The sequence below is a fragment of the Centropristis striata genome, chromosome 15 (genome assembly GCF_030273125.1).
Source record: "Centropristis striata isolate RG_2023a ecotype Rhode Island chromosome 15, C.striata_1.0, whole genome shotgun sequence".
NCBI lineage: Eukaryota > Metazoa > Chordata > Actinopteri > Perciformes > Serranidae > Centropristis > Centropristis striata.
Window position 1 is genome coordinate 24,618,322 of NC_081531.1, and position 135,960 is coordinate 24,754,281.

The 135,960-nt window shown below is 46.9% G+C and overlaps 6 protein-coding genes, 2 long non-coding RNA genes, 48 other non-coding genes and 1 pseudogene across 56 annotated transcripts in view; 6 read left to right on the plus strand and 51 right to left on the minus strand.

Moving 5' to 3' along the window:
- ripply1 (ripply transcriptional repressor 1) overlaps window positions 1-3,402 on the minus strand; it is a 9,260-nt gene extending 5,858 nt beyond the window's left edge. Inside the window, exon 1 of the mRNA XM_059352179.1 lies at window positions 2,952-3,402. Coding sequence (XP_059208162.1) covers window positions 2,952-3,025 — 74 coding nt within the window. The 5' untranslated portion in view covers window positions 3,026-3,402. The remainder of the gene's footprint in view (window positions 1-2,951) is intronic.
- Window positions 3,403-13,120: 9,718 nt separating this feature from the next.
- Window positions 13,121-15,179, minus strand: LOC131986225 (uncharacterized). The gene is made up of 4 exons (XM_059351076.1): window positions 15,039-15,179; window positions 13,810-14,422; window positions 13,297-13,694; window positions 13,121-13,201 (listed from the first exon to the last, which is right to left on the minus strand). The coding sequence occupies exons 1-4, from the start codon at window positions 15,177-15,179 to the stop codon at window positions 13,121-13,123; spliced, it is 1,233 nt and encodes a 410-aa protein (XP_059207059.1).
- Window positions 15,180-25,047: 9,868 nt separating this feature from the next.
- Window positions 25,048-27,826, plus strand: LOC131986226 (uncharacterized). The gene is made up of 3 exons (XM_059351078.1): window positions 25,048-25,274; window positions 26,956-27,268; window positions 27,418-27,826. The coding sequence occupies exons 1-3, from the start codon at window positions 25,048-25,050 to the stop codon at window positions 27,652-27,654; spliced, it is 777 nt and encodes a 258-aa protein (XP_059207061.1). The 3' UTR covers window positions 27,655-27,826.
- Window positions 27,827-32,447: 4,621 nt separating this feature from the next.
- On the minus strand, window positions 32,448-32,556 carry LOC131987292 (U6 spliceosomal RNA). The gene has a single exon (XR_009395761.1). It is a non-coding gene; the product is annotated as a U6 spliceosomal RNA (small nuclear RNA).
- A 991-nt stretch (window positions 32,557-33,547) lies between these two features.
- LOC131987308 (U6 spliceosomal RNA) lies at window positions 33,548-33,654 on the minus strand. Its single transcript, XR_009395775.1, has one exon. It is a non-coding gene; the product is annotated as a U6 spliceosomal RNA (small nuclear RNA).
- A 991-nt stretch (window positions 33,655-34,645) lies between these two features.
- LOC131987355 (U6 spliceosomal RNA) lies at window positions 34,646-34,752 on the minus strand. The gene has a single exon (XR_009395817.1). It is a non-coding gene; the product is annotated as a U6 spliceosomal RNA (small nuclear RNA).
- A 991-nt stretch (window positions 34,753-35,743) lies between these two features.
- On the minus strand, window positions 35,744-35,850 carry LOC131987309 (U6 spliceosomal RNA). Its single transcript, XR_009395776.1, has one exon. It is a non-coding gene; the product is annotated as a U6 spliceosomal RNA (small nuclear RNA).
- A 991-nt stretch (window positions 35,851-36,841) lies between these two features.
- On the minus strand, window positions 36,842-36,948 carry LOC131987289 (U6 spliceosomal RNA). Its single transcript, XR_009395758.1, has one exon. It is a non-coding gene; the product is annotated as a U6 spliceosomal RNA (small nuclear RNA).
- A 991-nt stretch (window positions 36,949-37,939) lies between these two features.
- Window positions 37,940-38,046, minus strand: LOC131987310 (U6 spliceosomal RNA). Its single transcript, XR_009395777.1, has one exon. It is a non-coding gene; the product is annotated as a U6 spliceosomal RNA (small nuclear RNA).
- A 991-nt stretch (window positions 38,047-39,037) lies between these two features.
- On the minus strand, window positions 39,038-39,144 carry LOC131987311 (U6 spliceosomal RNA). The gene has a single exon (XR_009395778.1). It is a non-coding gene; the product is annotated as a U6 spliceosomal RNA (small nuclear RNA).
- A 991-nt stretch (window positions 39,145-40,135) lies between these two features.
- On the minus strand, window positions 40,136-40,242 carry LOC131987354 (U6 spliceosomal RNA). Its single transcript, XR_009395816.1, has one exon. It is a non-coding gene; the product is annotated as a U6 spliceosomal RNA (small nuclear RNA).
- Window positions 40,243-41,233: 991 nt separating this feature from the next.
- On the minus strand, window positions 41,234-41,340 carry LOC131987312 (U6 spliceosomal RNA). Its single transcript, XR_009395779.1, has one exon. It is a non-coding gene; the product is annotated as a U6 spliceosomal RNA (small nuclear RNA).
- A 991-nt stretch (window positions 41,341-42,331) lies between these two features.
- On the minus strand, window positions 42,332-42,438 carry LOC131987313 (U6 spliceosomal RNA). Its single transcript, XR_009395780.1, has one exon. It is a non-coding gene; the product is annotated as a U6 spliceosomal RNA (small nuclear RNA).
- Window positions 42,439-43,429: 991 nt separating this feature from the next.
- LOC131987315 (U6 spliceosomal RNA) lies at window positions 43,430-43,536 on the minus strand. Its single transcript, XR_009395781.1, has one exon. It is a non-coding gene; the product is annotated as a U6 spliceosomal RNA (small nuclear RNA).
- Window positions 43,537-44,527: 991 nt separating this feature from the next.
- On the minus strand, window positions 44,528-44,634 carry LOC131987316 (U6 spliceosomal RNA). Its single transcript, XR_009395782.1, has one exon. It is a non-coding gene; the product is annotated as a U6 spliceosomal RNA (small nuclear RNA).
- Window positions 44,635-45,625: 991 nt separating this feature from the next.
- LOC131987290 (U6 spliceosomal RNA) lies at window positions 45,626-45,732 on the minus strand. Its single transcript, XR_009395759.1, has one exon. It is a non-coding gene; the product is annotated as a U6 spliceosomal RNA (small nuclear RNA).
- Window positions 45,733-46,723: 991 nt separating this feature from the next.
- LOC131987318 (U6 spliceosomal RNA) lies at window positions 46,724-46,830 on the minus strand. Its single transcript, XR_009395783.1, has one exon. It is a non-coding gene; the product is annotated as a U6 spliceosomal RNA (small nuclear RNA).
- Window positions 46,831-47,821: 991 nt separating this feature from the next.
- On the minus strand, window positions 47,822-47,928 carry LOC131987319 (U6 spliceosomal RNA). The gene has a single exon (XR_009395784.1). It is a non-coding gene; the product is annotated as a U6 spliceosomal RNA (small nuclear RNA).
- A 991-nt stretch (window positions 47,929-48,919) lies between these two features.
- Window positions 48,920-49,026, minus strand: LOC131987321 (U6 spliceosomal RNA). The gene has a single exon (XR_009395785.1). It is a non-coding gene; the product is annotated as a U6 spliceosomal RNA (small nuclear RNA).
- Window positions 49,027-50,017: 991 nt separating this feature from the next.
- On the minus strand, window positions 50,018-50,124 carry LOC131987356 (U6 spliceosomal RNA). The gene has a single exon (XR_009395818.1). It is a non-coding gene; the product is annotated as a U6 spliceosomal RNA (small nuclear RNA).
- A 991-nt stretch (window positions 50,125-51,115) lies between these two features.
- On the minus strand, window positions 51,116-51,222 carry LOC131987322 (U6 spliceosomal RNA). Its single transcript, XR_009395786.1, has one exon. It is a non-coding gene; the product is annotated as a U6 spliceosomal RNA (small nuclear RNA).
- A 991-nt stretch (window positions 51,223-52,213) lies between these two features.
- Window positions 52,214-52,320, minus strand: LOC131987323 (U6 spliceosomal RNA). The gene has a single exon (XR_009395787.1). It is a non-coding gene; the product is annotated as a U6 spliceosomal RNA (small nuclear RNA).
- Window positions 52,321-53,311: 991 nt separating this feature from the next.
- LOC131987291 (U6 spliceosomal RNA) lies at window positions 53,312-53,418 on the minus strand. The gene has a single exon (XR_009395760.1). It is a non-coding gene; the product is annotated as a U6 spliceosomal RNA (small nuclear RNA).
- Window positions 53,419-54,409: 991 nt separating this feature from the next.
- On the minus strand, window positions 54,410-54,516 carry LOC131987324 (U6 spliceosomal RNA). The gene has a single exon (XR_009395788.1). It is a non-coding gene; the product is annotated as a U6 spliceosomal RNA (small nuclear RNA).
- A 991-nt stretch (window positions 54,517-55,507) lies between these two features.
- Window positions 55,508-55,614, minus strand: LOC131987357 (U6 spliceosomal RNA). The gene has a single exon (XR_009395819.1). It is a non-coding gene; the product is annotated as a U6 spliceosomal RNA (small nuclear RNA).
- Window positions 55,615-56,605: 991 nt separating this feature from the next.
- LOC131987325 (U6 spliceosomal RNA) lies at window positions 56,606-56,712 on the minus strand. The gene has a single exon (XR_009395789.1). It is a non-coding gene; the product is annotated as a U6 spliceosomal RNA (small nuclear RNA).
- Window positions 56,713-57,703: 991 nt separating this feature from the next.
- On the minus strand, window positions 57,704-57,810 carry LOC131987326 (U6 spliceosomal RNA). The gene has a single exon (XR_009395790.1). It is a non-coding gene; the product is annotated as a U6 spliceosomal RNA (small nuclear RNA).
- A 991-nt stretch (window positions 57,811-58,801) lies between these two features.
- On the minus strand, window positions 58,802-58,908 carry LOC131987288 (U6 spliceosomal RNA). Its single transcript, XR_009395757.1, has one exon. It is a non-coding gene; the product is annotated as a U6 spliceosomal RNA (small nuclear RNA).
- Window positions 58,909-59,898: 990 nt separating this feature from the next.
- LOC131987327 (U6 spliceosomal RNA) lies at window positions 59,899-60,005 on the minus strand. The gene has a single exon (XR_009395791.1). It is a non-coding gene; the product is annotated as a U6 spliceosomal RNA (small nuclear RNA).
- A 991-nt stretch (window positions 60,006-60,996) lies between these two features.
- Window positions 60,997-61,103, minus strand: LOC131987328 (U6 spliceosomal RNA). Its single transcript, XR_009395792.1, has one exon. It is a non-coding gene; the product is annotated as a U6 spliceosomal RNA (small nuclear RNA).
- A 990-nt stretch (window positions 61,104-62,093) lies between these two features.
- Window positions 62,094-62,200, minus strand: LOC131987330 (U6 spliceosomal RNA). Its single transcript, XR_009395794.1, has one exon. It is a non-coding gene; the product is annotated as a U6 spliceosomal RNA (small nuclear RNA).
- A 991-nt stretch (window positions 62,201-63,191) lies between these two features.
- Window positions 63,192-63,298, minus strand: LOC131987331 (U6 spliceosomal RNA). The gene has a single exon (XR_009395795.1). It is a non-coding gene; the product is annotated as a U6 spliceosomal RNA (small nuclear RNA).
- A 991-nt stretch (window positions 63,299-64,289) lies between these two features.
- On the minus strand, window positions 64,290-64,396 carry LOC131987332 (U6 spliceosomal RNA). Its single transcript, XR_009395796.1, has one exon. It is a non-coding gene; the product is annotated as a U6 spliceosomal RNA (small nuclear RNA).
- A 991-nt stretch (window positions 64,397-65,387) lies between these two features.
- Window positions 65,388-65,494, minus strand: LOC131987333 (U6 spliceosomal RNA). Its single transcript, XR_009395797.1, has one exon. It is a non-coding gene; the product is annotated as a U6 spliceosomal RNA (small nuclear RNA).
- A 991-nt stretch (window positions 65,495-66,485) lies between these two features.
- LOC131987334 (U6 spliceosomal RNA) lies at window positions 66,486-66,592 on the minus strand. Its single transcript, XR_009395798.1, has one exon. It is a non-coding gene; the product is annotated as a U6 spliceosomal RNA (small nuclear RNA).
- Window positions 66,593-67,583: 991 nt separating this feature from the next.
- LOC131987335 (U6 spliceosomal RNA) lies at window positions 67,584-67,690 on the minus strand. Its single transcript, XR_009395799.1, has one exon. It is a non-coding gene; the product is annotated as a U6 spliceosomal RNA (small nuclear RNA).
- A 990-nt stretch (window positions 67,691-68,680) lies between these two features.
- LOC131987336 (U6 spliceosomal RNA) lies at window positions 68,681-68,787 on the minus strand. Its single transcript, XR_009395800.1, has one exon. It is a non-coding gene; the product is annotated as a U6 spliceosomal RNA (small nuclear RNA).
- A 991-nt stretch (window positions 68,788-69,778) lies between these two features.
- LOC131987337 (U6 spliceosomal RNA) lies at window positions 69,779-69,885 on the minus strand. The gene has a single exon (XR_009395801.1). It is a non-coding gene; the product is annotated as a U6 spliceosomal RNA (small nuclear RNA).
- A 991-nt stretch (window positions 69,886-70,876) lies between these two features.
- On the minus strand, window positions 70,877-70,983 carry LOC131987338 (U6 spliceosomal RNA). The gene has a single exon (XR_009395802.1). It is a non-coding gene; the product is annotated as a U6 spliceosomal RNA (small nuclear RNA).
- A 990-nt stretch (window positions 70,984-71,973) lies between these two features.
- LOC131987339 (U6 spliceosomal RNA) lies at window positions 71,974-72,080 on the minus strand. Its single transcript, XR_009395803.1, has one exon. It is a non-coding gene; the product is annotated as a U6 spliceosomal RNA (small nuclear RNA).
- A 990-nt stretch (window positions 72,081-73,070) lies between these two features.
- On the minus strand, window positions 73,071-73,177 carry LOC131987341 (U6 spliceosomal RNA). The gene has a single exon (XR_009395805.1). It is a non-coding gene; the product is annotated as a U6 spliceosomal RNA (small nuclear RNA).
- Window positions 73,178-74,167: 990 nt separating this feature from the next.
- LOC131987342 (U6 spliceosomal RNA) lies at window positions 74,168-74,274 on the minus strand. Its single transcript, XR_009395806.1, has one exon. It is a non-coding gene; the product is annotated as a U6 spliceosomal RNA (small nuclear RNA).
- A 990-nt stretch (window positions 74,275-75,264) lies between these two features.
- Window positions 75,265-75,371, minus strand: LOC131987343 (U6 spliceosomal RNA). Its single transcript, XR_009395807.1, has one exon. It is a non-coding gene; the product is annotated as a U6 spliceosomal RNA (small nuclear RNA).
- Window positions 75,372-76,362: 991 nt separating this feature from the next.
- On the minus strand, window positions 76,363-76,469 carry LOC131987344 (U6 spliceosomal RNA). Its single transcript, XR_009395808.1, has one exon. It is a non-coding gene; the product is annotated as a U6 spliceosomal RNA (small nuclear RNA).
- A 2,249-nt stretch (window positions 76,470-78,718) lies between these two features.
- On the plus strand, window positions 78,719-82,356 carry LOC131986227 (uncharacterized). Its single transcript, XM_059351079.1, has 9 exons — window positions 78,719-79,066; window positions 79,145-79,335; window positions 79,419-79,613; window positions 79,742-79,851; window positions 79,946-80,044; window positions 80,888-80,979; window positions 81,087-81,535; window positions 81,666-81,990; window positions 82,098-82,356. The coding sequence occupies exons 1-9, from the start codon at window positions 78,719-78,721 to the stop codon at window positions 82,347-82,349; spliced, it is 2,061 nt and encodes a 686-aa protein (XP_059207062.1). The 3' UTR covers window positions 82,350-82,356.
- A 159-nt stretch (window positions 82,357-82,515) lies between these two features.
- On the plus strand, window positions 82,516-83,414 carry LOC131986825 (uncharacterized). The gene is made up of 2 exons (XM_059351953.1): window positions 82,516-83,035; window positions 83,131-83,414. The coding sequence occupies exons 1-2, from the start codon at window positions 82,516-82,518 to the stop codon at window positions 83,412-83,414; spliced, it is 804 nt and encodes a 267-aa protein (XP_059207936.1).
- Window positions 83,415-86,120: 2,706 nt separating this feature from the next.
- Window positions 86,121-86,190, minus strand: LOC131987294 (U6 spliceosomal RNA; annotated as a pseudogene).
- Window positions 86,191-87,181: 991 nt separating this feature from the next.
- LOC131987345 (U6 spliceosomal RNA) lies at window positions 87,182-87,288 on the minus strand. The gene has a single exon (XR_009395809.1). It is a non-coding gene; the product is annotated as a U6 spliceosomal RNA (small nuclear RNA).
- Window positions 87,289-88,278: 990 nt separating this feature from the next.
- LOC131987347 (U6 spliceosomal RNA) lies at window positions 88,279-88,385 on the minus strand. The gene has a single exon (XR_009395810.1). It is a non-coding gene; the product is annotated as a U6 spliceosomal RNA (small nuclear RNA).
- A 991-nt stretch (window positions 88,386-89,376) lies between these two features.
- On the minus strand, window positions 89,377-89,483 carry LOC131987348 (U6 spliceosomal RNA). The gene has a single exon (XR_009395811.1). It is a non-coding gene; the product is annotated as a U6 spliceosomal RNA (small nuclear RNA).
- Window positions 89,484-90,474: 991 nt separating this feature from the next.
- LOC131987349 (U6 spliceosomal RNA) lies at window positions 90,475-90,581 on the minus strand. The gene has a single exon (XR_009395812.1). It is a non-coding gene; the product is annotated as a U6 spliceosomal RNA (small nuclear RNA).
- A 991-nt stretch (window positions 90,582-91,572) lies between these two features.
- On the minus strand, window positions 91,573-91,679 carry LOC131987350 (U6 spliceosomal RNA). The gene has a single exon (XR_009395813.1). It is a non-coding gene; the product is annotated as a U6 spliceosomal RNA (small nuclear RNA).
- A 991-nt stretch (window positions 91,680-92,670) lies between these two features.
- Window positions 92,671-92,777, minus strand: LOC131987351 (U6 spliceosomal RNA). Its single transcript, XR_009395814.1, has one exon. It is a non-coding gene; the product is annotated as a U6 spliceosomal RNA (small nuclear RNA).
- Window positions 92,778-93,768: 991 nt separating this feature from the next.
- Window positions 93,769-93,875, minus strand: LOC131987353 (U6 spliceosomal RNA). Its single transcript, XR_009395815.1, has one exon. It is a non-coding gene; the product is annotated as a U6 spliceosomal RNA (small nuclear RNA).
- Window positions 93,876-110,618: 16,743 nt separating this feature from the next.
- Window positions 110,619-111,711, plus strand: LOC131986327 (uncharacterized). The gene is made up of 3 exons (XR_009395693.1): window positions 110,619-110,734; window positions 110,866-110,943; window positions 111,606-111,711. It is a non-coding gene; the product is annotated as an uncharacterized LOC131986327 (long non-coding RNA).
- A 3,246-nt stretch (window positions 111,712-114,957) lies between these two features.
- Window positions 114,958-117,649, plus strand: LOC131986916 (uncharacterized). The gene is made up of 3 exons (XR_009395720.1): window positions 114,958-115,788; window positions 115,998-116,132; window positions 116,770-117,649. It is a non-coding gene; the product is annotated as an uncharacterized LOC131986916 (long non-coding RNA).
- Window positions 117,650-131,564: 13,915 nt separating this feature from the next.
- Window positions 131,565-135,960, plus strand: part of smfn (small fragment nuclease) — a 7,945-nt gene continuing 3,549 nt past the window's right edge. Inside the window, exons 1-5 of the mRNA XM_059352376.1 lie at window positions 131,565-131,840; window positions 133,614-133,697; window positions 133,776-133,853; window positions 135,551-135,662; window positions 135,756-135,864. Coding sequence (XP_059208359.1) covers window positions 131,580-131,840; window positions 133,614-133,697; window positions 133,776-133,853; window positions 135,551-135,662; window positions 135,756-135,864 — 644 coding nt within the window. The 5' untranslated portion in view covers window positions 131,565-131,579. The remainder of the gene's footprint in view (window positions 131,841-133,613; window positions 133,698-133,775; window positions 133,854-135,550; window positions 135,663-135,755; window positions 135,865-135,960) is intronic.

The window sequence follows — 135,960 nt, forward strand, 5'->3', positions numbered from 1 at the left end:
CGTTATATCACATAATATTAAAAAAGTGCTTATGCAAATTCATTACGAAGGCATCTAATAAATAGCAGCAGTAAAAAATGGCATATAAAAACAGTGCTTATACACTTCCTATAAAAGACACAAATACCAGTGGTTCCACATACAGGACTGGTATCTAACAGAACTACACCTTGGATTGGTCAACTGTATTATAAGATTATTCTGGGACCCCTGTAGTCTACATATAAACTCAAACATCAGTGTTCTCAGGGTGGCCTGGAAGGTGTTTATTCCTAAATCACAAAAAAGCTTGCTGCCACTACTTTTTTACGATTCTGAGACGGTCATTATACGCAACCTGGAGTTTGTGCAAGCTCTCTTTCTTATAGCGCACCCAGAGGGGGGTGCAGAGGGACAGAGGGGTGCAGTAAGCTCTGAACAAGTTCACCACAGCAGTAGTGACATTTTCTCACTAACATATTGGCTTGGACATACAGCATTCTTCTCTGTCTAAGCATGTCAGCATCATCCTCCATCAGACAAACATGAAACTACTATTGATTAAATAGAGGTGTGTCGGACAAGGAGCGTCATAGTGGGAGGAAAAGTGGGAATGACTACCCAGGGGAGCAAGGTAATAACAGTTTTGGATTTTTCGTCAGTTTTAGTTTTAATTTCGTTGTGAATTGTTGTTTTCAAATTCAGTTAGTTTAAATTAGTTTTTAGAGTGAGTTTGCTAGTTTTAGTTTAGTTTCTGCTGCATATCCGGTCATCAAAAACTTTGGACAATTTTAAATCTTCTCTTAAGACAAATTTTTTCTCCCAGGCTTTCGAACCTGTGTGAGAAGAAAGTTGTTTCTGTATGTTGTATTGCACATCTCATGTAAAGCAGCCCATAAAGCAAGAATACACACACTCAGCAGTGGAGAAATAGAAACACTAGATTATGTATGAAAAAAGTTGACAAAGATGAAAACGAAGGACATTTTCACTATAATTTCAGTTAGTTTTGTAACCACACAATACAGTTTCAGTTAGTTATCGTTTTTTTTTTTAAACTTTTGTTTTTATTTCAGTTAATGAAAAAAAAAATTATATTCTAGTTTTCATTATTTCGTTAACTATAATAACCTTGGTGGGGAGGGTGCCTTCATGTGCCTAAATTGAAAATATGATTTTGATTTGCATTTTTTTTTCACTCTTATTAAGAGTGTTAACTAAAATTGACTGAAATAAATAAACAAACATTCAGAATTACTTTCTGAAAAAACGTGGAGTCTCTCAGAAGCCCTTCTTAATATGCAAAATAGTTTAGTCCGCCCTAGTCAGTCAGAGCTGAGTGAGTCCAGAGAGTCTGGCAGAGTCAGGAAAATAGAAGAAAGCAGGCTGAGGGAAAACAGCTTTTAACTAGTAACTTTCCAAAGAAAGGTGAGCACATTTTTTCACAGTTTAAGAATGATTTAGGCTAATAACAGCAATTCAGATTTAAGGCAGTCAGCCAGCAGGAGACTAGCTTAGACTATATTTGCATTTTATTATACTCATACTTTTAAAAATTACTCAGCATCATAGGTACGTTTTTTAAAACTCTTGTTTTTATTTTTATTTCGGGAAACGAAAATGTTTTTTTAATTCTAGTTTTGGATTTTTCATATTTCATTGTCTGATCTATGTCAGCCCCAATAAGTTTATTAAGTCATAAAACCAAACAGATGAAATAGATTTCAAATCAACCAAAAAGGTTTACGTATGAAAAAAGTTGACAAAAACCAAGGACATTTTCACTATAATTTTAGTTAGTTTGAGTTTGTTTTGTAACCACAAAATACAGTTTCAGTTAGTTATTGTTTTAATAACAACTCTCGTTTTCATTTTTATTATTCATTTTTTTTGTAAACGAAAATGTTTTTTCAATTCTAGTTTTGGATTTTTCATTAGTTTTAGTTTTAATTTCGTTGTCAATTTTTGTTTTCAAATTCAGTTAGTTTTAATTAGTTTTTAGAGTGAGTTTGCTAGTTTTAATTAGTTTTTATTTTTGGAAAATGCTTAGTTTTAGTTTAGTTTTTATTAGTTTTAGTGTTGGTTTTAGTTTTTTTGTAATAGGGTATTTGTTGGGTGCCAGATTCAATAAGGTCACATTAAATGTTCCTTTATTTCCTTTGTCTGATCCATCTCAGCCCCAATAAGGTTATTAAGTCATAAAACCAGATGAAAAGGTTTATGTATGAAAAAAGTTGACAAAGACGAAAATGAAGGACATTTTCACTATCATTTTAGTTTTAGTTCGTTTTGTTACCACAAAATACCATTTCAGTTAGTTATCGTTTTTTAAAAACTCAACCAAAATGTTTTTTCAATTCTAGTTTTCGTTATTTTGTTAGTTTTCGTTAACTATAATAACTGGTATGTAGCGTGAAGCTCAAACGTGATGAGTATAGAAATTAGCTAAGAGTTATGTTGTGTTTTATTATTATTATATTTAAAAAATATATAAAAATAAAAAACATCAGTCAAATGGCTCAATTAATTTAGTTAGGCTACTTTTGCTGTTTCATGGCTTTCCACAACCAGAAATGAAATGCTTGTCAAACAAGGTTTATGTATGAAAAAAGTTGACAAAGAAGAAAACGAAGGACATTTTCACTATAATTTTAGTTTTAGTTAGTTTTAGTTATTGTTTTTTTTTTTTTAAATACTCGTTTTTATTTTTATTTCAGTTAACGAAAATGTGTTTTCAATTCTAGTTTCCGTTATTTTGTTAGTTTTCGTTAAGTATAATAACCTTGGTGTGTGGTGGTGATGGGGCCCAATGAGCTGTCTTTTCTTGGGGCCCAGAATTCCTTGCGACGCCCCTGGCGACCAGCGCCATAGTCTAACGTTACCCTGAAGCTACAGCAGCTGAAATGTTTCTCTTTCAGCAGCTCCATGTGGAGCCCAGTGTACCGTGTATGCTGCAGTGAGAGCGGTCCTACCTGCCGTGTGTGTCCGGGCTGCGGCTCACTGTGCGGGGGGACGGCTGCCTGACCACCGAGCAGCCGGAATCCATCTTCCACCTCTTCTCCTGGACAAATCCTTCCGAAATATTCTTTTCTTTTAAAGTAGATCTTGTCCCTTGTGTAAAAACTGCAGGTATAATCCAAAGCAGCCGGAACAAACGCTGTGAGATAGTGGCGGTGGAGTGACAGACGGCCGCAGCGCTGCAGCCTTATAAAGCTGCTGGAGGTGGAGGGAGGGACCGCTGGGACTAGTGATGGACTGATGCTGCACCTCCTCCACTTATCATTCTAATCAGGAGGAAGAAAATTAGTGCGCGATGATCCAATTCAAATAACTTTATTTTTCCGTTAGGAACTTCACATGTGGAGGAGCAGCAACAATACAACAATACATACAATAAACAATAAACAAACACACATACACACGCACGCGCACACACACAGTTTGTGTAGTTTTATTATTTAGTATTTTTTCTGCTTTTTTGTGTGTATAAATGGTAAAAAAATAATAATAATAATAATAATAATAATAATAAAACGGTACATTTCCATAAAAACCTGTGTCTTTTGTTTGTATTTTCAGTTCCTGGCAGCTTTATATGTGATGCATGTGATTTAAGGACAGACTGAAAGATGCTAAACAGAGACAGAAATGAATGCATAGGAAGTTGACAAATTTGAACCAAAATCTCCTGGACTTCAGAGGTTTAAAAGCTGATATCTGGACAGTTTCCAGGGTTTTGTTGATAATGATTTTGGTTATTATCAAGAAAACCCTGGAAACTGTTAGATAGATAGATAGATAGATAGATAGATAGATAGATAGATAGATAGATAGATAGATAGATAGATAGATAGATAGTGTTGTTTCACCAGTCTCATTTTCTTCTTATTTATTTGTGAGGCTCCCTGCTGCTTTTCTCACAAATGGTGTCTAACTTTTCTCCTCGTTGTTTTCTCAGACAACCTGGCGCTTTGACAGTTCTCACCGCCCTCCCGCACACACACACACACACACACACACGGAATTCTCATTGTCACTTTTCTTATCGCAAATGAAGAAAATGGATTTTTGAATGACACGTGCTACTCAACTGCTGTCTTTGCATTATCAGTTCATTATCGTATTGCTAGAGCTAAGTTGACTTACAAGTGACGCACTGATGGCGTGTGCTGCGGGTGTGAGGATCTCCATCAATCTAATGGGCGCTAATGTGCCTTAATGGCCCGTTCAGAGCTGTCAGGGGCCAGCAGGAGCCCCGGGACGCCCCGCCGAGAGCCAGGGAGGAGAGGAGTGGCGCAACTGGCACAAATGGGCCTGGTGATAATGGAGATACCAGTAAGCACAAATGCACGCTCCTCCAGTCAAATCCTCTGTTTATACAAGGGGCTTAACTTGCACAGCTGTGAGGGAACACAAGGATCTGATTTAAAGCAGACACTATTCTGTATTAAATTTAATATTTTAAGATAAAAAGATAATGACATGATATACCTACAGGACAGCACAGAATAGAAGTATGTTGCAAAGTTATAATAGTTTTGGATTTTTCAGTTTTAGTTTTAATTTCGTTGTCATTTTTTCTTTTCAAATTCACTTAGTTTTATTCAGTTTTTAGAGTGAGTTTGCTAGTTTTAATTAGTTTTTATTTTTGGGAAAATGCTTAGTTTTAGTTTAGTTTTTATTAGTTTTAGTGTTAGTGTTAGTTTTTTGTTTGTTTTTGTAATGGGGTAGGCCTATATGTTGGGTGCCAGATTCAATAAGATCACAATAAATGTTTCCTTTATTTTCTTTGTCTAGTTGACAAAGATGAAACAGAAGGACATTTTCACTATAATTTTAGTTTTAGTTAGTTTTGTTACCACAAAATACAGTTTCAGTTAGTTATCATTTTTTAAAAACTTGTTTTTTATTTTCATTTCAGTTAAAGTTTTCATTAACTATAATAACCTTGGTACGTAGAAGCTCAGACGTGATGAGTATAGAAATCTGCTAAGAGTTGCACCAAGCCAATATTTGTGTTTTATTATTATTATTATTATTATATTAAAAAATAAATTAAAAAAACATCAGTCAAATGGCTCAATTAATTTAGTTATGATACTTTTGCTGTTTCATGGCTTTCCACAACCAGAAATGAAATGCTTGTCAAACATGAATTGAACAGAATCTGTAATGAGCAACAACAAAAGAAAGAGCTTCCAAGTAGTTTAAGCTCAATTAGTGTGTAATTTGAACTTTTCAATTCTGTTTTTATGTTATTATGAATAGGCCTACTGATGCACACTGATATCCATACAGATCCAAACTGCTATATAGTATAGTATAGTAAAGTATATCATGGGGCAGAGATGTTTAGGAGTTTAATGGAGGCAAAAGTAAAAAAAAAAAAAAATACCCATCTCTTTCAGGCAGATAAAAATCACCAAAGCTTTGGACTTTGTCAGCAACATCATGAATCCAAAATACCTCAGCTCAGTTGGCCTGTTTAGTCTTGTTCACACATGTGAAACCAGATAATTTACTATTCAGTGTAAAAACAAATAAAATATTAGCCTACATACGATTTGTGTAGTGCAAATGTTGATTTTTGTCCCTTTGATTTATTATCATACCATTTCTTGCATAATTGACTGCAGTTGGATTGATCAAATTAAAGTAAAATATTTGTCTTAATTAATAATAGACGGTATTTAGTGGGACCTCTGTAGGGTCATTAAATTATTAAATTATTATCCTAAGATCCCTAGATTGGAATCACTACAATGTGTCTTGTTTATAGTCCTGTCAGAGGTCCTGACCACTCTTTGACTTTGTACCAAATTGGACACCAACAGCAGCTCTTTGCACAAAGTTTGTTAAATCATCCAAATGCTCTGCCAAGAAAAACAAGGAATAGCTTACCCCTCCTCGTGTGTGTGAGTGTGTTTGTATAACCCCACTGTGTTCACATTTGCTGAAAGCACAGACAGGCCCTCCTCCCCTCCAGGAGCCACGACTGCTGCTAATTACGGACCAACTGCTCTTATCTTGTGTACATACTATCTTTTAGTGAGCCTCTACTGAATAAATCTTAGTTAAATCTTTGAGTGAAAATCATAGAAAAAATTCTCATTACGATATCAAGCCTGTCACATTGGGGAGTGTGTCTGTGTTCCTTCAGATTTCATGTGTCTTTCAAGTATTTTCTAAGAGTTTAGCTTAACCCTTGTCTCCTAAAAAAAACTATAACACCCATGGTCCTCAGGGGTCAAAAAGGACCCCATGACTTAAGACATGTAGAAAAAAATTATTAAAAACTTTTTTTATTCACCTTTTACGGCAACTCATGACCAAAAAATTGATATATATTTTTCATATTTTTTTCATTATTATTGGTCAATTTTAGTCAAATATACAAAATTAGGCCTGCATTCAAGAGAAAAAAGGTAATAAAAATCTGATTTTTTGTCAATAGTAATAGTGGAAAAAAAATTCTTGATGGGAATGCACAGAGTAGGTTATGTCAACTTATAGTGAAACTTATGTTTTAAAGGCATTCTTCATTTTTAGATTACAGCAAAAAAAAAGTAAAAAAAAAAAAAAAAGAAGTCACACCTGGTCAAAAAGGTCCCCATGGCATAGGACTGGTTTTAGGACATGTAGAAAAAAAATATTAACAACTTCTTTTATTCACCTTTTACGGCAACTTGAGACCAACACATTGATTTTTAATTTTTATATTTCTTTCATTACTTTTGGTCAGTTTTAGTCTAATATATACAAAATTAGGGCCTAATTTTCAAGTTTGACTGTGTGTGCATGCATTTGTGCTTTTGTGTGCTTGTCCTTGTGAGAAGATATGTACCTGTGAGTGTGTGTTTATCTGAGTGTGTGTGTGTGTGTGTCTATGACTGTGTGCCTGTGTGTGTGTGTGTGTTTGGGGTTGGGGGGAGGGGGTTCAGAGACATGTTTCGGTGTCTTCCCCAACTGAGGAAGACAGCGAGCAAGAGATTGAGGTCAAAACGTATATTTGCACATATTGTCCACTATGCATATAGAAACGTGCACACACTCACAAACACACACACACACACACACACACACACACACACACACACAGGCACACACAGTCACACACACACACACACACACACACTCACAGGTACACATGCACACAGTCAAACTTGAAAATGAGGCCTTAATTTTGTATATTTGACTACAATTGACCAATAATAATGAAAAAAATATGAAAATTATATATCAATGTGTTGGTCTTGACGTGCCGTAAAAGGTGAAAAAAAAGTTAGTAATAATTTTTTTCTACATGTCCTAAAACCAGTCTAATGTCATGGGGTCCTTTTTGACCATGGCTGTGATTTTTTAAAACTTTTTTTTGCTGTCATCTAAAAATGTATATTATTTTCAAAACATAACTTTCACTAAAAGTTGACATAACCTACTCTGTGCATTTCCATCAAGATATAACTATTGAAAAAAATATCCAGGTTTTATTAATTTTTTCTCTAGAAATGAGGCCTAATTTTGTATAATTTATTAAAATTAACAAATAATAATAGCCTGGGTATACCCAGACTGCCTTGCGCGCTCGAATTTCATTTCGAACTGCGGCGGAGTCTGGAAACCAGGAAGGATTCTTAGCCCTGTTTTAGGGATCCAATCACAGAGCGGGGAGGGACGACAAGACGATGACGCGTACTACTCGACAGCTGGAAGCTTGTAGTCTTGTAGTTTTCTTGCGGATCCAACATGGCTGCAGCAGACGCGAAGCTCTCTTTCGATCTCGCTGTAGACAGTGTTTTAAATAGTTTAGAGCGAAAGTTGACTTTAAAGGATGAACAACGTTTGGCATTACACTCCTTTATCACCAGGAAAGAGGATGTGTTTGCCCTGCTTCCGACAGGATTTGGCAAAAGCCTAATTTACCAAATAGCCCCGATGGTGGCTAAGCTAATGGGGCTTAGCGAGACCCCGGTCGTTGTGGTCGTCTCGCCCTGATGGAGGACCAGGTAAAGGAGGCAGCCCAACTCGGTATCTCCACGGCACAGCTGGGTCCCGAGCAGGCGAATGCTATCAAGAGTTGCCGATACCAGGTTCTGTTCGGCAGTCCCGAGGCCTGGCTGAGCCCCAAGTGGCAAGACATGCTATCCACCGAGTTATACAGGACCAACCTGATAGGCATCGTCGTGGACGAAGTCCACCTAACCTATAAATGGTAAGTGGTATTTATTAATATCATAGTGTCATTATGCCTGTACCTACTGTGTTGGTCCCAGTGTCACTGTGTTACTTTTCAATATCAATCTACAGCTAAAGCTTTGGTGGCATAGTTTTAAGATGTGTGCACACGTAGCCCCCGATAAAAGTTGTTGAAGTTTGAGTCAGTATAGTAACTAAACATGTGAAGTACAAGCGCAAACAATTTCCAATGCAAATGACAAATTGAACATCTCTAAGCTGTACCTGTGTGTTGCTTTTCTCTAACAGGGGGAAGGCTGCGAAAGGACGGAAGGCCTTTAGGGAAAGCTTTGCGAGGTTGGGGGAACTCCGAGCAATCGTAAAATCAGGTAATGCCTCATTCTGCACCGGTTTCAGCAATGTGCTAATTGACTCAGTTGTTGAAAGTCTAGGTGAAATTTTTGACATCACTCATGTCATGCAGAATCTGCCTGTATTTGACATAAAACATGGTCAGGAAATCCTACAAATTGTTCACCAAGTGTTTCAAGACTTTGATTTATGCGAGTTCCCAGACACACCTGGAAATCCATATTTGCCGCCAGATGTTGACTTCACGGGGTACTTTGATGTTGACGATGAGGATGCTGAAAACTCAATAAGCAGCATTGAGTCAGGCTTAACTGTGCTTCAAATCTCAGATTAACTACGGAGCCACTGTAAATGATTGCACAGTTGTAAATATGTTTGATTGTTAATAAAAATGTATTTTTAAACTTCATATATGCAGTAATGTGTCCCTTGTGTCAAAACCCCTGAAAAACCTAAGTCACAACAAGGCTTGAAAAAAAGGATTTTTAATAAGACCAATGATCAAGATAAAACGTAAATGACAATTCAAAAAACAAATTTGTTAAAATAGACAAACAGCACAATTAAACCCTTTGACGCACAACATGGGTCTAAAGTGACCCGTATTCATTTGCAATGTTATTTCATGTATGGCTGTGTGTTTCTTTTATACATCTTTGAAATAAATGTATTTATCATTTATTATTCCAAGTATTCAGTATATATCTTGTTTTTGTTTAGCAAAAATCAACATTGTTACTTTTACCTTTATTACTTTATGGACAAGCACACCTTTTGTATTTCTACATCAAGTTTGCACACATGGAAATTTGTTTGTCTGCAAGTAGGAACATATTTACCTTTGACAACTATTTACCTGCCAGACATTTCACAGCTCAGCACAAATCCCTTTGCACATCTGATACATGAAAGGCTTGTTCTACAATTGTTCTAACGTTTCCCTAAAAAATGTTTTTGATAATTGTGAAAGATAGCTGTACATAATAATTGATATGGTTTAGGGTACGTTGAGTGTGAGTGCATTACTTGACAGAAAAGTACAAGTTATAACTCTTATTACTGCTCACTAGCTTTTGACATTCTATTTTAGTTAGCTTAACTATTATTACTAAATAATTATGTAACTACCTAAATACTATTAGCTTAACTTGTTAGTTAACTATTGTAGTTACAGTCCATCTGGAAAGTATTCACAGTGCTTCACTTTTTCCACATTTTGATTTGTTACCAGCCTTATTCCAAAATGGATTCAATTCATTTTTTTCCTAAAAAATTCTACATTCCCCATACTGTCAATATTTACACTGCAAATGTATTAAAAACTACAAAATCACATGAACATAAGTATTCACAGCCAATGCTGTAAAAAGTGCCCCAGTCAGAGCACAGAATTCAACCCTCTTGAACATTTCTGGAGAGATCTGAAAATGGCTGTGCACCAAGGCTCCCTATCCAACCTGATGGAGCTTGAGAGGTCCTGCAAAGCAGAATGAGAAAACTGGCAAAAAAATAGGTGTGCCAAGCTTGTAGCATCATACTCAAAAAGACTTGAGGCTGTTATTGCTGCCGAAAGGTGAGCAACAAAAGGCTTCAACAAAGTATTAAGGAAAGGCTGCAAATACTTATGTACACATTATATTTTTGTTCCTTATTTTTAATAAATTTCCAAAAAATGTATTATGGGGTATTGTGTGTATATTTTTAAGGAAACATTTATTTAATCAATTTTGGAATAAGGCTGTAACATAACAATGTGGAAAAAGTGAAGCGATGTGAAAACCTTCCAGATATACTGTATGTGTGACAAAATGATACATAAACATGTTAAATATATGAAATATATGTTTTTGGCCCCTGATACTGCTTAAGTAAATATTTTAAAGAAATTACTATTATTGTAATATTAGGCAATTCAATTTTAAATCAAATTTGGATGAATGGGTAATTTTGACATGTGTAAACTTGGAGTAATAATACAAAAACCTATTTTTTCTTTATAAAGTATGAAAGGAAAATTGATAGAATGATCTGTTGTAATTACAAAAAAGATATTCAAAGAATACTTAGACTATTCAATCATAAAATAAATTTATTTAAAAAAGAGCAAAGAAAGACAGAGCCAATAAGACATAACATGCTAAATGAATGGGGGGCATTTTTGACACATGTTGTGCATCAAAGGCTAAACAAAACATTGGCGTTTTGTGAAGGTTTACATAGGGACATTGCGCCATTAATTGAGTTTTTGCCTCATCCAGTTCCACAGTGCCTTATGATATAGCTTTGCCAATAGGTTATTTTGGAAGCCAGGAAAAGCAGCATACTCTCGACCTGGTTTTTGTTTAAAAAGCTCTGCCTCTTGCAGAATGTCCACCAAGGTGAGGATGTCTTTGGTCATGTCCACATGGTGAGCACCAGTTTTCTTCGATATGCCCAGCTCCATATCAGTGCCTGCCATCATTTCTTTCCAGACTCCTATAGAACAGCTTATTCTGGCCGCTGAAGACTCACTCAGGTTAGGCCCTAGACCCTTCAGGAAAGATTTCAGGAACCCATTCAAGTGCTCCAGATGTAAATCAAGTGGGATGTTTCTTCCCTTGCCTCCCCTGGTGCTCCAGAACCTGTTCTACTTGAGACTGTGAGCAACTTGTGGAGACAAAGTGGCATTCATTTGTACAGTTAACAGAAAGGTACTGTATGCGTAACTTGTGTGTCCATAGGCTTTGTAGAACAACAGGGCTACTGTGTAGAGAGGCATCAGCCTTTTACCATCTCCTTCCTTTACTGCATCTAAAAAGTCCAGAAGAGTAAAGCTGAAACCCAGTCTGGCAACGGTGTGCTCATGCTTGTGATCACAGTGTGTGGGGATGATTGGCGTGTCTGTGGGCATAACCAGGTTGTGTGTCTTCAGTTCGTGGGTTAGTCTGCTTTTGAAGTATGTGAAGGTTCTTGAACAACCCTCCATACGACAAGGGTACTTATTCTTTTGAATTGGTATGGCTGATGGTTTACTTGCAACCTCTGCAGCCTCTGTGATGCCAGGAAGAAGAACATATTTGTCCACAATTTCGGCGGTTAATGTGTTGAACCATGTCCTTCTTGCTTCTGGAGAGGCCTCTTTAATGTGGTCTGGTATGAGGGACTCAGGACGATCTGTAACAGGACAAACAAAATAGGGACTAAGTAATAGAAGGAGTATTCCAACCCAACACAAGCAGACATTTATTTGCCAGCTTCAATATTGAGTGATTCAGTGATCAGGATCATACCAACACCAATGTGGGAAATTCTGCATGACATAATAATCGTCTTCATTTCTTGCTAATTAATGGTTTACCTGTGACATGATGAATACCAAGATGCTCAATCGCAGCTGCCAGGAATAGAGCAGTTGTGTCTTTGAAAACGAATTCCCTGTAAGCATTAAACGCAGCACGGGGTCCACTCTTGGCAGTGCTGCACCTGGGGTGAGAAACTATGTCAATGTAGTGCAGGCCACACACACCTTTCTCTTTTGTCTCTGTTACAAAACAGTCATTCTCTCTGTTGCTTCACAACAGTTAGTCACTCTGTAGCCGATTCTCATCACTTCTAAGTGCAGTGACTCATTCACTCACTGAAACAATCAATTAGTAGCGTCTCACACAACAGTAGCCGATTTCCATCCCATTAACAGGTGCACTCATTCACACACTCTATGTATACTCAAACACACACACACACACACACACACACACACACACACACACACACATACAGTTCATAGATGAAATCATACTACCATGCCAATGTCATAAACAATATCCCCAGGAATGGCACAGCTGAGTTCATGATGCCAGCACTGCGTTTCCCATCCCACAACAAAGAACATTATCCAGACATGTTCGCAGTGGATTTATAGTCATCAGAAACTGTGGGAAGCATTTAAGACCATTAACACAAGGAACACAATACACAGTTCAATGGCTTTGCAGTCAAAGTGATTGAGATGCTGAACAGCGTTCACAACCTCTGTCACAAACACAATGTTAATGTATGTGTCAGTGATTACTATAACAAATAAAATGTCTATAGTCCTACCTCAATTTGGTCATGTTCGCTAATAAAGTGCCATGGTCCTTGGCGGACTCCTTGAAGAAAATCTTGTGATGGATCTACAATTTAAACATACAAAACACATCCAAACATATTGCAAATAACCAAATAATGCAATGCAATTTTTGTTGTTTTTCATATGGTCTCTCACTTCAAATAGGACTCGAATGGCATGCCAGTCCTCAAATTTGAAATACATCCCCTCCATTCTTTCCTCCTCTGTGTCTGCGTCTGAAAATCCCCACTGTACATTACGGCAGTTAGCCTCTGTGAGACGGTCCCCTCCAATTAGCAAGTGTTGTACCCCGTCAGCGTCTTTGGGCATATACCTAAGCAATAGATGGATATATATATATATATAGATAGAAAGAGATATACTTTATAAGGGGCACAATAACAAACTTGAATGCAAATAAAAGTGTGACAGATTAACAGATTGGTATATGATTGTCATAGGTTTGTTCACAACAGATTGTTACAGTCATCATGTTCAATTAACTTACTCTTGTTGTATTTGTCTCATTACATCTGCCAAGTCGTTTTTTTGGTTTTCATCTTTGAAGAAGGGGCCTAAGGGGAACTTCAGAGAGAGAAAAAGGTACATTAGAGATGTGTGAAAATGATAAACAAACTTAGAAAATATAGCCACATTAGGATGTCGTGGTTGCATCTTACATCAGTTGATAGTGTTGACATTTGACTGGAGTACAGATGAGGAATGTGATGCACCACTGTCTCTCCAAAGCTTTCAAACACATCCATGTGCTTGGTTAGCATTCTAGTGGCAAGAACAATGAATTCACGGCGCATGGAAGCCTGGGTGTTCCTCCATGGCAGTGATAAGTTCAGATTGTATTGTTGTATGTCCGTTGTGGGTTTGATGTTGGAGATGTGGTGTGTTGGTATGCGATCTCTGACGGCAATATGGTGTATCCAGTGTATGCTTTTGTTGCTCCTACTGGTTGACTGGTTGTGGGTGTGAACAAAGAAATCCAGATTGTCCATGATTATTGAATATGATGGGCAGGCCACACAGCAGTCTTCTTCTCTGGGGGCAGTTGTGCTGTTTTCGTCTGGATAAATGCATAATTTGTATAAAAGAACATTAAATCAATATGTGTACTTAATAATCAAACACACAAACAATAACTGTAACTGTGTTTCACATGAGGTACATTTCTCCCTCACCTGACAGATGAAGGTCCTCCAGGCTTTGGGATGCTTCTAACAATCCTGTGTCTCTGCTGCAACCTCTGAATTGTTGGAACTCAGCCCTACTGTCTAGTGCCAACTCCCTCTGCTTCTTTATGGCTTTGTCATGGGATGTGGTGATTGATAACCGGCTCAGTCTATTGAAAACGGACTTCTTTGCTCCGCCGTACTGAAGAATGGTGTTAATGTAGTATGATAAGGCAGCCAGGCGGGGTTGTCTGCCTCTCACAGCAATGGCTGCAGCAGTACATGCTGCAAAGTGGTTCTCATTGCTGACGCAGGTGAAAATAGCCAGTAAAAAGGGAGCAAGCCGATGGAGGTCATCTCTTAAGCCTTGGAAGGAGAATGACTTAAGGTCTGCTGGTTTTGACCTCCAGAGAATGAAGTCATTCTTTCGTAAGCAGAGTGCCTCACATTCTTCTTGCATAAATTGAATGATTCCAGCTTTGATTTCCTCCTGAAGGAGTTTGTGTTTTAATATATGACTGGCAGCCTCTTTCCATTTCTTCAGGACTATGCATTTTACGACAGGCTCTTCCTCAGACTCGCACACCCTTGCCAGCATTTGTGATGGATATTTGATTGCTACCTGAAAGAAAGTATACACTTAGTTTCAGCAGTTATACACAATAGTTTCAGCATCAGTGCTCTGGTCTTTTTTTAAATGGTTGCCATCGGGCTATGTTTGATTTAACATCTTAGAGAGTTTTTTTTATAGTTTGATAGTCACTGATCAAGTGAATATCTATTAAGAAAGGTATATGCTCAGAGCCAATATAATTTTTAAATGTGCTCTATAAATAAACTTTGACAATATAAGTAACAGCCAGACAGACCGGTTCTAAATAGCTTTCAAAGGAGATTTTGTGATGAACCAGGTCTCATTTGCCCAAATGATGTAAACCAGAGATAGTAGGCCTAGTTTATAGTGGAGTGTTGACATTATGCTCAATTAAGAGAGTGTAGCTCTGGAATCCTTTTCTACGAGTGTTATGACAACTGATGTGAAGGTCAATGCTTTCCCCTCTCTAGATTATCTGGGACAACTAAATAAATAACAAACCGTGAACTTTGTTTACTTTGAGTTCAGTAAGGCAGCCCAAACAAGAGTCGCTAGTTTGCTCATCTGGCTGTTCCATAATTTAGTTAAATGCATGCAACTTAAGAATGTGGAAGGACTTAACAGACAATTAAACTTATGGTACCTGGGTTGTTGTTTTTCTGACGGAGCTGGCACATGGACTCGGTGGGTTTGGGCAGGTCTTTTTCAGAGCCCTCGGGGTCTTCGACGGCGTGGGCTCGCGTTGCCTTTTGGCTGCGTTGCTGCCCCGAACTCCTCTTCCCATCGCCTAAATATAGGCAAGTCTTTTTCAAGCCTGCCGATTGTCGTGGCGCAACGCTGGCAGCATCTATTTGATTGCCCCGACTAATACACCTAATAATGCTAACCTCTCTGATATGCTCGTTGTTTTTTTTGAAAAATATATGTCTGAAGAGTGTGCATATGTGTAGTGTCCTTCTTCCTTCATATATACCTTGCACAAACGGCAATAATCGCTCGGCTCCATCATGTAAACATCTTTCGTCTTCTTCCTCAACGCTTCCTCGTCGAATTTCTGTCGCTCTACATACGTCATCCGGTATAACTGATACGATTGGCTAAGAGCTACCACCAGACGCTTTTGATAGACATTCTAAGCGCCTAATAAACTTCTATAAATAAATAAAATTCTAAGGATCGTAAACCACACCTCCTCTACGGACAAATCCATTGCTCGTTGCCAGACTAGACCTCATTTGAGAATAGTCTGGTGTTAGCCAGGCTAGAATAATAATGAAAAAGATATGAAAATTACATCTAGGTTGTGTTACGGCTCCACCCACACCCTCCTCCTCTGCTCCTTCACACCCCTCTGTTCCGGCCTCAGCCACTCCCAGCACCTCAGCTCGCTCCCAGCGGGCACTCCTCAGACACAGCTGCAACAGGTTAGTTGACGAGGTGAATGAGCCGGATCACTGCACACCTGCTGCCACTCTCCAATCAACCCCTCTGCCTACAAGACTCCAGCTCTCCTGCCAGTCATCGCCAGATCTTCCCTGATTGTTACCTGGCAAGTACCTAGAAGAGGAGAGAAGTGTTTTGTTGCTGTTGCCTTTTTGCCTTTTGGCTTTTTGAACCTTTTTGCCTCCTTGCCTTGCTCCAACTCATATTCAACCTCTCTTCCCACAAATCTCCCCTCTCCAGCAGTGATCCGGCTTGCCTGCCCGTCAACCAGCCCAGTCACCTCACCTGCTCTTCACCTCCAGCTCACCTCCGGTTCCCCTCCAGCTCACCTCCAGCTCACCCAGCCTTTTCCCCCCACATCACCCTACTAATAAAACCCTGAACTCTACTAAATCCTGCCTCCTGTGTTGTGCGCTCGAGCCTCTCCCCGCTACCCCTAACAGAAGATCTGGCCATGGACCCAGGCTCGGCAGACACAGGAGAGCGGACCCAAACCCCGCTTCCTGAACCCGCACAGCAGGCTCTCCAGGCCCAAGGGAGAGTTATTTCGGACCACAGCCGTCTCCTCAGGGAGGCTTCAGTTTCTGTCCAGTCCCTGGGTGACCGGCTCCTGGCCCAGGAGGCTCTACAGCAGGGGCACTCTTCCCAGGTCCAGAACCTCACATTGATGGTCCAGGCCCTGTCGGAGCAGGTGGCTGCACTTATGGCTGCCATCACCCCCCTGGCTGCCCCTGCCGCAGGTCCACCCCCGTTGGCTGCTCCGCCTCCGGCCCTGTCTTCCGTCCAGCCCCGTGAGCCCAACTTGGCCAGTCCCCGCCCTTTCGACGGGACCTTTTCCCAGTTCCGTGGCTTCGTCATGCAGTGTGAGTTGATATTTTCCCATCAACCCAGCCAGTTCCTCACACCAGCAGCCCGTGTGGCCTTCATCACCAACCTCACCACCAGCGAGGCCCTGAATTGGGCCCAGGCCATCCTCAGCTCTCGCCCAGCTTTGTTTGATGACTACACCACCTTCCTCGCTGAGTTCAGGAGGGTCTTCGACCACCCCACTGCCGGGCAGGAGATTGGGGCACGGCTGATGTCCCTTCGCCAGGGGAACCGGACAGCAGCCGCCTTCTCGACGGAGTTTCGCACTCTTGCCGCTGGGAGTGGTTGGAATGACGCTGGGCTAAGGAGCGCTTTTCGTCAGGGGCTGAGTGAGAACATCAAGGACGAACTCATCAGAGACAAGCCCTCCACTCTGGACGAACTGGTGGCCTTGGCTATTGATGTGGACGAGCGCATCAGGGAGCGCCAGCGTGAGAGGCGGTCCCGACCAGCTCATCACGGCCCTGGAACACCATCCTCGGGGCCTCCCCACCAAGGGCCAACCCCCCTGTTCGAGAACCAGCCACCACCTGCCCCTCCCTGTCAAAAGGAGTAGGCTCACCCGAAGGGGGATTGCGGGTGAGCCGAATTACTCACTCCACCACCTATCAGCCCAACCAGGTTCCCTGTCACCCTCTCCTGGCAGGGTCAGACTATTTCAGTCGGGGCCATCATAGACTCAGGGGCAGACGGGAACTTCCTGGACGCCCAGTTTGCCCGCTCGGCTGCCCTCCCCCTCGTCGCCCTGGAGTCCCCACTTGCAGTATCTGCCCTTGATGGACACAGTCTGGGGCCCCTCACCCACCGCACAAGACCCCTCTCCATGACCATCTCCGGGAACCATGTGGAGACGATCGACTTCTATGTCCTCAATTCTCCCCAAGCCCCCCTCATTCTGGGCCGACCATGGCTGGAGCTCCACATTCCCAATGTCAGCTATGGTGAGGGGCGCATCCTCAGCTGGAGTACGGCCTGCTATGCGCGGTGTCTCCGTGCTGCTCATACCCCGTCGTCACCACCACGGCCCCCTCCAGCTCCCCCCGACCTCTCCTCCGTGCCAGAGGTCTACCACGACTTAGGAGAGGCCTTCAGTAAAGAGCGTGCACGCACCCTGCCCCCGCACCGGCCCTATGACTGTGCCATTGAGCTCCGCCCTGGCAGCAAACACCCGGTCAGCCGCCTGTACAACCTTGCCCCTCCAGAGAAGGCCGCCATGGATGAGTACATCTCCGAGAGCCTGGCCGAGGGGCTCATCCGACCTTCTCACTCCCCGGTGGCAGCGGGATTTTTCTTTGTGAAGAAGAAGGATGGGTCCCTCAGGCCGTGCATTGACTACCGTGAGCTCAACGCCATCACCATCCGGAACACCTACCCTCTCCCCCTCATGAGCTCCAACTTCGAGCCCCTCCTCGGGGCCACGGTGTTCACTAAGTTGGACCTACGGAACGCATACCATCTGGTCCGGATCCGTGAGGGGGACGAGTGGAAGACGGCTTTCAAGACCCCCCGTGGCCACCGAGTGATGCCCTTCGGCCTAACCAACGCCCCCTCGGTTTTCCAGGCCCTGATGAACGACGTGCTGATATGTTGGACATCTTTGTGGTCCTGTACCTGGATGACATCCTGGTGTTCTCCAGAGACTCCGAGGAACACGTCCAGCATGTCCGCCTCGTCATCCAGCGTCTCTTGGAGAACCGACTGTTTATTAAGGCTGAGAAATGCATCTTCCACGCTCCCTCCGTGGAATTTCTGGGACTCATTGTGGAGGGGGGACGGACCCGGCCTGACCCTAAGAAGATCCGGGCAGTCGTCGACTGGGAACAGCCTACCTCCCGCAAGCAGCTGCAGTCCTTCCTCGGCTTCGCCAACTTTTATCGCCGGTTCGTTCGGGACTACAGTCGGGTGGCTGCCCCCCTCACTGCCCTCACCTCCTCTCTGCGACCGTTTGCCTGGACACCAGGGGCCAGTACCGCCTTCGCTGACCTGAAGAGGCGCTTCACCTCTGCACCAATCCTGGTCAACCCAGACCCCACGAAGCCCTTCATAGTGGAGGTGGACGCCTCAGACACGGGCGTGGGCAGTGTCCTCTCTCAGCGGGCTGCTGACCAGAAGATGCGCCCCTGTGCCTTCTTTTCCCGTCGCTACTCCCCCGCTGAGACCAACTACGACATCGGTAACCGGGAGCTACTGGCTGTTGTGGAGGCATTCCAGGAGTGGCGGCACTGGCTGGAGGGCGCAGAGCACCCCATCACCGTTCTATCAGACCACAAAAATCTGACATACATCAGGTCGGCCAGGAGGTTGACCTCCCGCCAGGCACGCTGGGCCCTGTTCCTCGGGCGGTTCGACTTCACCATCACGTTCCGCCCGGGGTCCCTGAACAATAAGGCTGACTCTCTGTCTCGGTGTCATGCGGCGGGGGAGGAGCCTACCACTCCAGATACCATCCTTCCTTCCTCCCGGGTCATCGGAGTGGTCAATATGGACATCGAGGCAGCGGTCATAAGGGCTCAGCACACCCAGCCCGACCCTGGCACTGGTCCACCTGGTCGTCTCTTCATTCCGGAGGCCGTCAGAGCCACGGTAATCCAGTGGGGTCATGCCAGCCGCTTTGCCTGCCACCCGGGGGCCCGACGTACCCTGTCCTTCCTGCGCCGGCAGTTCTGGTGGCCTACTATGGCAGAGGATGTCCGGGGGTACGTTTCAGCCTGCCCCACTTGTGCCCGCAGCAAGACATCCCATCAGCCCCCGTCTGGTCTGCTGCGGCCCCTCCCCGTACCCAGTCGTCCATGGTCCCACATCGCGGTAGACTTTGTGACTGGTCTCCCCCTGTCCCAGGGTGACTCAGTCATCCTCACCATTGTGGACCGGTTTTCAAAATCTGTGCGGTTGGTGGCCCTGGCGAAGCTGCCAACCGCAGCGGAGACTGCAGAGCTGCTGACTGCCCATGTCTTCAGGCTGTACGGGCTCCCCCAGGATGTGGTGTCTGACCGTGGTCCCCAGTTCACCTCGAAGGTGTGGCAGGCCTTCTGTGGGGGTATTGGGGCCACGGCAAGCCTCTCATCCGGCTACCACCCCCAGACCAACGGGCAGGCCGAGAGGACAAACCAGAGTCTGGAGTCGGCACTCCGCTGCATGGCTTCCCTCCATCCATCCTCCTGGAGCAGGGACCTGCCCTGGGTTGAGTACTCCCTGAATGCCATGGTCAGCGACTCCACCGGCCGGTCACCTTTTGAGTGCTCCCTGGGGTACCAGCCCCCCCTGCTCCCACTCCAGGAGGCTGATGCTTCGGTCCCGTCTGTCCAGGCTCACATCCGTCGGTGTCGGCGGGTTTGGGCCTCTGTGCGCTCGGCTCTGCTCCGTGCTACGTCGCGGGCCGCTCGGGGTGCCAACCGGCGCCGCTCCCCTGCACCTGAGTACCAGGCCGGCCAGCAGGTTTGGTTGTCCACTGCTGACCTCCCCCTCCACGTCCCCTCCCGGAAGCTGGCGCCCAGGTTCATCGGTCCCTATGTCATCGACCGGGTGATCAACCCTGTGGCTGTCCGGCTGGTCCTCCCCCACTCGGGTCAAGCCCGTCGTCACAAATGCTCTTGTGCCGCCGGCTCCTGCTCCGCCCCCTCCTCAGCTGGTGGATGGTCACCCTCAGTGGGCGGTTCGGCGGCTCCTTCGGGCCCGGCGCCAGGGCAGGGGGTTCCAGTACCTGGTTGACTGGGAGGGGTATGGGCCTGAGGAACGGAGCTGGGTTCCCAGGTCGCAGATCATGTCCCCTGCCCTCCTCCGGGACTTCTACAGGGCCCACCCTGATGCCCCGGGTGGGCCCCGGATGGCCGCACCTGGAGGTGCTCGCTCGGGGGGGGGGTCCTGTTACGGCTCCACCCACACCCTCCTCCTCTGCTCCTTCACACCCCTCTGTTCCGGCCTCAGCCACTCCCAGCACCTCAGCTCGCTCCCAGCGGGCACTCCTCAGACACAGCTGCAACAGGTTAGTTGACGAGGTGAATGAGCCGGATCACTGCACACCTGCTGCCACTCTCCTATCAACCCCTCTGCCTACAAGACTCCAGCTCTCCTGCCAGTCATCGCCAGATCTTCCCTGATTGTTACCTGGCAAGTACCTAGAAGAGGAGAGAAGTGTTTTGTTGCTGTTGCCTTTTTGCCTTTTTGAACCTTTTTGCCTCCTTGCCTTGCTCCAACTCATATTCAACCTCTCTTCCCACAGATCTCCCCTCTCCAGCAGTGATCCGGCTTGCCTGCCCGTCAACCAGCCCAGTCACCTCACCTGCTCTTCACCTCCAGCTCACCTCCGGTTCCCCTCCAGCTCACCTCCAGCTCACCCAGCCTTTTCCCCCCACATCACCCTACTAATAAAACCCTGAACTCTACTAAATCCTGCCTCCTGTGTTGTGCCCTCGAGCCTCTCCCCGCTACCCCTAACAGGTTGGTCATACATTTTGTTCTACATGTCCTGTGGTCCTTTTTTACCCCTGTGGAGGATGGGTGTTATAGTTTATTTTACTTTTGCTGACATCCAAAAATGAACAATGCTTTCAAAACATAAGTTTCACTAAAAGTTGACATAACCTACACTGTTGACATAACCTATTGCAATTACATATCAATTTGTTGGTCATGAGTTGCCTTAAAAGGTGAAAAAAAAAAGTTGGTAATAATTTTTTTCTACATGTCCTAAAACCAGTCAAATGTCATGGGGTCCTTCTTGACCCCTGAGGACTACAGGTGCTATAAAAATGTATAAAACACGTGAAAATGTATGAGGAAAGTTTTAATTTATATTATCTATAAAGGATGCAGAGGGGCACATATGCTGAAAATTCAAGCAATTCTATGAAAGTTAACCTATATTAATCGTATGTTGAAAGTGATTTGGGGTCAAAAAGGACCCTAGGAGTACAGGAGGGTTAAAATAACATTAATATTATTAATTATATTATTAACAGTTTTCCAGTTTTTCAAAATGGCTGCTATTTAAAGAAGCTTGTTACCTGGAAACTGTGAAGGAAAGATTTAAGTTTTTCGGAACATCTGGTCCAACCAGCACCAAACAAGGGCTGACAAAATTTCTCTTTTTCAGATATTCCCAGAATATATGAATGTGTCCTGGGCCCCCAGCAGGAGTGTTGTGTGAATGAAAATGTACTTTTATTGTAGGATAAAAGAAGAATCTGAACATGCATTAACATTCTTTCCATATGCTTGTAGTTGTTTGTTGCAACCTACTTAACATTTGTTGTGTCAGTCATGTTTTGATATTCCTATCTTGAGTTCTGTTCCCTATTTATCACTGATTTACAGTGACAGATATTTCTCTGATCTTAAAAACACTAATCACAGTGTTCTTTTATGCATTATGTGTCACACTATATGGTTCACAAGAGACATATGGAGAAAGACGAGTACAGTTATGAAGACACCACTACACCATCATATAGAAAGACATTGAAGCATCTAGAAAGGATACAAATTCTTCTAAAGCCTTAGGTGTGTTGTACTGCCCAGATGCCCCCCTTTCCATCAATGGAATGCTTTGCTACTTCTTTGCTTGCTCTCCGCCACCGAACTGATTGATGTCAATATCAATAGCTGTGCTATATATTAAGAGTTTAACAAGATATTCCAGGGGGACAAACATTCATTGTAACAAACAATAATACAGCCATGAACAGGCAAAAGTGTCACGGGATCACCTGCTAAGGGACTGTTTTTGAATGTGTTTATCTCCTGTTCATCTGCCTGTCACTAAGGCCGCGTTCAGACTGCCAGCCAAAATCCGATTTTTAGCCCATCATCTATATTAAAACTGGATGGCTCTTTTGAAGTCTGAACAGTCACAAATCACATGAAATCCGATTTTTGCAGACCGGATCGAAACCACCTTTGGGAGGTAGTTTCAGATCGCATTTGGACAGTCTGAACCACTCTAAACACTCAGATTGGTTTTGACTGTCCGTGACGTCACTCTACACGGCACAAATAGACGAGGTGTCCACCGGCAGCCGCGCCCGACTCATGCGGGCCCGACTGGGGCGTCCATCCGCCCGGTTTCTCCCCTGGTGCGTCTGAGATGTTGATGCACCTCTACTGGACAGTGATAAGGTCAATATACTGAGGTGACCTGCCTCCATTATGTTTGTTGTTGTCGCTGTCGCAATTATATAACGTCTGCCGCTTTGACGCCGTTACTACAGCAACCTGTCAGATCAGTCAATAATGTGGCCAAGTCTGAACAGAGCCATATCCGATTTGGACACTTGCTAAAAACAATGTGGACAGCCAGCCCTAAAAATCAGCTATGAGTAGGAATCTGATTTGAATCAGATTCGCCTGCAGTCTGAACGCGGCCTAACTCTCGTGTCAATGCAGATCCTGCCATCCTCGTCTGCCCTGCAATCACCTCATTCCCCTCACCTGTGCTTCCCCGCCCACTTCCACACCTGGCCCTCATTATCCTCATCAGCCTCCCATTCAAATACCCATTCTCATTCACCCTCTGTCAGATTTTTGTTTTGTTCTGCCTGTATCTGGGCTGTGAGAGGATTTTTTTTGGCCTCTCTCCCTCAGTTTAGTTTGCTTTTTTGTTTGCTGCCTAATGCTACCTATACACCAGAAGACTTTAAAAGATTTGGAAGGACTCCTGGAAGACTATCAGCTCACACCTGCTCACATCTAAACACAAGTTTTTGGTCCCAGCCTAGTCTCACACTGAGATTCTACGAAGACTGTGAATCTTTCAGGGTCATTATTTACAAGACTACAACTAGATTCTTTTAGCATTTTTTACCTACCATGCAATTTTTTCCTCATCATGCTCTAAGTAAAAACTTACAGAATGGAGGAGAAGCAGCTTTTGGCTCCAGCTGTTCTAATGTGTGAGTCAGTGGTTTGTGTTGAAAAAAAAACAAACAATAATAAGAATAGACGCCACAAAATGCCCCTCACAAAGCTGAAAAAGGGTTTCTGTTTTTAACCACATGAAAAGTTGACTATTTTACAGTAAACAAAATAAAAAACCCCCCGACATGAAAAAAAAAATTAATTGTGGCCACAATATAGCTATAACATGCGCACAGAATACTTATTTGTGGCCACGTAGTAGGGATAATGTTCGCACGAAATACTAATTAATAATATTAATAACATTCCTGGACAGCTGGGTACGCAAATCGAGTGCACCTTCTCTACTCTAGGAACTGCAATAGCCTACGTAATGTCCTTAAGGTGAATGTCTTTTCTTAGTCTGTTCAATATCTTGTTATCCCGCATTTAGGCAATTTAATTAGGCCTATGTTTGATACTTTGTTACAATGGGTAGCCTATCTGCTGACGTCTCACCCGACTTACAGACTTGTTATCCTCATCCTGTTACTACACTTTGTTTTGTTGTGCTAATGTGTAGCCGTAAACTCATTTGTGTCTGCAGGAGCTGCAGCCCTGGACACACATCATGACACTTTTCAATTAGACCAGAGGGGTGTACTACTAAGCGAGGTATGTTGAGCATAAAGCCAGAGTTTTCCTGGCTAGATCACCATGCTACCTTATGCTGCAGACCTAACCTGCTCCAGACCAAATGTTGCTAAGAGTTTCAGCTTGAAATCAGCTAAAACAGTGCCTTTCACTGATCATCTCCTTTGAAAGTAGCATCATGTGTCTCAGACTCTCAGCTGAGGGAACACACAGGCTATATGAGCTGCAGCGTTTAATAATGCCACCGAACGAGGTGGGGTTCGGCGCCCATGCAGAGGACACCTACCGGGTCTTCTACGAGACCAGGAAGGAGTAAGTATTTCAGACAACGGTGCATTTGAGTGTGTGCGTGTGTGAGGGTGAGTGAGCTAATGCTGTGTTTTGCTGTTGTGTCTTTTAGCTACGTGCGGTGGCTGCTGACACAGCATTGCGTCAAGCCTGGCTTGCTGATGCACTTGGCCCAGGTGTACATGCAGGGCAGGGACAACGAGGCCGCTGCAGCAGCCGGCCAGTCCGCCGCGTCCCAGTCTCAGCAGAGGCCACCGCCAAGTAAGACTCTCACTCCCTGTTCACACTCAGCTCTCGAGTTGTGTTCACAAATGTCAGTGCGTGCTTTCACGTGCCTTCTTCACCCACACAGGCGATGATGCCTCTGGGGACCTGTTGGTTGCTGGACTGGTCAGCAGGACTGGCTGGGCCGGGCCCTGTTCACCAGAGGAGCAGGTGGCCAGTCGGTCCTGACCTCCGAGCTGCGCCTGTGGTGGTCTCCCCCTGGACATCGGCCCCTCTACTCTCAGCCTCCTGCCTCAGCCCACGCCTTTTTCAAGTGCCGGTTTTTCCTCTGGATGCCATACAAAATGTGGGCATACAGGCTTGTGTGCCCCTCTTGTGGCCGCAGGCTAACCGGTGCTGGACTTTACAAGACCGTCCGGAGGGGCCTGGACATGGCAGGGTGGTACTTCATGGGGACGGAGTACCTGGAGTGCTACACCTGCCACAGGAAGTACGTGGCGTGTGCCCAGGACATCATGGAGCAGCTGGACCTGGCGCACCAGGAGGAGTTCCCTGCCATCCTCACCTACCAGTCAGTACTGAGAGGAGCAGTGACTGTACACTGTGTTCCAAATTATTATGCAACTGAGTTTTTTCTCCGATTTTCCTAAATAGTCGATGCAAATGACAGTCAGCATAATTTAAGTCATCAACCATTAGTTTACTGAATTGTAATGTGATTGGACAAACCTCTCAATGATAACAGTATTTTAAAAAAAATAAAAAACTTAAAATGCACTGTTCCACATTATTACGCACGACAGAGTTTTATAACATTTTATAGGTTTTTAAGAACTGAAAATGCTCATTTTTGGATTTTCCAGCATTCGGAGGTCATATTTACTGAAATCAAAAGCTATTTCAATCAAAATCATCTTAAAAAGTCAAGTTACATTTTAACATAGGACCCCTTATTTGATAGCAGCTTCACAATTCTTGCATCCATTGACCTTGTGAGTGTTTGGAGAGTTTGTGCTTGAATTTCTTTGCAGGATGTCAGAATAGCCTCCCAGAGCTGCTGTTTGGATGTGAACTGCCTCCCACCCTCATAGATCTTTTGCTTGAGGATGCTCCAAAGGTTCTCAATAGGGTTGAGGTCAGGGAAGGATGGGGGCCACACCATGAGTTTCTCTCCTTTTATGCCCATAGCAGCCAATGATGCAGAGGTATTCCTTGCAGCATGAGATGGTGCATTGTCATGCATGAAGATGATTTTGTTATGGAAAGCACGGTTCTTCTTTTTGTACCATGGGAGAAAGTGGTCAGTCAGAAACTCCAAATACTTTTCAGAGGTCATTTTCACACCTTCAGGGACCCTAAAGGGGCCGACCAGCTCTCTCCCCATGATTCGGCCCAAAACATGCCTCGCCACCTCCTTGCTGACGTCGCAGCCTTGTTGGGACATGGTGGCCGCCCACCAACCATCCACCACTCCATCCATCTGGACCATCCAGGGTTGCACGGCACTCATCAGTGAACAAGACTGTTTGACAATTAGTCTTCATATATTTCTGGGCCCACTGCAGCCGTTTCTGCTTGTGAGCATTGGTTAGGGGTGGCCCAATAGAATAACTGATAGAATAACGCATAACTGCAAGCCTCTGGAGGATCCTACACCTTGATGTACGTGGTACTCCAGTGGCACCAGCAGCTTCAAATATCTGTTTGCTACTTTGTAATGGCATTTTAGCAGCTGTTCTCTTAATCCGATGTTTTTGTCTGGCAGAAACCTTCCTCATTGTGCCTTTATCTGCACAAACCCGTGTGTGCTCTGAATCAGTCACAAATCTCTTAACAGTACGATGATCACGATTAAGTTTTCACGAAATATCTAAAGTTTTCATACCTTGTCCAAGGCATTGAACTATTTCACGCTTTTCGGCAGCAGAGAGATCCTTATTCTTTCTCATATTGCTTGGAAATGGTCATCTGCTTAATAATGTGGAACGCCCTTCTTAAGTAGTTTTTCCTTAATTGGGCTTACCTCGCAAACTAATTATCACAGGTGTCTGAAATTGATTTCAGTGATCCAAAGAGCCCTGAGACACAATACCATCCATGAGTTTAATTGAAAAACAAAAAATGTAATCTTTATGACACTTAAATACAATTTGCATAATAATTTGGAACACAGTGTAAAGCGGAGCATTGACTTGAAGCTGTCATCTGACTGTCTGTCTGTCTGTCTGTCCTGTTGTCTCCTCCCTTCACAGGCTGGCCTGTCACAAGGCGGTGATTGGGTTGCTACGGGAGCGCACACAGGGGAATAGCCCATCTCGCCTCCGTGCCTCTCTGGTGGAGCAGCACACCAGAGAGTGGATGGTACGCTCGATGGGCTATTTGTCTGTGCTGAAAAAGCTCTGTGTGCCTCCACGGCCGCAGGTGTCCCTGCGGCTCACAGAAGGATCTACGGTGCACTGGCTTCTTGCGGTCTACGCCAGGGACTGTCTCTCCCACTTGGAGGAGACGAAGGCCAGGGTCACGTCCATCTTCGGGAGCTTCCTCAAGATGGACTCGACCAAGAAGGTAAGCTTCAACTCCAACATAAACGAACAGAAATCGTCTGCAGGGGGTGGTGAAATCATGCTCTAAAATCATTGGCCACCCACTCAAAACTCACCTCTTCAAATCCGCCTACAACCACTGACTTGGCTGATTCTTTCTTGTCCCTACAGATCACAAAGAAGCTTGCGGGTGCCGCCGCTGGTACAGCCGCCTGGGTGACCAATGTGGGCAACGAGCACGGGCAGGTGCTCATGTCCGTGCTCACGGACTCTGAGGGACACGGACTGTTGCCCATGGCGGCTGGACTCATGCGGCGTTACAGAGAGGAAAACACTCTTCCTCTTCAGCTCACACACAGACTGAGTCAGACCGTAACAACCTTCTCTCTCCGTTTTGTTTTCCGATAGCCGCCATGTTCGTGGAGTGGGATCACATGGTGGTGCGGCTGGACGTGTGGCACCTCATGCGCCGCTTTGCAAGGGGTGTCACCACAGACAGCCACCCACTCTAAGGCCTGTTCATGGCCCGGCTATCCTTTGCCATCTTTGTGTGGGACGACCACGACGTGGAGCAGCTGACCCAGGCGAAGCGGTCCGAGGGGAAGGAGTTGGACGCCCCCGTCAGGCTGACGGCCCAGGAACTCGCCCGCCACTGCCGGCGCCGCACCAGAGGGGCAGCGGAGACGGACCGTTTCATCCAGGAGCTCCTCGACTCCTTCAAGGGTGTGACCGACACCACGGGCGTCCCCCTTATTGACGCTGACCGGATGGAGGAGATCTGGAGCACGCAGCGGCGTCACATCCACTGCATCCAGGACCCTGCTGGCATGGAGCTTTATGCCAAGACGGGAGAGGTGACCAGGGGAGGGGTCAGGCTCCCCGTCTACCGCTGTGCCAGAGGGTCCACTTCCCTGGAGTCTTTCCACCTTCACCTGTGCCGCTTCATCCCGGGTGAGTGTGAAATGCTGTGTATGAAGTGTGAGCGTGCTCAGCTTGTAGTGTGTGTGTGTGTGTGTGTGTTTACCTCTTTGTCTCTCTCAATTCTCCTGTCACAGGTACATCTGCCAATGCCCTCCACATGCAGGTGTACTTGTTGGAGGGCATTGTGAGGTGGAACGAGAACCGGGCCAGGGAAGCAGTGGAGGGCGCACAGAGGACGCCGCTGCGATGCTACAGCTCCAGGCTCCAGCACGCTTTCGACCAGCTCACCCAGGAGCTCATGGGTCAGATGCTGGTCGAAAGCTACACCAAGCCCGGGGAGTTTACAGGTAACTGTCATGGAACAGCTCCTGTTGTACAGACGGTGGGCACACATGGGCCACATGAAGTAATCTGTAATCTGGTTTTGTTCAGGGGAGCTGATTGGGGTGGAGTACCTCTACTCCCAGACGGGCCAAGTGTTGCTGGACCCAGGCCGGGATCCCGACGCTCCGGATGGGACGGAGAAGGAGGTGAAGGAAGAGGAAGAGGGAGACGAGGGCTTCCAGGAGGATGACCCAGGCGACATGAGGTTTGCTGATGACCTCAGCAGGCTCCTCCACCCACCGCAGCCTGGCCCTCAGCTTGCCACCTCCTCGTCCCAGTCGGACCCAGAGACAGTGGTGAGCATGTTCAAATCTGTCGACGTTTCTTTCTGCCAGGAGCTTCCGCTTATCAACCCCTTTATTAACCAGCCTCTGTTTGTCACAGGATGTGCGAGGTCCGGACGGTCACGGGGGGTATCAGCACACCGTCAGCCTGGCCCTGGCCCTGGTGGAGCTGCGGCACCACCCCTATGTGACGGAGCAACAGGTGAGGGAGATAGGCGTCCTCTAGCAAAGGTTGTCCGACAGGGACCAGGCTGCCGTCTCCTTCCCCCCGCGCCACCAGGACCGCCTGGTGAAGGGCCGATTCAAGGCCAGGCCATCCAGGCACGCCCAAACACCAGGCACAGACAGTGTCACACGGTAAGTGTGTGATCGCAACACAAACACTGGTAGTCTACATTTTGTGGTTTGATAGAGGCTGTTTTCCTGGAGCTGTGCCGCATACACTATGACGGCCGTACCATTGCCGGGGTTCGGGTAAACCGCTGGGCAGCTGTCAGGAGGGACTTCGCTGTCATCAGAGACAATGTGTACTGTTAAAATAATTGATTACACAACAGGGACCTCCTGGCAGCTGCACCCGTACAGCTGTCTGAGGTGAACCAGCGGACCCTCATGCAGTGGTGAGCTTGCTTGTGTGTATTTCAGAGAGTCGTGTGTCACAGTGCGACTGTAAGAATGTTACAGATACTAATTTGTGTCGTCGCTTTGATTTCTTTCAGGCACAACAAGAGGAGCAAGGCGATGGCCACAGCCTACATCAGCGTGGCAGTGAAGGCGCCAAGCGCTGCCTTGACGTCAGCAGAGCCGCTGCCTGCTGCCAGAGCTCTGCTGGCAGGGCCTGACCAGCCTGACCAGCCCCTGGTCTTCTCTCTGCCCGAGGATGCCTCCGGTCAGGCTGTCTCTCACAGAGGGCCAGTGGTGCCTGCTGTGTACAGGGCCATCACCAGTGCTACTGCAGCCTCCTCCTCCTCCACCACCTCCGCTGCTGCTGCTGCCTCCTCCTCCTCCACCACCTCCACTGATGCTGCTGCTGCCTCCACCACCACCACCACCACTGTAGCCTCTTCCTCCTCTGCTCCCATGGTGCCCCGCTCCCCTGCCTGGCAGAGGAAGATGCGGGAGGAGGAGCGGAGACGGGCGCAGGAGTTGGGTGAACTGCTAAAGTCGCCAGGGAAGCAGTTCAACCAATTCAGGTGTAAGCTCTGTGGCCAGCCCAAAACAAAGGCGTTTGGCCACAGCCGCTTTAGAAATGAACACTTCTGTGCCCGGACTCAGGGCTGCTCGGTGGAGGAGTGGCTGGCGCAGAAAAGAGCCCAGGACCCCAAGAAGGTCAGTTAGTTTACGTTGTACACAGTGACATCCTTGTTAAATCTTTACATTAAATTTGCTGACTGACACACATTTGTTCATCTTGGGGTTTGCAGGCCTACCCCGCTGTTGCTCAGCCTGCCGCCCAGCCTGCCAACCAGCCTGCCGCCCAGCCTGCAGCTCAGCCTGCCAACCAGCCTGCCGCTCGGCACGCCGCTCAGCCTCAGGCAAAGAAAAAACATAAACATAAAACAAATATTTGTAAATAATAAAGTTTTTCTTTTATAGTTCATTTTTATAGTTATGTGTGTGTATAAGTATTGTTCAATAAAACTAGGCGGTCTGTGCCAAACTGTAAATTTTGTCTCAGTGAGTTTAAATATCCACATCCATGAAACAAAGAAACACATGAAAAGTTTGCAGACTTTATTGAAAATAGGATGAAACGCATATAAACGAATATTAGAGGCTAAACAGCATGTTGTTGTCTCAATCCAATCTACTCTTACAAGTTCTTCACACCCTCACTTCACACCTGAGAGGCTTTCCCAGGACGGCTCCGGGCATCTAAGGACCCTCCATTGTCTTGCACCGACCACTCCCACACATGAAAGGTGTTGCTGTAGAATGCAGGGGGAGGATCCTGATTGGCTGAAGGTTTTCCAGAGGTTTTCAAAGGATTGGAGGACTACAAGGACAGGACAACAGCATATTGAGATTTTCTTTCGTTTGTGTCTCAGGTAGGTGCTTGATGTGTGACTTTCTCTGTCTGTCTTTCTGTTTGTCCTGTCTGAAACTGAACACTGACTTTTCTTGTGTTTCATTGCTTCTCTGCAGAATGGATAACAAGATGATATTACGCAGCTCCAGGCCTTCCAGCACCACTGCTGCCTCAGCCTCCAGCTCCAGGCCGTCCCGCTCCAGGCCGTCCAGCACCACTGCTGCCTCAGCCTCCAGCTCGAGGCCGTCCCGCTCCAGGCTGTCCAGCACCACTGCTGCCTCAGCCTCCAGCTCCAGGCCGTCCAGCTCCACTGCTGCCTCACCCTCCACTTCCAGCTCCAGGCCATCCAGCTCCACTGCTGCCTCAGCCTCCACCTCCAGCTCCAGGCCATCCAGCTCCAGGCCGTCCAGCTCCACTGCTGACTCAGCCTCCACCTCCAGCTCCAGGCCATCCAGCTCCACTGCTGCCTCAGTCTCCACCTCCAAGCCATCACGCGGTACCAGGTACATGAGGAGGAGGATCGCTGCAAAGGACAGGTTGGTCCTTGAGCGTGTCGGTGACAGTAATGTGGAGCCCGGGACACTGTGGTCAGGCGCGGACTGCCACGACTGGCCACGCACATTTCATGGACAAATTCTTTTGTCAAACCCTCCACGGCCCTTGTGGCAGGACGGCCGAGCAGCGGCTAAAAGAACAGATGGGTGGAAAACCCATGGCCATGCCACCTACGTCCCGGTGGAGGCTAAAAAAAAGACTGGAAAGGGAAGAGGGAGAGGCAGAGGACAAGGGGAAGAAAAAGAGAAAGCCTCACAAGGCACGGCAGTGCCAGAAATGTGGCCGTTCTGCCCAGAAGGCTTTTGGGCATAGCCAACTCATCGCGCCGCAAGGCAAAAAATCATTCTGTGCCCTTTATGAGGGCTTAACTATTGATGTCTGGTTGGCCATGACCAGAAGTCAGTACAGGAAGGAGGAGGAGAAGAAAGACTAGGAGTGGCATTTGTAAATAGTGTTTCTTTGTATATAGTTAATTTATGCTGTTGTAAGTGTGTGTGTGTTTATAAGAATTGTTTAATAAAACTAGGCTGTGTGCCAAACTGTAAATTCTGTCTCAGTGAATTGAATATCCACATCCATTAAAACAAGGAGAAACAAATGATTGAAAATAAGATGAAACATATAACAACAAATACAAAATAAACATTTTTCATTTCTTTAATGTCATGAAACACATAATATAACATACGGTAAGTGGTGGCCAAAATGATTTCACATGTATTTCTGATTAGAAGCTAATCAACATTTTGTTGTCTCAGTCTAATCTAATTTTATGAATTCAAGCAGACAGACAGCATCAAACAGAGAGCCAGTCCTCACAACAGCATGGTTGGTTTGCATTTTGGGGAGGGGCCTAGTTCAAACTTATTGGAACAACTCATTCCAATCACCGTATCATCCCAATTTTTTGGCAATATGATCATATCAAATCTAAAAGAAGGGAATAAAATCTGCCACACTGAAAAAAAACCTAGAGCAGTGGGGCTGACAGGATGGGACCAAAATCGAGCTGATTGATTCACCTGTCATCGCAGGGGGGGTAATACTCAAAGAATGTTTCCCTTCCTTTGCGCAGGGGCCATGCTAATCTTCTCTGTATCGTTTCCAATTTGACATATGTGCTGCCTTAGCAAACACACTGTCCTTAAGCGGGGTGATTGCCTTTTATACCCCTTGCTGGCGGAATGACCCCTTCAGGGCGGTCAAGGCCTGAGCAACGCAAATGCTGGGAGGCAATACTCTCAACTGTCACAAGAGCAAGGGGGATAGCTTTTTCTTGTTGATATCAAGGTCTTTGCAATTTGTATAAACTCCCTGGTATTTCCTATTGCATATCCATGCATGTTTAGTTCACAACAATAATAAGGCCACAATTGCCCTGAAAATTGGGAGGGGGCGGGGCTCAATTTTACTCTCAGGCTGTAGGCTGGACTTGGGCCCAAAACAATTCCCTCCTACGATGGACCCTAGGAAAACTGTGAGCCTCTCCAGCAGACTCGTGAGTGTCTCTTTGTGGAATCAGCTCCAGGAAAGGCCGCACCGGGTAAAGTTCTTCCTGAGGAATCTGTTTTCCCACTTGGGACATGGCCAGCTTTTTCTGTCGTCTGTCTTCAATGGCCAGTATGGGCTTGCCATGCCAGAGTTTTGTTGTAGGAGTCCCTGGTTTGGATTGAGAATTTGTTTGGAGTTTGGTTCAGCCCCCTGCTGCCTTGGCTTGATTCTTGATAGTTTCATGTTTAGTAGGTCCGACTCATTGTTGGGTCACCCACCACACCAAAGGCTAAGATTAACATCACCTTTCCCGCATAGCACTGTCAGGGACTCTTTAGCGCAGAGATGCCAGTCTGACACAACACCCTCGCTACACCCTCTGTACAAGATGCTACCACCTGGCCTCTGGCATTCACTCAAAGTCTTGTGACTTTGGTTGCGGCGTGGAATGCCGGGAACTGCCACTACTTGTACACAACACATAAAGCCCTGAGTTGCTGGATACCAGTGCTCGCTCGTTGCCCCTGGCAGTCGGCGTGTCGCGAATTTGGTTGGGAAATGTGGGAAGTAACACTTGAATTCCAGTGGTCACTTGTACAGGACACGCATCCCCTCTGCTCAAGAACACAGGTAGATGAAAATGTGGAAACGCTTCACGAATTTGCGTGTCATCCTTGCGCAGGGGCCATGCTAATCTTCTCTGTATCGTTTCCAATTTGACATATGTGCTGCCTTAGCAAGCACACTGTCCTTAAGCGGGGTGATTGCCTTTTATACCCCTTGCTGGTGGAATGACCCCTTCAGGGCGGTCAAGGCCTGAGCAACGCAAATGCTGGGAGGCAATACTCTCAACTGTCACAAGAGCAAGGGGGATAGCTTTTTCTTGTTGATATCAAGGTCTTTGCAATTTGTATAAACTCCCTGGTATTTCCTATTGCATATCCATGCATGTTTAGTTCACAACAATAATAAGGCCACAATTGCCCTGAAAATTGGGAGGGGGCGGGGCTCAATTTTACTCTCAGGCTGTAGGCTGGACTTGGGCCCAAAACAATTCCCTCCTACGATGGACCCTAGGAAAACTGTGAGCCTCTCCAGCAGACTCGTGAGTGTCTCTTTGTGGAATCAGCTCCAGGAAAGGCCGCACCGGGTAAAGTTCTTCCTGAGGAATCTGTTTTCCCACTTGGGACATGGCCAGCTTTTTCTGTCGTCTGTCTTCAATGGCCAGTATGGGCTTGCCATGCCAGAGTTTTGTTGTAGGAGTCCCTGGTTTGGATTGAGAATTTGTTTGGAGTTTGGTTCAGCCCCCTGCTGCCTTGGCTTGATTCTTGATAGTTTCATGTTTAGTAGGTCCGACTCATTGTTGGGTCACCCACCACACCAAAGGCTAAGATTAACATCACCTTTCCCGCATAGCACTGTCAGGGACTCTTTAGCGCAGAGATGCCAGTCTGACACAACACCCTCGCTACACCCTCTGTACAAGATGCTACCACCTGGCCTCTGGCATTCACTCAAAGTCTTGTGACTTTGGTTGCGGCGTGGAATGCCGGGAACTGCCACTACTTGTACACAACACATAAAGCCCTGAGTTGCTGGATACCAGTGCTCGCTCGTTGCCCCTGGCAGTCGGCGTGTCGCGAATTTGGTTGGGAAATGTGGGAAGTAACACTTGAATTCCAGTGGTCACTTGTACAGGACACGCATCCCCTCTGCTCAAGAACACAGGTAGATGAAAATGTGGAAGCGCTTCACGAATTTGCGTGTCATCCTTGCGCAGGGGCCATGCTAATCTTCTCTGTATCGTTTCCAATTTGACATATGTGCTGCCTTAGCAAGCACACTGTCCTTAAGCGGGGTGATTGCCTTTTATACCCCTTGCTGGCGGAATGACCCCTTCAGGGCGGTCAAGGCCTGAGCAACGCAAATGCTGGGAGGCAATACTCTCAACTGTCACAAGAGCAAGGGGGATAGCTTTTTCTTGTTGATATCAAGGTCTTTGCAATTTGTATAAACTCCCTGGTATTTCCTATTGCATATCCATGCATGTTTAGTTCACAACAATAATAAGGCCACAATTGCCCTGAAAATTGGGAGGGGGCGGGGCTCAATTTTACTCTCAGGCTGTAGGCTGGACTTGGGCCCAAAACAATTCCCTCCTACGATGGACCCTAGGAAAACTGTGAGCCTCTCCAGCAGACTCGTGAGTGTCTCTTTGTGGAATCAGCTCCAGGAAAGGCCGCACCGGGTAAAGTTCTTCCTGAGGAATCTGTTTTCCCACTTGGGACATGGCCAGCTTTTTCTGTCGCCTGTCTTCAATGGCCAGTATGGGCTTGCCATGCCAGAGTTTTGTTGTAGGAGTCCCTGGTTTGGATTGAGAATTTGTTTGGAGTTTGGTTCAGCCCCCTGCTGCCTTGGCTTGATTCTTGATAGTTTCATGTTTAGTAGGTCCGACTCATTGTTGGGTCACCCACCACACCAAAGGCTAAGATTAACATCACCTTTCCCGCATAGCACTGTCAGGGACTCTTTAGCGCAGAGATGCCAGTCTGACACAACACCCTCGCTACACCCTCTGTACAAGATGCTACCACCTGGCCTCTGGCATTCACTCAAAGTCTTGTGACTTTGGTTGCGGCGTGGAATGCCGGGAACTGCCACTACTTGTACACAACACATAAAGCCCTGAGTTGCTGGATACCAGTGCTCGCTCGTTGCCCCTGGCAGTCGGCGTGTCGCGAATTTGGTTGGGAAATGTGGGAAGTAACACTTGAATTCCAGTGGTCACTTGTACAGGACACGCATCCCCTCTGCTCAAGAACACAGGTAGATGAAAATGTGGAAACGCTTCACGAATTTGCGTGTCATCCTTGCGCAGGGGCCATGCTAATCTTCTCTGTATCGTTTCCAATTTGACATATGTGCTGCCTTAGCAAGCACACTGTCCTTAAGCGGGGTGATTGCCTTTTATACCCCTTGCTGGCGGAATGACCCCTTCAGGGCGGTCAAGGCCTGAGCAACGCAAATGCTGGGAGGCAATACTCTCAACTGTCACAAGAGCAAGGGGGATAGCTTTTTCTTGTTGATATCAAGGTCTTTGCAATTTGTATAAACTCCCTGGTATTTCCTATTGCATATCCATGCATGTTTAGTTCACAACAATAATAAGGCCACAATTGCCCTGAAAATTGGGAGGGGGCGGGGCTCAATTTTACTCTCAGGCTGTAGGCTGGACTTGGGCCCAAAACAATTCCCTCCTACGATGGACCCTAGGAAAACTGTGAGCCTCTCCAGCAGACTCGTGAGTGTCTCTTTGTGGAATCAGCTCCAGGAAAGGCCGCACCGGGTAAAGTTCTTCCTGAGGAATCTGTTTTCCCACTTGGGACATGGCCAGCTTTTTCTGTCGCCTGTCTTCAATGGCCAGTATGGGCTTGCCATGCCAGAGTTTTGTTGTAGGAGTCCCTGGTTTGGATTGAGAATTTGTTTGGAGTTTGGTTCAGCCCCCTGCTGCCTTGGCTTGATTCTTGATAGTTTCATGTTTAGTAGGTCCGACTCATTGTTGGGTCACCCACCACACCAAAGGCTAAGATTAACATCACCTTTCCCGCTTAGCACTGTCAGGGACTCTTTAGCGCAGAGATGCCAGTCTGACACAACACCCTCGCTACACCCTCTGTACAAGATGCTACCACCTGGCCTCTGGCATTCACTCAAAGTCTTGTGACTTTGGTTGCGGCGTGGAATGCCGGGAACTGCCACTACTTGTACACAACACATAAAGCCCTGAGTTGCTGGATACCAGTGCTCGCTCGTTGCCCCTGGCAGTCGGCGTGTCGCGAATTTGGTTGGGAAATGTGGGAAGTAACACTTGAATTCCAGTGGTCACTTGTACAGGACACGCATCCCCTCTGCTCAAGAACACAGGTAGATGAAAATGTGGAAACGCTTCACGAATTTGCGTGTCATACTTGCGCAGGGGCCATGCTAATCTTCTCTGTATCGTTTCCAATTTGACATATGTGCTGCCTTAGCAAGCACACTGTCCTTAAGCGGGGTGATTGCTTTTTATACCCCTTGCTGGCGGAATGACCCCTTCAGGGCGGTCAAGGCCTGAGCAACGCAAATGCTGGGAGGCAATACTCTCAACTGTCACAAGAGCAAGGGGGATAGCTTTTTCTTGTTGATATCAAGGTCTTTGCAATTTGTATAAACTCCCTGGTATTTCCTATTGCATATCCATGCATGTTTAGTTCACAACAATAATAAGGCCACAATTGCCCTGAAAATTGGGAGGGGGCGGGGCTCAATTTTACTCTCAGGCTGTAGGCTGGACTTGGGCCCAAAACAATTCCCTCCTACGATGGACCCTAGGAAAACTGTGAGCCTCTCCAGCAGACTCGTGAGTGTCTCTTTGTGGAATCAGCTCCAGGAAAGGCCGCACCGGGTAAAGTTCTTCCTGAGGAATCTGTTTTCCCACTTGGGACATGGCCAGCTTTTTCTGTCGTCTGTCTTCAATGGCCAGTATGGGCTTGCCATGCCAGAGTTTTGTTGTAGGAGTCCCTGGTTTGGATTGAGAATTTGTTTGGAGTTTGGTTCAGCCCCCTGCTGCCTTGGCTTGATTCTTGATAGTTTCATGTTTAGTAGGTCCGACTCATTGTTGGGTCACCCACCACACCAAAGGCTAAGATTAACATCACCTTTCCCGCATAGCACTGTCAGGGACTCTTTAGCGCAGAGATGCCAGTCTGACACAACACCCTCGCTACACCCTCTGTACAAGATGCTACCACCTGGCCTCTGGCATTCACTCAAAGTCTTGTGACTTTGGTTGCGGCGTGGAATGCCGGGAACTGCCACTACTTGTACACAACACATAAAGCCCTGAGTTGCTGGATACCAGTGCTCGCTCGTTGCCCCTGGCAGTCGGCGTGTCGCGAATTTGGTTGGGAAATGTGGGAAGTAACACTTGAATTCCAGTGGTCACTTGTACAGGACACGCATCCCCTCTGCTCAAGAACACAGGTAGATGAAAATGTGGAAACGCTTCACGAATTTGCGTGTCATCCTTGCGCAGGGGCCATGCTAATCTTCTCTGTATCGTTTCCAATTTGACATATGTGCTGCCTTAGCAAGCACACTGTCCTTAAGCGGGGTGATTGCCTTTTATACCCCTTGCTGGCGGAATGACCCCTTCAGGGCGGTCAAGGCCTGAGCAACGCAAATGCTGGGAGGCAATACTCTCAACTGTCACAAGAGCAAGGGGGATAGCTTTTTCTTGTTGATATCAAGGTCTTTGCAATTTGTATAAACTCCCTGGTATTTCCTATTGCATATCCATGCATGTTTAGTTCACAACAATAGTAAGGCCACAATTGCCCTGAAAATTGGGAGGGGGCGGGGCTCAATTTTACTCTCAGGCTGTAGGCTGGACTTGGGCCCAAAACAATTCCCTCCTACGATGGACCCTAGGAAAACTGTGAGCCTCTCCAGCAGACTCGTGAGTGTCTCTTTGTGGAATCAGCTCCAGGAAAGGCCGCACCGGGTAAAGTTCTTCCTGAGGAATCTGTTTTCCCACTTGGGACATGGCCAGCTTTTTCTGTCGTCTGTCTTCAATGGCCAGTATGGGCTTGCCATGCCAGAGTTTTGTTGTAGGAGTCCCTGGTTTGGATTGAGAATTTGTTTGGAGTTTGGTTCAGCCCCCTGCTGCCTTGGCTTGATTCTTGATAGTTTCATGTTTAGTAGGTCCGACTCATTGTTGGGTCACCCACCACACCAAAGGCTAAGATTAACATCACCTTTCCCGCATAGCACTGTCAGGGACTCTTTAGCGCAGAGATGCCAGTCTGACACAACACCCTCGCTACACCCTCTGTACAAGATGCTACCACCTGGCCTCTGGCATTCACTCAAAGTCTTGTGACTTTGGTTGCGGCGTGGAATGCCGGGAACTGCCACTACTTGTACACAACACATAAAGCCCTGAGTTGCTGGATACCAGTGCTCGCTCGTTGCCCCTGGCAGTCGGCGTGTCGCGAATTTGGTTGGGAAATGTGGGAAGTAACACTTGAATTCCAGTGGTCACTTGTACAGGACACGCATCCCCTCTGCTCAAGAACACAGGTAGATGAAAATGTGGAAACGCTTCACGAATTTGCGTGTCATCCTTGCGCAGGGGCCATGCTAATCTTCTCTGTATCGTTTCCAATTTGACATATGTGCTGCCTTAGCAAGCACACTGTCCTTAAGCGGGGTGATTGCCTTTTATACCCCTTGCTGGCGGAATGACCCCTTCAGGGCGGTCAAGGCCTGAGCAACGCAAATGCTGGGAGGCAATACTCTCAACTGTCACAAGAGCAAGGGGGATAGCTTTTTCTTGTTGATATCAAGGTCTTTGCAATTTGTATAAACTCCCTGGTATTTCCTATTGCATATCCATGCATGTTTAGTTCACAACAATAGTAAGGCCACAATTGCCCTGAAAATTGGGAGGGGGCGGGGCTCAATTTTACTCTCAGGCTGTAGGCTGGACTTGGGCCCAAAACAATTCCCTCCTACGATGGACCCTAGGAAAACTGTGAGCCTCTCCAGCAGACTCGTGAGTGTCTCTTTGTGGAATCAGCTCCAGGAAAGGCCGCACCGGGTAAAGTTCTTCCTGAGGAATCTGTTTTCCCACTTGGGACATGGCCAGCTTTTTCTGTCGTCTGTCTTCAATGGCCAGTATGGGCTTGCCATGCCAGAGTTTTGTTGTAGGAGTCCCTGGTTTGGATTGAGAATTTGTTTGGAGTTTGGTTCAGCCCCCTGCTGCCTTGGCTTGATTCTTGATAGTTTCATGTTTAGTAGGTCCGACTCATTGTTGGGTCACCCACCACACCAAAGGCTAAGATTAACATCACCTTTCCCGCATAGCACTGTCAGGGACTCTTTAGCGCAGAGATGCCAGTCTGACACAACACCCTCGCTACACCCTCTGTACAAGATGCTACCACCTGGCCTCTGGCATTCACTCAAAGTCTTGTGACTTTGGTTGCGGCGTGGAATGCCGGGAACTGCCACTACTTGTACACAACACATAAAGCCCTGAGTTGCTGGATACCAGTGCTCGCTCGTTGCCCCTGGCAGTCGGCGTGTCGCGAATTTGGTTGGGAAATGTGGGAAGTAACACTTGAATTCCAGTGGTCACTTGTACAGGACACGCATCCCCTCTGCTCAAGAACACAGGTAGATGAAAATGTGGAAACGCTTCACAAATTTGCGTGTCATCCTTGCGCAGGGGCCATGCTAATCTTCTCTGTATCGTTTCCAATTTGACATATGTGCTGCCTTAGCAAGCACACTGTCCTTAAGCGGGGTGATTGCCTTTTATACCCCTTGCTGGCGGAATGACCCCTTCAGGGCGGTCAAGGCCTGAGCAACGCAAATGCTGGGAGGCAATACTCTCAACTGTCACAAGAGCAAGGGGGATAGCTTTTTCTTGTTGATATCAAGGTCTTTGCAATTTGTATAAACTCCCTGGTATTTCCTATTGCATATCCATGCATGTTTAGTTCACAACAATAATAAGGCCACAATTGCCCTGAAAATTGGGAGGGGGCGGGGCTCAATTTTACTCTCAGGCTGTAGGCTGGACTTGGGCCCAAAACAATTCCCTCCTACGATGGACCCTAGGAAAACTGTGAGCCTCTCCAGCAGACTCGTGAGTGTCTCTTTGTGGAATCAGCTCCAGGAAAGGCCGCACCGGGTAAAGTTCTTCCTGAGGAATCTGTTTTCCCACTTGGGACATGGCCAGCTTTTTCTGTCGCCTGTCTTCAATGGCCAGTATGGGCTTGCCATGCCAGAGTTTTGTTGTAGGAGTCCCTGGTTTGGATTGAGAATTTGTTTGGAGTTTGGTTCAGCCCCCTGCTGCCTTGGCTTGATTCTTGATAGTTTCATGTTTAGTAGGTCCGACTCATTGTTGGGTCACCCACCACACCAAAGGCTAAGATTAACATCACCTTTCCCGCATAGCACTGTCAGGGACTCTTTAGCGCAGAGATGCCAGTCTGACACAACACCCTCGCTACACCCTCTGTACAAGATGCTACCACCTGGCCTCTGGCATTCACTCAAAGTCTTGTGACTTTGGTTGCGGCGTGGAATGCCGGGAACTGCCACTACTTGTACACAACACATAAAGCCCTGAGTTGCTGGATACCAGTGCTCGCTCGTTGCCCCTGGCAGTCGGCGTGTCGCGAATTTGGTTTGGAAATGTGGGAAGTAACACTTGAATTCCAGTGGTCACTTGTACAGGACACGCATCCCCTCTGCTCAAGAACACAGGTAGATGAAAATGTGGAAACGCTTCACGAATTTGCGTGTCATCCTTGCGCAGGGGCCATGCTAATCTTCTCTGTATCGTTTCCAATTTGACATATGTGCTGCCTTAGCAAGCACACTGTCCTTAAGCGGGGTGATTGCCTTTTATACCCCTTGCTGGCGGAATGACCCCTTCAGGGCGGTCAAGGCCTGAGCAACGCAAATGCTGGGAGGCAATACTCTCAACTGTCACAAGAGCAAGGGGGATAGCTTTTTCTTGTTGATATCAAGGTCTTTGCAATTTGTATAAACTCCCTGGTATTTCCTATTGCATATCCATGCATGTTTAGTTCACAACAATAATAAGGCCACAATTGCCCTGAAAATTGGGAGGGGGCGGGGCTCAATTTTACTCTCAGGCTGTAGGCTGGACTTGGGCCCAAAACAATTCCCTCCTACGATGGACCCTAGGAAAACTGTGAGCCTCTCCAGCAGACTCGTGAGTGTCTCTTTGTGGAATCAGCTCCAGGAAAGGCCGCACCGGGTAAAGTTCTTCCTGAGGAATCTGTTTTCCCACTTGGGACATGGCCAGCTTTTTCTGTCGTCTGTCTTCAATGGCCAGTATGGGCTTGCCATGCCAGAGTTTTGTTGTAGGAGTCCCTGGTTTGGATTGAGAATTTGTTTGGAGTTTGGTTCAGCCCCCTGCTGCCTTGGCTTGATTCTTGATAGTTTCATGTTTAGTAGGTCCGACTCATTGTTGGGTCACCCACCACACCAAAGGCTAAGATTAACATCACCTTTCCCGCATAGCACTGTCAGGGACTCTTTAGCGCAGAGATGCCAGTCTGACACAACACCCTCGCTACACCCTCTGTACAAGATGCTACCACCTGGCCTCTGGCATTCACTCAAAGTCTTGTGACTTTGGTTGCGGCGTGGAATGCCGGGAACTGCCACTACTTGTACACAACACATAAAGCCCTGAGTTGCTGGATACCAGTGCTCGCTCGTTGCCCCTGGCAGTCGGCGTGTCGCGAATTTGGTTGGGAAATGTGGGAAGTAACACTTGAATTCCAGTGGTCACTTGTACAGGACACGCATCCCCTCTGCTCAAGAACACAGGTAGATGAAAATGTGGAAACGCTTCACGAATTTGCGTGTCATCCTTGCGCAGGGGCCATGCTAATCTTCTCTGTATCGTTTCCAATTTGACATATGTGCTGCCTTAGCAAGCACACTGTCCTTAAGCGGGGTGATTGCCTTTTATACCCCTTGCTGGCGGAATGACCCCTTCAGGGCGGTCAAGGCCTGAGCAACGCAAATGCTGGGAGGCAATACTCTCAACTGTCACAAGAGCAAGGGGGATAGCTTTTTCTTGTTGATATCAAGGTCTTTGCAATTTGTATAAACTCCCTGGTATTTCCTATTGCATATCCATGCATGTTTAGTTCACAACAATAGTAAGGCCACAATTGCCCTGAAAATTGGGAGGGGGCGGGGCTCAATTTTACTCTCAGGCTGTAGGCTGGACTTGGGCCCAAAACAATTCCCTCCTACGATGGACCCTAGGAAAACTGTGAGCCTCTCCAGCAGACTCGTGAGTGTCTCTTTGTGGAATCAGCTCCAGGAAAGGCCGCACCGGGTAAAGCTCTTCCTGAGGAATCTGTTTTCCCACTTGGGACATGGCCAGCTTTTTCTGTCGTCTGTCTTCAATGGCCAGTATGGGCTTGCCATGCCAGAGTTTTGTTGTAGGAGTCCCTGGTTTGGATTGAGAATTTGTTTGGAGTTTGGTTCAGCCCCCTGCTGCCTTGGCTTGATTCTTGATAGTTTCATGTTTAGTAGGTCCGACTCATTGTTGGGTCACCCACCACACCAAAGGCTAAGATTAACATCACCTTTCCCGCATAGCACTGTCAGGGACTCTTTAGCGCAGAGATGCCAGTCTGACACAACACCCTCGCTACACCCTCTGTACAAGATGCTACCACCTGGCCTCTGGCATTCACTCAAAGTCTTGTGACTTTGGTTGCGGCGTGGAATGCCGGGAACTGCCACTACTTGTACACAACACATAAAGCCCTGAGTTGCTGGATACCAGTGCTCGCTCGTTGCCCCTGGCAGTCGGCGTGTCGCGAATTTGGTTGGGAAATGTGGGAAGTAACACTTGAATTCCAGTGGTCACTTGTACAGGACACGCATCCCCTCTGCTCAAGAACACAGGTAGATGAAAATGTGGAAACGCTTCACGAATTTGCGTGTCATCCTTGCGCAGGGGCCATGCTAATCTTCTCTGTATCGTTTCCAATTTGACATATGTGCTGCCTTAGCAAGCACACTGTCCTTAAGCGGGGTGATTGCCTTTTATACCCCTTGCTGGCGGAATGACCCCTTCAGGGCGGTCAAGGCCTGAGCAACGCAAATGCTGGGAGGCAATACTCTCAACTGTCACAAGAGCAAGGGGGATAGCTTTTTCTTGTTGATATCAAGGTCTTTGCAATTTGTATAAACTCCCTGGTATTTCCTATTGCATATCCATGCATGTTTAGTTCACAACAATAATAAGGCCACAATTGCCCTGAAAATTGGGAGGGGGCGGGGCTCAATTTTACTCTCAGGCTGTAGGCTGGACTTGGGCCCAAAACAATTCCCTCCTACGATGGACCCTAGGAAAACTGTGAGCCTCTCCAGCAGACTCGTGAGTGTCTCTTTGTGGAATCAGCTCCAGGAAAGGCCGCACCGGGTAAAGTTCTTCCTGAGGAATCTGTTTTCCCACTTGGGACATGGCCAGCTTTTTCTGTCGCCTGTCTTCAATGGCCAGTATGGGCTTGCCATGCCAGAGTTTTGTTGTAGGAGTCCCTGGTTTGGATTGAGAATTTGTTTGGAGTTTGGTTCAGCCCCCTGCTGCCTTGGCTTGATTCTTGATAGTTTCATGTTTAGTAGGTCCGACTCATTGTTGGGTCACCCACCACACCAAAGGCTAAGATTAACATCACCTTTCCCGCATAGCACTGTCAGGGACTCTTTAGCGCAGAGATGCCAGTCTGACACAACACCCTCGCTACACCCTCTGTACAAGATGCTACCACCTGGCCTCTGGCATTCACTCAAAGTCTTGTGACTTTGGTTGCGGCGTGGAATGCCGGGAACTGCCACTACTTGTACACAACACATAAAGCCCTGAGTTGCTGGATACCAGTGCTCGCTCGTTGCCCCTGGCAGTCGGCGTGTCGCGAATTTGGTTTGGAAATGTGGGAAGTAACACTTGAATTCCAGTGGTCACTTGTACAGGACACGCATCCCCTCTGCTCAAGAACACAGGTAGATGAAAATGTGGAAACGCTTCACGAATTTGCGTGTCATCCTTGCGCAGGGGCCATGCTAATCTTCTCTGTATCGTTTCCAATTTGACATATGTGCTGCCTTAGCAAGCACACTGTCCTTAAGCGGGGTGATTGCCTTTTATACCCCTTGCTGGCGGAATGACCCCTTCAGGGCGGTCAAGGCCTGAGCAACGCAAATGCTGGGAGGCAATACTCTCAACTGTCACAAGAGCAAGGGGGATAGCTTTTTCTTGTTGATATCAAGGTCTTTGCAATTTGTATAAACTCCCTGGTATTTCCTATTGCATATCCATGCATGTTTAGTTCACAACAATAATAAGGCCACAATTGCCCTGAAAATTGGGAGGGGGCGGGGCTCAATTTTACTCTCAGGCTGTAGGCTGGACTTGGGCCCAAAACAATTCCCTCCTACGATGGACCCTAGGAAAACTGTGAGCCTCTCCAGCAGACTCGTGAGTGTCTCTTTGTGGAATCAGCTCCAGGAAAGGCCGCACCGGGTAAAGTTCTTCCTGAGGAATCTGTTTTCCCACTTGGGACATGGCCAGCTTTTTCTGTCGCCTGTCTTCAATGGCCAGTATGGGCTTGCCATGCCAGAGTTTTGTTGTAGGAGTCCCTGGTTTGGATTGAGAATTTGTTTGGAGTTTGGTTCAGCCCCCTGCTGCCTTGGCTTGATTCTTGATAGTTTCATGTTTAGTAGGTCCGACTCATTGTTGGGTCACCCACCACACCAAAGGCTAAGATTAACATCACCTTTCCCGCTTAGCACTGTCAGGGACTCTTTAGCGCAGAGATGCCAGTCTGACACAACACCCTCGCTACACCCTCTGTACAAGATGCTACCACCTGGCCTCTGGCATTCACTCAAAGTCTTGTGACTTTGGTTGCGGCGTGGAATGCCGGGAACTGCCACTACTTGTACACAACACATAAAGCCCTGAGTTGCTGGATACCAGTGCTCGCTCGTTGCCCCTGGCAGTCGGCGTGTCGCGAATTTGGTTGGGAAATGTGGGAAGTAACACTTGAATTCCAGTGGTCACTTGTACAGGACACGCATCCCCTCTGCTCAAGAACACAGGTCGATGAAAATGTGGAAACGCTTCACGAATTTGCGTGTCATACTTGCGCAGGGGCCATGCTAATCTTCTCTGTATCGTTTCCAATTTGACATATGTGCTGCCTTAGCAAGCACACTGTCCTTAAGCGGGGTGATTGCTTTTTATACCCCTTGCTGGCGGAATGACCCCTTCAGGGCGGTCAAGGCCTGAGCAACGCAAATGCTGGGAGGCAATACTCTCAACTGTCACAAGAGCAAGGGGGATAGCTTTTTCTTGTTGATATCAAGGTCTTTGCAATTTGTATAAACTCCCTGGTATTTCCTATTGCATATCCATGCATGTTTAGTTCACAACAATAATAAGGCCACAATTGCCCTGAAAATTGGGAGGGGGCGGGGCTCAATTTTACTCTCAGGCTGTAGGCTGGACTTGGGCCCAAAACAATTCCCTCCTACGATGGACCCTAGGAAAACTGTGAGCCTCTCCAGCAGACTCGTGAGTGTCTCTTTGTGGAATCAGCTCCAGGAAAGGCCGCACCGGGTAAAGTTCTTCCTGAGGAATCTGTTTTCCCACTTGGGACATGGCCAGCTTTTTCTGTCGTCTGTCTTCAATGGCCAGTATGGGCTTGCCATGCCAGAGTTTTGTTGTAGGAGTCCCTGGTTTGGATTGAGAATTTGTTTGGAGTTTGGTTCAGCCCCCTGCTGCCTTGGCTTGATTCTTGATAGTTTCATGTTTAGTAGGTCCGACTCATTGTTGGGTCACCCACCACACCAAAGGCTAAGATTAACATCACCTTTCCCGCATAGCACTGTCAGGGACTCTTTAGCGCAGAGATGCCAGTCTGACACAACACCCTCGCTACACCCTCTGTACAAGATGCTACCACCTGGCCTCTGGCATTCACTCAAAGTCTTGTGACTTTGGTTGCGGCGTGGAATGCCGGGAACTGCCACTACTTGTACACAACACATAAAGCCCTGAGTTGCTGGATACCAGTGCTCGCTCGTTGCCCCTGGCAGTCGGCGTGTCGCGAATTTGGTTGGGAAATGTGGGAAGTAACACTTGAATTCCAGTGGTCACTTGTACAGGACACGCATCCCCTCTGCTCAAGAACACAGGTAGATGAAAATGTGGAAACGCTTCACGAATTTGCGTGTCATCCTTGCGCAGGGGCCATGCTAATCTTCTCTGTATCGTTTCCAATTTGACATATGTGCTGCCTTAGCAAGCACACTGTCCTTAAGCGGGGTGATTGCCTTTTATACCCCTTGCTGGCGGAATGACCCCTTCAGGGCGGTCAAGGCCTGAGCAACGCAAATGCTGGGAGGCAATACTCTCAACTGTCACAAGAGCAAGGGGGATAGCTTTTTCTTGTTGATATCAAGGTCTTTGCAATTTGTATAAACTCCCTGGTATTTCCTATTGCATATCCATGCATGTTTAGTTCACAACAATAGTAAGGCCACAATTGCCCTGAAAATTGGGAGGGGGCGGGGCTCAATTTTACTCTCAGGCTGTAGGCTGGACTTGGGCCCAAAACAATTCCCTCCTACGATGGACCCTAGGAAAACTGTGAGCCTCTCCAGCAGACTCGTGAGTGTCTCTTTGTGGAATCAGCTCCAGGAAAGGCCGCACCGGGTAAAGTTCTTCCTGAGGAATCTGTTTTCCCACTTGGGACATGGCCAGCTTTTTCTGTCGTCTGTCTTCAATGGCCAGTATGGGCTTGCCATGCCAGAGTTTTGTTGTAGGAGTCCCTGGTTTGGATTGAGAATTTGTTTGGAGTTTGGTTCAGCCCCCTGCTGCCTTGGCTTGATTCTTGATAGTTTCATGTTTAGTAGGTCCGACTCATTGTTGGGTCACCCACCACACCAAAGGCTAAGATTAACATCACCTTTCCCGCATAGCACTGTCAGGGACTCTTTAGCGCAGAGATGCCAGTCTGACACAACACCCTCGCTACACCCTCTGTACAAGATGCTACCACCTGGCCTCTGGCATTCACTCAAAGTCTTGTGACTTTGGTTGCGGCGTGGAATGCCGGGAACTGCCACTACTTGTACACAACACATAAAGCCCTGAGTTGCTGGATACCAGTGCTCGCTCGTTGCCCCTGGCAGTCGGCGTGTCGCGAATTTGGTTGGGAAATGTGGGAAGTAACACTTGAATTCCAGTGGTCACTTGTACAGGACACGCATCCCCTCTGCTCAAGAACACAGGTAGATGAAAATGTGGAAACGCTTCACGAATTTGCGTGTCATCCTTGCGCAGGGGCCATGCTAATCTTCTCTGTATCGTTTCCAATTTGACATATGTGCTGCCTTAGCAAGCACACTGTCCTTAAGCGGGGTGATTGCCTTTTATACCCCTTGCTGGCGGAATGACCCCTTCAGGGCGGTCAAGGCCTGAGCAACGCAAATGCTGGGAGGCAATACTCTCAACTGTCACAAGAGCAAGGGGGATAGCTTTTTCTTGATGATATCAAGGTCTTTGCAATTTGTATAAACTCCCTGGTATTTCCTATTGCATATCCATGCATGTTTAGTTCACAACAATAGTAAGGCCACAATTGCCCTGAAAATTGGGAGGGGGCGGGGCTCAATTTTACTCTCAGGCTGTAGGCTGGACTTGGGCCCAAAACAATTCCCTCCTACGATGGACCCTAGGAAAACTGTGAGCCTCTCCAGCAGACTCGTGAGTGTCTCTTTGTGGAATCAGCTCCAGGAAAGGCCGCACCGGGTAAAGTTCTTCCTGAGGAATCTGTTTTCCCACTTGGGACATGGCCAGCTTTTTCTGTCGTCTGTCTTCAATGGCCAGTATGGGCTTGCCATGCCAGAGTTTTGTTGTAGGAGTCCCTGGTTTGGATTGAGAATTTGTTTGGAGTTTGGTTCAGCCCCCTGCTGCCTTGGCTTGATTCTTGATAGTTTCATGTTTAGTAGGTCCGACTCATTGTTGGGTCACCCACCACACCAAAGGCTAAGATTAACATCACCTTTCCCGCATAGCACTGTCAGGGACTCTTTAGCGCAGAGATGCCAGTCTGACACAACACCCTCGCTACACCCTCTGTACAAGATGCTACCACCTGGCCTCTGGCATTCACTCAAAGTCTTGTGACTTTGGTTGCGGCGTGGAATGCCGGGAACTGCCACTACTTGTACACAACACATAAAGCCCTGAGTTGCTGGATACCAGTGCTCGCTCGTTGCCCCTGGCAGTCGGCGTGTCGCGAATTTGGTTGGGAAATGTGGGAAGTAACACTTGAATTCCAGTGGTCACTTGTACAGGACACGCATCCCCTCTGCTCAAGAACACAGGTAGATGAAAATGTGGAAACGCTTCACGAATTTGCGTGTCATCCTTGCGCAGGGGCCATGCTAATCTTCTCTGTATCGTTTCCAATTTGACATATGTGCTGCCTTAGCAAGCACACTGTCCTTAAGCGGGGTGATTGCCTTTTATACCCCTTGCTGGCGGAATGACCCCTTCAGGGCGGTCAAGGCCTGAGCAACGCAAATGCTGGGAGGCAATACTCTCAACTGTCACAAGAGCAAGGGGGATAGCTTTTTCTTGTTGATATCAAGGTCTTTGCAATTTGTATAAACTCCCTGGTATTTCCTATTGCATATCCATGCATGTTTAGTTCACAACAATAATAAGGCCACAATTGCCCTGAAAATTGGGAGGGGGCGGGGCTCAATTTTACTCTCAGGCTGTAGGCTGGACTTGGGCCCAAAACAATTCCCTCCTACGATGGACCCTAGGAAAACTGTGAGCCTCTCCAGCAGACTCGTGAGTGTCTCTTTGTGGAATCAGCTCCAGGAAAGGCCGCACCGGGTAAAGTTCTTCCTGAGGAATCTGTTTTCCCACTTGGGACATGGCCAGCTTTTTCTGTCGCCTGTCTTCAATGGCCAGTATGGGCTTGCCATGCCAGAGTTTTGTTGTAGGAGTCCCTGGTTTGGATTGAGAATTTGTTTGGAGTTTGGTTCAGCCCCCTGCTGCCTTGGCTTGATTCTTGATAGTTTCATGTTTAGTAGGTCCGACTCATTGTTGGGTCACCCACCACACCAAAGGCTAAGATTAACATCACCTTTCCCGCATAGCACTGTCAGGGACTCTTTAGCGCAGAGATGCCAGTCTGACACAACACCCTCGCTACACCCTCTGTACAAGATGCTACCACCTGGCCTCTGGCATTCACTCAAAGTCTTGTGACTTTGGTTGCGGCGTGGAATGCCGGGAACTGCCACTACTTGTACACAACACATAAAGCCCTGAGTTGCTGGATACCAGTGCTCGCTCGTTGCCCCTGGCAGTCGGCGTGTCGCGAATTTGGTTGGGAAATGTGGGAAGTAACACTTAAATTCCAGTGGTCACTTGTACAGGACTCGCATCCCCTCTGCTCAAGAACACAGGTAGATGAAAATGTGGAAGCGCTTCACGAATTTGCGTGTCATCCTTGCGCAGGGGCCATGCTAATCTTCTCTGTATCGTTTCCAATTTGACATATGTGCTGCCTTAGCAAGCACACTGTCCTTCAGCGGGGTGATTGCCTTTTATACCCCTTGCTGGCGGAATGACCCCTTCAGGGCGGTCAAGGCCTGAGCAACGCAAATGCTGGGAGGCAATACTCTCAACTGTCACAAGAGCAAGGGGGATAGCTTTTTCTTGTTGATATCAAGGTCTTTGCAATTTGTATAAACTCCCTGGTATTTCCTATTGCATATCCATGCATGTTTAGTTCACAACAATAGTAAGGCCACAATTGCCCTGAAAATTGGGAGGGGGCGGGGCTCAATTTTACTCTCAGGCTGTAGGCTGGACTTGGGCCCAAAACAATTCCCTCCTACGATGGACCCTAGGAAAACTGTGAGCCTCTCCAGCAGACTCGTGAGTGTCTCTTTGTGGAATCAGCTCCAGGAAAGGCCGCACCGGGTAAAGTTCTTCCTGAGGAATCTGTTTTCCCACTTGGGACATGGCCAGCTTTTTCTGTCGTCTGTCTTCAATGGCCAGTATGGGCTTGCCATGCCAGAGTTTTGTTGTAGGAGTCCCTGGTTTGGATTGAGAATTTGTTTGGAGTTTGGTTCAGCCCCCTGCTGCCTTGGCTTGATTCTTGATAGTTTCATGTTTAGTAGGTCCGACTCATTGTTGGGTCACCCACCACACCAAAGGCTAAGATTAACATCACCTTTCCCGCATAGCACTGTCAGGGACTCTTTAGCGCAGAGATGCCAGTCTGACACAACACCCTCGCTACACCCTCTGTACAAGATGCTACCACCTGGCCTCTGGCATTCACTCAAAGTCTTGTGACTTTGGTTACGGCGTGGAATGCCGGGAACTGCCACTACTTGTACACAACACATAAAGCCCTGAGTTGCTGGATACCAGTGCTCGCTCGTTGCCCCTGGCAGTCGGCGTGTCGCGAATTTGGTTGGGAAATGTGGGAAGTAACACTTGAATTCCAGTGGTCACTTGTACAGGACACGCATCCCCTCTGCTCAAGAACACAGGTAGATGAAAATGTGGAAACGCTTCACGAATTTGCGTGTCATCCTTGCGCAGGGGCCATGCTAATCTTCTCTGTATCGTTTCCAATTTGACATATGTGCTGCCTTAGCAAGCACACTGTCCTTAAGCGGGGTGATTGCCTTTTATACCCCTTGCTGGCGGAATGACCCCTTCAGGGCGGTCAAGGCCTGAGCAACGCAAATGCTGGGAGGCAATACTCTCAACTGTCACAAGAGCAAGGGGGATAGCTTTTTCTTGTTGATATCAAGGTCTTTGCAATTTGTATAAACTCCCTGGTATTTCCTATTGCATATCCATGCATGTTTAGTTCACAACAATAATAAGGCCACAATTGCCCTGAAAATTGGGAGGGGGCGGGGCTCAATTTTACTCTCAGGCTGTAGGCTGGACTTGGGCCCAAAACAATTCCCTCCTACGATGGACCCTAGGAAAACTGTGAGCCTCTCCAGCAGACTCGTGAGTGTCTCTTTGTGGAATCAGCTCCAGGAAAGGCCGCACCGGGTAAAGTTCTTCCTGAGGAATCTGTTTTCCCACTTGGGACATGGCCAGCTTTTTCTGTCGCCTGTCTTCAATGGCCAGTATGGGCTTGCCATGCCAGAGTTTTGTTGTAGGAGTCCCTGGTTTGGATTGAGAATTTGTTTGGAGTTTGGTTCAGCCCCCTGCTGCCTTGGCTTGATTCTTGATAGTTTCATGTTTAGTAGGTCCGACTCATTGTTGGGTCACCCACCACACCAAAGGCTAAGATTAACATCACCTTTCCCGCATAGCACTGTCAGGGACTCTTTAGCGCAGAGATGCCAGTCTGACACAACACCCTCGCTACACCCTCTGTACAAGATGCTACCACCTGGCCTCTGGCATTCACTCAAAGTCTTGTGACTTTGGTTGCGGCGTGGAATGCCGGGAACTGCCACTACTTGTACACAACACATAAAGCCCTGAGTTGCTGGATACCAGTGCTCGCTCGTTGCCCCTGGCAGTCGGCGTGTCGCGAATTTGGTTTGGAAATGTGGGAAGTAACACTTGAATTCCAGTGGTCACTTGTACAGGACACGCATCCCCTCTGCTCAAGAACACAGGTAGATGAAAATGTGGAAACGCTTCACGAATTTGCGTGTCATCCTTGCGCAGGGGCCATGCTAATCTTCTCTGTATCGTTTCCAATTTGACATATGTGCTGCCTTAGCAAGCACACTGTCCTTAAGCGGGGTGATTGCCTTTTATACCCCTTGCTGGCGGAATGACCCCTTCAGGGCGGTCAAGGCCTGAGCAACGCAAATGCTGGGAGGCAATACTCTCAACTGTCACAAGAGCAAGGGGGATAGCTTTTTCTTGTTGATATCAAGGTCTTTGCAATTTGTATAAACTCCCTGGTATTTCCTATTGCATATCCATGCATGTTTAGTTCACAACAATAATAAGGCCACAATTGCCCTGAAAATTGGGAGGGGGCGGGGCTCAATTTTACTCTCAGGCTGTAGGCTGGACTTGGGCCCAAAACAATTCCCTCCTACGATGGACCCTAGGAAAACTGTGAGCCTCTCCAGCAGACTCGTGAGTGTCTCTTTGTGGAATCAGCTCCAGGAAAGGCCGCACCGGGTAAAGTTCTTCCTGAGGAATGTGTTTTCCCACTTTGGACATGGCCAGCTTTTTCTGTCGCCTGTCTTCAATGGCCAGTATGGGCTTGCCATGCCAGAGTTTTGTTGTAGGAGTCCCTGGTTTGGATTGAGAATTTGTTTGGAGTTTGGTTCAGCCCCCTGCTGCCTTGGCTTGATTCTTGATAGTTTCATGTTTAGTAGGTCCGACTCATTGTTGGGTCACCCACCACACCAAAGGCTAAGATTAACATCACCTTTCCCGCTTAGCACTGTCAGGGACTCTTTAGCGCAGAGATGCCAGTCTGACACAACACCCTCGCTACACCCTCTGTACAAGATGCTACCACCTGGCCTCTGGCATTCACTCAAAGTCTTGTGACTTTGGTTGCGGCGTGGAATGCCGGGAACTGCCACTACTTGTACACAACACATAAAGCCCTGAGTTGCTGGATACCAGTGCTCGCTCGTTGCCCCTGGCAGTCGGCGTGTCGCGAATTTGGTTGGGAAATGTGGGAAGTAACACTTGAATTCCAGTGGTCACTTGTACAGGACACGCATCCCCTCTGCTCAAGAACACAGGTAGATGAAAATGTGGAAACGCTTCACGAATTTGCGTGTCATACTTGCGCAGGGGCCATGCTAATCTTCTCTGTATCGTTTCCAATTTGACATATGTGCTGCCTTAGCAAGCACACTGTCCTTAAGCGGGGTGATTGCTTTTTATACCCCTTGCTGGCGGAATGACCCCTTCAGGGCGGTCAAGGCCTGAGCAACGCAAATGCTGGGAGGCAATACTCTCAACTGTCACAAGAGCAAGGGGGATAGCTTTTTCTTGTTGATATCAAGGTCTTTGCAATTTGTATAAACTCCCTGGTATTTCCTATTGCATATCCATGCATGTTTAGTTCACAACAATAATAAGGCCACAATTGCCCTGAAAATTGGGAGGGGGCGGGGCTCAATTTTACTCTCAGGCTGTAGGCTGGACTTGGGCCCAAAACAATTCCCTCCTACGATGGACCCTAGGAAAACTGTGAGCCTCTCCAGCAGACTCGTGAGTGTCTCTTTGTGGAATCAGCTCCAGGAAAGGCCGCACCGGGTAAAGTTCTTCCTGAGGAATCTGTTTTCCCACTTGGGACATGGCCAGCTTTTTCTGTCGTCTGTCTTCAATGGCCAGTATGGGCTTGCCATGCCAGAGTTTTGTTGTAGGAGTCCCTGGTTTGGATTGAGAATTTGTTTGGAGTTTGGTTCAGCCCCCTGCTGCCTTGGCTTGATTCTTGATAGTTTCATGTTTAGTAGGTCCGACTCATTGTTGGGTCACCCACCACACCAAAGGCTAAGATTAACATCACCTTTCCCGCATAGCACTGTCAGGGACTCTTTAGCGCAGAGATGCCAGTCTGACACAACACCCTCGCTACACCCTCTGTACAAGATGCTACCACCTGGCCTCTGGCATTCACTCAAAGTCTTGTGACTTTGGTTGCGGCGTGGAATGCCGGGAACTGCCACTACTTGTACACAACACATAAAGCCCTGAGTTGCTGGATACCAGTGCTCGCTCGTTGCCCCTGGCAGTCGGCGTGTCGCGAATTTGGTTGGGAAATGTGGGAAGTAACACTTGAATTCCAGTGGTCACTTGTACAGGACACGCATCCCCTCTGCTCAAGAACACAGGTAGATGAAAATGTGGAAACGCTTCACGAATTTGCGTGTCATCCTTGCGCAGGGGCCATGCTAATCTTCTCTGTATCGTTTCCAATTTGACATATGTGCTGCCTTAGCAAGCACACTGTCCTTAAGCGGGGTGATTGCCTTTTATACCCCTTGCTGGCGGAATGACCCCTTCAGGGCGGTCAAGGCCTGAGCAACGCAAATGCTGGGAGGCAATACTCTCAACTGTCACAAGAGCAAGGGGGATAGCTTTTTCTTGTTGATATCAAGGTCTTTGCAATTTGTATAAACTCCCTGGTATTTCCTATTGCATATCCATGCATGTTTAGTTCACAACAATAGTAAGGCCACAATTGCCCTGAAAATTGGGAGGGGGCGGGGCTCAATTTTACTCTCAGGCTGTAGGCTGGACTTGGGCCCAAAACAATTCCCTCCTACGATGGACCCTAGGAAAACTGTGAGCCTCTCCAGCAGACTCGTGAGTGTCTCTTTGTGGAATCAGCTCCAGGAAAGGCCGCACCGGGTAAAGTTCTTCCTGAGGAATCTGTTTTCCCACTTGGGACATGGCCAGCTTTTTCTGTCGTCTGTCTTCAATGGCCAGTATGGGCTTGCCATGCCAGAGTTTTGTTGTAGGAGTCCCTGGTTTGGATTGAGAATTTGTTTGGAGTTTGGTTCAGCCCCCTGCTGCCTTGGCTTGATTCTTGATAGTTTCATGTTTAGTAGGTCCGACTCATTGTTGGGTCACCCACCACACCAAAGGCTAAGATTAACATCACCTTTCCCGCATAGCACTGTCAGGGACTCTTTAGCGCAGAGATGCCAGTCTGACACAACACCCTCGCTACACCCTCTGTACAAGATGCTACCACCTGGCCTCTGGCATTCACTCAAAGTCTTGTGACTTTGGTTGCGGCGTGGAATGCCGGGAACTGCCACTACTTGTACACAACACATAAAGCCCTGAGTTGCTGGATACCAGTGCTCGCTCGTTGCCCCTGGCAGTCGGCGTGTCGCGAATTTGGTTGGGAAATGTGGGAAGTAACACTTGAATTCCAGTGGTCACTTGTACAGGACACGCATCCCCTCTGCTCAAGAACACAGGTAGATGAAAATGTGGAATCGCTTCACGAATTTGCGTGTCATCCTTGCGCAGGGGCCATGCTAATCTTCTCTGTATCGTTTCCAATTTGACATATGTGCTGCCTTAGCAAGCACACTGTCCTTAAGCGGGGTGATTGCCTTTTATACCCCTTGCTGGCGGAATGACCCCTTCAGGGCGGTCAAGGCCTGAGCAACGCAAATGCTGGGAGGCAATACTCTCAACTGTCACAAGAGCAAGGGGGATAGCTTTTTCTTGTTGATATCAAGGTCTTTGCAATTTGTATAAACTCCCTGGTATTTCCTATTGCATATCCATGCATGTTTAGTTCACAACAATAGTAAGGCCACAATTGCCCTGAAAATTGGGAGGGGGCGGGGCTCAATTTTACTCTCAGGCTGTAGGCTGGACTTGGGCCCAAAACAATTCCCTCCTACGATGGACCCTAGGAAAACTGTGAGCCTCTCCAGCAGACTCGTGAGTGTCTCTTTGTGGAATCAGCTCCAGGAAAGGCCGCACCGGGTAAAGTTCTTCCTGAGGAATCTGTTTTCCCACTTGGGACATGGCCAGCTTTTTCTGTCGTCTGTCTTCAATGGCCAGTATGGGCTTGCCATGCCAGAGTTTTGTTGTAGGAGTCCCTGGTTTGGATTGAGAATTTGTTTGGAGTTTGGTTCAGCCCCCTGCTGCCTTGGCTTGATTCTTGATAGTTTCATGTTTAGTAGGTCCGACTCATTGTTGGGTCACCCACCACACCAAAGGCTAAGATTAACATCACCTTTCCCGCATAGCACTGTCAGGGACTCTTTAGCGCAGAGATGCCAGTCTGACACAACACCCTCGCTACACCCTCTGTACAAGATGCTACCACCTGGCCTCTGGCATTCACTCAAAGTCTTGTGACTTTGGTTGCGGCGTGGAATGCCGGGAACTGCCACTACTTGTACACAACACATAAAGCCCTGAGTTGCTGGATACCAGTGCTCGCTCGTTGCCCCTGGCAGTCGGCGTGTCGCGAATTTGGTTGGGAAATGTGGGAAGTAACACTTGAATTCCAGTGGTCACTTGTACAGGACACGCATCCCCTCTGCTCAAGAACACAGGTAGATGAAAATGTGGAAACGCTTCACGAATTTGCGTGTCATCCTTGCGCAGGGGCCATGCTAATCTTCTCTGTATCGTTTCCAATTTGACATATGTGCTGCCTTAGCAAGCACACTGTCCTTAAGCGGGGTGATTGCCTTTTATACCCCTTGCTGGCGGAATGACCCCTTCAGGGCGATCAAGGCCTGAGCAACGCAAATGCTGGGAGGCAATACTCTCAACTGTCACAAGAGCAAGGGGGATAGCTTTTTCTTGGTGATATCAAGGTCTTTGCAATTTGTATAAACTCCCTGGTATTTCCTATTGCATATCCATGCATGTTTAGTTCACAACAATAATAAGGCCACAATTGCCCTGAAAATTGGGAGGGGGCGGGGCTCAATTTTACTCTCAGGCTGTAGGCTGGACTTGGGCCCAAAACAATTCCCTCCTACGATGGACCCTAGGAAAACTGTGAGCCTCTCCAGCAGACTCGTGAGTGTCTCTTTGTGGAATCAGCTCCAGGAAAGGCCGCACCGGGTAAAGTTCTTCCTGAGGAATCTGTTTTCCCACTTGGGACATGGCCAGCTTTTTCTGTCGTCTGTCTTCAATGGCCAGTATGGGCTTGCCATGCCAGAGTTTTGTTGTAGGAGTCCCTGGTTTGGATTGAGAATTTGTTTGGAGTTTGGTTCAGCCCCCTGCTGCCTTGGCTTGATTCTTGATAGTTTCATGTTTAGTAGGTCCGACTCATTGTTGGGTCACCCACCACACCAAAGGCTAAGATTAACATCACCTTTCCCGCATAGCACTGTCAGGGACTCTTTAGCGCAGAGATGCCAGTCTGACACAACACCCTCGCTACACCCTCTGTACAAGATGCTACCACCTGGCCTCTGGCATTCACTCAAAGTCTTGTGACTTTGGTTGCGGCGTGGAATGCCGGGAACTGCCACTACTTGTACACAACACATAAAGCCCTGAGTTGCTGGATACCAGTGCTCGCTCGTTGCCCCTGGCAGTCGGCGTGTCGCGAATTTGGTTGGGAAATGTGGGAAGTAACACTTGAATTCCAGTGGTCACTTGTACAGGACACGCATCCCCTCTGCTCAAGAACACAGGTAGATGAAAATGTGGAAACGCTTCACGAATTTGCGTGTCATCCTTGCGCAGGGGCCATGCTAATCTTCTCTGTATCGTTTCCAATTTGACATATGTGCTGCCTTAGCAAGCACACTGTCCTTAAGCGGGGTGATTGCCTTTTATACCCCTTGCTGGCGGAATGACCCCTTCAGGGCGGTCAAGGCCTGAGCAACGCAAATGCTGGGAGGCAATACTCTCAACTGTCACAAGAGCAAGGGGGGTAGCTTTTTCTTGTTGATATCAAGGTCTTTGCAATTTGTATAAACTCCCTGGTATTTCCTATTGCATATCCATGCATGTTTAGTTCACAACAATAATAAGGCCACAATTGCCCTGAAAATTGGGAGGGGGCGGGGCTCAATTTTACTCTCAGGCTGTAGGCTGGACTTGGGCCCAAAACAATTCCTTCCTACGATGGACCCTAGGAAAACTGTGAGCCTCTCCAGCAGACTCGTGAGTGTCTCTTTGTGGAATCAGCTCCAGGAAAGGCCGCACCGGGTAAAGTTCTTCCTGAGGAATCTGTTTTCCCACTTGGGACATGGCCAGCTTTTTCTGTCGTCTGTCTTCAATGGCCAGTATGGGCTTGCCATGCCAGAGTTTTGTTGTAGGAGTCCCTGGTTTGGATTGAGAATTTGTTTGGAGTTTGGTTCAGCCCCCTGCTGCCTTGGCTTGATTCTTGATAGTTTCATGTTTAGTAGGTCCGACTCATTGTTGGGTCACCCACCACACCAAAGGCTAAGATTAACATCACCTTTCCCGCATAGCACTGTCAGGGACTCTTTAGCGCAGAGATGCCAGTCTGACACAACACCCTCGCTACACCCTCTGTACAAGATGCTACCACCTGGCCTCTGGCATTCACTCAAAGTCTTGTGACTTTGGTTGCGGCGTGGAATGCCGGGAACTGCCACTACTTGTACACAACACATAAAGCCCTGAGTTGCTGGATACCAGTGCTCGCTCGTTGCCCCTGGCAGTCGGCGTGTTGCGAATTTGGTTGGGAAATGTGGGAAGTAACACTTGAATTCCAGTGGTCACTTGTACAGGACACGCATCCCCTCTGCTCAAGAACACAGGTAGATGAAAATGTGGAAACGCTTCAAGAATTTGCGTGTCATCCTTGCGCAGGGGCCATGCTAATCTTCTCTGTATCGTTTCCAATTTGACATATGTGCTGCCTTAGCAAGCACACTGTCCTTAAGCGGGGTGATTGCCTTTTATACCCCTTGCTGGCGGAATGACCCCTTCAGGGCGGTCAAGGCCTGAGCAACGCAAATGCTGGGAGGCAATACTCTCAACTGTCACAAGAGCAAGGGGATAGCTTTTTCTTGTTGATATCAAGGTCTTTGCAATTTGTATAAACTCCCTGGTATTTCCTATTGCATATCCATGCATGTTTAGTTCACAACAATAATAAGGCCACAATTGCCCTGAAAATTGGGAGGGGGCGGGGCTCAATTTTACTCTCAGGCTGTAGGCTGGACTTGGGCCCAAAACAATTCCTTCCTACGATGGACCCTAGGAAAACTGTGAGCCTCTCCAGCAGACTCGTGAGTGTCTCTTTGTGGAATCAGCTCCACGAAAGGCCGCACCGGGTAAAGTTCTTCCTGAGGAATCTGTTTTCCCACTTGGGACATGGCCAGCTTTTTCTGTCGTCTGTCTTCAATGGCCAGTATGGGCTTGCCATGCCAGAGTTTTGTTGTAGGAGTCCCTGGTTTGGATTGAGAATTTGTTTGGAGTTTGGTTCAGCCCCCTGCTGCCTTGGCTTGATTCTTGATAGTTTCATGTTTAGTAGGTCCGACTCATTGTTGGGTCACCCACCACACCAAAGGCTAAGATTAACATCACCTTTCCCGCATAGCACTGTCAGGGACTCTTTAGCGCAGAGATGCCAGTCTGACACAACACCCTCGCTACACCCTCTGTACAAGATGCTACCACCTGGCCTCTGGCATTCACTCAAAGTCTTGTGACTTTGGTTGCGGCGTGGAATGCCGGGAACTGCCACTACTTGTACACAACACATAAAGCCCTGAGTTGCTGGATACCAGTGCTCGCTCGTTGCCCCTGGCAGTCGGCGTGTCGCGAATTTGGTTGGGAAATGTGGGAAGTAACACTTGAATTCCAGTGGTCACTTGTACAGGACACGCATCCCCTCTGCTCAAGAACACAGGTAGATGAAAATGTGGAAACGCTTCACGAATTTGCGTGTCATCCTTGCGCAGGGGCCATGCTAATCTTCTCTGTATCGTTTCCAATTTGACATATGTGCTGCCTTAGCAAGCACACTGTCCTTAAGCGGGGTGATTGCCTTTTATACCCCTTGCTGGCGGAATGACCCCTTCAGGGCGGTCAAGGCCTGAGCAACGCAAATGCTGGGAGGCAATACTCTCAACTGTCACAAGAGCAAGGGGGATAGCTTTTTCTTGTTGATATCAAGGTCTTTGCAATTTGTATAAACTCCCTGGTATTTCCTATTGCATATCCATGCATGTTTAGTTCACAACAATAATAAGGCCACAATTGCCCTGAAAATTGGGAGGGGGCGGGGCTCAATTTTACTCTCAGGCTGTAGGCTGGACTTGGGCCCAAAACAATTCCCTCCTACGATGGACCCTAGGAAAACTGTGAGCCTCTCCAGCAGACTCGTGAGTGTCTCTTTGTGGAATCAGCTCCAGGAAAGGCCGCACCGGGTAAAGTTCTTCCTGAGGAATCTGTTTTCCCACTTGGGACATGGCCAGCTTTTTCTGTCGCCTGTCTTCAATGGCCAGTATGGGCTTGCCATGCCAGAGTTTTGTTGTAGGAGTCCCTGGTTTGGATTGAGAATTTGTTTGGAGTTTGGTTCAGCCCCCTGCTGCCTTGGCTTGATTCTTGATAGTTTCATGTTTAGTAGGTCCGACTCATTGTTGGGTCACCCACCACACCAAAGGCTAAGATTAACATCACCTTTCCCGCATAGCACTGTCAGGGACTCTTTAGCGCAGAGATGCCAGTCTGACACAACACCCTCGCTACACCCTCTGTACAAGATGCTACCACCTGGCCTCTGGCATTCACTCAAAGTCTTGTGACTTTGGTTGCGGCGTGGAATGCCGGGAACTGCCACTACTTGTACACAACACATAAAGCCCTGAGTTGCTGGATACCAGTGCTCGCTCGTTGCCCCTGGCAGTCGGCGTGTTGCGAATTTGGTTGGGAAATGTGGGAAGTAACACTTGAATTCCAGTGGTCACTTGTACAGGACACGCATCCCCTCTGCTCAAGAACACAGGTAGATGAAAATGTGGAAACGCTTCACGAATTTGCGTGTCATCCTTGCGCAGGGGCCATGCTAATCTTCTCTGTATCGTTTCCAATTTGACATATGTGCTGCCTTAGCAAGCACACTGTCCTTAAGCGGGGTGATTGCCTTTTATACCCCTTGCTGGCGGAATGACCCCTTCAGGGCGGTCAAGGCCTGAGCAACGCAAATGCTGGGAGGCAATACTCTCAACTGTCACAAGAGCAAGGGGATAGCTTTTTCTTGTTGATATCAAGGTCTTTGCAATTTGTATAAACTCCCTGGTATTTCCTATTGCATATCCATGCATGTTTAGTTCACAACAATAATAAGGCCACAATTGCCCTGAAAATTGGGAGGGGGCGGGGCTCAATTTTACTCTCAGGCTGTAGGCTGGACTTGGGCCCAAAACAATTCCTTCCTACGATGGACCCTAGGAAAACTGTGAGCCTCTCCAGCAGACTCGTGAGTGTCTCTTTGTGGAATCAGCTCCAGGAAAGGCCGCACCGGGTAAAGTTCTTCCTGAGGAATCTGTTTTCCCACTTGGGACATGGCCAGCTTTTTCTGTCGCCTGTCTTCAATGGCCAGTATGGGCTTGCCATGCCAGAGTTTTGTTGTAGGAGTCCCTGGTTTGGATTGAGAATTTGTTTGGAGTTTGGTTCAGCCCCCTGCTGCCTTGGCTTGATTCTTGATAGTTTCATGTTTAGTAGGTCCGACTCATTGTTGGGTCACCCACCACACCAAAGGCTAAGATTAACATCACCTTTCCCGCATAGCACTGTCAGGGACTCTTTAGCGCAGAGATGCCAGTCTGACACAACACCCTCGCTACACCCTCTGTACAAGATGCTACCACCTGGCCTCTGGCATTCACTCAAAGTCTTGTGACTTTGGTTGCGGCGTGGAATGCCGGGAACTGCCACTACTTGTACACAACACATAAAGCCCTGAGTTGCTGGATACCAGTGCTCGCTCGTTGCCCCTGGCAGTCGGCGTGTTGCGAATTTGGTTGGGAAATGTGGGAAGTAACACTTGAATTCCAGTGGTCACTTGTACAGGACACGCATCCCCTCTGCTCAAGAACACAGGTAGATGAAAATGTGGAAACGCTTCACGAATTTGCGTGTCATCCTTGCGCAGGGGCCATGCTAATCTTCTCTGTATCGTTTCCAATTTGACATATGTGCTGCCTTAGCAAGCACACTGTCCTTAAGCGGGGTGATTGCCTTTTATACCCCTTGCTGGCGGAATGACCCCTTCAGGGCGGTCAAGGCCTGAGCAACGCAAATGCTGGGAGGCAATACTCTCAACTGTCACAAGAGCAAGGGGGGTAGCTTTTTCTTGTTGATATCAAGGTCTTTGCAATTTGTATAAACTCCCTGGTATTTCCTATTGCATATCCATGCATGTTTAGTTCACAACAATAATAAGGCCACAATTGCCCTGAAAATTGGGAGGGGGCGGGGCTCAATTTTACTCTCAGGCTGTAGGCTGGACTTGGGCCCAAAACAATTCCCTCCTACGATGGACCCTAGGAAAACTGTGAGCCTCTCCAGCAGACTCGTGAGTGTCTCTTTGTGGAATCAGCTCCAGGAAAGGCCGCACCGGGTAAAGTTCTTCCTGAGGAATCTGTTTTCCCACTTGGGACATGGCCAGCTTTTTCTGTCGCCTGTCTTCAATGGCCAGTATGGGCTTGCCATGCCAGAGTTTTGTTGTAGGAGTCCCTGGTTTGGATTGAGAATTTGTTTGGAGTTTGGTTCAGCCCCCTGCTGCCTTGGCTTGATTCTTGATAGTTTCATGTTTAGTAGGTCCGACTCATTGTTGGGTCACCCACCACACCAAAGGCTAAGATTAACATCACCTTTCCCGCATAGCACTGTCAGGGACTCTTTAGCGCAGAGATGCCAGTCTGACACAACACCCTCGCTACACCCTCTGTACAAGATGCTACCACCTGGCCTCTGGCATTCACTCAAAGTCTTGTGACTTTGGTTGCGGCGTGGAATGCCGGGAACTGCCACTACTTGTACACAACACATAAAGCCCTGAGTTGCTGGATACCAGTGCTCGCTCGTTGCCCCTGGCAGTCGGCGTGTCGCGAATTTGGTTGGGAAATGTGGGAAGTAACACTTGAATTCCAGTGGTCACTTGTACAGGACACGCATCCCCTCTGCTCAAGAACACAGGTAGATGAAAATGTGGAAACGCTTCACGAATTTGCGTGTCATCCTTGCGCAGGGGCCATGCTAATCTTCTCTGTATCGTTTCCAATTTGACATATGTGCTGCCTTAGCAAGCACACTGTCCTTAAGCGGGGTGATTGCCTTTTATACCCCTTGCTGGCGGAATGACCCCTTCAGGGTGGTCAAGGCCTGAGCAACGCAAATGCTGGGAGGCAATACTCTCAACTGTCACAAGAGCAAGGGGGATAGCTTTTTCTTGTTGATATCAAGGTCTTTGCAATTTGTATAAACTCCCTGGTATTTCCTATTGCATATCCATGCATGTTTAGTTCACAACAATAATAAGGCCACAATTGCCCTGAAAATTGGGAGGGGGCGGGGCTCAATTTTACTCTCAGGCTGTAGGCTGGACTTGGGCCCAAAACAATTCCCTCCTACGATGGACCCTAGGAAAACTGTGAGCCTCTCCAGCAGACTCGTGAGTGTCTCTTTGTGGAATCAGCTCCAGGAAAGGCCGCACCGGGTAAAGTTCTTCCTGAGGAATCTGTTTTCCCACTTGGGACATGGCCAGCTTTTTCTGTCGCCTGTCTTCAATGGCCAGTATGGGCTTGCCATGCCAGAGTTTTGTTGTAGGAGTCCCTGGTTTGGATTGAGAATTTGTTTGGAGTTTGGTTCAGCCCCCTGCTGCCTTGGCTTGATTCTTGATAGTTTCATGTTTAGTAGGTCCGACTCATTGTTGGGTCACCCACCACACCAAAGGCTAAGATTAACATCACCTTTCCCGCATAGCACTGTCAGGGACTCTTTAGCGCAGAGATGCCAGTCTGACACAACACCCTCGCTACACCCTCTGTACAAGATGCTACCACCTGGCCTCTGGCATTCACTCAAAGTCTTGTGACTTTGGTTGCGGCGTGGAATGCCGGGAACTGCCACTACTTGTACACAACACATAAAGCCCTGAGTTGCTGGATACCAGTGCTCGCTCGTTGCCCCTGGCAGTCGGCGTGTTGCGAATTTGGTTGGGAAATGTGGGAAGTAACACTTGAATTCCAGTGGTCACTTGTACAGGACACGCATCCCCTCTGCTCAAGAACACAGGTAGATGAAAATGTGGAAACGCTTCACGAATTTGCGTGTCATCCTTGCGCAGGGGCCATGCTAATCTTCTCTGTATCGTTTCCAATTTGACATATGTGCTGCCTTAGCAAGCACACTGTCCTTAAGCGGGGTGATTGCCTTTTATACCCCTTGCTGGCGGAATGACCCCTTCAGGGCGGTCAAGGCCTGAGCAACGCAAATGCTGGGAGGCAATACTCTCAACTGTCACAAGAGCAAGGGGGGTAGCTTTTTCTTGTTGATATCAAGGTCTTTGCAATTTGTATAAACTCCCTGGTATTTCCTATTGCATATCCATGCATGTTTAGTTCACAACAATAATAAGGCCACAATTGCCCTGAAAATTGGGAGGGGGCGGGGCTCAATTTTACTCTCAGGCTGTAGGCTGGACTTGGGCCCAAAACAATTCCCTCCTACGATGGACCCTAGGAAAACTGTGAGCCTCTCCAGCAGACTCGTGAGTGTCTCTTTGTGGAATCAGCTCCAGGAAAGGCCGCACCGGGTAAAGTTCTTCCTGAGGAATCTGTTTTCCCACTTGGGACATGGCCAGCTTTTTCTGTCGCCTGTCTTCAATGGCCAGTATGGGCTTGCCATGCCAGAGTTTTGTTGTAGGAGTCCCTGGTTTGGATTGAGAATTTGTTTGGAGTTTGGTTCAGCCCCCTGCTGCCTTGGCTTGATTCTTGATAGTTTCATGTTTAGTAGGTCCGACTCATTGTTGGGTCACCCACCACACCAAAGGCTAAGATTAACATCACCTTTCCCGCATAGCACTGTCAGGGACTCTTTAGCGCAGAGATGCCAGTCTGACACAACACCCTCGCTACACCCTCTGTACAAGATGCTACCACCTGGCCTCTGGCATTCACTCAAAGTCTTGTGACTTTGGTTGCGGCGTGGAATGCCGGGAACTGCCACTACTTGTACACAACACATAAAGCCCTGAGTTGCTGGATACCAGTGCTCGCTCGTTGCCCCTGGCAGTCGGCGTGTCGCGAATTTGGTTGGGAAATGTGGGAAGTAACACTTGAATTCCAGTGGTCACTTGTACAGGACACGCATCCCCTCTGCTCAAGAACACAGGTAGATGAAAATGTGGAAACGCTTCACGAATTTGCGTGTCATCCTTGCGCAGGGGCCATGCTAATCTTCTCTGTATCGTTTCCAATTTGACATATGTGCTGCCTTAGCAAGCACACTGTCCTTAAGCGGGGTGATTGCCTTTTATACCCCTTGCTGGCGGAATGACCCCTTCAGGGTGGTCAAGGCCTGAGCAACGCAAATGCTGGGAGGCAATACTCTCAACTGTCACAAGAGCAAGGGGGATAGCTTTTTCTTGTTGATATCAAGGTCTTTGCAATTTGTATAAACTCCCTGGTATTTCCTATTGCATATCCATGCATGTTTAGTTCACAACAATAATAAGGCCACAATTGCCCTGAAAATTGGGAGGGGGCGGGGCTCAATTTTACTCTCAGGCTGTAGGCTGGACTTGGGCCCAAAACAATTCCCTCCTACGATGGACCCTAGGAAAACTGTGAGCCTCTCCAGCAGACTCGTGAGTGTCTCTTTGTGGAATCAGCTCCAGGAAAGGCCGCACCGGGTAAAGTTCTTCCTGAGGAATCTGTTTTCCCACTTGGGACATGGCCAGCTTTTTCTGTCGCCTGTCTTCAATGGCCAGTATGGGCTTGCCATGCCAGAGTTTTGTTGTAGGAGTCCCTGGTTTGGATTGAGAATTTGTTTGGAGTTTGGTTCAGCCCCCTGCTGCCTTGGCTTGATTCTTGATAGTTTCATGTTTAGTAGGTCCGACTCATTGTTGGGTCACCCACCACACCAAAGGCTAAGATTAACATCACCTTTCCCGCATAGCACTGTCAGGGACTCTTTAGCGCAGAGATGCCAGTCTGACACAACACCCTCGCTACACCCTCTGTACAAGATGCTACCACCTGGCCTCTGGCATTCACTCAAAGTCTTGTGACTTTGGTTGCGGCGTGGAATGCCGGGAACTGCCACTACTTGTACACAACACATAAAGCCCTGAGTTGCTGGATACCAGTGCTCGCTCGTTGCCCCTGGCAGTCGGCGTGTCGCGAATTTGGTTGGGAAATGTGGGAAGTAACACTTGAATTCCAGTGGTCACTTGTACAGGACACGCATCCCCTCTGCTCAAGAACACAGGTAGATGAAAATGTGGAAACGCTTCACGAATTTGCGTGTCATCCTTGCGCAGGGGCCATGCTAATCTTCTCTGTATCGTTTCCAATTTGACATATGTGCTGCCTTAGCAAGCACACTGTCCTTAAGCGGGGTGATTGCCTTTTATACCCCTTGCTGGCGGAATGACCCCTTCAGGGCGGTCAAGGCCTGAGCAACGCAAATGCTGGGAGGCAATACTCTCAACTGTCACAAGAGCAAGGGGGGTAGCTTTTTCTTGTTGATATCAAGGTCTTTGCAATTTGTATAAACTCCCTGGTATTTCCTATTGCATATCCATGCATGTTTAGTTCACAACAATAATAAGGCCACAATTGCCCTGAAAATTGGGAGGGGGCGGGGCTCAATTTTACTCTCAGGCTGTAGGCTGGACTTGGGCCCAAAACAATTCCCTCCTACGATGGACCCTAGGAAAACTGTGAGCCTCTCCAGCAGACTCGTGAGTGTCTCTTTGTGGAATCAGCTCCAGGAAAGGCCGCACCGGGTAAAGTTCTTCCTGAGGAATCTGTTTTCCCACTTGGGACATGGCCAGCTTTTTCTGTCGCCTGTCTTCAATGGCCAGTATGGGCTTGCCATGCCAGAGTTTTGTTGTAGGAGTCCCTGGTTTGGATTGAGAATTTGTTTGGAGTTTGGTTCAGCCCCCTGCTGCCTTGGCTTGATTCTTGATAGTTTCATGTTTAGTAGGTCCGACTCATTGTTGGGTCACCCACCACACCAAAGGCTAAGATTAACATCACCTTTCCCGCATAGCACTGTCAGGGACTCTTTAGCGCAGAGATGCCAGTCTGACACAACACCCTCGCTACACCCTCTGTACAAGATGCTACCACCTGGCCTCTGGCATTCACTCAAAGTCTTGTGACTTTGGTTGCGGCGTGGAATGCCGGGAACTGCCACTACTTGTACACAACACATAAAGCCCTGAGTTGCTGGATACCAGTGCTCGCTCGTTGCCCCTGGCAGTCGGCGTGTTGCGAATTTGGTTGGGAAATGTGGGAAGTAACACTTGAATTCCAGTGGTCACTTGTACAGGACACGCATCCCCTCTGCTCAAGAACACAGGTAGATGAAAATGTGGAAACGCTTCACGAATTTGCGTGTCATCCTTGCGCAGGGGCCATGCTAATCTTCTCTGTATCGTTTCCAATTTGACATATGTGCTGCCTTAGCAAGCACACTGTCCTTAAGCGGGGTGATTGCCTTTTATACCCCTTGCTGGCGGAATGACCCCTTCAGGGCGGTCAAGGCCTGAGCAACGCAAATGCTGGGAGGCAATACTCTCAACTGTCACAAGAGCAAGGGGATAGCTTTTTCTTGTTGATATCAAGGTCTTTGCAATTTGTATAAACTCCCTGGTATTTCCTATTGCATATCCATGCATGTTTAGTTCACAACAATAATAAGGCCACAATTGCCCTGAAAATTGGGAGGGGGCGGGGCTCAATTTTACTCTCAGGCTGTAGGCTGGACTTGGGCCCAAAACAATTCCTTCCTACGATGGACCCTAGGAAAACTGTGAGCCTCTCCAGCAGACTCGTGAGTGTCTCTTTGTGGAATCAGCTCCAGGAAAGGCCGCACCGGGTAAAGTTCTTCCTGAGGAATCTGTTTTCCCACTTGGGACATGGCCAGCTTTTTCTGTCGTCTGTCTTCAATGGCCAGTATGGGCTTGCCATGCCAGAGTTTTGTTGTAGGAGTCCCTGGTTTGGATTGAGAATTTGTTTGGAGTTTGGTTCAGCCCCCTGCTGCCTTGGCTTGATTCTTGATAGTTTCATGTTTAGTAGGTCCGACTCATTGTTGGGTCACCCACCACACCAAAGGCTAAGATTAACATCACCTTTCCCGCATAGCACTGTCAGGGACTCTTTAGCGCAGAGATGCCAGTCTGACACAACACCCTCGCTACACCCTCTGTACAAGATGCTACCACCTGGCCTCTGGCATTCACTCAAAGTCTTGTGACTTTGGTTGCGGCGTGGAATGCCGGGAACTGCCACTACTTGTACACAACACATAAAGCCCTGAGTTGCTGGATACCAGTGCTCGCTCGTTGCCCCTGGCAGTCGGCGTGTCGCGAATTTGGTTGGGAAATGTGGGAAGTAACACTTGAATTCCAGTGGTCACTTGTACAGGACACGCATCCCCTCTGCTCAAGAACACAGGTAGATGAAAATGTGGAAACGCTTCACGAATTTGCGTGTCATCCTTGCGCAGGGGCCATGCTAATCTTCTCTGTATCGTTTCCAATTTGACATATGTGCTGCCTTAGCAAGCACACTGTCCTTAAGCGGGGTGATTGCCTTTTATACCCCTTGCTGGCGGAATGACCCCTTCAGGGCGGTCAAGGCCTGAGCAACGCAAATGCTGGGAGGCAATACTCTCAACTGTCACAAGAGCAAGGGGGGTAGCTTTTTCTTGTTGATATCAAGGTCTTTGCAATTTGTATAAACTCCCTGGTATTTCCTATTGCATATCCATGCATGTTTAGTTCACAACAATAATAAGGCCACAATTGCCCTGAAAATTGGGAGGGGGCGGGGCTCAATTTTACTCTCAGGCTGTAGGCTGGACTTGGGCCCAAAACAATTCCCTCCTACGATGGACCCTAGGAAAACTGTGAGCCTCTCCAGCAGACTCGTGAGTGTCTCTTTGTGGAATCAGCTCCAGGAAAGGCCGCACCGGGTAAAGTTCTTCCTGAGGAATCTGTTTTCCCACTTGGGACATGGCCAGCTTTTTCTGTCGCCTGTCTTCAATGGCCAGTATGGGCTTGCCATGCCAGAGTTTTGTTGTAGGAGTCCCTGGTTTGGATTGAGAATTTGTTTGGAGTTTGGTTCAGCCCCCTGCTGCCTTGGCTTGATTCTTGATAGTTTCATGTTTAGTAGGTCCGACTCATTGTTGGGTCACCCACCACACCAAAGGCTAAGATTAACATCACCTTTCCCGCATAGCACTGTCAGGGACTCTTTAGCGCAGAGATGCCAGTCTGACACAACACCCTCGCTACACCCTCTGTACAAGATGCTACCACCTGGCCTCTGGCATTCACTCAAAGTCTTGTGACTTTGGTTGCGGCGTGGAATGCCGGGAACTGCCACTACTTGTACACAACACATAAAGCCCTGAGTTGCTGGATACCAGTGCTCGCTCGTTGCCCCTGGCAGTCGGCGTGTCGCGAATTTGGTTGGGAAATGTGGGAAGTAACACTTGAATTCCAGTGGTCACTTGTACAGGACACGCATCCCCTCTGCTCAAGAACACAGGTAGATGAAAATGTGGAAACGCTTCACGAATTTGCGTGTCATCCTTGCGCAGGGGCCATGCTAATCTTCTCTGTATCGTTTCCAATTTGACATATGTGCTGCCTTAGCAAGCACACTGTCCTTAAGCGGGGTGATTGCCTTTTATACCCCTTGCTGGCGGAATGACCCCTTCAGGGCGGTCAAGGCCTGAGCAACGCAAATGCTGGGAGGCAATACTCTCAACTGTCACAAGAGCAAGGGGGGTAGCTTTTTCTTGTTGATATCAAGGTCTTTGCAATTTGTATAAACTCCCTGGTATTTCCTATTGCATATCCATGCATGTTTAGTTCACAACAATAATAAGGCCACAATTGCCCTGAAAATTGGGAGGGGGCGGGGCTCAATTTTACTCTCAGGCTGTAGGCTGGACTTGGGCCCAAAACAATTCCCTCCTACGATGGACCCTAGGAAAACTGTGAGCCTCTCCAGCAGACTCGTGAGTGTCTCTTTGTGGAATCAGCTCCAGGAAAGGCCGCACCGGGTAAAGTTCTTCCTGAGGAATCTGTTTTCCCACTTGGGACATGGCCAGCTTTTTCTGTCGCCTGTCTTCAATGGCCAGTATGGGCTTGCCATGCCAGAGTTTTGTTGTAGGAGTCCCTGGTTTGGATTGAGAATTTGTTTGGAGTTTGGTTCAGCCCCCTGCTGCCTTGGCTTGATTCTTGATAGTTTCATGTTTAGTAGGTCCGACTCATTGTTGGGTCACCCACCACACCAAAGGCTAAGATTAACATCACCTTTCCCGCATAGCACTGTCAGGGACTCTTTAGCGCAGAGATGCCAGTCTGACACAACACCCTCGCTACACCCTCTGTACAAGATGCTACCACCTGGCCTCTGGCATTCACTCAAAGTCTTGTGACTTTGGTTGCGGCGTGGAATGCCGGGAACTGCCACTACTTGTACACAACACATAAAGCCCTGAGTTGCTGGATACCAGTGCTCGCTCGTTGCCCCTGGCAGTCGGCGTGTTGCGAATTTGGTTGGGAAATGTGGGAAGTAACACTTGAATTCCAGTGGTCACTTGTACAGGACACGCATCCCCTCTGCTCAAGAACACAGGTAGATGAAAATGTGGAAACGCTTCACGAATTTGCGTGTCATCCTTGCGCAGGGGCCATGCTAATCTTCTCTGTATCGTTTCCAATTTGACATATGTGCTGCCTTAGCAAGCACACTGTCCTTAAGCGGGGTGATTGCCTTTTATACCCCTTGCTGGCGGAATGACCCCTTCAGGGCGGTCAAGGCCTGAGCAACGCAAATGCTGGGAGGCAATACTCTCAACTGTCACAAGAGCAAGGGGATAGCTTTTTCTTGTTGATATCAAGGTCTTTGCAATTTGTATAAACTCCCTGGTATTTCCTATTGCATATCCATGCATGTTTAGTTCACAACAATAATAAGGCCACAATTGCCCTGAAAATTGGGAGGGGGCGGGGCTCAATTTTACTCTCAGGCTGTAGGCTGGACTTGGGCCCAAAACAATTCCTTCCTACGATGGACCCTAGGAAAACTGTGAGCCTCTCCAGCAGACTCGTGAGTGTCTCTTTGTGGAATCAGCTCCAGGAAAGGCCGCACCGGGTAAAGTTCTTCCTGAGGAATCTGTTTTCCCACTTGGGACATGGCCAGCTTTTTCTGTCGTCTGTCTTCAATGGCCAGTATGGGCTTGCCATGCCAGAGTTTTGTTGTAGGAGTCCCTGGTTTGGATTGAGAATTTGTTTGGAGTTTGGTTCAGCCCCCTGCTGCCTTGGCTTGATTCTTGATAGTTTCATGTTTAGTAGGTCCGACTCATTGTTGGGTCACCCACCACACCAAAGGCTAAGATTAACATCACCTTTCCCGCATAGCACTGTCAGGGACTCTTTAGCGCAGAGATGCCAGTCTGACACAACACCCTCGCTACACCCTCTGTACAAGATGCTACCACCTGGCCTCTGGCATTCACTCAAAGTCTTGTGACTTTGGTTGCGGCGTGGAATGCCGGGAACTGCCACTACTTGTACACAACACATAAAGCCCTGAGTTGCTGGATACCAGTGCTCGCTCGTTGCCCCTGGCAGTCGGCGTGTCGCGAATTTGGTTGGGAAATGTGGGAAGTAACACTTGAATTCCAGTGGTCACTTGTACAGGACACGCATCCCCTCTGCTCAAGAACACAGGTAGATGAAAATGTGGAAACGCTTCACGAATTTGCGTGTCATCCTTGCGCAGGGGCCATGCTAATCTTCTCTGTATCGTTTCCAATTTGACATATGTGCTGCCTTAGCAAGCACACTGTCCTTAAGCGGGGTGATTGCCTTTTATACCCCTTGCTGGCGGAATGACCCCTTCAGGGCGGTCAAGGCCTGAGCAACGCAAATGCTGGGAGGCAATACTCTCAACTGTCACAAGAGCAAGGGGGATAGCTTTTTCTTGTTGATATCAAGGTCTTTGCAATTTGTATAAACTCCCTGGTATTTCCTATTGCATATCCATGCATGTTTAGTTCACAACAATAATAAGGCCACAATTGCCCTGAAAATTGGGAGGGGGCGGGGCTCAATTTTACTCTCAGGCTGTAGGCTGGACTTGGGCCCAAAACAATTCCCTCCTACGATGGACCCTAGGAAAACTGTGAGCCTCTCCAGCAGACTCGTGAGTGTCTCTTTGTGGAATCAGCTCCAGGAAAGGCCGCACCGGGTAAAGTTCTTCCTGAGGAATCTGTTTTCCCACTTGGGACATGGCCAGCTTTTTCTGTCGCCTGTCTTCAATGGCCAGTATGGGCTTGCCATGCCAGAGTTTTGTTGTAGGAGTCCCTGGTTTGGATTGAGAATTTGTTTGGAGTTTGGTTCAGCCCCCTGCTGCCTTGGCTTGATTCTTGATAGTTTCATGTTTAGTAGGTCCGACTCATTGTTGGGTCACCCACCACACCAAAGGCTAAGATTAACATCACCTTTCCCGCATAGCACTGTCAGGGACTCTTTAGCGCAGAGATGCCAGTCTGACACAACACCCTCGCTACACCCTCTGTACAAGATGCTACCACCTGGCCTCTGGCATTCACTCAAAGTCTTGTGACTTTGGTTGCGGCGTGGAATGCCGGGAACTGCCACTACTTGTACACAACACATAAAGCCCTGAGTTGCTGGATACCAGTGCTCGCTCGTTGCCCCTGGCAGTCGGCGTGTGCGAATTTGGTTGGGAAATGTGGGAAGTAACACTTGAATTCCAGTGGTCACTTGTACAGGACACGCATCCCCTCTGCTCAAGAACACAGGTAGATGAAAATGTGGAAACGCTTCACGAATTTGCGTGTCATCCTTGCGCAGGGGCCATGCTAATCTTCTCTGTATCGTTTCCAATTTGACATATGTGCTGCCTTAGCAAGCACACTGTCCTTAAGCGGGGTGATTGCCTTTTATACCCCTTGCTGGCGGAATGACCCCTTCAGGGCGGTCAAGGCCTGAGCAACGCAAATGCTGGGAGGCAATACTCTCAACTGTCACAAGAGCAAGGGGATAGCTTTTTCTTGTTGATATCAAGGTCTTTGCAATTTGTATAAACTCCCTGGTATTTCCTATTGCATATCCATGCATGTTTAGTTCACAACAATAATAAGGCCACAATTGCCCTGAAAATTGGGAGGGGGCGGGGCTCAATTTTACTCTCAGGCTGTAGGCTGGACTTGGGCCCAAAACAATTCCCTCCTACGATGGACCCTAGGAAAACTGTGAGCCTCTCCAGCAGACTCGTGAGTGTCTCTTTGTGGAATCAGCTCCAGGAAAGGCCGCACCGGGTAAAGTTCTTCCTGAGGAATCTGTTTTCCCACTTGGGACATGGCCAGCTTTTTCTGTCGCCTGTCTTCAATGGCCAGTATGGGCTTGCCATGCCAGAGTTTTGTTGTAGGAGTCCCTGGTTTGGATTGAGAATTTGTTTGGAGTTTGGTTCAGCCCCCTGCTGCCTTGGCTTGATTCTTGATAGTTTCATGTTTAGTAGGTCCGACTCATTGTTGGGTCACCCACCACACCAAAGGCTAAGATTAACATCACCTTTCCCGCATAGCACTGTCAGGGACTCTTTAGCGCAGAGATGCCAGTCTGACACAACACCCTCGCTACACCCTCTGTACAAGATGCTACCACCTGGCCTCTGGCATTCACTCAAAGTCTTGTGACTTTGGTTGCGGCGTGGAATGCCGGGAACTGCCACTACTTGTACACAACACATAAAGCCCTGAGTTGCTGGATACCAGTTCTCGCTCGTTGCCCCTGGCAGTCGGCGTGTTGCGAATTTGGTTGGGAAATGTGGGAAGTAACACTTGAATTCCAGTGGTCACTTGTACAGGACACGCATCCCCTCTGCTCAAGAACACAGGTAGATGAAAATGTGGAAACGCTTCACGAATTTGCGTGTCATCCTTGCGCAGGGGCCATGCTAATCTTCTCTGTATCGTTTCCAATTTGACATATGTGCTGCCTTAGCAAGCACACTGTCCTTAAGCGGGGTGATTGCCTTTTATACCCCTTGCTGGCGGAATGACCCCTTCAGGGCGGTCAAGGCCTGAGCAACGCAAATGCTGGGAGGCAATACTCTCAACTGTCACAAGAGCAAGGGGATAGCTTTTTCTTGTTGATATCAAGGTCTTTGCAATTTGTATAAACTCCCTGGTATTTCCTATTGCATATCCATGCATGTTTAGTTCACAACAATAATAAGGCCACAATTGCCCTGAAAATTGGGAGGGGGCGGGGCTCAATTTTACTCTCAGGCTGTAGGCTGGACTTGGGCCCAAAACAATTCCTTCCTACGATGGACCCTAGGAAAACTGTGAGCCTCTCCAGCAGACTCGTGAGTGTCTCTTTGTGGAATCAGCTCCAGGAAAGGCCGCACCGGGTAAAGTTCTTCCTGAGGAATCTGTTTTCCCACTTGGGACATGGCCAGCTTTTTCTGTCGTCTGTCTTCAATGGCCAGTATGGGCTTGCCATGCCAGAGTTTTGTTGTAGGAGTCCCTGGTTTGGATTGAGAATTTGTTTGGAGTTTGGTTCAGCCCCCTGCTGCCTTGGCTTGATTCTTGATAGTTTCATGTTTAGTAGGTCCGACTCATTGTTGGGTCACCCACCACACCAAAGGCTAAGATTAACATCACCTTTCCCGCATAGCACTGTCAGGGACTCTTTAGCGCAGAGATGCCAGTCTGACACAACACCCTCGCTACACCCTCTGTACAAGATGCTACCACCTGGCCTCTGGCATTCACTCAAAGTCTTGTGACTTTGGTTGCGGCGTGGAATGCCGGGAACTGCCACTACTTGTACACAACACATAAAGCCCTGAGTTGCTGGATACCAGTGCTCGCTCGTTGCCCCTGGCAGTCGGCGTGTCGCGAATTTGGTTGGGAAATGTGGGAAGTAACACTTGAATTCCAGTGGTCACTTGTACAGGACACGCATCCCCTCTGCTCAAGAACACAGGTAGATGAAAATGTGGAAACGCTTCACGAATTTGCGTGTCATCCTTGCGCAGGGGCCATGCTAATCTTCTCTGTATCGTTTCCAATTTGACATATGTGCTGCCTTAGCAAGCACACTGTCCTTAAGCGGGGTGATTGCCTTTTATACCCCTTGCTGGCGGAATGACCCCTTCAGGGCGGTCAAGGCCTGAGCAACGCAAATGCTGGGAGGCAATACTCTCAACTGTCACAAGAGCAAGGGGGGTAGCTTTTTCTTGTTGATATCAAGGTCTTTGCAATTTGTATAAACTCCCTGGTATTTCCTATTGCATATCCATGCATGTTTAGTTCACAACAATAATAAGGCCACAATTGCCCTGAAAATTGGGAGGGGGCGGGGCTCAATTTTACTCTCAGGCTGTAGGCTGGACTTGGGCCCAAAACAATTCCCTCCTACGATGGACCCTAGGAAAACTGTGAGCCTCTCCAGCAGACTCGTGAGTGTCTCTTTGTGGAATCAGCTCCAGGAAAGGCCGCACCGGGTAAAGTTCTTCCTGAGGAATCTGTTTTCCCACTTGGGACATGGCCAGCTTTTTCTGTCGCCTGTCTTCAATGGCCAGTATGGGCTTGCCATGCCAGAGTTTTGTTGTAGGAGTCCCTGGTTTGGATTGAGAATTTGTTTGGAGTTTGGTTCAGCCCCCTGCTGCCTTGGCTTGATTCTTGATAGTTTCATGTTTAGTAGGTCCGACTCATTGTTGGGTCACCCACCACACCAAAGGCTAAGATTAACATCACCTTTCCCGCATAGCACTGTCAGGGACTCTTTAGCGCAGAGATGCCAGTCTGACACAACACCCTCGCTACACCCTCTGTACAAGATGCTACCACCTGGCCTCTGGCATTCACTCAAAGTCTTGTGACTTTGGTTGCGGCGTGGAATGCCGGGAACTGCCACTACTTGTACACAACACATAAAGCCCTGAGTTGCTGGATACCAGTGCTCGCTCGTTGCCCCTGGCAGTCGGCGTGTTGCGAATTTGGTTGGGAAATGTGGGAAGTAACACTTGAATTCCAGTGGTCACTTGTACAGGACACGCATCCCCTCTGCTCAAGAACACAGGTAGATGAAAATGTGGAAACGCTTCACGAATTTGCGTGTCATCCTTGCGCAGGGGCCATGCTAATCTTCTCTGTATCGTTTCCAATTTGACATATGTGCTGCCTTAGCAAGCACACTGTCCTTAAGCGGGGTGATTGCCTTTTATACCCCTTGCTGGCGGAATGACCCCTTCAGGGCGGTCAAGGCCTGAGCAACGCAAATGCTGGGAGGCAATACTCTCAACTGTCACAAGAGCAAGGGGATAGCTTTTTCTTGTTGATATCAAGGTCTTTGCAATTTGTATAAACTCCCTGGTATTTCCTATTGCATATCCATGCATGTTTAGTTCACAACAATAATAAGGCCACAATTGCCCTGAAAATTGGGAGGGGGCGGGGCTCAATTTTACTCTCAGGCTGTAGGCTGGACTTGGGCCCAAAACAATTCCTTCCTACGATGGACCCTAGGAAAACTGTGAGCCTCTCCAGCAGACTCGTGAGTGTCTCTTTGTGGAATCAGCTCCACGAAAGGCCGCACCGGGTAAAGTTCTTCCTGAGGAATCTGTTTTCCCACTTGGGACATGGCCAGCTTTTTCTGTCGTCTGTCTTCAATGGCCAGTATGGGCTTGCCATGCCAGAGTTTTGTTGTAGGAGTCCCTGGTTTGGATTGAGAATTTGTTTGGAGTTTGGTTCAGCCCCCTGCTGCCTTGGCTTGATTCTTGATAGTTTCATGTTTAGTAGGTCCGACTCATTGTTGGGTCACCCACCACACCAAAGGCTAAGATTAACATCACCTTTCCCGCATAGCACTGTCAGGGACTCTTTAGCGCAGAGATGCCGGTCTGACACAACACCCTCGCTACACCCTCTGTACAAGATGCTACCACCTGGCCTCTGGCATTCACTCAAAGTCTTGTGACTTTGGTTGCGGCGTGGAATGCCGGGAACTGCCACTACTTGTACACAACACATAAAGCCCTGAGTTGCTGGATACCAGTGCTCGCTCGTTGCCCCTGGCAGTCGGCGTGTCGCGAATTTGGTTGGGAAATGTGGGAAGTAACACTTGAATTCCAGTGGTCACTTGTACAGGACACGCATCCCCTCTGCTCAAGAACACAGGTAGATGAAAATGTGGAAACGCTTCACGAATTTGCGTGTCATCCTTGCGCATAGGAGAAGCCAGTCTTCTCACTATAGATGTTCCAATTGTGCCAATTCCTCTCGACCAATCACAGTGTCCAAGTTTTTCGTCCAATCAGAGGGCCGCATTTGTTCCAATTGTGCCAATTACGTTGACCAATCACATGACTGCATTTGTTCCGACTGCTATAGACTCCTGTCCCGCTATCGAGAGAGAAAGGGTGAGTGAGAGTGCACCAGCGACCGCCGTAACACAGTCAGTACTGTATTTACTGTTATTTACCGTGTATTATTAATTCAATATGAGCGAATAACTGCGCAAAAGTCATATTTATGTCTGAAACTAGTTTTACTGTCTCAACCGACGTGTTTTATCGGCGTGTTGCGGCCTCTTGTGTAATATCAGAGTGACAGATGTACAGTAGGTAGCCGCTAATGATGTTCGCCGTGTTTTCTCGGTCTTAAAGTGTCAAACTTCATTTTTTTATTGATGGAGTTAACTGTCATTGCTCCCGCTTGTGTGTGAAAGTAGTTTAGTGACTTAACCGACGTGTTTTATCGGCGTGTTGCGGCCTCTTGTGTAATATCAGAGTGACAGATGTACAGTAGGTAGCCGCTAATGATGTTCGCCGTGTTTTCTCGGTCTTAAAGTGTCAAACTTCATTTTTTTATTGATGGAGTTAACTATCATTGCTCCCGCTTGTGTGTGAAAGTAGTTTAGTGACTTAACCGACGTGTTTTATCGGCGTGTTGCGGCCCCTTGTGTAATATCAGAGTGACAGATGTACAGTAGCTAGCGGGTGGTGATGTTCGCCGTGTTTTCTCGGTCTTAAAGTGTCAAACTTTATTACTAACAGATGAAATAAGCTGTTGATATGCTATTATTAATTGCTCCAGCTATTCATCTAGCTTTTAGGCCGTTTAGAGCGCTGTATTCAACGAGTCGCCCGCGGATAATTAACCCCGTTCAGGTCCGTGAACGCCACGGTCACGGAGTTATACAGCTGGAAGGGTCACCTGTTATAGACTAATAAAAAAAAAAAACTTAATAAACTGTTTTCAAAGAATCCAAGTGAAATATAAGCAGAAAGTATGGCATGTGTCCTCTGTTATATTATAGATTTTTGTCAACTTCTCATTGAAATAGAAGAAAACATGTATGGAAAGTGCTACCCAAATTAAATATATTAATATTATCAGTAGTAGTTGCTATTACGTGTGCTGAAGTTCATTTTCTCTGTTTAGATGGAACATCCAAAGTTCCGCAGAACACGAAATGGAGACCTGCTGCTGAAGGCCTCACCAGAGGCCCTGGCCGTTGGCCCTCGACGGGCTGCTGGTGAGGCCCCATACAGGGCAAAAAAGCCCGAGGAGGTGGATGCAGAGGCATGGGCCCACGTCAGCTCCAAGGGTGGCGACACCAGCAACGCCACCCTGGTCCTGAGCCGGTGGAAGGTCCAGTTCGGCCGATACCTGGGTAAGACCTTCCACTGGCTCCTGGAGAATGACGTGGGCCATGCAGTCAACCTGGTTGCCTCCCACCAGAAGGAGCGAGAGAGGACAGGGTCTCAGTCCCCACTCATGGCCAACAAGGTAGAGTCCTTTAATCTGATTCATGCAAAACATTTAAAAGAGTGACGACAGATTTGACCTCCCTTTGTGAACTTACAGGATGCCTTCACCCGCTACTCCTCGGCGTACCCTGACTTCGTGGAGGCAGTCAGGTTTCACCGTGCGTTCGAGGAGGCGCGGGTGAAGTCCCTCCAGCCTGGACAGGAGGGACAGGCCCTTGTTGGCTTTGGGGACTTCAAATATGAGACCCTGCAGAGCCTGTACGAGTCGAAGGACCCCAAACACATCCGGTAACGATTCGAATATAGATACTGTGGTGACCATTGATGATGAGGGTGTTTGATAAATGGACTAATTTGTCTGATTTGTACAGAGTTGTCGACTACCTGAGGAGGACGGCGCCGGCTCCTGGCACGCAGATGGAGAACGCTGTCCGCTACGTCCGGGGCAGGGACAGACAGAGAGCGAGGACTGCTGCTGCTGCTGCATCGTCCACCACCACTGCCAGCAGCAGCAGCAGCACAGCCTCTGTCTCGGCCGCCAGCCAGAGATCCAGGAGCTCCTCTCAGTACGTGTTTCACTGTAAAGCTGTCTGAGTTTGATGTATCTGGATACGCTCTGTGAAGAAATGTGAGCATTTGTCTCATTATAGATGTTGTTGTGTGTCCTTCTTCTGTCTGTGTATTCTTAATACAGGCCTCTGAGTTCTAAGCTGGCGGCCTTTGTCTCCGGGAGGCGTTCTCTGTCTGCGGTGGAAATGCAGGCCAAAGTGCTTAAGATGGTGGCCCCTAAGCCTGCATTTCCAGGCAAGTTCAGCCTTTACAAATACAGACTGGAACTTTATTCTTTTTCTTGTGTTTGCTGTATAATTTGCTGTTCTCTCTTATTGTGTGATTGCAGCCTCCTCCTTTGCACCCTTCAGACCAGCTCTCCCCTCAACACCATCTGAGGAGCCCTCAGATAAAGAGCTGGTCCAAGCGGTAGTCGACATGGAGCAGTGTGAGTGAAAAAAAACAAACGTGTAGCAAATTGTTAGAAACACAAAGGCTTTAATTCATTGTTGACTGTTTATTTTTTATTCTTTTACTTATTTCTGTAATCAGAGGACGAGAGGAAGCAAGGTAAGTTTGAGTTAAATTTAAAAAAACAACAACAAATATCTGGTCAAATCACTGCTAACACTGGTGCTTCTGCACAGTTACATTTCACTGCTAACACTGGTGCTTCTGCACAGTTACATTTCACTGCTAACACTGGTGCTTCTGCACAGTTACATTTCACTGCTAACACTGGTGCTTCTGCACAGTTACATTTCACTGCTAACACTGGTGCTTATGAACAATTACATTTTTTCAATCGTCATCTTTCCCCTTGTAACCTGCATAACCTCTCCACCTGCAGCCTGCATCAAAGACCTGTAATCTGCTGTGTCATCATCCAAACCTTCTGTGCTCCTGTAGTTTTTAGCTTAGCTGATCATTTAATCATCCAATACTAACACAAACAATGTCATTCTTTAAAGGTGCTAAAACATTTTATTTCTCTCAGCCTTCGATGTACAGGCCCCTCTCTTGCTCCCAAAGCATCCACCTCCTCCCACCTCCTCCCGGCCACCACTACCAGCAGCAGCAGCCTCCAGGCCACCACCACCACCAGCAGCAGCAGCCTCCAGGCCACCACCACCAGCAGCAGCAGCCTCCAGGCCACCACCACCAGCAGCAGCAGCCTCCAGGCCACCACCACCAGCAGCAGCAGCCTCCAGGCCGCCACCACCAGCAGCAGCAGCCTCCAGGCCACCACCACCACCAGCAGCAGCAGCCTCCAGGCCGCCACCACCACCAGCAGCAGCAGGAGATGCTGCAGCCCAGCCGCCGCCTAAGGAGGACTCTGAGCCAGCCTTCCTCCCTCCCCTTCCACCTGCTGGCAGTGCAGAGGTGAGGCTTTCATACATTTAAGGCCTCAGATTACACGCCCTCCCTTGCACATGAAGTAATTTCAGTTCCTCAGATAATGGAATATTTTCCTGTTGTTGTCTTTCCAGCTGCTGCCTCAGTCCTGGCGGGCAGCTCTGACTGCAGAGCAGCAGGAGTGGATCGGCCGGGTGCTGTTTTCCAGGGGCAGCCGGGGGAGGTCCCAGCTGAACCAAGACCTCAATCTCTGGTGGTACCCCCCCCAAGCCCGGCCGGTCTACAACCAGCCTCCCGCGTCCCCCGACCCCTTCTTTGCATGTCGGCTGTTTGTCTGGATGCCACACCGCATGTGGCGTCTGCAGCTGACATGCCCCCAGCCTTTGTGCACCGGGTCCATGACAAAGGCTGGGCTGTACAGGACCATCCGGAGGGTCCTAGACATTGACGGCTGGTATCTCATGGCCACTGAGTACCTGAGCTGCCGTCAATGTAAGAAGAAGGTCGGAGGATGGTCACAGGGCATTGTTAGGCAGCTGTCCCCCACCTACAGCTGCCAATTCCCAGCTATACTGACGTATAGGTAAGAAATATCATATCATGTGATAAATGTGTGTGTGTGTGTGTGTGTGTGTGTGTGAGAGAACATTTGGTTTGGTGTAATGTTTTGGTGACAGAGCTGTAAGTAATGTTTTTTTGTGTTGTTCCTGCAGGCTGTCCTGTGACCTGAGGGTGGTTGCGCAGCTGAGGTCCCGCACTTTGGGAAACAGTGCTGCTCGGTTGCACAACACCCTCCGGGAGGCACATTCAGAAGCCTGGATGCGGAGAGCGATCCAGTACCTCGGCGTGTGCGAGCAGTTCCTGGCCTTGTGCGTGGTGAGGGGGCAGTTTCCACCACCACCGGAGATGCCCCCTGTCCCTTCACCCATCTGGCTGCTGACCGTCTACAGCTATGACGTTCTCATGCGGCTGGATGAGTACAAGGCCAGGATCACGTCCACCTTCGGATCCATCTTAAAGATGGATTCCACCAAGAAGGCGAGTAAAGTCTGTCACAATTTCCTGTTGTCTTTGCTCCTGCTCTAGCACGGCCCAAGTACTTGCTTAGACACTCGCGTTTACATTTCTCGTCTCTCTCTGTCCAGGTGACGAATAAGCTCGCTGGTACCGCCGCAGACACGGCCGCCTGGGCCACCAACATAGGCAACGAACATGGGCAGGTCCTCATCAGCGTCCTCACCAGCTCCGAGGGCTCTGACGGCCTGTCCATGATGGCGGCCGGGTTAATGAGGCGGTACCGACTCGCCGGGGTACCCCCCCCCCAGCTCCTATATGTCGATCGGGACTGCTGCAACAGAGACGGCTTGTCCAAGACAGCTGCCTTGTTTTCGGTGTGAAATGTTTTTGTAATTCTACTGTTGTGAGCCTTAGCATTATTCTCTCAAGTTATAAAACCAAAAAAATATGTAAAAACAAGTGAATGAAATAATCAAACAGTTTGTCATCTTTCTTTTGTCACAGGAATGGGAACAGCTCGTGGTGCGCCTCGACATCTGGCACCTGATGCGACGCTTCGCATCAGGTGTCACCACCGAGAGCCACGAGCTGTACCCTGTCTTCATGAGGCAGCTGTCTCACTGCATCTTTGAGGTTGACCCTCACGATGCCAGCCGTCTCTGTAAGGCCAAGCGGTCCGAGCTGGAGGGGAAGCACGGGATGGTCGGCCTGACTGACGTCGAGGTGATCCAGAGGATCTCCAGGGAGGAGTGGAGGCTCCACTGCCGTCGCCGGACACGTGGAGCCGAGGAAACCGCCCTCCTCATCCAGGATCTCCTCGACACCTTCAGTGGACCAGCAGGTCGCAACATCCTGGACGTCCCGTTGCTCGACGCTCTCCGCATCCAGGACATATGGAGTACGCAGAGGCATCACCTCAGCTGCATCCAGGACCCACCAGGGGTGCAGCTGTACACACAGACAGGCGGGCTGACCAAGGGCGGCGTCAGCCTGCCTGTTTATCGCTGCGCGAGGGGCTCCACGTCGTTGGAGTCCTTCCACCTCCACCTCAACCGGTTCATCCCAGGTACTTGCATGTGTCTGTTTGTGATAAAATATTCTATAGTATTCACATTTTGTACAAACATATATTTTATTTGAATGTTATTCCTCCCTATCCAGGAACACGAGCCAGTGACAAGCACTTCCAGGCGTTCCTGGTAGATGGACTGGTGAGGTGGAATGAGGACCGCGCAGCAGCAGCTGCACCCCCAGATGCAGCTGAGGGACAGGTGGTGCCTCTGCACTCCTACAGTGGCCACCTCAAGCACGTCCTTAACCAGAAGAGCCAAAGGGTGCTTGGCCTTCAGATGGTTAAGGACTTCACCCAGCCTGCTGAGTACACAGGTATACCATGTGGGAAAAATGTATTAATATATAATAATATATATAATATATATATATAATTAATATAATATCAGAACTGTGAGTGGAAAAGGAGCATTAACATTAACATTCTCTCTGCTTTTAACAGGGGAACTCATTGGTATTGAGTACCTGTACCAGCAGACTGGGAGAGTGCTTGAGGATGTCAGTTTGGACCCTGACACTCCGGACGAGGCTGCCGCCATTGAGGCTCTCGAGGACACGGATGAGGGTATTGAGGAGGACGTGGAGGACCCAACCGTCTTCCTGCCAGATACCCCATCCAGAGCGGCGGCAGCCCGGTCAGGTGATCCAGCTGACGCACCCCCGTCTGAGCCATCAGATCCGGCCGCCCCTACTCCAGATGCCCCTCCCGAGGCCCCTGACAATAAGGCTCCTGCTTCCCAGCAGCCCTCCTCAGATTCTGAGGTGACATTTCCATCTTACAATAAAATATCTATGATGATGATGATGATGTTGTTTCAGATTTTTTATTACATTACATTTTATTAATCCCAGAAGGGTAATGTAGTTTCATATTGCTCACAACAGCAACTGTTCTCCTCCACATCACAGTCTCCTCTTTTGTTGTGTTTCCTCTCAGGAGGAGAATATCCAGGGTCCTGATGGTCAGCCAGGATACCAACACGTCCTGAAGCTGGCCCAGGCCCTGGTGGAAGCACGGAGCCTTCAGGGGCTTTCTGACAGCAGGGTAGACCGACTCATCACACTCTGGAATCGCCTGCCAGAGTGTGACAAAAAGCGAGTTGTCTACCCTCCCAGATACCGGGAGAGGCAGACTAAGGGGCGGTTCAAGGCATCGAAGGGGAAGAACACCTCCTGCCCTGGCAGGGAAAGTACCCAACGGTAAGACTCTTTTCATACAATATGTGGCGAGGTGCTGAAAGGCCCCCGGTTGATGGACTCTAGTGTCACTTGAATGTCTGTCCACTAAACACTGTCCTTTCATGACTCTTTCAGGTGCCTTGTTGGATCAGTCTCGGGCCCTGCAAGTTGGCCCGACGCCAGTCGCCTGGTGGCGGCCATTTGCAGCCAGCTCTGCCAGCTGCACCCTGGGGCCGCGAAAGTCTGTGGGGTCACCAAAACAAGGTGGTCCCTCGTCCTCACAGACTACGTGGCCATCAGAGAGGCAGTGCTGGCCAGCCCGAGACTGATGGCTCAGACGGAGATTCAGCTCTTTGAGCTGAATCAAAAGACCCTGTCGCAGTGGTAAGACTTTAACTCAAAACTGTTTCCATGCGTTTTCATCTGTCCCAGTGTGTCATATGACAAAAGCTCAAGAACTTGAACAGCCTGCGTTTGTCTTCTAGGAACAAGAAGACCAACAGGCTCCAGGGCGTGGCCGTGACTCTGCAGGGAACTGGGGTCGTCCCTGCAGTGGCCATCGCTCCTGGACCTCTCCCTCCAGCGAAAGGGCTGTCCTCTGTACAGGTGGGACGAGGACAGCCCTTTCAATTTGACATTGTGGAGGAGCCTCAACAGCCAGGGCCCTCATCTGCAGGCCTTCTCCCTCCTCCTCCAGCTGCAGGCCTTCTCCCTCCTCCTCCAGCTGCAGGCCTTCTCCCTCCTCCTCCAGCATCAGCCCCTGGTGGCCTCAACGCCCCTGCCCCTGTTGGTCTGCCTCCTCTTCCTGGACTTCAATTGCCAAGGTCAACGGCATACAGGAAGAGGAAGGCAGCCCAGGCTGCTGCTGCGGGGCAGGGGCCGCTGCCTGGGGCAAAAGCTCGCCGGCCGGTGGCACAGTATGTCTGCAGCGAGTGTGGCCAGCCCAGGAGGCTGGACACAGGCCACACTCGCATTGCCGGGGTCTCATACTGTGCCTCGGTTGGCGGGAAAACCGTGGAGGAGTGGAGGGAGGAAATGAAGAGGAGAAATTTGTAAATTTGTAAATATTGTTAATTTTTGTTGTTATTGTAAATAGTGTCGGTTTATCTATTATAAATTTATATTTCTATTATTTCTAAATTTTGTTAATAAAAATCAAGTTCCTTAATCCATACTTTGCTTTTGCTTGTTCTTTCAGATTATTTATAATTCCTTATCCAACTTTTGACACATAAACTCAATCACTAGTCAAAATAACATCCCATGAAAAGGTCAAGAGAGGTCAAATCTGCTAAATAAAATAAAAACAAAAACAAAAATATATCAGCAGTTATTTATTCTTGCTTCACATGTCTTCAGACAGTTTCAAGCTTGATGTTTACATGTGTACATACAATAGTGCACTGGTTGTGAGACTTTAAAGAATAAATATGGTTAATGGAGCAGAAATAGGTACTTCACTAGGCAAAACACTGTAAAATGCATCTGTTTTTATCACAATTTAAGAAATAATTGCAATTTATTCTTGCTTCACATGTCTTCAGACAGTTTCAAGCTTGCTGTTTACATGTGTACATACAATAGAGCACTGGTTGTGAGACTTTAAAGAATAAATATGGTTAATGGAGCAGAAATAGGTACTTTACTTGGCAAAACACTGTAAAATCTATCTGTTTTTTTATCACAATTTAAGAAAACATTGCAATTAATGTCTGTAGAGATAAGAAACAATCAAATTATAAACATTCGCTGTCTGAGGATCAAAATGAATCAAGGATCAGTTTAACTTTCGGCTCCCTGGTTTTGGGGTGAGCTGGGATCGAACCGGCCACCTTCTACTCCGCGGGAGCAAAACCCCCCTCCACGTCGCTTCCCCCCTTGAGAAGATTGAGCAGTAAGCTTTGCGCAGGGGCCATGCTAATCTTCTCTGTATCGTTTCCAATTTGACATATGTGCTGCCTTAGCAAGCACACTGTCCTTAAGCGGGGTGATTGCCTTTTATACCCCTTGCTGGCGGAATGACCCCTTCAGGGCGGTCAAGGCCTGAGCAACGCAAATGCTGGGAGGCAATACTCTCAACTGTCACAAGAGCAAGGGGGATAGCTTTTTCTTGTTGATATCAAGGTCTTTGCAATTTGTATAAACTCCCTGGTATTTCCTATTGCATATCCATGCATGTTTAGTTCACAACAATAATAAGGCCACAATTGCCCTGAAAATTGGGAGGGGGCGGGGCTCAATTTTACTCTCAGGCTGTAGGCTGGACTTGGGCCCAAAACAATTCCCTCCTACGATGGACCCTAGGAAAACTGTGAGCCTCTCCAGCAGACTCGTGAGTGTCTCTTTGTGGAATCAGCTCCAGGAAAGGCCGCACCGGGTAAAGTTCTTCCTGAGGAATCTGTTTTCCCACTTGGGACATGGCCAGCTTTTTCTGTCGCCTGTCTTCAATGGCCAGTATGGGCTTGCCATGCCAGAGTTTTGTTGTAGGAGTCCCTGGTTTGGATTGAGAATTTGTTTGGAGTTTGGTTCAGCCCCCTGCTGCCTTGGCTTGATTCTTGATAGTTTCATGTTTAGTAGGTCCGACTCATTGTTGGGTCACCCACCACACCAAAGGCTAAGATTAACATCACCTTTCCCGCATAGCACTGTCAGGGACTCTTTAGCGCAGAGATGCCAGTCTGACACAACACCCTCGCTACACCCTCTGTACAAGATGCTACCACCTGGCCTCTGGCATTCACTCAAAGTCTTGTGACTTTGGTTGCGGCGTGGAATGCCGGGAACTGCCACTACTTGTACACAACACATAAAGCCCTGAGTTGCTGGATACCAGTGCTCGCTCGTTGCCCCTGGCAGTCGGCGTGTTGCGAATTTGGTTGGGAAATGTGGGAAGTAACACTTGAATTCCAGTGGTCACTTGTACAGGACACGCATCCCCTCTGCTCAAGAACACAGGTAGATGAAAATGTGGAAACGCTTCACGAATTTGCGTGTCATCCTTGCGCAGGGGCCATGCTAATCTTCTCTGTATCGTTTCCAATTTGACATATGTGCTGCCTTAGCAAGCACACTGTCCTTAAGCGGGGTGATTGCCTTTTATACCCCTTGCTGGCGGAATGACCCCTTCAGGGCGGTCAAGGCCTGAGCAACGCAAATGCTGGGAGGCAATACTCTCAACTGTCACAAGAGCAAGGGGATAGCTTTTTCTTGTTGATATCAAGGTCTTTGCAATTTGTATAAACTCCCTGGTATTTCCTATTGCATATCCATGCATGTTTAGTTCACAACAATAATAAGGCCACAATTGCCCTGAAAATTGGGAGGGGGCGGGGCTCAATTTTACTCTCAGGCTGTAGGCTGGACTTGGGCCCAAAACAATTCCTTCCTACGATGGACCCTAGGAAAACTGTGAGCCTCTCCAGCAGACTCGTGAGTGTCTCTTTGTGGAATCAGCTCCAGGAAAGGCCGCACCGGGTAAAGTTCTTCCTGAGGAATCTGTTTTCCCACTTGGGACATGGCCAGCTTTTTCTGTCGTCTGTCTTCAATGGCCAGTATGGGCTTGCCATGCCAGAGTTTTGTTGTAGGAGTCCCTGGTTTGGATTGAGAATTTGTTTGGAGTTTGGTTCAGCCCCCTGCTGCCTTGGCTTGATTCTTGATAGTTTCATGTTTAGTAGGTCCGACTCATTGTTGGGTCACCCACCACACCAAAGGCTAAGATTAACATCACCTTTCCCGCATAGCACTGTCAGGGACTCTTTAGCGCAGAGATGCCAGTCTGACACAACACCCTCGCTACACCCTCTGTACAAGATGCTACCACCTGGCCTCTGGCATTCACTCAAAGTCTTGTGACTTTGGTTGCGGCGTGGAATGCCGGGAACTGCCACTACTTGTACACAACACATAAAGCCCTGAGTTGCTGGATACCAGTGCTCGCTCGTTGCCCCTGGCAGTCGGCGTGTCGCGAATTTGGTTGGGAAATGTGGGAAGTAACACTTGAATTCCAGTGGTCACTTGTACAGGACACGCATCCCCTCTGCTCAAGAACACAGGTAGATGAAAATGTGGAAACGCTTCACGAATTTGCGTGTCATCCTTGCGCAGGGGCCATGCTAATCTTCTCTGTATCGTTTCCAATTTGACATATGTGCTGCCTTAGCAAGCACACTGTCCTTAAGCGGGGTGATTGCCTTTTATACCCCTTGCTGGCGGAATGACCCCTTCAGGGCGGTCAAGGCCTGAGCAACGCAAATGCTGGGAGGCAATACTCTCAACTGTCACAAGAGCAAGGGGGATAGCTTTTTCTTGTTGATATCAAGGTCTTTGCAATTTGTATAAACTCCCTGGTATTTCCTATTGCATATCCATGCATGTTTAGTTCACAACAATAATAAGGCCACAATTGCCCTGAAAATTGGGAGGGGGCGGGGCTCAATTTTACTCTCAGGCTGTAGGCTGGACTTGGGCCCAAAACAATTCCCTCCTACGATGGACCCTAGGAAAACTGTGAGCCTCTCCAGCAGACTCGTGAGTGTCTCTTTGTGGAATCAGCTCCAGGAAAGGCCGCACCGGGTAAAGTTCTTCCTGAGGAATCTGTTTTCCCACTTGGGACATGGCCAGCTTTTTCTGTCGCCTGTCTTCAATGGCCAGTATGGGCTTGCCATGCCAGAGTTTTGTTGTAGGAGTCCCTGGTTTGGATTGAGAATTTGTTTGGAGTTTGGTTCAGCCCCCTGCTGCCTTGGCTTGATTCTTGATAGTTTCATGTTTAGTAGGTCCGACTCATTGTTGGGTCACCCACCACACCAAAGGCTAAGATTAACATCACCTTTCCCGCATAGCACTGTCAGGGACTCTTTAGCGCAGAGATGCCAGTCTGACACAACACCCTCGCTACACCCTCTGTACAAGATGCTACCACCTGGCCTCTGGCATTCACTCAAAGTCTTGTGACTTTGGTTGCGGCGTGGAATGCCGGGAACTGCCACTACTTGTACACAACACATAAAGCCCTGAGTTGCTGGATACCAGTGCTCGCTCGTTGCCCCTGGCAGTCGGCGTGTCGCGAATTTGGTTGGGAAATGTGGGAAGTAACACTTGAATTCCAGTGGTCACTTGTACAGGACACGCATCCCCTCTGCTCAAGAACACAGGTAGATGAAAATGTGGAAACGCTTCACGAATTTGCGTGTCATCCTTGCGCAGGGGCCATGCTAATCTTCTCTGTATCGTTTCCAATTTGACATATGTGCTGCCTTAGCAAGCACACTGTCCTTAAGCGGGGTGATTGCCTTTTATACCCCTTGCTGGCGGAATGACCCCTTCAGGGCGGTCAAGGCCTGAGCAACGCAAATGCTGGGAGGCAATACTCTCAACTGTCACAAGAGCAAGGGGGATAGCTTTTTCTTGTTGATATCAAGGTCTTTGCAATTTGTATAAACTCCCTGGTATTTCCTATTGCATATCCATGCATGTTTAGTTCACAACAATAATAAGGCAACAATTGCCCTGAAAATTGGGAGGGGGCGGGGCTCAATTTTACTCTCAGGCTGTAGGCTGGACTTGGGCCCAAAACAATTCCCTCCTACGATGGACCCTAGGAAAACTGTGAGCCTCTCCAGCAGACTCGTGAGTGTCTCTTTGTGGAATCAGCTCCAGGAAAGGCCGCACCGGGTAAAGTTCTTCCTGAGGAATCTGTTTTCCCACTTGGGACATGGCCAGCTTTTTCTGTCGCCTGTCTTCAATGGCCAGTATGGGCTTGCCATGCCAGAGTTTTGTTGTAGGAGTCCCTGGTTTGGATTGAGAATTTGTTTGGAGTTTGGTTCAGCCCCCTGCTGCCTTGGCTTGATTCTTGATAGTTTCATGTTTAGTAGGTCCGACTCATTGTTGGGTCACTCAGCACACCAAAGGCTAAGATTAACATCACCTTTCCCGCATAGCACTGTCAGGGACTCTTTAGCGCAGAGATGCCAGTCTGACACAACACCCTCGCTACACCCTCTGTACAAGATGCTACCACCTGGCCTCTGGCATTCACTCAAAGTCTTGTGACTTTGGTTGCGGCGTGGAATGCCGGGAACTGCCACTACTTGTACACAACACATAAAGCCCTGAGTTGCTGGATACCAGTGCTCGCTCGTTGCCCCTGGCAGTCGGCGTGTCGCGAATTTGGTTGGGAAATGTGGGAAGTAACACTTGAATTCCAGTGGTCACTTGTACAGGACACGCATCCCCTCTGCTCAAGAACACAGGTAGATGAAAATGTGGAAACGCTTCACGAATTTGCGTGTCATCCTTGCGCAGGGGCCATGCTAATCTTCTCTGTATCGTTTCCAATTTGACATATGTGCTGCCTTAGCAAGCACACTGTCCTTAAGCGGGGTGATTGCCTTTTATACCCCTTGCTGGCGGAATGACCCCTTCAGGGCGGTCAAGGCCTGAGCAACGCAAATGCTGGGAGGCAATACTCTCAACTGTCACAAGAGCAAGGGGGATAGCTTTTTCTTGTTGATATCAAGGTCTTTGCAATTTGTATAAACTCCCTGGTATTTCCTATTGCATATCCATGCATGTTTAGTTCACAACAATAATAAGGCCACAATTGCCCTGAAAATTGGGAGGGGGCGGGGCTCAATTTTACTCTCAGGCTGTAGGCTGGACTTGGGCCCAAAACAATTCCCTCCTACGATGGACCCTAGGAAAACTGTGAGCCTCTCCAGCAGACTCGTGAGTGTCTCTTTGTGGAATCAGCTCCAGGAAAGGCCGCACCGGGTAAAGTTCTTCCTGAGGAATCTGTTTTCCCACTTGGGACATGGCCAGCTTTTTCTGTCGCCTGTCTTCAATGGCCAGTATGGGCTTGCCATGCCAGAGTTTTGTTGTAGGAGTCCCTGGTTTGGATTGAGAATTTGTTTGGAGTTTGGTTCAGCCCCCTGCTGCCTTGGCTTGATTCTTGATAGTTTCATGTTTAGTAGGTCCGACTCATTGTTGGGTCACTCAGCACACCAAAGGCTAAGATTAACATCACCTTTCCCGCATAGCACTGTCAGGGACTCTTTAGCGCAGAGATGCCAGTCTGACACAACACCCTCGCTACACCCTCTGTACAAGATGCTACCACCTGGCCTCTGGCATTCACTCAAAGTCTTGTGACTTTGGTTGCGGCGTGGAATGCCGGGAACTGCCACTACTTGTACACAACACATAAAGCCCTGAGTTGCTGGATACCAGTGCTCGCTCGTTGCCCCTGGCAGTCGGCGTGTCGCGAATTTGGTTGGGAAATGTGGGAAGTAACACTTGAATTCCAGTGGTCACTTGTACAGGACACGCATCCCCTCTGCTCAAGAACACAGGTAGATGAAAATGTGGAAACGCTTCACGAATTTGCGTGTCATCCTTGCGCAGGGGCCATGCTAATCTTCTCTGTATCGTTTCCAATTTGACATATGTGCTGCCTTAGCAAGCACACTGTCCTTAAGCGGGGTGATTGCCTTTTATACCCCTTGCTGGCGGAATGACCCCTTCAGGGCGGCCAAGGCCTGAGCAACGCAAATGCTGGGAGGCAATACTCTCAACTGTCACAAGAGCAAGGGGGATAGCTTTTTCTTGTTGATATCAAGGTCTTTGCAATTTGTATAAACTCCCTGGTATTTCCTATTGCATATCCATGCATGTTTAGTTCACAACAATAATAAGGCCACAATTGCCCTGAAAATTGGGAGGGGGCGGGGCTCAATTTTACTCTCAGGCTGTAGGCTGGACTTGGGCCCAAAACAATTCCCTCCTACGATGGACCCTAGGAAAACTGTGAGCCTCTCCAGCAGACTCGTGAGTGTCTCTTTGTGGAATCAGCTCCAGGAAAGGCCGCACCGGGTAAAGTTCTTCCTGAGGAATCTGTTTTCCCACTTGGGACATGGCCAGCTTTTTCTGTCGTCTGTCTTCAATGGCCAGTATGGGCTTGCCATGCCAGAGTTTTGTTGTAGGAGTCCCTGGTTTGGATTGAGAATTTGTTTGGAGTTTGGTTCAGCCCCCTGCTGCCTTGGCTTGATTCTTGATAGTTTCATGTTTAGTAGGTCCGACTCATTGTTGGGTCACCCACCACACCAAAGGCTAAGATTAACATCACCTTTCCCGCATAGCACTGTCAGGGACTCTTTAGCGCAGAGATGCCAGTCTGACACAACACCCTCGCTACACCCTCTGTACAAGATGCTACCACCTGGCCTCTGGCATTCACTCAAAGTCTTGTGACTTTGGTTGCGGCGTGGAATGCCGGGAACTGCCACTACTTGTACACAACACATAAAGCCCTGAGTTGCTGGATACCAGTGCTCGCTCGTTGCCCCTGGCAGTCGGCGTGTCGCGAATTTGGTTGGGAAATGTGGGAAGTAACACTTGAATTCCAGTGGTCACTTGTACAGGACACGCATCCCCTCTGCTCAAGAACACAGGTAGATGAAAATGTGGAAACGCTTCACGAATTTGCGTGTCATCCTTGCGCAGGGGCCATGCTAATCTTCTCTGTATCGTTTCCAATTTGACATATGTGCTGCCTTAGCAAGCACACTGTCCTTAAGCGGGGTGATTGCCTTTTATACCCCTTGCTGGCGGAATGACCCCTTCAGGGCGGTCAAGGCCTGAGCAACGCAAATGCTGGGAGGCAATACTCTCAACTGTCACAAGAGCAAGGGGGATAGCTTTTTCTTGTTGATATCAAGGTCTTTGCAATTTGTATAAACTCCCTGGTATTTCCTATTGCATATCCATGCATGTTTAGTTCACAACAATAATAAGGCCACAATTGCCCTGAAAATTGGGAGGGGGCGGGGCTCAATTTTACTCTCAGGCTGTAGGCTGGACTTGGGCCCAAAACAATTCCCTCCTACGATGGACCCTAGGAAAACTGTGAGCCTCTCCAGCAGACTCGTGAGTGTCTCTTTGTGGAATCAGCTCCAGGAAAGGCCGCACCGGGTAAAGTTCTTCCTGAGGAATCTGTTTTCCCACTTGGGACATGGCCAGCTTTTTCTGTCGCCTGTCTTCAATGGCCAGTATGGGCTTGCCATGCCAGAGTTTTGTTGTAGGAGTCCCTGGTTTGGATTGAGAATTTGTTTGGAGTTTGGTTCAGCCCCCTGCTGCCTTGGCTTGATTCTTGATAGTTTCATGTTTAGTAGGTCCGACTCATTGTTGGGTCACCCACCACACCAAAGGCTAAGATTAACATCACCTTTCCCGCATAGCACTGTCAGGGACTCTTTAGCGCAGAGATGCCAGTCTGACACAACACCCTCGCTACACCCTCTGTACAAGATGCTACCACCTGGCCTCTGGCATTCACTCAAAGTCTTGTGACTTTGGTTGCGGCGTGGAATGCCGGGAACTGCCACTACTTGTACACAACACATAAAGCCCTGAGTTGCTGGATACCAGTGCTCGCTCGTTGCCCCTGGCAGTCGGCGTGTTGCGAATTTGGTTGGGAAATGTGGGAAGTAACACTTGAATTCCAGTGGTCACTTGTACAGGACACGCATCCCCTCTGCTCAAGAACACAGGTAGATGAAAATGTGGAAACGCTTCACGAATTTGCGTGTCATCCTTGCGCAGGGGCCATGCTAATCTTCTCTGTATCGTTTCCAATTTGACATATGTGCTGCCTTAGCAAGCACACTGTCCTTAAGCGGGGTGATTGCCTTTTATACCCCTTGCTGGCGGAATGACCCCTTCAGGGCGGTCAAGGCCTGAGCAACGCAAATGCTGGGAGGCAATACTCTCAACTGTCACAAGAGCAAGGGGGATAGCTTTTTCTTGTTGATATCAAGGTCTTTGCAATTTGTATAAACTCCCTGGTATTTCCTATTGCATATCCATGCATGTTTAGTTCACAACAATAATAAGGCCACAATTGCCCTGAAAATTGGGAGGGGGCGGGGCTCAATTTTACTCTCAGGCTGTAGGCTGGACTTGGGCCCAAAACAATTCCCTCCTACGATGGACCCTAGGAAAACTGTGAGCCTCTCCAGCAGACTCGTGAGTGTCTCTTTGTGGAATCAGCTCCAGGAAAGGCCGCACCGGGTAAAGTTCTTCCTGAGGAATCTGTTTTCCCACTTGGGACATGGCCAGCTTTTTCTGTCGTCTGTCTTCAATGGCCAGTATGGGCTTGCCATGCCAGAGTTTTGTTGTAGGAGTCCCTGGTTTGGATTGAGAATTTGTTTGGAGTTTGGTTCAGCCCCCTGCTGCCTTGGCTTGATTCTTGATAGTTTCATGTTTAGTAGGTCCGACTCATTGTTGGGTCACCCACCACACCAAAGGCTAAGATTAACATCACCTTTCCCGCATAGCACTGTCAGGGACTCTTTAGCGCAGAGATGCCAGTCTGACACAACACCCTCGCTACACCCTCTGTACAAGATGCTACCACCTGGCCTCTGGCATTCACTCAAAGTCTTGTGACTTTGGTTGCGGCGTGGAATGCCGGGAACTGCCACTACTTGTACACAACACATAAAGCCCTGAGTTGCTGGATACCAGTGCTCGCTCGTTGCCCCTGGCAGTCGGCGTGTCGCGAATTTGGTTGGGAAATGTGGGAAGTAACACTTGAATTCCAGTGGTCACTTGTACAGGACACGCATCCCCTCTGCTCAAGAACACAGGTAGATGAAAATGTGGAAACGCTTCACGAATTTGCGTGTCATCCTTGCGCTGTCTGGGGCAGAGTCTTCTCTGTATGCTGTCCTACTTTTAGACTCCTGTGATTGGCCTGTCCTGTTTTCGGTCTCGGCCAATCACAGGGCTCCAAATCTCCTCGCAACGTTTCATTGGCTTGTCCTACTTTAAGTCCCGGTCATTCAGCTCATTCAGCACCTGGACTTCACAGACACCGGTGACAGATAACAAGCAACCATAAAAACAGCGAAACGTGAGTAAATATGTGGAGACTACATTAATTGGCTCATTTTATAGTTAAATGTTCATTAGCTAACGTTCGCTAACGAGCGCTAACGATCGCTAACGCTAGCTCAGGTCTTAGAAACTAGAGGTGAAGTAAATTAAAGTGTTATAAATATGTTATTCAATAGTGAATGAATGAATGAATTACCTGCCAAAACAGCTCCAACCAAGTATTGAGTCTTACAGATGGACATACTTTTCAGAGGCCAACATTTCCATGTTAAATATGCTTTCTAAAATTGGTGTTTCGTAATATTCACACTGTAATGCATAATCATTATCATGCCTTACACTAAATAAATCAAGACATGAAATGTTTCATTCAGTGTGTTATGGATAGATATAATGTGTTATTTAGACAGTGAATTTTAGGTGTACATTAAATGTAAGCCACAATCATTATCATTAGAAGAAACTAAATAAATCAAGACATGAAATGTTTCATTCAGTGTGTCATGGATAGATATGTGTTATTTAGACAGTGAATTTTAGGTGTACATTAAATGTAAGCCATAATCATTATCATTAGAAGAAACTAAATAAGTCAAGACATGAAATGGATAGATATGTGTTATTTCCACATTTTGAATTGAATTACTGACATTAATAAACATTCTATTATACTCTGATTTATTGAGATGCACCAAGGGTGCATCTCAATAAATCAGTCCAGTGTAGACACTGAAATTATCCTATAATAAAATGATAATAATGCAAAAAAAAAAAAAATGCCATTAAGTTCAGTTGCTGTCAGATGAATGAGAGAACTGACCATCTATATGCATGTACATACATACGGGTTGATCTGAAGGTATCTCTGTGTGTTCAAACAATCTAAAGACATGATGTGTGAAATACATTCTGCTTCTTTGTCTGACTCTCTGCAGAATGGATTACAAGCCACATTTCAGAGTTCAGGCGAAGACCCATGCCCTGGTCATTCAGCCCTCTGCGGAGGCGGCTCAGGTGGCACAAAGCGACCGCAGTAGCGGCGGATCTGCATCAGGGCCAGTCAAACTGCCTGTGAGGGTGGAGGAGGAGGCGAAGGCGCGTGTCCGGATGGCGGGTGGTGACCCCGAGTGCTGGCAACTGGTGCTCAGTGAGAGTGAGCTCCAGTTTGGCCAGTACCAGGGTCAGAGTTTCAAATGGCTGCTGAGGCACGACGTGGGCTACCTCTGCAGCCTGCTGGGGTCCCACCAGAGGGAGAGAGAAGGTGGGGACAGTTCGCAGTCCCCTTTGGCTGTTAACAAGGATGCCCTCAACACCTACGCCCTCCTCTTCCCGGAGGTGGGAAAAAGCATCAAGCTGCGTAGGATGTGTGAGGGCTCGTTGTCGGTCAGGGAGCTGGACCAGGCACTGGTGGGGTTCGGCGCCCATGCAGAGGACACCTACCGGGTCTTCTACGAGACCAGGAAGGAGTAAGTATTTCAGACAACGGTGCATTTGAGTGTGTGTGTGAGGGTGAGTGAGCTAATGCTGTGTTTTTCTGTTGTGTCTTGTAGCTACGTGCGGTGGCTGCTGACACAGCATTGTGTCAAGCCTGGCTCGCTGATGCACTTGGCCCAGGTGTACGTGCAGGGCAGGGACAGCGAGGCCGCTGTAGCAGCCGACCAGTCTGCCGCGTCCCAGTCTCAGCAGAGGCCACCGCCAAGTAAGACTCTCACTCCCTGTTCACACTCAGCTCTCTAGTTGTGTTCACAAATGTCAGTGCGTGCTTTCACGTGCCCTCTTCACCCACACAGGCGATGATGCCTCTGGGGACCTGCCGGACGACGTGCTGGTTGCTGCCGCCGTGGAGGTCGACACTCAGCGTGAGTTTACATGAAAAAAATGTATCCCTGTCTGTACATCAGGTGTAACAGAGTAACAACCGAGAATCTGGTTTGCAGTTGCCACCACGGACAAGGTGCCTGGACCCTCCCTCCGCCCTTCCACTCACCATGCAGGCGATGGACCCGGAGAGCCCGAGCCCCCAGCTGTGACCTCCGGCGCACAGGTAGGAGCAACTTGTTGACGCAGTTGTTTGAGTCAGCTGTTTGATTTTGACTGAGTTGTTGACTGAGACATGTGTATGTACTTTGCAGCTACTGCCCAAAGACTGGAGGCAGACACTGCCAGAGGAGCAGCAGGACTGGCTGGGCCGGGCCCTGTTCACCAGAGGCGCAGGTGGCCAGTCAGTCCTGACCTCCGAGCTGCGCCTGTGGTGGTCCCCCCCTGGACATCGGCCCCTCTACTCTCAGCCCCCCGCCTCAGCCCACGCCTTTTTCCAGTGACGGTTTTTCCTCTGGATGCCATACAAAATGTGGGCATACAGGCTTGTGTGCCCCTCTTGTGGCCGCAGGCTAACCGGTGCTGGACATTACAGGACCGTCCGGAGGGTCCTGGACATGGCAGGGTGGTACTTCATGGGGACGGAGTACCTGGAGTGCTACACCTGCCACAGGAAGTACGCGGCGTGGGCCCAGGACATCATGGAGCAGCTGGACCTGGTGCAACAGGAGGAGTTCCCTGCCATCCTCACCTACCAGTCAGTACTAAGAGGAGCAGTGACTGTAAAACGGAGCATTGACTTGAAGCTGTCATCTGACTGTCTGTCTGTCCTGTTGTCTCCTCCCTTCACAGGCTGGCCTGTCACAAGGCGGTGATTGGGTTGCTACGGGAGCGCACACAGCGGAATAGCCCATCTCGCCTCCGTGCCTCTCTGGTGGAGCAGCACACCAGAGAGTGGATGGTACGGTCGATGGGCTATTTGTCTGTGCTGAAAAAGCTCCATGTGCCAGGCGCAGCTCCACGGCCGCAGGTGTCCCTCCCGCAGATGCACCCAGTGCCGACGGTGCACTGGCTTCTTGCGGTCTATGCCAGGGACTGTCTCTCCCGCTTGGAGGAGACGAAGGCCAGGGTCACGTCCATCTTCGGGAGCTTCCTCAAGATGGACTCGACCAAGAAGGTAAGCTTCAACTTGTTAAAATAATTGATTATTTTCTATATTGGTAAATGGTTTTATGCTTTATTTCTGCTTCTCTGTGGTCTGTCTCTGTTCTCTGTGAGTGACGCAGGTCACTATCAAAGGTCAAACCTTGACTGTAATAAATATCTCTATGCATTTATATTAAGTCAGACAATATGATTTGATACATTGATTGTGTTTGTGTGTTAATATTGATGTAGAAAACTATGATTACTTTAATTACATATATTCCATTTGCTTAAACTGATTAAGATTCTATAAATCACAAAGAATGACATCCAGATATATTGGTGCACAGTTTTTGCTGTGTGTGTATGTGCATTTGTGAGTGTGTGTGTGTGTATGTGTGTCTGGAGAGGGGAGACCACAGAAGGCCGAATGAAAATCCCGTGTGAGAATCTCTGTAAGTCATAACAAGGAAAAATGTTTGTGCTAACAAGTTTGTTAGTAGGTCAAGGCAAGGCCTGGTTTCGGCAGCAAGCAACCAGGTGGCATGACGTGCCGTTGTATGCATTAAAACTGGCGAATGAGCGGATCAAGAAGGCAGGACTTCCTGGAAGAAATCGACCAGCATGTTTTGTAAACAAATGTTAGTATTTTAATGGGTTCCAGGGAGGGAGTCGTGGTTCAGACTTCATGAACTGAAACACGTCTGTTTGTATTCAGGGACATGAGTTAATTTTGAACCCGGAGATCTCTGTAAAGTGCACATTTTTTGATGTATTGTAATAAAAGTTTTGTTAAACTGAGAAACTTGGACGTCTCCAGCTCTTCATTTCCCCATCAAAGAATGCGCAGAAAAATGGTGAGGTTTTTTCTGTTGGTGACAGATTTTTTCTGTCGGTGACAGATTATCAATTTTCAAGGTTTCCTCATGCAATTTTTCTAACAAACTCCAACATAAACGAACAGAAATCATCTGCAGGGGGTGGTGAAATCATGCTCTAAAATCATTGGCCACCCACTCAAAACTCACCTCTTCAAATCCGCCTACAACCACTGACTTGGCTGATTCTTTCTTGTCCCTACAGATCACAAAGAAGCTTGCCGGTGCCGCCGCTGGTACAGCCGCCTGGGTGACCAATGTGGGCAACGAGCACGGGCAGGTGCTCATGTCCGTGCTCACGGACTCCGAGGGACACGGACTGTTGCCCATGGCGGCTGGACTCGTGCGGCGTTACAGAGAGGCTGGATAGCCCCCCCCTCAGGTCCTGTATGTGGACCGGGACTGCTGCTCCACGATCGGACAGTGCAAGGTACGTTTTGATGGAAAACACTCTTCCTCTTCAGCTCACACACAGACTGAGTCAGACCGTAACAACCTTCTCTCTCCGTTTTGTTTTCAGATAGCCGCCATGTTCGTGGAGTGGGATCACATGGTGGTGCGGCTGGACGTGTGGCACCTCATGCGCCGCTTTGCGAGGGGTGTCACCACAGACAGCCACCCACTCTACGGCCTGTTCATGGCCCGGCTATCCTTTGCCATCTTTGTGTGGGACGACCACGACGTGGAGCAGCTGACCGAGGCGAAGCGGTCCGAAGGGAAGGAGTTGGACACCACCGTCAGGCTGACAGCCCAGGAACTCGCCTGCCACTGCTGGCGCCACACCAGAGGGGCAGCGGAGACGGACCGTCTCATCCAGGAGCTCCTCGACTCCTTCAAGGGTGTGGCCGACACCACGGGCATCCCCCTTATTGACGCCAACCGGATGGAGGAGATCTGGAGCACGCAGCGGCGTCACATCCACTGCATCCAGGACCCTGCTGGCATGGAGCTTTATGCCAAGACGGGAGAGGTGACCAGGGGAGGGGTCAGGCTCCCCGTCTACCGCTGTGCCAGAGGGTCCACTTCCCTGGAGTCCTTCCACCTTCACCTGTGCCGCTTCATCCCGGGTGAGTGTGAAATGCTGTGTATGAAGTGTGAGCGTGCTCAGCTTGTAGTGTGTGTGTGTGTGTGTTTACCTCTTTGTCTCTCTCAATTCTCCTGTCACAGGTACATCTGTCAATGCCCTCCACATGTAGGTGTACTTGTTGGAGGGCATTGTGAGGTGGAACGAGAACCGGACCAGGGAAGCAGTGGAGGGCACACAGAGGACGCCGCTGCGATGCTACAGCTCCAGGCTCCAGCATGCTTTCGACCAGCTCACCCAGGAGCTCATGGGTCAGACGCTGGTCGAAAGCTACACCAAGCCCGGGGAGTTTACAGGTAACTGTCATGGAACAGCTCCTGTTGTACAGACGGTGGGCACACATGGGCCACATGAAGTAATCTGTAATCTGGTTTTGTTCAGGGGAGCTGATTGGGCTGGAGTACCTCTACTCCCAGACAGGCCAAGTGTTGCTGGACCCAGGCCGGGATCCCGACGCTCCGGATGGGACGGAGGAGGAGGTGAAGGAAGAGGAAGAGGAAGACAGAGACGAGGGCTTCCAGGAGGATGACCCAGGCGACATGAGGTTTGCTGATGACCTCACCAGGCTCCTCCGCCCACCGCAGCCTGGCCCTCAGCTTGCCACCTCCTCGTCCCAGTCGGACCCAGAGACAGTAGTAAGCATGTTCAAATCTGTCGACGTTTCTTTCTGCCAGGAGCTTCCGCGTATCGACCCCTTTATTAACCAGCCTCTGTTTGTTACAGGATGTGCGCGGTCCGGACGGTCACGGGGGGTATCAGCACACCGCCAGCCTGGCCCTGGTGGAGCTGCGGCACCACCCCTATGTGACGGAGCAACAGGTGAGGGAGATAGGCGCCCTCTGGCAAAGGTTGTCTGACAGGGACCAGGCAGCCGTCTCCTTCCCCCCGCGCCACCAGGACCGCCTGGTGAAGGGCCGATTCAAGGCCAGGCCATCCAGGCACGCCCAAACACCAGGCACAGACAGTGTCCAGCGGACCCTCATGCAGTGGTGAGCTTGGTTGTGTGTATTTCAGAGAGTCGTATTTCAGAAAGTCTGAGCAGCCTGAACAGCCCCTGGTCTTCTCTCTGCCCGAGGACGCCTCCGGTCAGGCTGTCTCTCACAGAGGGCCAGTGGCGCCTGCTGTGTACAGGGCCATCACCAGTGCTACTGCAGCCTCCTCCTCCACCACCTCCGCTGCTGCCTCCTCCTCCACCACCTCCGCTGCTGCCTCCTCCTCCTCCTCCTCCTCCTCCACCACCTCCACTGATGCTGCTGCTGCTGCCTCCACCACCACCACCACCACTGCAGCCTCTTCCTCCTCTGCTCCCATGGTGCCCCGCTCCACTGCCTGGCAGAGGAAGATGCGGGAGGAGGAGCGGAGACGGGCGCAGGAATTGGGTGAACTGTTAAAGTCGCCAGGGAAGCAGTTCAACCAATTCAGGTGTAAGCTCTGTGGCCAGCCCAAAACAAAGGCGTTTGGCCACAGCCGCTTTAGAAATGAACACTTCTGCGCCCGGACTCAGGGCTGCTCGGTGGAGGAGTGGCTGGCGCAGAAAAGAGCCCAGGACCCCAAGAAGGTCAGTTAGTTTACGTTGTACACAGTGACATCCTTGTTAAATCTTTACATTAAATTTGCTGACTGACACACATTTGTTCATCTTGGTGTTTGCAGGCCTACCCCGCTGTTGCTCAGCCTGCCGCCCAGCCTGCCGCCCGGCCTGCCAAACAGCCTGCCAGCCGGCCTGCCAACCAGCCTGCCGCCCCGGCCTGCCGCCCAGCCTGCAGCTCAGCCTGCCAACCGGCCTGCCGCTCGGCACGCCGCTCAGCCTCAGGCAAAGAAAAAACATAAACATAAAACAAATATTTGTAAATAATAAAGTTTTTCTTATATAGTTCATTTTTTTACTGTTATGCGTGTGTATAAGTATTGTTCAATAAAACTAGGCGGTCTGTGCCAAACTGTAAATTTTGTCTCAGTGAGTTTAAATATCCACATCCATGAAACAAAGAAACACATGAAAAGTTCGCAGACTTTATTGAAAATAGGATGAAACACGTATAAACGAATATTAGAGGCTAAACAGCATTTTGTTGTCTCAATCCAATCTACTCTTACAAATCCTTTACACCTTCACTTCACACCTGAGAGGTTTTCCCAGGACGGCTCCGGGCATCTAAGGACCCTCCATTGTCTTGCACCGACCACTCCCACACATGAAAGGTGTTGCTGTAGAATGCAGGGGGAGGATCCTGATTGGCTGAAGGTTTTCCAGAGGTTTTCAAAGGATTGGAGGACTATAAGGACAGGACAACAGCATATTGAGATTTTCTTTTGTTTGTGTCTCAGGTAGGTGCTTGATGTGTGACTTTCTCTCAGTCTGTCTTTCTGTTTGTCCTGTCTGAAACTGAACACTGACTTTTCTTGTGTTTCATTGCTTCTCTGCAGAATGGATAACAAGAGGATATTACGCAGCTCCAGGCCGTCCAGCACCACTGCTGCCTCAGCTTCCAGCTCCAGGCCGTCCCGCTCCAGGCTGTCCAGCACCACTGCTGCCTCAGCCTCCAGCTCCAGCTCCAGGCCATCCAGCTCCAGGCCGTCCAGCTCCACTGCTGCCTCAGCCTCCACCTCCAGCTCCAGGCCATCCAGCTCCACTGCTGCCTCAGCCTCCACCTCCAAACCATCACGCGGTACCAGGTACATGAGGAGGAGGATCGCTGCAAAGGACAGGTTGGTCCTTGAGCGTGTCGGTGACAGTAATGTGGAGCCTGGGACCTCCTGCGGCCACTGTGGTCAGGTGCCGACTGCCACGACTGGCCACGCACATTTCATTCTTTTGTCAAACCCTCGACGGCCCTTGTGGCAGGACGGCCGAGCAGTGGCTAAAAGAACAGATGGGTGGAAAACCCATGGCCATGCCACCGACGTCCCGGTGGAGGCTAAACAAAAGATTGGCAAGGGAAGAGGGAGAGGCAGAGGACAAGGGGAAGAAAAAGAGAAAGCCTCACAAGGCACGGCAGTGCCAGAAATGTGGTCATTCTGCCCAGAAGGCTTTTGGGCATAGCCAACTCATCACGCCGCAAGGCAAAAAAATCATTCTGTGCCCTTTATGAGGGCATAACTATTGATGTCTGGTTGGCCATGACCAGACGTCAGTACAGGAAGGAGGAGGAGAAGAAAGACTAGGAGTGGCATTTGTAAATAGTGTTTCTTTGTATATAGTTAATTTATGCTGTTGTAAGTGTGTGTGTGTGTGTTTATAAGAATTGTTTAATAAAACTAGGCTGTGTGCCAAACTGTAAATTCTGTCTCAGTGAATTGAATATCCACATCCATTAAAACGAGAAACAAATGATTGAAAATAGGATGAAACATATCAACAAATACAAAATAAACATTTTTCATTTCTTTAATGTCATGAAACACATAATATAACATACGGTCAGTGGTGGCCAAAATGATTTCACATGTATTTCTGATTAGAAGCTAATCAACATTTTGTTGTCTCAGTCTAATCTAATTTTATAAATTCAAACAGACAGACAGCATCAAACACAGAGCCAATCCTCACAACAGCATGGCTAGTTTGCATTTTGGGGAGGGGCCTAGTTCTAACTTATTGGAACAACTCATTCCAATCACCGTATCATCCCAATTTTTTGGCAATATGATCATATCAAATGTAAAAGAAGGAAATAAAATCTGCTGCACAGAAAAAGAACCTAGAGCAGTGGGGGTGACAGGATGGGACCAAAATCCAATTGATCGCTTCACCTGTCATCACAGGGGGGTCATACTCAAAGAATGTTCCCCTTCCTGCGGCGTGCCAGGGGCAGAGTCTTCTCTGTATGCTGTCCTATTTTCAGACTCCCATGGTTGGCCTGTCCTACTTTCAGTCTCGGCCAATCACAGGGCTCCAAATTTCCCGGTCATTCTGCTCATTCAGCATCTGGACTTCACAGACACCAGTGACAGATAATAATAACGGCAAAACGTGAGTAAATATGTGGAGCTTAAAATCTGACGGTCAATTTACATTATTTGGCTCATTTTACAGTTAAACGTTCATTAGCTAATGATCGCTAACGAGCGCTAACGTTAGCTCAGGTCTTTGAAACTAGAGGTGAAGTAAATTCAAGTATTATAAAAATGTTATTCGATAGTGAATGAATAAATGAATGACCTGCCAAAACAGCTCCAACCAAGTATTGAGTCATATAGATGGACATACTTTTCAGAGGCAAACATTTCCATATTAAATATGCTTTTTAAAATTGGTGTTTTGTAATATTTGTTACACAGCACAGATACAGGACTCAAATGCAGCACTCGGGAGGCAGAATCAGGAGGTAACTAGTCTTTAATCAGAGGCAAAGGTACAGTACACAGGAGTGCAGTCAGTCAGGCAAGGCAGCCAAACAATCCAAAGGGATAAGGCAAAGGCAGAGTCCAAAAACAGGCAAGGGACAAAACCAAAAAGCACACTAGGAAAACTCTGGCGAGTAGGACACATGGTACACTGACAGTCTGGCACTGGGTAATGGAACACAAAGGGCTTAAATACAGAGAGTCAATGAGGTGATGAGACACAGGTGTGTGATTAGGGGGGCGGAGCCACCACCAGGTGGGAAGCTGTAGCCTGGAGCAGGCAGAGGAGGGGCAGACTGTGACAATATTCACACTGTAATGCATAATCATTATAATGCCTTACACTAAATAAATCAAGACATGAAATGTTTCATTCAGTGTGTAATGCATCTATGTAATGTGTTATTTAGACAGTGAATTTTAGGTGTACATTAAATGTAAGCCATAATCATTATCATTAGAAGAAACTAAATAATTCAAGACATGAAATGTTTCATTCAGTGTGTAATTGATCTATGTAATGTTTTATTTAGACAGTGAATTTTAGGTGTACATTAAATGTAAGCCATAATCATTATAATTAGAAGAAAATAAATAAATCAAGACATGAAATGTTTCATTCAGTGTGTAATGGATCTATATAATGTGTTATTTCCACATTTTGAATTGAATTACTGACATAAATAAACTTTATATCATACTCTGATTTATTGAGGTGCACCAGGGGCAGTGTAGACACTGAAATTATCCTATAATAAAATAATAATAAAGAAAAAAAAAACTGCCATTAAGTTCAGTTGCTGTCAGATGAATGAGAGAACGGACCATACATATACATGTACATACATACAGGTTGATCTGAAGGTGGGGACAGTTCCCAGTCCCCTTTGGCTGTTAACAAGGACGCCCTCAACACCTACGCCCTCCTCTTCCCGGAGGTGGGAAAAAGCATCAAGCTGTTTAGGATGTGTGAGGGCTCCTTGTCGGTCAGGGAGCTGGACCAGGCACTGGTGGGGTTTGGCGCCCATGCAGAGGACACCTACCGGGTCTTCTACGAGACCAGGAAGGAGTAAGTATTTCAGACAACGGTGCATTTGAGTGTGTGTGCGTGTGTGTGTGAGTGAGCTAATGCTGTGTTTTTCTGTTGTGTCTTGTAGCTACGTGTAGTGGCTGCTGACTACGGTGGCCTGGAAGTGCAAAACACTTCTCCAAAATGTGAAACACTTTTACAAAGCTTGAGACAAATTTACATTTGACAAAACAGTTTTACATATCATTAAAAAAAAATACATTAACACAACACTTTTACAAACACTGAAAACAAATTTACAAGTGGCAAAACAATTTTACAATTGACAAAACAAATTTACAAGTGACCAAACACTTTTACAAATGACAAAACACTTTTACAAATGACAAAACATTTTTACAAGTGGTGAAACACTTTTACAAATGCCAAAACAAATTTACATTTCAAAAAACAAATTTACATTTCAAAAAACAAATTTACATTTCAAAAAACAAATTTTCTATATTATATATATTCTACAGCAGTGTATTAAGTATTTTAATGAGGGACACACGTACTCCGTGATTGTGGACATGATGTCAACCATGCACGGTGCTTACATCAGCTTGAGGTCTCTAAAAAGCAAACTGAATGAAGCCGGATTTTACAGAAGAAAGGATTACTCCTCCACAAACGCCGTAATTAGGGCTATACGGCTGGAACTTCATGGACCTGGACAGCTGTTTGGCTACCGTACGATGTGGCAAGTACTCCAACAAAAGTACAATCTGCAAGTGAAGAGGGATCGCGTGATGAATTTGCTCTGGGAGCTCAATCCTTGAGGCTGTGCGAGGAGAGCTCGCAGAAGGTTCATCAGAAGAACCTACTACTCCAAAGGACCGAACTACTTGTGGCACGCGGATGGTTACGATAAACTTAAGCCATTTGGTTTGGCTGTTTCGGGCTGTATTGATGGTTTTTCGCGAAAAATGCTGTGGCTTGTATGTGGACCAACAAACAATGACCCAAGTGTGATCGCTCACTTCTTTTTGTCATATTTGCGAGACCTCGGTGTAATTCCCATGAGAATGAGGACTAATTGCGGCACGGAGAACGGGACCATGGCTACAATTCAATGCACCCTGCGCCACCACCACAATGACCACTACTCCGGAGCGTCCAGCCACATGTATGGCTCATCCACAAACAACCAGAGGATTGAGTCCTGGTGGTCCATATTCAGAAAGGGAATGTATGTGGACTTCATTAAATCATATTCATTCATTCAAACATCTATACACTTAAAATTATAGGCTAACCTCTTTTATTGATTTCCACAGGAGTCAGTTCTGGATGGAGCTATTTGCAGACCTCAGAGATGTCGGACACTTCAATGGGAGTCATGAGCATCAGTGTCTTCTGAGATATTGCTTTGGTGTTGTTATTCAGCAAGACTTGGATGAGTGTGTTGGATTGTGGAACAAGCATATAATTCGCCCCTCAAGAACAGCATCATGTCCAGGAGGAGTGACCAATGAGCTCTACTACTTACCACACATGTAATACTTAGGTGATAGATTAAGCTGACCAGATTTCTGGTATGAAATCCAGGGACATTTCCAGTTCAGAGAACAATATAAAATAGAATTAAATCAGAATGAAATAAAGAAACTGGGATGATTACAGACATTTATATTTATTTTTACATAATTATTCATATTTAAATAACAACAATCAAGAGAAACAGCTGGAATGTGGTTCTCAACACTGCTATTAGCATTTCCTAACAATAATAAAATGAATAAAGTAATAGTAGTACTGGTACTAGTACTAGTAGTACTAGTAGCAGTACCAGTAGTAGTAGGAGTAGTACTACTACTGGTACTGATACTAGTACTACTAGTAGATAAAATGTACTAGTAAATAAATGTAATCATGTCTTTAACACAGGTTTGGCTCCAGAGACTGTAGATTCAAAATTTAACAGGCTGAACTGGATGCCTTTCCTGAGGCTCACCTTACAAGAGCTCCTTGTGGGGACGCAAACATGCAGGAATACCTGGACTTAGCCATGGAGACCAATCATTTACAGAGGCCGGAGAACTGGCAGTCTGCCACTGAACTTTACCTGAGACTAAAAGACATTGCTCAGTTGTGAATGGAAAGGAGGTTTACTCCAACGGTGGAACATGTAAAAGTGATTGAATTTGTGGCCCACAGCAACATTGTTTACAGTGAGAACTGTGTGAACACAAATAAAGCAAAGAAATGAGCACTGATTACAAATATTAAGAACACAAAATGTATATGAAAAATTATTTTTCATTCTAAATTGAAAACAGTGATTCATAAACAGACCTCAATTTGACAATGATGGATCTAAACCAGGGTTTCTCAATTCCAGTCCTCAAGGACCACTACCCTGCATGTTTTAGATGTGTCCCTCCTCCACCACACCTGATTCAAATGATCAGCTCGTTATCAAGCTCTGCAGTGGCTGGATAACGAGCCACTCATTAGAACAGCAAAAAAAAACTAGAAAATTTCCTCTGGGGAAATTCTGAAAGGGCCACGGGGGCTACTGCCGGTGTGTGTACACTATGATGAGATTCTTCAGAGATTTCAAACTATGCCCTTCAAACCTCAAAATGTGTGTGTGTGTGTGTGTGTGTGTGTGTGTCTGTGTGTGTGTGTGAATGTGTGTATTTGTGTGTGTGTGTGTGTGTGTGTAGCGAAAATAGCATAGTTACCTTTGTGTATGTGTGTGTGTGCGTGCGCGTGTGTGTGTGTGTGTTTGAAGCATGTGTATGCATGTGTATGCATGTGTGAGGAGTGTGCGCGTTTATGCACATGTGTGTGTGTGTGTGTGTATCTGTAACTGTAATCACATCAAAGATCAAAGGCAATCAACAGAATTAACTGGCACCTGTTCCAGTGACAGCAGTCAGAGGTGGACAGACTGCAATTTCTGTCCTTGAACAGAAGGCATTTTTGGCAAAACCATAATACCTATCATTGATCCGACTTCACTTTGAGCATCCTGAGTTCTTCCTGAACGTCTACATATGTTTTTTTTTAAAGAAAAATGAAAAAATAGCTTTGTTAGAGCGATCTAAAAAAACTTTTTTTTCAGAAATCTTCCTGCGTTTTTAATATGGGAGCCAATGAGGCTGTTGGTGGTTTTGGTGGATCATCTATGCGTCCTACGCCCAAACTATAACTCTGACAGCTTTACCAGAGGATTGTGAGGGAGAAGACAAATTTTCCTATGTTTCTATGTATAAATTATTTCTGTAGAGTGGAATTTGCGGCCTGGAGCGCAGTTTTCAAATTTATTTTTTCATTTTTCTTAAAAAAAAAACATATGTTGACATTCAGGAAGAACTCGGGACGCTCAAAGTGAAGTCGGATCAATGATAGGTATTATTACCCTGGGTATACCCATACTACCTTGCACGCTCGAATTTAATTTCGAACCTCCATCCAGTCTGGCAACCAGGAAGCTTTCTTAGCCCTGTTTTAGGGATCCAATCACAGAACGGGGAGGGACGGCAAGACGATGACGCGTACTACTCGGCACTTGGAAGCTTGTAGTTTTCTTACAGATCCAACATGGCTGCTGCAGACGCGAAACTCTCTTTAGCTGTAGATGGTGTTTTAAATAGTTTAGAGCGAAAGTTGAAAGGCGAAAGGTCTCTCGGCGGCTCCGCTGTCCCCCGGCTCGTAGCGGCGCTAATCACCGCCGCTACCGGTGATCTCGATACGAGCCGGGGGACAGCGGAGCCGCCGAGAGACCCGCAGCAGCTTGTTTATTGGCCATAAAATCAGTGGATGTGTGTGGCTGAATGACATGAGGGGGAATAAAGCGTGAAAATAAATCTTGCAGAAAGCGAGAACTGGAGAAGCAACGCAGCAAGCAACACTCTCTCACAGACACACACACAACAAACATCCATTTCTGCTGCTGTACTACGTCATCTGGTATAACTGATACGATTGGCTAAGAGCTACCTACACACGCTTTTGATAGACGTTCTAAGCGCCCAATTAACAGCTCCGGAGGATCGTAAACCACACCTCCTCTACGGAGAAATGAACGGTTGGTTTCCAGACAAAATCTCATTTGAGATTTATCTGGTGTTAGCCAGGCTAAGGTATTATGGTTTTGCCAAAAATGCCTTTTGTTCAAGGCCAGAAATTCCAGCCCACCTCTGGTTGCTGTCACTCTTTCATTAACAGATGGTGTCAGTTAATTCTGTTGATTGCTTTGATCTGATTGCCTTTGATCTTTGATGTGATAACAGTAACAGATACACACACACACACACACACACATGCGCGTAAGTGCGCACACTCCTCACACATGCATACACATGCTTCAAACACACACTCACACGCGCGCACACACAGGTAACTTTATGTGATTTTAATTACACACACACACACAGGTAACTTTATGCGATTTTCACTACACACACACACACACATTTCGAGGTTAAAGGGCATAGTTATAAATCTCTGAAGAATCTCATCATAGTGTACACACACCGGCAGTAGCCCCCGTGGCCCTTTCAGAATTTCCCCAGAGGACATTTTCTAGTTTTGTATTGTTGTCGTAAATCGTCCCTTTAAATGTGACAACATACCCACACTCACTCTCACTTTGTGAAATCCTTGGGCAGGACTTCACTTTAATGCACCAAGCATGTGTTTGAGCTTCACATTATTAATCACCTTTCTATTTTTATTAATTGTTTGGTCAATAGTGTGAAGTCACACATTTCCGTGAGTGCGCACACATGTATTATTACTCGTGAATAACATAAATTTATGTCTCAGTGCATGATAAGAAACGCCTGAACATTAAAAGATTACTACTACCCTAGGTCTTGACTGCATATACCCAGCTTATGTTTGTGATTAGAAAAATGTTACTTCCATAATGATCTTTGTTCAGTGTGGAACATGAGGCTAATTGCTAAAGTCTTTGTCTCTTCTCCCCTCACTCATGCATCAACTTGTCCAGAGTTCACACTTTCAGGATATTTGGAAAGGTGAGTATATTTTATAAAAAATAAAATATTTAAATTATTTTCTATTAACTTACCAAAAGACTTTTGGTCAGACTTTGATATGAATAACAATCCAGTACTTTACGTCCTATAGCGCAACAACAAAAATGTCACTGAAGTTAAAGAGCTTCAGAAGAGCTCTGGAGAGGGCCAGGTCGTTCATTCTTCCGCCCTGAAAATGTTTTTTTGGGCAAAAGTCTGCAGTGGATTAGGGATTCCAAGTACATCCAACAACAGATACAGGATTAAAAAAGCCTATGACAAACAAAAGGTATTTGTTCTGTATCAAGCAATGAACCATTTTATGTACAGACTTAGAATAATTAAATTGTATATTATTTTCCTATCTTCTCTGCGTCTGTCCCTATGTGACTGTAATATGTAACTTTATTTTCGCCAAAGGACAAGTCAACATCGGCATCACCTGTAGACTCCGATGTCCTTCCTGGCCCTGTCAAAAAGACACAATCACCGTCACAGGTTGGTTATTACACTCTGAGTAAAACATTGTTGTGGAAGGACAAAGAATGGAGCTGCTAAACTCAAAGTTTCCCACGTCCTATGCCAGTTTCCCTTTATAAATCACAATCAACTCTAAATGTGTCGCAGCTTTGGTTACTTCATGTCATGCCCATAGATGCCTATAAATAGTCAATGAAAAACCCCAAATGAATATTCATTCATTCAGACATCATGACAAACGCAGAGAGGAAAACAAAAAAAGATCAATCAATCAATCAATGTGAAGTTGATGTTGATGTTGGAGAGTTGGGCGAAAAGGTTAATATGTTGTTTGGAGGGCACAGTGTGGACATTACTAATGACAAAACGGGCATAGAGTAGCAACATGTTGGACACAGTTAATGCAGCGTCAGGGGGTTGGACCAAGGCTTCTGGAGAGGGAGAATAAACCACTGCAGAGGTTATGTCCTTAATTACTGAAAATGATTTTCATGTTTACATTTTTTTCTGTTCATTTTCCTGGACCATTGAAATAGAATATCACTCTGTGCATGGCATGAGTTCTTATAACCGTTTTTTTTTTGTTAAATGCAAGAATATTAATGTAAAAATGTATTTCTTGGACTGGGTTGTGTTGTTATGATCAATATTGCTGATGATTGTTTTCCTACATATCACAGGGTTCAGGCCAGCTATCAAGTAATTCTGATGAAAAGACAGTCAATTTTTTTCCGACGCAAAGTTCCAGGGGACAAACGGTTTTTTTCATTGACCAGAAAATTTGGAAAAAACTGAAACTGAGAAGGGGAGAGAGAGGGTTTAAGTATTTGCAGTGGACAAGTGTCATTGCAAAAGGAATACGATCAATTTTTTCCTTTTGCTCTTTTGGATTCAAGAGGCACACCCTCAAGAAAGTTAGGAGTCAACAGGGCTCAAGAGAATTTTCATGCCAGGGCTACTGTCGATTTAATGATTGTCCTGTGACGGTGGAAATCAGCATCGACAGTGATGAAGAGTTGAAGGCTATTGTGCAGTTCAATGGACATGAGAGCTGTCACAATAGCCAGGAAATAAAAAGAAGGCCTGTAAGAGGGGATGAAAGGAAACGACTTGGCAAAAACCTGCAGCCCAAGTTGCCCAGGCCCTTGTATTTGGACAATTTGAATGCAATTGATGAGGACACACTAGAATCTGGGACTAGGGACGAGGCACCCAAAGCAAATGTCTTGAAAAATATCCTGGGAAGAAAGGAAGAGGATTCGCAGAGATGACAATGAACTGCTCAGCCTGCAAGCAATGGTAAAAGAAAAAACCAATGCCCTGGATGAAGTGCTCCAAAAAGTGTTTATGCATCCCAAAGGAGTTCTTCTCTGGTCAAGGAAGAGCATTGATGTTTTTACAAGCCGATGCAAGGACGATATTGTGTATTTGGTTGCTACAGGTAGCATCCTGAAGAACAGCAAACATTCAGCACCCTACTATGTGTATGAACTAGTAGTGAGGAACCCAAACAAAGGGTCTTCCCCATTACCTGTTGCTACCTACTTCACATGTGACCACTCAACAGCATCTGTCCAATACTTCCTGGAGGCATTCCTGACAGATGTTTATAGGTTCTGTGGGAGGAAGGGGAAAGCTGGCATGGTGGTCTGTGATGGGTCCATTGTGCTCATGCAGGCAATCTGCCTGTCATTTGCACGAAAAAACCTGGATGACACCATAAACGATTATTACAAAATCGCAACAGGAAATGGAAAAGAGGAAGACTTTTCCATTCCAATTCTTCATCGCTGCCTCAGTCATGTGATGAAGAATGCAAAAGGATTCAGCAAGAAATAGTAAGCTGAGCTAAAACGTCAACAAATTATTTCTACTGTATGTAATTTTATCATTTGAGTAGTTATTTCCTGACTTAATTGAATATTTCTTGCAGTGCTCCAAAACACTACAGACTCGTCATGCATGTGTTTGGCCTCATGACAACAGCAAGCATTCTAAAGGAACTGGATGAAGTGGTCGAGAGTGCTGCTGTTGTGTTCTCAAGTCCATGCAGTGGTGGAAACGTGGAGAAACATTTCAATAATCTGCAAGTATTGCTGAAAAAAATTCTGGTTATGATGCCTCCCAGGACTCCAAAATCGCCTCAGATTATTCTCAGGTAAAACTTTGGTTTTGTAGAACATTGTACAGTTAAAATACTGCACAATTACAATCCATAACTCAAATGTATTTATTTGCAGCGACCTACAGGAAAGAATGACTTCGGAAGTCATTACAACACCGTGGTTGGAAATGCACCGCTGGATGTGGCTGGAGAGGCAAATGAGTACCTCTACGAAGGCCTAATGCAGCACATCACCCGGTATTATCTTCCACACGCTGCACTGTGGGCAGGAATAATGCTGGGTTAGTACCATCACCATCCATCCATATACTTGTAGTATCAAGATCATATCTCACTATAACATGCACTATTGTCTATGCATTTCAAGGTGATCTTGGAAGGCATGGCGTGACCCCTCCATATCAAGCCTATCGAAGAAAATTTGATCGCTTGCACAAGTTGCCCACTCAGGTAATTCATATAAATGTTCTAGTATTGTCAGGGCCGGGTTTGGTGGACTCAGGAGCAGGGAAGGAGGCAGAGGCAGTGGTCAGGTAACGAGTGTTTATTGTAAATGGTAAGGTGAGGAGACTGGCGTCGGCAGATGCAGGTGGGTAGGAAACTAGGAAGGGAATGGGATCGGGCTGGAGGTGTAGGCTGGCGTCCGGGCGGAGGATGTTGCTGGGGTGCAAAAAGGAAAAAGGGTTAGGTCTCAAAAGGCAGGACAAAAAACAGGAATACAAGCAGGTAATGTTAAGAGAGCTAGAGACTAACTGTATAGAGTCTATAATCCAGCACTGACTGATTGTGGCCCAGGATCTTAAATAGTGTGGGTGATGATCAGATGAGCAGCAGCTGAGAGGCTCCGGCTCCAGCACAACAGTCTCCCATCAGCAATCAGGCTTGCACACACAAACTAGGGAGCAGGGGGAGGAGGCATGACAAGTATTAACTTTTGGGATTGCCATCACTCAAACATGCACTGTATTCCCTCTGATTTTTTTTTTTTTTTTTTTCAAAATTCCTTTTAGAACATAACAAGAGATAACAACACACAAGGCATCATGGAGAAGAACCAGTGGGACCTCAAACATATAAGATATGGATCCAGGAGGCTCACCCGACTTGGTGACTTTGTATAGCAGTATCAGACCACCCACACTGCACTACTCAGGGAGTACAGTGACTCAAAAACTGTGACAGGAAGGTTTGTAATTTTCTTTTTAACAGATTAATTTTTTCAATTGACAGTATGTATTCTTTCTAATTGTATTAACTTAGTGACTTGTAAAAATGCTTATCTTTCATCTACTACATATTATGGAAGCGAGTCATACTCCCCATAGAACACTCAAAACTGAAGACATTGAGCAGCAGTTTCTCCCAGCTCAGTGTAAATGGATCTGCTATAATTTTCTGACAGTCCCGTCAGTGTAACTGAAAAAGGCTATGAAGCAAACTTTAATTAATAATAATTTTACTATGTCTTCCTGCAGACGTACAGGGTGGAAACAGAAAAATGGAAAGAGCGGAAGCAGAAAAAGAGGGGGACATATGTCACTGCAATCAAAAAACCATTCACCTTTAAAAAAATGACTAAGAAGGTACCGTTATTGTAATTCTGTTGTACCTTACACATATTCAGCAGTTATGACTAGCAAAAGAAAAATTGCAAAACAAACAAAGAAACTAAATGAATACAAGTTTTAAGCTTCAATTTAATTTTTTCTATCGTGATTGTCATGTTTTATGGCTACTGTTATTCAACAATTCTGCTACATTAGAACAATTAGACATGATTGGAAAGCACCTTTTTCGTTATCTATTACTTCAGTGTATTTACAACACATTCAATATCCTCACATCAATCTTTTTCTACAAAATTATTGGAAAAATAATGAATACAACAGAAAATTATTCCTTCAGATAAATTGTGAGTCTAGTACAACATTATAGAGTACTGTATTGAACAAATAAAACGGAACAGGATAAAACCAAGAGAGAAACATCTGAAATTAAGCCATATTAAATTAGGCTACATAATGATGTTATGTCATACTGTTAATAGGTTGATTCTTCAGAGTCCCAAGAGCCAAGGTCACCCCTAAAGGGGCTTTCCTTACACTTATCAACAAACATGGAAGTCTGTGTATGGAGAGCTGACCTCACCACCTTTCAGGCAGATGCTATTGTCAACGCTGCCAATGTGCAACTTCAGCATCATGGCGGCCTTGCACGGGCCCTGACTACAGCTGGAGGGCCTGAAATTCAGGCTGAGTGTGATGAATATATTGCAGTTTGGTAAGCTGAAGACCGGTGACACAGTTGTTACCAATGCTGGCAATCTGCCATGCAGAAAAATAATTCATGCAGTTGGCCCATGCCTTCCAAAAAATCCATCAACTGCTATGGTTTCCACTGCTGAGAAAGAATTGAGAAAAGCAGTTTGGAGCATCTGTGAGGTTGTTGAACACCAGAAGTTTGATTCTGTAGCCATTCCAGCCCTGAGTTCAGGGATTTGCAACTTCCCCCTGAAACCTTGCTCAGAAGTGATTGTAAAAACTATAAAAGAATTCCGTGACCAACGGCAGTCAACAAGTACACCCCTCACCATTCACCTGGTCAACAATGACAGAAAAACTGCAAAGGCGATGGAAAGAGCCTGTTCTCAAATACTCTCCCAACATAGTAAATCGACATCAAGTGTTCCCCTTGAGAGGAGTCTTTCCAAAGGAAGTCTGCAAACTCCAGAACAAAAGGTATTATTCATTTATAACGGCTATGTTATTCCCAACTAAAATTAACTAACAATTTGAATCGATACAAATTTGCAAAGTCGACAGATGAAAGAGGAAATACAAGGGACATATATATATATATAAAATGAGAGAAAAATAATTGCAACATGTTGAATTTCATGTGTTTAACCATTTATGTATTGTGTTTGGTTTACAATTATGACCCGCAGCTCACATCATTGTGGAAAAAGAGAAACACAGAGATTGTGGTTTCTGCACTTCCTTCCCAGACAAAAGGAAACAGTTTGATCATCCACCACAGTGATCTATGTACACTTCGACCTCACCAGTGGCTAGTAGGCGAGGTATAGTTTGTCTCTTCAAGCTCTCTCTCTCTCTTTACAAAGACAAAATCTTAAATCTAGAAGTTTAATAATATATAATGTTAGATCATCTTATAATTATTATATGAGCTCATGGAGTAACATTTAGTTACATTTCAATAATGCTTCAGGGAAGTATAACAACAAGTGATCTATTAGGTTATTGTGGCAGGTGAATAGGGAAGGCAAATGGATGATTAGCTCGGGAGTGATGCAGAGAGGCAAAGTTGACGCACATCTGGACAACAGGGATAGCCGTAATGGAGAAACCACATGATTCAGATGAGTCATGGAGGGCTGGAAGTAGGATCTGCACTGAGATACAGGGAATTAAAGGAGAGATGAAGGGGATCTCTATGGAACTAGTATTGTCACAGTGTATAATGCACGTTAAGAGCTGATTTAAATACATACCGCAACAACAGAACATGCTGGGGTTTCAAAATATTTGGGTTTCTACATATTTGTGATTAAATGACAAAAAAATAACTAATTATTTAGTTTTTGCAGTACTTGGAGTTGTATTGTTGTTCAGCTAATGCATACCATGAGCTTAATGGGTTATTTTGCCCGCAAATGTTGGTATTAACTATTTTATTTCGTTTTATTCATATTTTAGTGTTCGATATGGACAACAATTGTGCTATGTGTTACATGGCAAAGCCCCCTGGATCTGGGCCCCCACTGACAAACTGGGTGAGGTGTTTTTTGGTTTGTTTTTCTTCGATAATTCACAGTGTGGCATTTCATGTGTTACATTGCCTTTAAACACTGACATAGTTGCATTTGGAGAAGTAACCAATAATTTAATAAAGTATATGTTACGTCCTTGGGGTACGTTGTGTGTGTTTTGGGTTTTGCTCTGTTTGTCTCTTAGGACCGCAGCAGTGTCACGGCCTCCGTCAGAGATCCACCAAAGGCCGGATCGAGTGTTCCCCTGGCTCCGCCCTCTGTCCGCTCGATTCGTCTGGCGTCCAATCACCTACCACACCTGCCTCCAGCTCGGCTTTAAGAGCAGCTTCGTGCGGCTGTGGACGGCCCTCTTTTATCTTTGTATGGCCTTGTGTATCTCTTTCTTATAAAGTATTTTGAGAACCGTGTGTGTCTGAGAAATTGAGGCTCGAATTGTTATTGTTAACTGTTTATTGGGTATTAGGCTTAGGTTTTCTTTTTCACATTTATTCACACCACACTTCGATTATTACATTTGTTAGTTTCACTAGTTTATGGGTAGTTGCATTTCTGTATTTTTGTTTGTGTAGTGTAAACCAGCGTAGTCAACCAGAGTTCCTTTGTTTGTTGTGTTTTAATTAGAAAGATAGTTTTGGGGAAAAGCGAGTTAGGAAGATTGTTTTAGTTTGTTTGTTTTATGAGTTGGCGCCACCCTCCACCCTTTGTTCATTGCCTCACCTTATACCACTTGTATCTAGCCTGAAGAAGGTTCTCCTTTCGTTACCTTTGTTTTATTTTGCTGTTACTCAATAAAAATCTGTATTTGCCTGAGTACACCAGCGTTGTGTTACCTTCCCTTTTCCCTAGACCCCAACTGGGTTGTAACATAAATGGGGGCTCGTCCGGGATGTAACTTATTCCCGTAATGCTAAAGATTTATATTGTTTAATAGCGAATTGTTTGGTGTGTGCGAAAATGGCCCCGTTCAATTTGGAAGAGTTTGTTGAAAATCCTACCCTTGAGCAAATTGATTGTTGCCGTAAGGATGATTTATTTGAAATTGCTGGACACTTCAGTATTTCGGTCTCCTGGCAGCTTCTAAAAAAAGAGCTTAGGGCTCGTATTGTGAGGAAACTGGAGGAGTTGGGTGTTTTGGTTTTGTCGCCTACTGCTGAGTCTCATGTGCAGTTTGCCAGCGGCCTGGCAGAGGGTAGCTATGAAGGAGAAAGTTTCAGTGCTGAGGCGGAGGTAAAGGCGCCTGATGCCCCGAGTGCTGCCTTTGAGGTAGCGGGCAGTGAAACCGCCTGTTACACTTCCCCGGTACGATCCTTTTTCTCCTGCATTCCCTGGGTCTCGGGATGAGGCTAGGCTGAAAGTACGCTTAGCCCGTCTTCAGTTGGAGGCTCAGGAACGCCAAGCCCAGCTTGATTTCCGTCTGCAAGTCAAAAAGATGGAAATAGAAGCAGATAAAGCTGTGAGGCTGCGTAAACTCGAGCTTGATGCACAAAAGGAGGCTCATGGGCGGGAGGAGGCAACTGCGGGTGCTCAGTAAACATATTGCCCTGGTGCTGGTATTCCGAGAGACTGAAGTAGACTCTTATTTCAGTGCGTTTGAACGTCTTGCCACAGCTCTAAATTGGCCCTTAGATGTCTGGTGCAGTGTAGAATCCATGGGAAAGCCCAGGAAGTTGTGTCAGCTCTTTCTTTGGAGCATAGTTTAGATTATGAAGTAGTGAAAGCCGCAGTTTTGCGTGCTTATGAGCTTGTGCCAGAAGCCTACAGGCAAAAATTTAGACATCACAAAAAGTCGCCCACCCAAACTTATGTTGAGTTCGCCAGGGATAAGGGGAATCTATTTGACAAATGGTGTACTGCTGGTAAGGTTGATGATTTTTCTGCTCTGCGTGAGCTTATGCTCCTAGAGGAGTTCAAGAGATTATGTATTTAAATGGCCAAAAGGTTTCGATCCTTGTCTGCTGCAGCTGTTTTAGCTGATGAGTTTGTGCTAACACATAAAGTAACTTATCCCTCCGTTCCTGATAAACCTCGTTCAGGTACTCCTGCTACGAGTAACATTAGCAGAGGTCCAGTTGGCCGTAGCGAGGAGAGGGAGTGCTTTTACTGTCACAAAACTGGCCATGTTATTGCAAACTGTTCTGTGTTAAAACGAAAGGAGCAGCAAGCCCAGAATGTACAAAAGCCAAAGGGTATTGGGTTGATCCAGTCAGGGTCTAGCGAAAAAATATTTTTTCAGAGTGAAAAGCCCGATCCCTGTTTTCAACCGTTCATTTTTGAAGGGTTAGTGTCGCTTACAGGTGAAGCTTCAGATCAGCTGCCAGTTCAGATTTTGAGGGACACTGGGGGTTCACAATCGGTCATTCTCACTAAAGCGTTGCCTTTCAGTGAAAAGTCTGCATGTGGGTACAGCACCGTACTCAGTGGCATTGAAATGGGGTACACCCCTCGGCCGCTGCACCACATCCACATAAACTCAAAACTAAACTCTGGATTTTTCAATGTAGCGGTGTGCCCCGCGCTGCCGATTCGTGGCATTACTCTATTGATGGGCAATGACATTGCAGGAGGTAAAGTCATGCCTGTACTTGAGGTATTAGATGCAGCCCCGACTCTTGTCAAAACCGAGGCTTCCGAGCCGCATCTGTTTCCTTCATGCGTAAATACACGCGCGCAAACACAGAAGGGTTGTGTTGAAACTGTTTCGGAGGGACAGAAAGTTATTGATCTCTCAGATAGTGTGGTTTTTGCAGGGCAGGACAACACTGAGACCAGTGTGATTAAGAGCCTCTCAGAGGCTAAAGCTTATGAGCTGGTTAACACAAGCACCGCAACTTCTGACGCACCGCACTCGGGAGCGGCTTATCGCTGCTCAAAAGGTGGACCAGAGCTTACGGAAATGCTTCGCCACAGTGGTGAGTAATGATCAGACTACAACAGAGAATGCAAGTTACTTTGTTGGGGATGATGTGCTCATGCGTAAATGGTCACATGTATGTGCATGTAAGGCTCAGACTGGGGGGTAGCTTATCAGATTGTGATGCCAACTATTTACAGACAACATGTCTTAACTATGGCTCATGAAAGCCCATGGGCTGGTCATTTGCGTGTTAACAAAACGTATAGTCTTGTTCTAAAGCACTTTTTCTGGCCAGGGTTGAAGTCAGATGTTACACAACACTGCCGCACCTGTCACCTTTGTCAGTTAGCTGGCAAACCAAATCAGGTCATTCCATCGGCCCCGTTGTGTCCCATCCCAGCTTTGGGTGAGCCGTTTGAGAGAGTGATTGTTGATTGCATTGGACCTCTGCCAAGGACAAAAACGGGAAATCAGTATTTACTCACCATTATGTGCGCTTCCACTTGTTTTCCTGAATCAGTTCCCCTCCGAACGATTACTTCCAGCTCAGTTGTGAAAGCCTTTACCAAGTTTTTCACCACCTTCGGTCTGCCAAAAAACTGTCCAGACAGATCAGGGTATGGGATTAGAACACTGACAAAAATCTAATGAGACCCGCGCGATCGCAAATCAAACATCCGCGGGCGCATTTTGTTTTTTCAAGCGCTTTAAAATCACTCGCAAGCTATTTTGTATCCTGTATCTCTGCTCCCTAGAGCAATATAACAGCCTGCGAGGAGGAAAAACACGATTTGCACGTGCGCGGGTCTGCTCTCCTCTGCTCGCTCGCGACCATAGACTGTGCTCGCGACACTTTCACCTGCCCGCTCTCGAGTGAGTTTTTTTAGTGGGCGGTTTTTGTCAGCATGCCAATCACCATTGTACCGAATATGATTGGTTGAGCGACTTCGCTGATTAGACAGCAAGGTACGGCAGCTCCACTAGGACAAACGGGACAAATCTCACAGCCCTGAATGCCTGAAGAACATGGGTTGTGATTTGGTGCTATATATTGCCTTGACTTGAAAGTTTGCAAAATGTCACACAGAGCAATGTACTTCAATTTGTTTGTCTGAGCGCTGTCTTTTGTTTCCTCCATCGTTGACATTAATCTGATAAAACGCTCTGATTTTTGTAACTTGGATCTTTTTATTTTGATAAAAATGTTTTGTTCATATTCTAGATGTAATTATTTGTATTAAATTTTTTTTTTTTTTAAACGTAAACTTGCTCAATACATGCTTGAGCATTCATGCAGGAAAAAATATAAGCTATTGCCTACATTGACACACTACAGACTATCCAACAAACACATTTTTTTTTAGCTGTTTATAGTTTTGTCATCTTGTAGCATTTTGACAATGTAAGCACATATTAGTGACCTGTAACAGTTTAGATTAAGATAACATGAAATAGTAGTTGTGATATGTACCCTAGGGTAGTAGTGATATGTTTTGTTATTATTTAATGTAGATTTTAGTTTCATAACATTTATTAATAGGTTACTTTGCTACGTGGAAACCCAACCAGCAAAGGTCACCTGCTACCTGCAGCGGGGAGGGTGCCAAGGTCAAAGCAATATCGTTGACCCATGCATTGAACCAAAATTATTCCATAATAACTATTCTGACTTACACCAAGGAGTAGCACTTCTACAACAAGTAAAAAAATCCTGTTTGTTTGAAGGAATAGGATGTGAAGAACTCAGAACGCCACCTACCTGCTACTCTCTCAATGACACTTTCACTGTTAAACACTCAATTACCACTTCTGTGTCAAAACAAACAAAAAAATATTTTCCAACTTAAGCCGCCAGTATTAGTTGGGCTCTTAAAACACTGTATCCTTCTTGTCCAGAAAATGTCAGCTTCCTCCGAACTATACATCATAGTTTGTAGTTCAGACTCTCCATTTAACCCTGTTGACATCACTATGGCATCAACAGGACTATTATCAGACTTTAGACATACAACAGAAACACAAACTGAAGGCCTTATACACATAGTGTCCCTTAATCTAAATCTATTATTGTAATGAGGTTATTTTTTATTCATAAGCATGGTGTGTTTGAAAATACAGGTAGATAATGTGGATCTTTATCCTGGTTTATCAGATTAATGTCAACGATGGAGGAAACAAAAGACAGCGCTCAGACAAGCATATTGAAGTACATTGCTCTGAGTGACATTTTGCAAACTTTCAAGTCAAGGCAATATATAGCACCAAATCACAATCCATGTTCTTCAGGCATTCAGGGCTGTGAGATTTGTCCCGTTTGTCCTAGTGGAGCTGCCGTACCTTGCTGTCAAATCAGCGAAGTCGCTCAACCAATCATATTCGGTATTCGGCGGGTCTCATTACGAGTGCGCGATTTTTGTCAGTGTTCTAATCCCATATCAGGGCACTAACTTCCAGTCCAAGCTTTTTAAGCAGGTTCTCAGATCCCTCCATATAGAATATGTTGTCTCGAGCGCGTATCATCCGGAGTCACAGGGTGCGCTGGCACCAGACGTTAAAGTCCATGCTGCGTAAATACTGTTTGGAGGCCGAGAGAAGCTGGGATGAAGGTATCCCCTTTGCGTTAGGTATGTTGAGCTTCCTCATGTCAGTGGGTGATCCGTGCTGATTGTAAAAGACCTTAGTGATGGCATTGATGATGATTTATCTGTGCACCGTCCTCTCCAGCAGAGCGCTCGGTTGCCAAACTCTGAGATGCTTAAAGAATTACCTCGGCATCTCGATTACTTAGATGATGAGCAGCAACATGATATTGTAACTTTGGTTGTTGACTTTTCCTGCCTTTTCGGCGATGTTCTGACACGCACCACAGTGTTGCAGCATGATATTGATGTGAAGGGTGCTAGGCCAATTAAACAGCATCCTTATCGGGCCAATCAGATAAAGAGAGAGTTAATGAAACAAGAAGCCGAGTATCTGCTAGTGCATGGATTGGCCAGACCAAGCTCTAGTTCGTGGAGCTCGCCTTGCTTGTTAGAAGCGAAATCAGAAGGCTCTTCTAGATTTATTACAGATTTTAGGAAAGTCAATGCCGTCACTGTGCCCGATTCCTATCCGTTGCCGCATATGGAAGACAACATAGGCTCCGCTTTTTTGTCAGTAAGTTGGATTTGCTGAAAGGCTACTGGCAGGTCCCTTTAACTGAGCGTGCGTCTGAAATCTCCACATTTGTAACCCCTGGATTCCACTGGATGCGTAACGGCTGCAGATCCGTCGTCGGAGCCGTTACGCACCCATTATAATCAATGTGTGAGATTCCACCGACTGCAGATCCGCTGCGTAATGAGTCCGACAACGCATGGCCATCCGACAGCCCTCGCAACACTTGCGCAGAGCTTCTATTTTTGTCGGACGACGGAGCATGACGCATAAATTCAGCACAGAACAGATCGTTCGGGACAGGAAGTCGTGCACAGACACAAAATAAAACATCCGGTATATTTTCAAAATAAAGTACCTCGGGTTCACGGCGGATCGTATTTCATAACTTGAAGACCTGAAATCAACAGGTTAGAGGTTTTCACTCGTCTTTTCACCCCACTGACACCGCTCACTCCGGTGCTTGTTGTAAACAAACAGAGATCGCTAAGGCTTGTTAACAAGAGGCTCTTGTTAACAAGCCGGCCGACCTCGTTAGCGCTCGTTAAGACCAGTGATGCCGGTAACGCGTTAATTAGTAACGCGTTACTCTAATATGACCGCTTTTTTCAGTAACGAGTAATCTAACGCGTTACTATTTCCAAACCAGTAAACAGATTAAAGTTACTTATCCAAGTCACTGTGTGCGTTACTATTTTTTGTCATTTTCCTTAGTAAAACGATATATTTGCTTTCTTCTTGTGACTCGGGGAGCGACGTCGATCGGCGGTTTTGCAATCTATTTTGCGGGTAAAAATGGGTTTGGGTGGGTGGATAAAATTGGGCTGTTTTCGGATCAGTTCTGCGGGTTTTTGAAGCCGAAACACGGGCACTTCAGATCCTTTTTCTGCGACCCTCTGTTCAGCAGGCAGCAGTCTCACTCACTCATTCACTCACACACACACTACAGCTCTGGCTGACGTGCCCCCTAAACTCACAACAGACACTCCCACTACCTTCAGGCTACGTTAAGTCAATCAGTAAGGATGACTATATGGCGCTTTATATCCAACACAATCATGATCTAGTCTGTCCTTAGCCTACAAAATAAAGTTTGAGAAATGTCTGCATGGAGCACAGCTGCTTACAGGTGTGCAGCTTACAGTGACAGTTTCCTCATCGCTACCTGAGCCACCATCCAATCCTCCTCCTTCAGTTTTTGCCCGTACGCGCCCGGTATCTCATCTCTTTCTCTCTTGCGATTCACACAGCACAGCTGGACAAAGTGGTCTATAACTGCCGTTTATATGCAGCAGTCAATATGATCGCTATTGGCAGTCCGGGGTATAAATGCTCAGAGTTTGTTTCATTTTAATATATTATTATATATAAGTTGTAAGCTTCAGAAACCATCAAACACATATATTTAGGAAAAGTCGCCGAGAGTATTTATTTTTAAGTAAAGTCAAGAAAGACTGTCTTTATTTTATTTTTTATTTAAAAAAAAAAGAGAGTATTTATTTTTAAGTAAAGTCAAGAAAGACTGTCTTTATTTTATTTTTTATTTAAAAAAGAGATTTGTTTTTAAGTGAAGTCAAGAAAGACTGTCTTTATTTTATTTTTTATAAAAACATGTATTTTTTGTTTGTACGTTACTGTTAAAAATACACTTCCAATAAAATGAGTATTGGCAATTTAAAACTGGTTGTCATTTTTATGCTGAGGCGGCGAGGGGTTGTTGTCGGCAGCTGCTGAATGTAACTAATAAAGTAACTTGTAATCTAACTTAGTTACTTTTAAAATCAAGTAATCAGTAAAGTAACTAAGTTACTTTTTAAAGGAGTAATCAGTAATCGGATTACTTTTTCAAGGTAACTGTGGCAACACTGGTTAAGACGGAGTCGCTGGATTTGTCTCCAGTCATTAACGAGGAGATGTTGATTCTCTTCCAGTTATATCAATTGATTAGGCGTGAATTTGCGAGATCTCGTGCGTCCTCGGGACTCTGCTGTCCGCAACAGCTCCGACACAGACGGATCCGGTGGGTTTTGACGGACTGCGTAGATACGCAGCCGTTGCGGACGGACCCCTTTCGGAGTCGTTACGCATCCAGTGAAATCCCGGCGTAACTCCGGACCATTTCCTGCAATACACTGTTATGGCCTTTGGTATGTGCAATGCTCCCGCTACCTTCCAACGATCAGTTAATACTGTTCTAGCTGGGCTGTCTAACTGCAATGCTTATCTGGATGACGTAATTGTGTATTCTTCTTCCCGGCCAGAACACGTGAGGAGTCTCACCAAAGTTTTCAATCGCCTTGACTGAGCCTCTCTCACTCTCAATCTCGCTAAATGTGAGTTTGGGGAAGGTACAGTGACCTACTTAGGAAAGCAGGTTGGTCAGGGTCAGGTCCGCCCGATAGAAAAGAAGTGGCCGCTATGAGAGACTTCCCTGTCCCTACAACCAGACGCGCTTTACAACGCTTTTTAGGCATGACGGGCTATTACAGGAACTTCTGTAGAAAATGTTCCATTGTGGCGCATCCTTTAACTAGGCTCACGAGTGTAAAAATAGACTTTGAGTGGACACCAGAATACCAACATGCCTTTGAGAGCGTCAAAACGCTACTCTGCCACGCCCCTGTCCTCGCTGCTCCTGATTTTGCTTGTCCCTTCAAGCTAGAAGTTGATGCCAGTGCTGTGGGTGCGGGAGCAGTCTTGATACAGGAAGACTCCCGCGGTGTGGAGCATCCTGTTAGTTATTTTTCTCGTAAGTTCACCAAACATCAGCTCAGGTATTCCACTATTGAAAAGGAGACGCTCGCGCACCTGTGGTCTCTTCAACACTTTAAAGTGTATATCGGCTCTTGCTCTCTGCCACTGGTTGTTTATACTGACCACAACCTGCTCGTTTTCTTGTCCCGTATGTACAATCATAACCAGCGGATCATACCGTCAGAGGGAATCCCCACTGGGTAACGCCTCCACCGAAGGCCAGATCGAGTGTTCCCCTGGCTCCGCCCTCTGTCCGCTCGATTCGTCTGGCGTCCAATCACCTGCCGCACCTGCCTCCAGCTCGGCTTTAAGAGCAGCTTCGCGCGGCTGTGGACGGCCCTCCTTTGTCTTTGTATGGCCTTGTGTGTCTCTTTGTTATAAGGTATTTTGAGAACCGTGTGTCTGAGAAATTGAGGCTCGAATTGTTATTGTTAACTGTTTATTGGGCATTAGGCTTAGGCTTCGATTATTACATTTGTTAGTTTCACTAGTTTATGGGTGGTTGCATTTCTGTATTTTTGTTTGTGTAGTGTAAACCAGCATAGTCAGCCAGAGTTCCTTTGTTTGTTGTGTTTTAAGTAGAAAGATAGTTTTGGGGAAAATCGAGTTAGGAAGATTGTTTAAGTTTGTTTTATGAGTTGGCACCACCCTCCGCCCTTTTTTCATTGCCTCACCTTATACCACTTGTATCTAGCCTGAAGAAGGTTCTCCTTTCGTTAACTTTGTTTATTTTGCTGTTACTTAATAAAAATCTGTATTTGCCTGAGTACACCAGCGTTGTGTTACCTTCCCTTTTCCCTAGACCCCAACTGGGTTGTAACAGTATAACACCAAGCACCTTTAGATTTCAAGAAGCTGTTGAATGCATTCGTGTGTCATGGATACCTCGTTTGTGAAAAACGGATGAATGAGTCAAAAGTTAATAAACATTCAACTTTGACCTGTTGGTGGCGCTAGAGCTCTTGAGCTAGAGGTGCCTACACAGTATCACCACTTGAACCCAAGTAATGGGTGATCTGCTGTTAAATTATTACAATATTGGGGAATTATTACATTATCAGGTCTTGCGAAATGAAGGCTAACCCGATAATGTAATAACCTCCCATTAATGTTATACTTTATTACATTATTGGTAAAAAAAAGTCCATCCATCCATCCATCCATTTTCTTCCGCTTATCCGGGGCCGGGTCGCGGGGGCAGCAGGCTAAGCAGGGCATTCCAGACGTCCCGCTCCCCAGCCACAACGTCCAGCTCCTTCTGGGGGACCCCGAGGCATTCCCAGGCCAGGAGAGAGATATAATCCCTCCACCGTGTTCTGGGTCTTCCCCGGGGCCTCCTACCAGTTGGACGTGCCCAGAACACCTCTAACGGGAGGCGCCCGGGAGGCATCCTTACCAGATGCCCAAACTACCTCAGCTGACTCCTTTCGACGCGAAGGAGCAGCGACTCTACTCCGGGGTCCCCCTATGGATGTCTGAGCTCCTCACCCTATTTCTAAGGCTGAGCCCAGCCACCCTACGGAGGAAGCTCATTTCAGCCGCTTGTATCCGCAATCTTGCTCTTTCGGTCACTACCCAAAGTTCATGACCATAGGTGAGGGTTGAAACGTAGATGGACCGGTAAATCGAGAGCTTTGCCTTCCGGCTCAGCTCCTTCTTCACCACGACGGTCCGGTACAACGCCCGCATCACTGCTGACGCTGCACCAAACCGCCTGTCCATCTCACGCTCCATTCTACCCTCACTCGTGAACAAGACCCCGAGATACTTGAACTCCTTCGCTTGAGGCAGTACCTCTCTCCCCACCCAGAGGGGGCAGTCCACCGTTTTCCGGCAGAGAACCATGGCCTCAGACTTGGAGGTGCCGACTCTCATCCCAACCGCTTCGTGCTGGAGGTCCCGGCTTGATGAAGCCAAAAGAACCACATCATCTGCAAAAAGCAGAGATGCAATTCTTAGATCACCAAACCGAATCCCTTCCTCCCCCCGGCTGCGCCTTGAGATCCTGTCCATGAAAACCACAAACAGAATCGGAGACAAGGGGCAACCCTGGCGGAGGCCAACACCCACTGGGAACGTGTTCGACGTTGTGCCGAGTATACGGACACAGCTCTCACTTTGGTTATATAGGGACCGGATAGCTCGTAGCAACGAGCCCGGTGCCCCATATTCCCGCAGTACCCCCCACAAGACTCCCCGAGGGACACGGTCGTAGGCCTTCTCCAAGTCCACAAAACACATGTAGACTGGATGGGCAAACTCCCATGCCCCCTCCAGAAGTCTCGCAAGGGTAAAGAGCTGGTCCGTTGTTCCACGGCCAGGACGGAAGCCGCATTGTTCCTCCTGAATCCGAGGTTCGACAATCGGCCGGAGCCTCCTTTCAAGCACCCTGGAGTAGACTTTTCCGGGGAGGCTGAGGAGTGTGATTCCACGGTAATTGGAACACACCCTCCGGTCCCCCTTTTTGAAAATGGGAACCACCACCCCAATCTGCCACTCCACTGGCACTGTCCCAGACCTCCACGCGACACTGAAGAGGCGTGTCAACCATGACAGCCCAACAGTGTCCAGAGCCTTCAGCATCTCAGGGCGAATCTCATCCAACCCTGGCGCCTTGCCGCCGGGTAGCTTTTTGACTACCTCAGCGACCTCTGCCAGGGTTACTGGTGAGTCTTCCCCTGAGTCTTCAGACTCTGCCTCCTCTACAGAGGACGTGTTGGCTGGATTAAGGAATTCCTCAAAGTGTTCTTTCCACCGTCCGACGACATCCACAGGTCGGGTCAGCAGGTCTCCGCCCCCGCTGAACACAGCTTGGGCCAAGCCCTGCTTTCCCTTCCCGAGACGCCCGACGGTTTTCCAGAACCTCTTTGAGGCCGACCGAAAGTCCTCCTCCATGGCCTCCCCAAATTCCTCCCATACCCGAGTTTTTGCTTCAGCGACTGCCGCAGCTGCAGCCCTTCTGGCCGAACGGTACCTGTCTGCTGATTCCAGAGACCCCTTGGCCAGCCAAGACCGAAAGGCCTCCTTCTTCAGCTTGACGGCCTCCCTCACCGCTGGTGTCCACCAGCGGGTTCTTGGGTTGCCGACACAACAAGCACCGACGGCCTTCAGGCCACAGCTCCTACCAGCCGCATCAACAATTGAGGCTCTGAACATGGCCCATTCGGACTCCATGTCCCCAACCTCATCCGGGATGTTGGAGAAATTCTTCCGGAGGTGTGAGTTGAAGACCCTGCAGACAGGGGCCTCCGCTAGACGTTCCCAGTTCACCCTCACTACACGTTTGGGTTTGCCAGGTCTGTCCAGCATCCTCCCCCGCCACCTGATCCAACTCACCACCAGGTGGTGATCAGTTGACAGCTCTGCTCCTCTCTTCACCCGAGTGTCCAGAACATACGGCCGCAGATCTGACGATACGATAATGAAATCGATCATCGATCTTTGGCCTAGAGTGCTCTGGTACCAGGTACACTTATGAGCAACTCTATGTTCGAACATGGTGTTTGTTATGGACAATCCATGACTAGCACAGAAGTCCAATAACAAAACACCGCTCGGATTCAGATCGGGCAGGCCGTTCCTCCCAATCACCCCCCTCCAGGTACCGTCATCGTTGCCCACGTGAGCGTTGAAGTCTCCCAGAAGAACTACAGAGTCTCCAGGCGGTACCCCTTCCAGGACACCACCCAGAGACTCCAAGAAGGCCGGGTACTCCGAACTGCTGTTCGGTGCATAGGCACAAACAACAGTCAGAGACCTTCTCCTCGCGACTTGCAGCCGCAAGGAGGCGACCCTCTCGTTCCTCGGGGAGAACTCCAACACAGCGGCGCTCAGCCGGGGGCTTGTGAGTGTCCCCACACCCGCCCGGCGCCTCTCACCCTGGGCAACTCCGGAAAAGGAGAGAGTCCAGCCTCTCTCCAGGAGTTTGGTTCCAGAGCCCACGCTATGTGTGGAGGTGAGCCCAACTATTTTTAGCTGGTAACGCTCCACCTCCCGCACAAGCTCGGGCTCCACGTGTTCCACGTCCCCAGAGCTAGCCGCTGGAGCCGGGGGTCAGCATGCCCAGGTACCCGCCTTCGCCTGCTGCCCGACTCCCACTGCACCCGACCCCTATGCCCTACTCTGCGTGCCGGGCCGGGCCCCATGGACAAAAGCCCGGCCACCAGACGCTCGCCTGCGTGCTCCCCTCCCGGGTCTGGCTCCAGGAAGGGGCCCCGGTTTACCCGTGCCGGGCGAGGTACGCTGGTCTCTCATGGTCCGCTTCATAGAGGTCTTTTGAATCGCTCTTAGTCTGGCCCCTCCCCTGGGACCACTTTGCCATGGGAAACCCTACCAGGAGCTATTGCTCCCGACAACACAGCTCCCAGAATCACTGGAGCACACAAACCCCTCCACCACGATAAGGTGGCGATTCTTGGAGGAGTAAAAAAAAAAAAAAAAAAAAAAAAATTGTATTACACTACTGGGAAATGCACTTTATTACATTATTGGGAAGTTATTGCATTATCAGGTTTTATTACATTTTCAATGGACTCAAGTGCAGATTTTTATTACATTATCGGGAAGTTATTACATTATCGGGAATTTATTACATTATCAGGTTCTACAACTGTTTAAAACATCCGGATTGTCACAATAGGGGAGGTAAATAGTGTTCATTTGGGTTCCAGCTCATCAAGGGTTAATAGGAAATGAAAAAGCAGACAAAATGGTAAGGAAGCAGTAAAAAAAAAAGAGGAGGTGGAAATGAAAGTAAAATTACCAGAAGCAGAGGGGAAAAGTCTAATCTGGAAATAAATAATCAATCAGTGGAAGCATCATTGGAAGAGGGAAATAAAAGGGAGACATTTATACAAAGTGTAGAAGGGGAGTGAGGGTGTTATGGTGATAATAGAACAGAACAAGTAATTATAAGTAGACTAAGAATAGGGCACAGTAGATTAAATACAACTGGTCAGTGTAATTGTGGGGAAAGGGAGACAGTAGAACATGTGGTAAAAGTGTGTCCTGAGTATGAAAGGAAGAGGGAAAGGATGGAGGTAGAGATGAAAAAGGCAGCTATAAGAGGAGAAAATTTCAAAAATATAATAGAAGGTGGGAAATCTAGGGAAGGGAGGAAAATCCATCAGAGATTTCTTGGCACAACTGGACTTATCAAAAGAATATAACAGAAGGAAAAGTATGAAAGAAGTTAAACCCTCTGGAGTCACCAAAAGTGCCAAAGCATGACTTCTTTATCACATCCAGACTAGAAAACAAAGCAGCGTGGAGCCCTACTGTAAATTTACCTCTAAAGTTCTGGCTGTAAACTCCATGAGGCCCGTTACAGTTTGATGATGATATACCAAGTAAAACTGGAGACAAGCTCAAATATATTTTGTATAAAATGATAGAACTGGATGTAACCCTCTTTTATGTTATATTTGCAACCTTTGTTCACATTTGCAGCTTTTAAAATTCTTTATTGAGCATGATAATGCTTTGAAAGTAAAAAAAAAAAAGATACACCAAAAGACACAACAAAAGACACAAAATGACCCAAAAAGACACGAAAAAGACAATGACTAAAAAATACACAAAATGACCAAAATTGTTAGGCTAAACACACAAGACACAAATAGTCTCACTAGAATAAAAACCAGAGTTGGATGACAGGATCATACACAATCACAAGATCACATTTATGTTGTTTTTTTTTGTTTCTTTTTGGTTCAAAATGTTGATCCAGTGAGTCAGAATAAAAAATCAATTATTATTAGGTCATATAGGTGAGGTTGTGCTGGAAAAAAATACCAACGTGCCATATAAACATTTTTTAAGTGGTGTCTACAGGCAGGATGAAAAGGATTCAAATGGACTAAATAGCCCAAGACTCAATAGAGTTAAGTCCAGCAGATGGCGGTAAATAAAACAAAAAGGATGCCAACTGCCAATAAACACCAAAGAAGAAGAAGGACGCCGGGCGGACCAGGATGTTAGCGTGCTGCTCGCGGGGTTCGGCATGGGCTCCTGTTATCCTGGAGTTAGTTCAAAGGAGGACTCAGCCTGTCCTTCGTCTCTACAAGGCAGCAGTTCATTCACCCCGGAGTTTTCTGCAGAGAAACATATCGTATAGTCGTGTCATAAACCCTTTCACTTCCACATTGCGTTCCGTTTTAGACGTTCACGGGTCCAGAACAATCAACATGTCGTCCACTGCCATGTCTCAGAGAATGGTGTGGGTGGACTTAGAGGTAAGTGTCAGAGCCCAGACCGGCTTCTGTCTGTGTAATTCTGCTGTTTTAAACTGGCTGGCGTCAACTAATACAATAGCATGTAGCATAGTTAGCTGTAATGCTATTTATGGTTGTCAGTATACCACTGCTCAGGGTCTAACTAACATCACATATCAGTAGTGAAGGACTGTCAGTTAACGTCAACTAACCGTTATGTTTAAGGTTTAAACCCCGACACGTGACGTGAGCGTCAGTCAACTAGCTACACACTAACACAGTGGTTTTGAACCGACAACCCCACGTTGTGACATTCTGACTGATGCTAGCGGTACATGACAATGCAAACACGTTACGGCAGTAGTCCTACAAAGTCTAACTGGGTGATTCTCATGAAGCCAGTCTAAGCTGTCTGTGAAGATTATCAGGACATACTTTATTAAACTAAATATATTTCACTTTTATATGAATGAACAATATAGCCATAATGAGGCACAATGCATTGTTTTGTGTTAATATTTTTTATAGTTTTAAACATATTTTTGATTCACAAATTCATTGCTGTAATGCATCCAAATAAGAATGTCATGGTTTCCCCACACTTATACAATAAATATTTAATAAACTAACTTAAATAAATATAGATTTGTTTTAAAATGTACAATTTAACAGAATATAATCAAACATAATGGCTTTTAACAATGTATAAAGAACAAAATCTGAATGAAAATTGATGAGAAAAAAATGGTTAAGTTACCGTAATGATAGAATCGTTTGTATATGAGTGAGAGTGAGAGCAAATGTTCAGTCAAAGTCAAATACAAATATGACATGTCACAAGTAGTTTTATTGAAACCGTTTATTGAAGTGAACATAAATACTGTATAACAGGAGTGGCTTTTTTTTTTTTAATCAAAGCTCCATAAAGTGGACATTTAAATAAAAATATATCTTAAATAAAAATAGCCTATGAAATAAAATAGACCAATCTTTCTCTGAAATAAATATATTTATATGAGAAAAGAATAACGAACATTACAAAAGAACTAAATATGACAAACCCTACGAAGAGCAGCATTTTTATATAAAGAAAGGGGAAAAAATTGAACTATATCGATATATGTGATATGGTCTAGATAGATAGATGATAGATAGATATACTTTATTTATCCCAAGCTGGGAAATTACAGTGTAGCAGCAGCATTACACAAAGAGACAATGACAACACAATTAAGTAAAAAGAACAAGCAATAAAAATACAATAAAAATACAATAAAATATAAAGTGTCTAAAGAAAGAGTAGAATAGAATTCCAGTGCAGAATAAATATGAATATACAGTATAAAAATGTTGGTGCTATGAAACAAATAAGGTGCAATGAACAGTGTGCATAAAAAACACAAAGTGCATAGACAGTATGTAATGAACCAGACTATTTGTTATTGTACAGTGTGATGGCATGTGGCAGGAAAGATTTTTTGTATCTGTCTAATTCAATATCACATTTAAAAATATATCAATGTATATTTTATATCTATATATCGCCCTAATATATATACACAGTTGTACACAAACATTTCTCTCAGACCCCAACAATTAGCTCCACACACATGGAATATAATATAGGCATACAAAATATTATTTTTGTTGCAATTATTCTGATGGGATGCCTGTTGATGTGCTATTTATTAAGGAAGAACATATTGTAAGACGTTAAGTAATGCAGCTTTGAGGACTGAACACATGTCAGTGAACTATCTCTATGGTAACTAGGTGTTTGTGTGTGTTTTTTAGATGACAGGTCTGGACATTGAGAAGGACCAGATCATTGAAATGGCATGCATCATCACAGACTCTGACTTGAATATTTTGGCTGAGGTAATGTACGCATTAATACAATTGGACTGCTGCTTCTCTCAGGTCTTTTTAATTAACACCTATGTTCTTGGTCGGCAGGGGCCCAACTTGATAATAAACCAGCCCAATGAACTGCTTGAAGGGATGTCTGAGTGGTGTAAAGAGCATCATGGAAAGGTAAGATGTCTTTCTGTTTAGGGACTTGGAAGAAAATTATTTTTGCATATCTGTCTGAGTTGCATTTTTTTTTTTTTTTTACCATTTTGCCCTTCACCCAAGTCAGTTATGTCCAACAAATATTTGTATCCCGGACAACTGACAGGAAACACTAGGTTTGGAAACGGAGAGCAGTGCAACAGTCATTTTCTGGCCACGGTTTCATCCATCCATCTTCTATTCTAGCTCACTCATGCACCGTTCAAATATGAACTGATTCTGATATAGGGCTGCAACTAACGATTATTTTCATTATCGATTAATCTGTTGATTATTGAAACGATTAATTGATTAGTTGTTTGGTCAATAAAATGTATAAAAATATCAATCAGTGTTTCCCAAACCACAAGGTGACGTCCTCAAATCTCTTGTTTTGTCCACAAATGAGAGATATTCAGTTTATTGTCATAAAGGAACAAGGAAACCAGAGATATTCACATTGAAGAAGCTGAAATTAGAGATTTTGAACTTATTGTTTTTAAAAAACTGCTCAAACCAATTATTAGATTATCAAAATAGTTGACGATTCATTTAATAATCGATTATTGTTTGATTAATCGAATAAATGTTGCAGCTCTATTCCGATACCAGTACCTGGAAATCAGTGCCGGTAGCCCGCGGTACCTTTATTCTGTACTTTACTCTCCCTGTAATAAAATAATTGTAATTTCATTTAATTAGTCCAGACTCAAGTTCAACATTGTTATTCTATGTTCAGAACATTTTGTTATTTACATCAAACATTCTGCCCACCAAGGTTATTATAGGTAATGAAAACGAAATAACAAAAACTAGAATTGAAAAACCATTTTTGTTAACTGAAATAAAAATAAAAACGAGAGTTTTAAAAAAAAAACGATAACTAACTGAAACTGTATTTTGTGGTTACAAAACTAACTAAAATTATAGTGAAAATGTCCTTCGTTTTCGTCTTTGTCAACTTTTTTCATATGTAAACCTTTTTGGTTGATGTGAAATCTATTTCATCTATCTGGTTTTATGACTTAATAAACTTATAGGGGCTGAGATGGATCAGACAAAGGAAATAAAGGAAACATTTATTGTGACTTTTTGGAATCTGGCACCCAACAAATACCCCATTACAAAAACACTAAAACTAATAAAAGCTAAACTAAAACTAAGCATTTGCCAAAAAATAATTAAAACTAGCAAACTCACTCTAAAAACTCATTAAAACTAACTCAATTTGAAAACAAATTGACAAGAAATTAAAACTGAAACTAATGAGAAATCCCAAACAATTATAACCTTGTTACCCACCGCACAAAATAAACCCCCTCCCTCTCCTCTCCCTTCAACCTGCCTGTCAGTCCTCCACCAACAAAGAACAGGGAGGCTCACAGTAAAACACACAGAGAGGGAGCAGGACATCATTCTCTGTATATTTTGACACCAAGATTGACCTTCTAAGTGGCTTGGAAGATATATTGGTTCTCATAGACTTAATATGGCTGCCATCTCCGATCCCCAATCTTGATGAAGTGGCTCTTACAAAAAATGTAAACCTATGGTGATGGAAAGCATGTGGAAAAAATGTTGTGCTTTTGTCCGGTGTGTCCCCATTCTTCTCAAGTTTGGTCCTAAGCCACCTGACTAAAAGTGTTGAATGATATTTATCCAGTGTAATTGTGTCTCAGTCAGGACTGACCCAGGCTGTACAGGACAGTAAAATCACCCTAGAACAAGCGGAGTATGAGTTCCTGTCTTTCGTCAGACAGCACACCCCACCTGGACAGTGTCCTCTTGCTGGTAAGTTACTTTGCTGGCGTCAATGGCAGAAACATAATATCACTCAACTGATCCAGCTCCTACAGTCCTGCCGTATGATTCCATTTCCTGCAGGTAACTCTGTGCATGCAGACAAGAAATTCCTGGACAAGTACATGCCACAGTTTATGTACCACCTTCACTATAGAATCATTGACGTCAGCACCATCAAAGAGCTTTGCAGGCAAGTGTTTGTGTGGCTGTCTTGAATATTTGAATATTCTCACCTCTGCCACATTATTTTTTAACTAGTCTGTTTAGCTTGCTCTCCTTGCTTTTC

Coding starts and splice junctions, on each gene's coding strand:
- LOC131986225 (XM_059351076.1), bottom strand. CDS start 15,179: ATGGGAAGAGGAGTTCGGGGCAGCAACGCAGCCAAAAGGCAACGCGAG. Junction 13,695..13,809: donor GGAGGACCTTCATCTGTCAG/GTGAGGGAGAAA, acceptor GCATTTATCCAG/ACGAAAACAGCACAACTGCC. Junction 13,202..13,296: donor TGTCAACACTATCAACTGAT/GTAAGATGCAAC, acceptor CTCTCTCTGAAG/TTCCCCTTAGGCCCCTTCTT.
- LOC131986226 (XM_059351078.1), top strand. CDS start 25,048: ATGTGGGCATACAGGCTTGTGTGCCCCTCTTGTGGCCGCAGGCTAACC. Junction 25,275..26,955: donor CCTGCCATCCTCACCTACCA/GTCAGTACTGAG, acceptor CTCCCTTCACAG/GCTGGCCTGTCACAAGGCGG. Junction 27,269..27,417: donor AGATGGACTCGACCAAGAAG/GTAAGCTTCAAC, acceptor TTGTCCCTACAG/ATCACAAAGAAGCTTGCGGG.
- LOC131986227 (XM_059351079.1), top strand. CDS start 78,719: ATGGAACATCCAAAGTTCCGCAGAACACGAAATGGAGACCTGCTGCTG. Junction 79,336..79,418: donor AAGGACCCCAAACACATCCG/GTAACGATTCGA, acceptor TGATTTGTACAG/AGTTGTCGACTACCTGAGGA. Junction 79,614..79,741: donor AGATCCAGGAGCTCCTCTCA/GTACGTGTTTCA, acceptor TTCTTAATACAG/GCCTCTGAGTTCTAAGCTGG.
- LOC131986825 (XM_059351953.1), top strand. CDS start 82,516: ATGCGACGCTTCGCATCAGGTGTCACCACCGAGAGCCACGAGCTGTAC. Junction 83,036..83,130: donor CCTCAACCGGTTCATCCCAG/GTACTTGCATGT, acceptor CTCCCTATCCAG/GAACACGAGCCAGTGACAAG.